This window comes from Lycium ferocissimum, chromosome 2 (assembly GCF_029784015.1).
Source record: "Lycium ferocissimum isolate CSIRO_LF1 chromosome 2, AGI_CSIRO_Lferr_CH_V1, whole genome shotgun sequence".
In the NCBI taxonomy this organism is placed as follows: domain Eukaryota; kingdom Viridiplantae; phylum Streptophyta; class Magnoliopsida; order Solanales; family Solanaceae; genus Lycium; species Lycium ferocissimum.
In genome coordinates, this window is record NC_081343.1 from 47,118,781 (window position 1) to 47,242,394 (window position 123,614).

General features: G+C 34.8%; 11 protein-coding genes and 1 long non-coding RNA gene across 16 annotated transcripts; 5 read left to right on the plus strand and 7 right to left on the minus strand.

Moving 5' to 3' along the window:
• Nucleotides 1-8,205: 8,205 nt before the first annotated feature.
• On the minus strand, nucleotides 8,206-11,855 carry LOC132040811 (glycine cleavage system H protein 2, mitochondrial-like). The gene is made up of 3 exons (XM_059431491.1): nucleotides 11,630-11,855; nucleotides 9,359-9,618; nucleotides 8,206-8,562 (listed from the first exon to the last, which is right to left on the minus strand). Exons 1-3 carry the CDS (start codon nucleotides 11,703-11,705, stop codon nucleotides 8,434-8,436), a joined length of 465 nt encoding a protein of 154 aa, XP_059287474.1. The 5' UTR covers nucleotides 11,706-11,855; the 3' UTR covers nucleotides 8,206-8,433.
• A 2,845-nt stretch (nucleotides 11,856-14,700) lies between these two features.
• On the minus strand, nucleotides 14,701-19,984 carry LOC132040817 (pentatricopeptide repeat-containing protein At2g35130). 2 transcript variants are annotated; one of them, XM_059431500.1, is made up of 9 exons: nucleotides 19,822-19,984; nucleotides 18,676-18,860; nucleotides 18,365-18,597; nucleotides 17,456-17,705; nucleotides 17,091-17,138; nucleotides 16,810-16,955; nucleotides 16,400-16,605; nucleotides 15,758-15,882; nucleotides 14,701-15,478 (listed from the first exon to the last, which is right to left on the minus strand). In XM_059431500.1, coding segments are annotated over exons 1-9 (1,779 nt in total). In that variant the 5' UTR covers nucleotides 19,824-19,984; the 3' UTR covers nucleotides 14,701-14,894. The 2 variants fall into 2 exon arrangements, with proteins under 2 accessions (XP_059287483.1, XP_059287489.1); XM_059431506.1 differs by lacking the exon at nucleotides 17,091-17,138.
• A 2,841-nt stretch (nucleotides 19,985-22,825) lies between these two features.
• Nucleotides 22,826-28,402, plus strand: LOC132040833 (uncharacterized). The gene is made up of 3 exons (XM_059431518.1): nucleotides 22,826-22,927; nucleotides 27,697-27,916; nucleotides 28,053-28,402. Exons 2-3 carry the CDS (start codon nucleotides 27,725-27,727, stop codon nucleotides 28,194-28,196), a joined length of 336 nt encoding a protein of 111 aa, XP_059287501.1. The 5' UTR covers nucleotides 22,826-22,927; nucleotides 27,697-27,724; the 3' UTR covers nucleotides 28,197-28,402.
• A 5,874-nt stretch (nucleotides 28,403-34,276) lies between these two features.
• On the plus strand, nucleotides 34,277-39,469 carry LOC132040843 (uncharacterized). The gene is made up of 5 exons (XM_059431527.1): nucleotides 34,277-34,293; nucleotides 34,514-34,583; nucleotides 35,830-36,137; nucleotides 36,253-36,369; nucleotides 36,461-39,469. The coding sequence occupies exons 3-5, from the start codon at nucleotides 35,850-35,852 to the stop codon at nucleotides 39,119-39,121; spliced, it is 3,066 nt and encodes a 1,021-aa protein (XP_059287510.1). The 5' UTR covers nucleotides 34,277-34,293; nucleotides 34,514-34,583; nucleotides 35,830-35,849; the 3' UTR covers nucleotides 39,122-39,469.
• Nucleotides 39,470-41,101: 1,632 nt separating this feature from the next.
• Nucleotides 41,102-48,437, plus strand: LOC132040872 (uncharacterized protein At4g19900). 2 transcript variants are annotated; one of them, XM_059431565.1, is made up of 5 exons: nucleotides 41,103-42,535; nucleotides 42,805-42,954; nucleotides 44,065-44,199; nucleotides 44,814-45,008; nucleotides 47,779-48,437. In XM_059431565.1, the coding sequence occupies exons 1-5, from the start codon at nucleotides 41,157-41,159 to the stop codon at nucleotides 47,963-47,965; spliced, it is 2,046 nt and encodes a 681-aa protein (XP_059287548.1). In that variant the 5' UTR covers nucleotides 41,103-41,156; the 3' UTR covers nucleotides 47,966-48,437. The 2 variants fall into 2 exon arrangements, with proteins under 2 accessions (XP_059287554.1, XP_059287548.1); XM_059431571.1 differs by lacking the exon at nucleotides 42,805-42,954 and having other exon boundaries at nucleotides 41,102-42,535.
• Nucleotides 48,438-48,890: 453 nt separating this feature from the next.
• On the minus strand, nucleotides 48,891-52,729 carry LOC132040852 (probable LRR receptor-like serine/threonine-protein kinase At3g47570). 2 transcript variants are annotated; one of them, XM_059431546.1, is made up of 3 exons: nucleotides 51,799-52,729; nucleotides 49,500-51,482; nucleotides 48,891-49,356 (listed from the first exon to the last, which is right to left on the minus strand). In XM_059431546.1, exons 1-3 carry the CDS (start codon nucleotides 52,490-52,492, stop codon nucleotides 49,016-49,018), a joined length of 3,018 nt encoding a protein of 1,005 aa, XP_059287529.1. In that variant the 5' UTR covers nucleotides 52,493-52,729; the 3' UTR covers nucleotides 48,891-49,015. The 2 variants fall into 2 exon arrangements, with proteins under 2 accessions (XP_059287529.1, XP_059287520.1); XM_059431537.1 differs by having other exon boundaries at nucleotides 51,580-52,728.
• A 14,384-nt stretch (nucleotides 52,730-67,113) lies between these two features.
• LOC132047660 (uncharacterized) lies at nucleotides 67,114-67,780 on the plus strand. Its single transcript, XM_059438672.1, has 2 exons — nucleotides 67,114-67,199; nucleotides 67,285-67,780. The coding sequence occupies exons 1-2, from the start codon at nucleotides 67,114-67,116 to the stop codon at nucleotides 67,778-67,780; spliced, it is 582 nt and encodes a 193-aa protein (XP_059294655.1).
• A 3,191-nt stretch (nucleotides 67,781-70,971) lies between these two features.
• On the minus strand, nucleotides 70,972-74,005 carry LOC132040862 (receptor kinase-like protein Xa21). The gene is made up of 3 exons (XM_059431556.1): nucleotides 73,673-74,005; nucleotides 71,600-73,579; nucleotides 70,972-71,457 (listed from the first exon to the last, which is right to left on the minus strand). Exons 1-3 carry the CDS (start codon nucleotides 73,998-74,000, stop codon nucleotides 71,108-71,110), a joined length of 2,658 nt encoding a protein of 885 aa, XP_059287539.1. The 5' UTR covers nucleotides 74,001-74,005; the 3' UTR covers nucleotides 70,972-71,107.
• Nucleotides 74,006-74,158: 153 nt separating this feature from the next.
• Nucleotides 74,159-74,584, minus strand: LOC132047661 (probable LRR receptor-like serine/threonine-protein kinase At3g47570). The gene has a single exon (XM_059438674.1). It carries the CDS (start codon nucleotides 74,582-74,584, stop codon nucleotides 74,159-74,161), a length of 426 nt encoding a protein of 141 aa, XP_059294657.1.
• Nucleotides 74,585-89,837: 15,253 nt separating this feature from the next.
• Nucleotides 89,838-93,482, minus strand: LOC132040888 (uncharacterized). Of its 2 annotated transcripts, none has more exons than XR_009410810.1 (3): nucleotides 92,814-93,482; nucleotides 90,510-92,495; nucleotides 89,838-90,359 (listed from the first exon to the last, which is right to left on the minus strand). It is a non-coding gene; the product is annotated as an uncharacterized LOC132040888 (long non-coding RNA). The 2 variants fall into 2 exon arrangements; XR_009410808.1 differs by lacking the exon at nucleotides 92,814-93,482 and adding an exon at nucleotides 92,587-92,683.
• Nucleotides 93,483-99,987: 6,505 nt separating this feature from the next.
• Nucleotides 99,988-104,211, plus strand: LOC132040898 (probable LRR receptor-like serine/threonine-protein kinase At3g47570). The gene is made up of 3 exons (XM_059431589.1): nucleotides 99,988-101,485; nucleotides 101,605-103,605; nucleotides 103,710-104,211. The coding sequence occupies exons 1-3, from the start codon at nucleotides 100,627-100,629 to the stop codon at nucleotides 104,063-104,065; spliced, it is 3,216 nt and encodes a 1,071-aa protein (XP_059287572.1). The 5' UTR covers nucleotides 99,988-100,626; the 3' UTR covers nucleotides 104,066-104,211.
• Nucleotides 104,212-104,494: 283 nt separating this feature from the next.
• LOC132040906 (protein EXORDIUM-like 7) lies at nucleotides 104,495-106,123 on the minus strand. Its single transcript, XM_059431595.1, has one exon. The coding sequence runs from the start codon at nucleotides 105,939-105,941 to the stop codon at nucleotides 104,922-104,924; it is 1,020 nt and encodes a 339-aa protein (XP_059287578.1). The 5' UTR covers nucleotides 105,942-106,123; the 3' UTR covers nucleotides 104,495-104,921.
• Between the last annotated feature and the right edge of the window lie 17,491 nt (nucleotides 106,124-123,614).

Sequence of the window (123,614 nt, forward strand, 5' to 3'; positions counted from 1 at the left end):
GCGACTTAGCCGTTCGGCCCAAACTTTTGCCAAACACTAGCCTAGCATCCCGTTCATTACAAAATGATCAGACATTTTTGTGGCGACTAAAAGCCATCACAAGATCAAAAAGTCGCCACTAAAGATCGACAAAAAAAAACATATTGAACGTTAAAAAAAATATCCCAAAACATGTATAATAATTATATAATATGTGTATAATTAGTAAGTATACGTTGATTATACGGTTATTAAACACAAATTATACAACAATGATATATTTTCTAAACACATATTGTAGGGATACATTTTCTATACAATAATGATACAGTTTCTATATATGTATGATACATTTTCTATACAACAATGATACAATTTCTATACATGTGCTAAAATTAGTTGAAAAAAACTACGAAATGAAATTATTTCAAAAAGGCTAAAAAATGTCTTTTAAATTTCTTGAGCCATCCGGTTGTTAATAGTTTGGGCCGGATGATCATTTGTGTCTTTTTCCCTTTTGTTAAATCTATCCATCAGAGTTTGTTGAATATTTTATAGAGGTTATATGTTTGACAAACTGTTTGACAAACTTAAAAGAGTAAATTCCTTAAAAGGTCATCCAAGTTTTGAGAATTGCTTACAAATATCATTCTTGTTTCTTTTAGGACTAGAATATCATCCAACTACCACTATTTTTCACAAAATACTCAACACACAAACCCTCATCTTCTCCTAGTTGGCATGTCATGTCACATAAAATTTTATTTTTTAATAATAAATTTATTTAACTTATCAAATCCATTTAACTCAACTCAACACAAACTTATTTAACCAATCAACTCATATCTTATACCCATTTAACCCGATTAGAAAATTTTGATTCAAATTACCATGGGTAAATTGTGATGGTAGAAGGGCGTGATTCACCTGCTCATTTTAGCTCAAATTACTAGCAGTGAATTAACAAAACGAGAAATGCATAATCTACTGTTCATATTGAGGGGTGGAAATTTTGGACTACCTCGGCTATATAACTAGGGATGTCAAATTTAACTCAAGTTTCAACCAAAAAAAAGAAAAAAAGAAAAAGGAAATGCTAGATAATTAGCAAATCAGTGTCCAATATCCAATTTGAGCCAACGACTAATCCGGGGGCACCATATAATGCCCATTAAAGGGAAAAACTCTTCCTACCATTTTTTTTTTCATTTTTTTTATTTGAATTTGAGATTTCTGGTTAACGATGGAGAGATCTCATGTATCTCATCATAATTGTTGGTGTTATTCTTCTTGACCTTTTTTTCTTTTCTTATTGGGGTCATATTAGTTAAAAGGAAGTAATTAGTAGTCACTAAACAATTATTGCAAATTTATAAAAGGGAAAAAGGGTCAAATATATCCCTCTACTTTAGTTTATTGGCTAACTTTACCCTCCGTTAGTCAAAGTAGTCAAATATACCCCTCTCGTTATAAGTTGGGGCCAAATATACCCCTACCGTTAGCAAAGTTTCAAAAATATCTCTTATTTCTAACATATTTTCACATAAACAAGTCTAGTCATTGGAATTGGGTTACATGGACACCACATGGCATTTAACTTATTCTATGTGGTGCCTACGTGGCAACTTTTTTTAAAAATGATCTGGAAAATTGATTTTTCTAAAAACAAATATGTTAAAAATGGCTTTTGTTAAAAATCTGATTTTTTTTATTTTATAAAACCCGCTTCTTAAAAAACATATTCCGGAAAATTGAATTATTTTATTAAAAAATCTGGAAAATGATTTTTTTTAAATCAGTTTTACAAATTTTTTAAAATTAATCCAGATTTTAAAAAAAATTAGGACACTTTTTTAAAAAAAAAAAATACTTTACAGTTTTCCAGATTTTTAGCTAAAATATCCAATTTTCGAGAATATATTTTAAAAAACGGGTTTATTAAAACAAAAAAGTTTCAGATTTTTAATAAAAGCCGTTTTTTTCAGATTTGTTTTACAAAAAATCAATTTTCTAGATTGTTTTTTTAAAAATTGCCACGTAGGCATCACATAGACTAAGTTAAATGTCATGTGGCGTCATATCAATCTTATTTAATTCAATGATAGTGGAAACACAACATGTGGGAATATGTTAGAAATGAAGATATTTTTTAAAACTTTGCTTTAACGGTAGATATATTTGGGTCCATCTTGAAACGGGAGGGTATATTTAGGTCCATCTTGAAACGGGAAGGGTATATTTGACTACTTTGGCTAACAGAGGACAAAGTTAGCCAATAAATTGAAGTAGAGAGGTATATTTGACCCTTTTTCCTTTATAAAAACGTAAAATAGTAAAACATGAAGGAAAAAAAAAAATTGCATATGTAAGCATACCGTGTTTTTACTAAAACAATTCCTTTGAATTACATCATATTTTTTCTAAAGAGGCCAAGAGATCCTATTTCCTCAGGTAAATGGATTTAATTAGTTAAATAAATTTATTATTAAAAAATAAAATTTTATGTGACATAGCATTTTAACTAGGAGAGAAGGAGGATTTTGTGTGATAGTGTATTTTGAGAAAAACAGTGATAGTTTGATGATAATCTAATCCTAAATAAAGCAAAAGTGATATTTATAGGTAATTCTCGATACATAAGTGACTTTTTAAGGAATTTACTCAACTTAAAAGATCAAAACTGTTCAGATGTATATTCAAACAAGAATCGAAAAATACTTGACTTTCTAAAACTAGCTTTGTTGGTCCAGTTACCTTTTTGAAAAAAAAACAAAAAAGTGTATTTTACTGAAATGAAATCCCACGTCCCGACATGACCTGTTGATAAGATTGCAAATCCACTGTGAACTTTTCCTTTTGAACCTTTGGCTTCCTAATTCTTATACAACTTTACCCATTCCCAGAAAAGGGAGATTGGAATTAGAAGATAGAACATTTGATTCTAGGAGAACTGAATCAGTAAAGACTTGTTTAAAGGTGGCCTTAAGGGACATTGTTAAAAAAATTACTTAATTTCTCCCACAGACCCAACCCGTCCCGACCCAGCCCCAATTTCATCTTCTTCTTCGAGAAGAATGCTCAAAAAATTTGAGCCGATCTCCTTCGATTCTCAATTCAAATTTGAGATACAATTTCCTCAAAATTCGGTGAACAAATCACAACCACCAATTTCTTCGAACAAACATTGGTGGTTGGGATTTGTTCATTGGATGAATAAATGAACATCTGAGCTGTGGCTCTCACTAAAACGAGAGATTTTCTCACAAATTAGCCTCAGCTCTCAAGTACTCGGTCTAATTATGCACAAGAGTGTTGGCCAAGTAAAACAATCAATTTTATAAGCATAACAATCAAATTTGAAGTGTGATTCACGAACCAGTCAACAGACTAGAGCACAGCTGAAGCGTTTGGGCTGCTCTATTAGTTATTATTTTGGTGTTACTGGACCACGATGGTATTTATCTAGCAAGCTTCCCCACATCTTGACATTTTATCAATGACTGACTACGTTAATAGCAAGAATAGTGAAATGGAAACTGAGTTTCATCAATTAGGGGATAGCATAACGTCAAAGCCAACGAAAAATGGTGGAAGTTATTTCACTGCTTTACTTGAACTTGCCAGCAAATCAAGCCATCCAAATTTTTTTCATTGTTGAATCAATGTTTTGTTTGAAGAAACTGGTGGTTGAGATTTGTTCATTGAATTTTGAGGAAGTTGCATCTCAAATTTGAGCTCATTTGATTGAGAATTGAAGGAGATTGGCACAACTTTTTTTAGAATTCTTCGGGGCTGAGTCGGCGGGGGTCGGGTCGTGGAAGGAATTGGGTAATTTTTTTAACGGAAAAGGGTCAAAAATACCCCTGAACTATCAAAAATGAATCACATATACCCTCTGTTTGCATTTGATATCAAATATACCCTCGCCAGCTCGAAAGGAGGCCACTAATAATACCCTCTCCACTTAAGATTTTTTTCATATCAATGCCACGTGGAAAAAATTATCCACGTAACGGCCACGTCGGCTCTCTCCCTCTTCCTCTTTAGTTCAGGGGTATTTTTGACCCTTTTGTAGTTTTTAATTTTTTTTTTCTAGATTTTCTACACCACCGCATACCACCCCCCCCCCTCCACACGCCCCCGCCCCCAAAAAAAAAACTTTATTTTTTTGAAGTTTTTAATTTTTTTGAATTTTCTACACCACCACATACCCCCCCACCACCCATAAATGTCACACCCCACCACCCCTTTCAAAATTTTTAAATATGAAGTAGAAAATTCGGGCGGGGGTTGGGTGTAGAGAATCAAAAAAGAAAACTTTTCAAAACTTTTTTGGAGGGGTGGTGGGGTGTCGTTCTTGGGGTGGTGGGGGTGAAATTAAAAGCTTTTTGATTCTACTTCATATTTAATTTATCTTTTTTAAAAAAATTATAAAAATTGAAGTTTGCGTGGTTAAAAATTAAAATTTTTTGGAGGGGGTATGGAGTGTGGGAGGGGGATCATGGGGGTGGGTGTGTAAAAATTCAAAAATAAAAAAACTTTTAAAACTTTTTAAGAATTTTTTTTTTTTTTTTGGGAGGAGAGAGAGAGGGGTGGGTGTCACGCTGAAAATTGACCACCCGACCCTAACAGGGCGAGCGAACCCGGCCGACTTTGATAAAATAGTTCTTAAATACGCTTAAATGAATGCTATGAAAGCTTTTTTATACAACACGTTTTTCGTTTTCTCGAATCAAGAATCGTAATCGTATGAGTACGTAACATAATGCGCATAATGATACATCGGCTTACGATCTTACAAAGCCCATGTTATATATATGTGACTACGTAATAAAGTCTTTAACATAACTCGAGATACCATAACATAGATACTCCGACTCGGCGAATTTTTTTTAATACAAAAATAATGGAGCTCGCCAATCCGGTATCTTTTATATTTTTTTTTTGGAAAAATTAAAGAAAGCGGGGTCGGTATTTTTCTTTGAGCAAAAAAATTTAAATACAGATAAACGGATTTTAAAATAAGGAGTATAGAAGGTCATAAGGCTTGCCTTTGAAACATAAACCATGCGTATCAATATCATATCCAGCCCATTGTGGGACTGAGTGACACAAGTAAATAATCATCATGTACATATGCATGTATAACGTGCCCCGCCCCCCACGAGTGAGGGATGCGGTAAATAAAATCATCGTATACGCATGTACATATAACGTGCCCCCGCCCTACGAGTGAGGGACGCGGTAAATAAAATCATCATATACATGTACATATAACGTGCCCGCCCTCTAGCGCGAGGGACGCGGTGAATGAAGTCATCATATGCCATCCTGGCCGCCTCCCCCATATCATCATATCATCATATACATATACATATACATATAACGTGCCCCCGAATTTAGTGAGAGACGCGGTGAACAATGCGGTGGAGTTGCACGAATACATACCCTGCCGGGACGCGATTGAAAGAAGTAATAACTAGCACGAGTGAAATAGCCGAGAAACCATATGCATATAAATCATCATTTCAGACTCGATAGATAAGTAAGTAATCACGTTCAAGCATTAAAACGATAGTCATATTAAATCCGTTCTAATTGCCATTAGGACTACGTTAAAGAGAATCTTAGGGATCGTAGACATGTATCAAACCATTCCAAGCCCGCCCGTGAAAGTTACGGACATTAATCATTATAAAATCTTGTTTTGTTTGAAGAAGCCCATTGGTGGTTGGACATTTTCATCATAGGACCTTTTGAGAATAGGATCTCTTTATGCAACATATGCTATCCAATCATACAAAAGACACAAGAACCATAGCTCGACCATATTAAGAATATTAACATCAAGAGATGAATAAGAATCGTAGACATGCTCGGATCTTAAGAATAGAGTTACCCCGAGGCTCGTATCATAGCTTACTTACAACTAAGACATGCCAAAAGAAAGAAAAAATACATACCCGGAAAACAAATTCTCGACTTTCGACCTATTTCTGTCTTGCAATTCGCTTAAGAATTATTCGTAGCCTCGTAATCTACATATAGAACCACCCATAATATCGTTAGGATTATCGTCATACGCTCGTCTTAAACACTTAATGAAAGTCCTTTTAAATTTGTCAAAATTCGGGATTTCCCACATTTTATGTGCCTAGCCCGAAATTCCAATTCAACAACCAACAACAAAACCAATAGTAATAACATCATTTCCAACACCAACGTATGCCATAAAACAGCCCACACACTTTGTTTTTCTAAATTTCCCAACCGACCAACTTGGAATACGACTAATTAATAACTTTATTTCCGTAAAGAAGTCAAAATTAATACTAACAACATCAATAACAACATCCTCAACATCGTACAAGACAAATATATGTATTTTCATCCAAATTTCTCTTCAATCCTCAATCCATAAATCAACAACATCAACACACACACCATAACCACTATTCTTGAAATTATTCCTTAATTCATAGTGATAGAGAAAGAGATTCAACAATTCATACCTTATTTTTATGAAGGTAGCAAATTCTTCACTATTTTCTTGTTCCCAAGCCACTCCAACATCACACGAAATTATATTCGCGACTACGCGTTGGCCGGACCTCGATTGATATTCCGTAGCTTGAAATTTTGCCCAAAATCTTCACTTTTATGTGAGATTAAGAGCTCTTTTGTGTGCTGAAATTCTGGAACATTTTGGACCATTTTGATGCTGAAAAATGAGATTTTTGGCCCTTTTTATAACAGTTAAGTCGGCATTACTGTAGCTACAGTACTGTAGCGGTACTGTAGCAGTGCAGCAACGGTACTGTAGCAGTGCTTTTCTGCGCGATAGTTCAGTTTGTAACGTCTATAATTCTCTACTCCGATGTCCTATCGACGGACGGTTTGTTGCATTACAAACTAGACTCGACGAACTTCATTTTAGGCTTTTGTTTCACCTTAAAACTCCAAATATACTAGGAGATATGTGCCTCCAAAGTTGACTAAAAATCCGCCCAGCATTTCTCAAATTTTCGTCGAACTTATTTCTCTTCAATTTACTCGACCTCAAAATATTCCGAAATTCTCCATATATGGTATTTGTCATTCATTATACTAATAATGGCCATGTTCTCGTGTTTTAAAATACTCTTTCCCGATTACGACTTACGAGGTCGTAATTCACCCTTTTTCTTCGTTGTTACGTACTTTCCATGGCTTGTGCCTTTCAAAACATCATGGGACGTCTCCGACACTCCATTTCTACGATGAGGTACATGTCATACTTATGCTTTTGAAAACGCGGGGTATAACAGTGGGGGTGTCCACTTGAGGGTGGGGGGTCGGGGGGTATGTGGTGGTGTAGAAAATTCAGAAAAAAATTAAAAACTTCAAAAAAAAAAAAAAACGCTTTTTTTTGGTGGGTGGGGGGGGGTGTGGAGGGGATAGGGGGTATGTGGTGGTGTAGAAAATCTAGAAAAAAATTAAAAACTACAAAAAAAAAAAAATAGGGGGTAGGGGTGTGGAGGGGGGTTATATGGTGGTGCAGAAAATCTAGAAAAAAAAAATAATTAAAAACTACAAAAAAAAGGGTCAAAAATACACCTGAACTAAAGAGGAAGAGGGAGAGAGGCTGACATGGCCGTCCACGTGGATAATTTTTTCCACGTGGCATTGCCACGTCAACTTAAATGGTCAGCCGTTAAGTGGAGGGGTATTAGTGACCTCCTTTGGTAACGGCGAGGGTATTTTTGATACCAAATACAAACGGAGGGCATATGTGATCCATTTCTGATGGTTCAGGGGTGTTTTTGACCCTTTTCCGTTTTTTAAAATCGGATAATTTAATTTGGTTTGGGTTTTTCCATCCAAATAGGAGTACAGGTGCAAAGGTTGGGTTTTTCCATCCAAATAGGGGTGCAAATGTAAACTTTATTGACGACAAGGCTATATTTGTTCACTTTCATTACGGAGGATAAAGTTGACTAATAAAATAAAGTAGAGGGGTATATTTGACCCTTTTCCCTCGTTAAAAAGCACCATTCAACAGTAATGCCATATTGAGGAAAAACAATTTACCACATTAACTTTGCCTTAAAAATATAGTGAAGGGTGTCGGGAAAGGTAAGAGCTGATCGGTTAAGCAAAACAGATGGAAGGGTTAAATGTAGGTTGACATTTTAATTAATGAGCTTAATACATCAATTCATCACTGAAAATTAGAAAAGGGCTAAATGCAGAAGAGGAAAATAACTACTAGAATTAAACTAGATGACATTCAACATCAAAGTACTGAATTATTTGCAAAGAAAAAGAACTGCCATGGTAACAAATGTTGTATCAAAGACCAAATAACACTACTAGTACTCTCCACCTTCTGGGGCTTAGGAGTAAAGCCTCTTTATGCACTATGAAAAAATCCTGCTGGAAAGTGTGTTCTTGCTCAACTTTGTGAGGTTTCAATCAGTGTTTGGCGTCTTCTTCATCACAAAACTTTGAATAGTGGTCAGGGTCCATCAACGATTTGACCTCGTCGGGGTTGTTCATCTCCACCTTAATAATCCATCCTTCTTGATATGGGCTTCCATTGATCTAAATTTAACACATTGCACATTAGATCACATACCATACACAAACAAGTAATGATGAAATGTGAAACAGTATCATACAGCTGGAACTGAAATAAAGAACACTCGATGATTGATACAAGTCTTGTGGAGTATATGCATCGGTGAGTTGAGCTACAAAAATCAACATTTTGATGATATGTTGAGAGAAGTGGAAAAGATTTGATGTGCCAGATTCTAGTTAGCCACATATTCTCAAAGAAACAGTGGTCTGATTATATAAACCTGTAAGCACATTCCTAAGTTACATTATTAACTCCCAAGAGGTACAGAATTAAACACTTGGAGCTGCAAAGCAGAAACAGTTTATGACTAAGTATTAGGTTCATATATCATCTTTTTCATGGCATACATGTTTGATTAAGATGATAAAATATTGACTTAGTAATAGATTTTATAGGTTAATAGAGCTCAGACCTAAATCCTAATAGTAAGTCTCTGCAGACTAGCAAAACGGCTCTTAAAATTTTATGATAGTAGTACAAGTGTACAACAACTTAGTACGCCTCATATCAGACTAGTTGCGGAGAGATATGAATCCTCATTATCCATTTCACTAAAGAAGACTGAAGATAAACCTACTTGATCTCAGGTGTAGAATAATGGAAAATATTCTCCTTATTCTAACTTGAAGCACATATCCTAGAATTAACACTAAAGACACATTCAAATGGGACATTGCCATATCATCTGCAAGAATGCTTGCTTCAGCATTTTATTCTAACCTATATGCATGTAGATAACAGACATATGATACTCACCAGAGCAGGAGAGGAGTCGAGCTTCTCATTAACTTCCACCACCTTCCCTGAAACAGGAGAATTGATATCACTGGTGGCCTTGACACTTTCAACAGCACCAAAACTGCTAAATTGTTCAACAGAAGCCCCAACTTCAGGTAACTCAACATAGACAACATCACCTAAATGATCCTGAGCGTGATCAGTAATGCCAATTGTTGCAGATTTACCGTCAACTTTAACCCATTCATGAGACTCTGCATACTTTAAATCCTTGGCCACTGCAAAAGAATTGAACACAAAACCATAGTCATATCACGTCATTCAAACAAAGCTTCAAATTTTGTTTGCTACTTTCAGTCTGTTAAAAAAAATTATTGCTTTAGAGGTTCTTTAGTTTTTTTTTTTTTTTTTTTTTCCTTTTGACCTCAGAAAGGAGAGAGGATGCTGGTCATATGTGTCTGCATATCCGTAGTTCGTTGCTACATTATTCAAAGGGGAGACTTTGCGGGTCAAATGTTTCTATGGTTTTGTATAAAACTATACCCTTTATAATCAGTGGATTCAAACAAAACATGGAAGTCAAACGTATGGATAGCAACACGATAGGAAGCAAATTCACTCTAAAATTTGCATATCCATAATTCAGGATATTGACAACATCTATGGACATATGTTGCACAAGGAAATAACCCATCATGATTATTTAGAATAATAAAATTTTGAGCCCAATTTACCCAAAAAAAAATAATATTAAATTAACATTTTTGTGTACAACTTAATTGGATTTTAATTTGACTATTACAACAATGTCAACTTTTGCAGAAATGCAAGGTAAGGCTGCGTACAATAGACCCTTGTGGTCTGGCCCTTCCCCGGACCCCGCGCATAGCGGGAGCTTAGTGCACCGGGCTGCCCGTTATTACAACAATGTCAACAAAAAGCAAATGGAATACGCTACCATTAAATTCATTTTTCTAGGCGCCTTTTTATTTCTAAGGTTTAGGGAATGAATTGCATCTACAAGGTCAAACATGACCAAATCATTATAATATGGAGACCGACTTTAAAACGTCATACAACACTTGTAGAATCAAACTCAACACTAAACTTATAAGAACATATTTAGCCTGCCAACTCTATCCAGATTGTTCGCTAAGCAAATGCACCTGAATAGGAATTTAGCATGTTCTCTAAACATACTTTTTTTAAACAAAATGGTATGTTCTCTACATATACATATGAACAGAAGTCTTAGAGTACTACAAGATGCCTTCAGTTTTGCAGTGCAAATATAGAGGACAGAGGAAAAGAAAAGGCATGCGGACTGGAATTTTTCACATAGTTACAGAAAATCATTCAACTATCCGTGAAAACCTACAGAATCTGCAGTTCACAACCAGCTACTAAAGAGGCCGGCACTTGAAGGAAGAGAATAACAACTATGATAGGACATGATTCAAATTAAGCATCTTCATAGACCCCGCTTTAGAACCTCTTTTATTCAAAATACATTAATGCAAACAAAAAAAGTACAAACATGGATGCATTTACAAAAATTTAGCACTCTGCCATTAAATTTAAAAAGAGCACTAGTCCTAATTCCATTACCATCTTCCAATACTATATCGCTGATAATATCAGAAATAAGTACAAGTTATTATCAAGTCTCCATCATAAAAATTACATATGCATCTAAGGGACAGATGCACATAGCAAACAACAAAATATCAACTCTCAATCAACATCTGCAAAAAAAAAAAAAAAAAACACTCACACACACACAAAAAAAATAGCCTACAGATTTATTAAAAAAAGAAAAACAATACACACACAATACTCTACAACAACCTTGAAACACTTTAAGACTACCAAAGGTGACATATTGCATAACCTAGAACAAACCCCTAACACAGATTCTTCCACTGATTATATAAAATTCAAAAAAAATGCATAAAGCAAACCACAACAACATTTCCCAATCAGCATCTCCATACAAAAGAAACACACTGCTAAAATCTGGATACACACCATAATAAAAAAAAGGTGACAAGAGTACAAATTCAACGAAATGAAATACAAATCTCTCAACAATCCTTCTGTGATCTAAGGAACCACACAAAACCCACAACCCACTTCCAAAAATCAGATCTTTAATCAAGAAAATGACAGATCAGGCAAATTCTTGTATACACAAAAAATACATAAACAAGATTCACACAACTCAAAGCAAATAAAAAAAAAACACTTAAACATGAAAGAAAAAGGAGTATAACTCCATAACCATATTACCAGTGGCAAAAGCTCTGTGAAATGTTGAGATCCTGAGATATGAAGCAGCTCTTGAAGCCCACAACATTGCTGCCATTTTTTTTCAATGTTTGCTTTCAATATAGATTAGTGGCACACTTGTATGTATTAGGTAAAAAGGTTTTGAAGTGGAAAATAAATATTGAAGCAATAATAATAGGAAAGACAAAGGTGGCTGGTGGGTCGAGGTGTCAACAAACTCATTCAGCAGAAGTTGGTGAGTGTCACTTTGTAGGTGTCACTTGTAACATTTGATGCTAGGATATTCCATGTGGAAGGTCTCATGGAGCATGTCCTGTTTCCTAGCTTTATTTTTTACATTTTCTTTTGACAATTTTAGGGTTTTAGTTAAGCATTGAATTACTTTATCCGTTTCTAAATAAATGATGTTTTGCTTTTTATTTTGTTTTAAAATAAGTAGTGTTTTAGGATTTTAAAGAAGAAATTGATACTATTACTCTTCCAAAATTACCTTATTTACATAAGAGAAAATAGTCGATACCTTTTTGACGTTTGGCGAAATAACCAACACTCAAATTTAGTCCTATCACCCCGTTGAACCTTTTTATATTGCTCCTAAATGACAAAGAGAGTTCACTAAAGAGAGTGAGAGATAAAAAAAAAATTATTAAAACTTTATTTTTATAAGTAGTTTTTATTTAATATTAAATTTTTGATTTTTTTTTAAGTCTTTCACTTTTTTTTTTTTTTCAAGAGTCTCTCTCTTCTTTCTCTCCTCATCGAAGTGATTACACAAAAAGGTTGCTAGAGATGGCATTTTCCGGTGTGCCAAAAATATATTCCACTAAAAAACACCCACCAAATGTGGTGGTCTTCTTGTATTAACAAGATAAAAGAATGAGAAAAATAAGGTCGTCGTTAATGGCGTTCTTCGCCGCATTTTAATACGGCGGATCTCTTCGCGTTGCTTTCAACGGCGTAATAAAAAAAAAAAAAAAAAAAAAACGAACAGATCTTGCTCTTTTTGACAGTGATGAAGAGCAAAGAAAGAGGGGCTGGGTCGTTGTGGAGTACTATTTAATACTGCATTCGTCCCATAATAAGTGTCATCTTAGCAAAAAACACGCATATTAAGAAATCAATAATGCAATGTAAAATTTACTAAATTACCCCTATATAATAAAAATAAATTACTTTTTCCTCTTGAAAACATGCATCAGTATAATCATGTTTACTAACCATTTCTATCAAAAATTAAAAGATCTACAAGTTGGTAGTATATTTATAACAAAGTTATTCTTACCAACCATGTTGGAGGATTATATTAAAGAGTAGTTTTCTCATGTTCATTTTCCATTTTATTGAACTAAAATTTGATCAATTGATGTTGTATTTTTTAGAAAGGCCTTATAGTAGTGTATTAATTTTGTTATGGGAATGACTTGCTCATTTGGTAATTATAAGAATCTTTTGATTGTTTTCACAACTTGTGAGATTTTTATGTCCGTAAGAAAAAATATAACTTAGAAATCCGAATTGCATGTCCTAACATGATTTCATCTTGTGATTTCATCTCAAGATTTCAAATCATGTCCAAACGGCACTTCTAAGCGGACACTTATTATGAGACAATTTTTTTTTTTTGCTAAGGTGACATATAATGGGAGGGAGAGAGTACTAGCATTTAATTATAAATACAAAATTTCAAACTGAACAATAACTTATGTCTATCTATATCTAACTATTATAAATTGAGCATCAAAGGATGTGAAGCATCGTACATCATTCCATCTCTTAATCAAAAGTCTTGTGAACAAAAAAAAAAAAAAAAAAAAAAAACTATTATAAAGCACGAACCTCCTAGACAAATGTTGGTCGACTTTTAATCCTTTAAAAATACGTTTTACATTGAAAAAACGATCATTTAACTATTTTTCTACTATTTGAGAATTTTAAATTAAATAAAAAGTTATTCTGAAATCTTTTCTTATTTGAACTATATAAGAAATCTATAAGACTTAAAAACCAATTAAGAATTTACCTTATATAAATCTTTTGTTCATTTGAACCATGTAACATTATTATAATTACTTCCATATTATTTTCCTAAAATTTAGGACCATGAAATCAGTCAATTTTTTGTTTGTTAAATCATTTCTTATTTACTTAGTAAAGAAGAAGAAGATTATGATGCCTTCATATTTAGATGTTGTATTAATATCTGAACACTAAAATAATTAAGATTGTTTGTTTTCTTAACCTATGAATGTATAAAACTTGTCTTTATTTTGAAAATGATAAATATAAAATTTAAATAAAATACTAAATTAATCGAATACTATATCAAAAAAAAAAAAACTCAAGAAATTATATGGTGGTTGATGTAGTAATAGGTGGTAGTGGTGGCTGTGGGTGTCAATTGGGGTTGATGTTGGATTGATGGTAGTGGTTGTGAGCAGTAGTGAGTAACAATGATTGTTAATGGTGGTATTTGGTGGCGAATGTGACAAAATATGATGGTGATGATTTTTGTATTGATTAGTGGTTGTAATGGTGATTGGTAGTAATGATTGTAAATGGTTCTAATGGTGTTGACGGGCCGACACATTGTGATTGTCGGCAGTAGTTGTGGATGAGAATAGTGGTTGTGGGTGGTGATAGTTGATAATGATGGGCGGCAACAGTAATGCGGCGGTTAGTGGGGAAAGTAGATGGAGTAGTAGCTAACCGTCATCTTTGTAGAATCCTTTAATACACATTAATATACATCTTAATGATATTTAAAATTTTGTTATATATCTTAATCATTCATATCTAATCAAATTCATTAAATGGTTGTAAAATTTTCTTAGAAAAAGAAAAAAATGAAACATGCGCACTTAATGGTAGATCTAAATGTATGTTCACACCTAAAAAACAAACATTTTTAATGACTGAAATCTGAATACTTAAAATTAAGACCTTATTACGTGCAAACAATGATGCCTAAATGCTCATTTCTTATTAATTTCTTCTTCATTTAGTGTTTCTTCTTCCTCATTAAGTGTTTCTTCTTCCTCATTATGTGTCAAACCGTGAAAAGTGTTCTGACCTTGTCTAATGTATCAGCCAAATTCTAGTTACTATCAAATTTGTCAAAGAATAAAGCCAGCAACTACATCTTAGGACAAGAATGCAAAAACACACACTACATCTAATTTCCACACGGATATGAAGCCAAAGTACAAAATCAGAGGCATCCTCACTTGTGAAAGACTACAGATGAGAACTGTCTGCATAATCCATTTCAAACCAGCTCCACTGCCTTCACATTCTTGTGCATTGATCTAATTACAGTTGTAACTTGTTCAATCTGATCTTCACTTGAACAAGACGAAAGGAGCACTTTGGCTGTTCCACCATCTGGATAGCAACCTTCATCGATCATTTCCTCGAAGATCTCTAAGCATCTTTGGTACTGTTTCTTTCTGGAGTATGCTCCAAGTCGGGAAGTCCAAGTAACTACATCTGGCTTCAAGTTCTTAGAAGGAAGCGATTGAAAAACTTCTTCCATTTTCGCGATAAATCCTGAACGTCCATATGCATTGATCAAGATGTTGTAGGTGCTGATATCGGCTATGTAAGGTCCTGCTTCAATGACAGTCAAGAGTTCTTCCATTTTTGCAAACTGGCCAAGACGACCATACAAGTTGAGCATGCTGTTAAGAAGAAAAGTATCTAGTTTCACCCCTGATTTCTGCATCTGCTTCACTATTTCCTCACATTTTGTCACGTTACTGTTTCTTGAGTAGGCTGATATGAGTAACATGTAAGATTTCATCGTAGGAGCTATTCCTAGCCGCTTCATCTCATCAAATACAGTTTGTGCATCTAAAACATATTTTTCAGAAGAATGAAAAACTGCATCAGTCAGAAACAAAGGTACTAAACTTGTTATCTACAGAAACAGATAGCTTAAGACTGGAGAGCACTTTGTTTCTTCAACTTCTCATTTTCACTTGGCATCAGTTTCATGTTAAGAACTTTTCCTTTTCTTTTCTACCTTCTTATTTTGATCTCATTCCAGGATATTATATGAATATGCGTTAAATGTTGCATTTATTGCGCTCTGCAATGAGAGAATTGCCTTTGTAACATAAGAAAAGATACCTTCATGAAGACCAGCTCTTCCATAGGCATCCACCATAATATTATATGAAGCTCTGTCTGGTTCACAGCCCATATGCTGCATGAGAGAAAAGATCTCTGCAGCACCCTGAGGATAGCCTGCACGACTATTGAACGAATACAACAATTTATTTCCTTTAGATAAGTAAATTCTTAAGAAAAGAACTAGTGGAAGGGGAAACATAACTCTGAACATACCTACAGAAGAATGTACATGTTCGGAAAAAATTGTGGACATTTATTGATTTGCATCGTTAAGAATGTTCATGATATGCTATAGATTGCAGAATGACATTTCTAAATATGCATAAGGCATGATTCTGCAGAAAATAGTTAAGTGGTCATGTTTATACTCAGCTAAATGCAGTCCCTTGCTAGATATTTGCAAATCCTAACAGGACTATTCCTTCTTTTTTACATGATGATGTCTCAAATAATCAACACTAAGACCCCGCACTATGAAGGGAGTCATGATTGAGTCCCATAAAAATGGCCATGCAAAATAACATCGGCTCTTCTATTATGGTCTAAATATACTGGAAATGGAGGATGGGCCTCATGTGATTATGTTAACATTATTGCAGTAAAAACGGAGTCCAGTACTGAAACATTAACGGTGTTCACCTGTAAGCTTCCATCAAGGCATTATAGGTGTAAACGTCAGGCTCAAACCCAGCTTCTTGTAGCTCTTCGAAGACTTCTTCTGCCTTTTCACATAGGCCACTCCTCGCAAATGCATTCACAAGAGCTGTGTAGGTACAAATATTAGGTTTACATTTCTGAGTTTTCATCTCATTGAACATCTTTAGCGCCATGTAGGACTTATTTTCCTGCATAATGAATAAGTCATTCAATCAATGAGACACAAAGACAGACAGATAGAGCAGCGTCAGCAGAGAAGTGTGAATTAGCACAAGAACAAGAGCCACGGAACTGTATATAAATCAAATTTATCATGTTGATTCCACCAGGAATTTTTAAGTACCAGCAAATAAAGAGTCAGAAACAGGTACAAACTAACTACTTTGTTTTACCTTCCCATATAAGTTGATCAGCATAGTATAAGTATCCGTAGATGGTTCGCAGCTTTCACGCTTCATCCTATCAAAGATCGCCAATGCTTTTTGTGAATTCCTTCCCTTCATTAACCCATCAATATAAGCATTATACACAAGAGCACCTGCAGATGGCTGAAAGATCATATTCTGCTGAGTCTCAAAAGTATATGGACTGCATATAAGGCCAATGGAAATAACTTATATTTAGTCATCTGTTTCCCTTTATGTGAGCAGAATTTGAAGCTTTCTTCACTCACACAATGAAAACTGCAAGAGCAGCTCACAAATCTGGCAAAAAAGAATACCTACAGTCACCAACAAGTGATTGGGAATATAAGTGTTCATTTTTTTTTAGTTCTTTGGTGAAAATTATAAGACATGTTAACTGATTTTCTTCTAGAGCAATAGGCTTGTTGTTTTGTACATTGTACATAATTTGCACCGAATTGGTTCTACTTTTGAGGAGCTCATAAAATCATCCAAAAAAAAGGAGGATGAGGTTTCATTTGTAGAAAAGAGGAAGTAGTTACAAATTTCAACTAGCATGGATTGTGATAACAATACCATTTGATCGTATAGTATGTACAACATAAAACATAAAACATAAAACAAGAAAACATACTTGGAGGAAGGCCATTCTTCCTCATCTCAGAGAAGACAGCTTCAGCCTTCTCTAGCATCCCACATTTGGAATAAGATTTCAGAAGAAGTGCATAAGTATCTTCAGTCGGGACACAGCGAGCATCAAGAAGTGCCAGATAAGTAGATTCTGCCTTCTTAACTAGTGAACTCTGCCCATAAGCTTCTATAAGCAAATTGTAGCAAATCACATCTGCCTGAAAGGAACTCCTACACAGTATCCATTCACACATCTGCAAGTTATTTCTGGCGTTAATAATTATTAATCATTTATATGAGGCTCCATCTTGTAGGCTGGAATGGGAAATATTGAAGCCATTCAGAAACATGTTAGACCTAGATTGTATTGTATCTTGCCAAGTCTGAAGCAACTTCCTCGGAAAAATGATCTGCTGACAGGTGTACATGCTTTTCCACTTGATTATTCAAACATGAGCTGTCTCAAAATTCTATGGAAGATATTTACACATGATACATAATAGAAAAACCATTATAAACAATGTGATTCTACTGTCTGTCAGCGTCAAATGGCCTTGCACATTTAAGTAGAGGAGTTAAGCCTAAAGTGTAACGGACAGTTCAAAGCACAAAAAAAAATCCCAAGGATAAGAAATGTTGCTTACTGATTCCATTACTCCACTTAATCAGCATATGTTGAAACTAACTCACATCATCGATGGTTTATTCAAATTTTTGGCTCTCGAGTGAAATTTTGAGTTGAAGACAGCTCCTTATGGGTGGATAGTGATAGGACCCTTATCGTATGACAATTGAGTAGTTGTACGGTTTTGAAAAACCAAACACCCCTTCTAAGAGATAAATACGCAGGCAAACAGACAATTGAATGAAGCCAGAATATGAACAAATGGAGCAATATATACAAGATCTTTACCAGTATGATCAGATCCCATTGTTTGTTGATTCGAAGTTGAACTGCTACATTAATTAAATCATCCCAAGTGTGATTGCTGGGACGTAGAGTGTCCAGGGAAGACCAAATCCTCTCTGGATCTCTTTCCTTCTTTACGAAAGTTAAAATTTGCTGCGCAATTGGGCTTAGCACTGGGAATATACCATCAACAAATCCAGATCCATATTTCCATCCTCTGCCCCTTAAAGAACCACCTGCGCAAACAGTCATGAATTTGGCATCAGGAGGGAGAAACACATGTATGAAATTACTGCCATTATACATCAACCTACATCTTTTCCTTGAAACTTTTTTGTGATCAAAGTGTTGAAATCTGCCGCGTCTATCTATGAAAATGCTATCTTGCTTCCACTTCTCAACGGGAACATCATTGGTGGCATTTGCTTTCCATCTAAATCCGCCTTTACTGATTCTTGGTTCAAAAAGGATATGATTCAATGGACATTTAGAGACCAACCTACAATATTTTCAGAAAACGAAAAACTACTTGGTTAGTCTTATGCTCCTAATGCATCACCCGACACATGAATAGACCATGGAGAATGCTATAATTTATCAGAACAAGGTAACACAGATTGATATCAGAAACAAGATAGCACATTGAGCTGACTGATTTTGTTTGTAATGGCTCCACATCAGACATAAACTAATTCCGAGCAAGTGCCTATAAAGTTGTCAAACACATTAAAATCTCAAATGATGCATAATAAACTGGTCCAAATAGGGCATATGACACAAAACCCACACAATTCAATCAGTATTACATAATCTCATTGTTGGTTTCTAGTATCTTTAACCTTGAAGAAGTATCCTAGCTGTGAAGGAGATACTCAAAAAGAAGGGGCTACGATTCAGTACCAAGGCACAATCTAATTAAAAGGCTAAAACAAGTACTGTACTTAGTAATTATACATTTTTTCAGTTGTATTTCTTACAAGTCCTAATTTCTAAAGTTCTAATCCGGTCGAATTGGTCATTGGGCAGGGTTCTTGAAGATGAAGAAGGAAAGAAAGTTGTTAGATGATGGAAATGTTGAAGTCAGGCAGAACAACACTAAAAGTTGCATTAAGAGTTCATCTCACAAACACATGTAGTACATGAGGTGAATGACAAAAGTGGTACTACTACATAACAGGCAAACAATTCCAATTAAAATTTCACTGTATGAGACTTCATTACTCAATCTATGTTTCTTAAATCTTATTTTCTCTTACTCCTTAGTTTCATGTTTACATAATCTCAGTCCAGCTAAGAGAGTTCAAAGACAAAAATGTAATATTTTTCTGCTGCAGAGCTCAAGAAAGTATAAATGAATGAATGACAGTTAAAAATTCAAGAAAACAATAACTTGGAGTTGGTAAGTGAAAGATTGACTGCAAAAGCATGAAATGCACAAGAAGAGAAGTTAAAAGAGTTACATGAATGTATATGAAGATAAAGCCTTCACTTCTTCTGTAAAACCAACGCTCTGTTTTTGATGTACAAATTACAAAGATAATAGTGGGTACCTCGTAAAATATCTACTCTACTACGCATGCAGACAAACACACGATGGCCAAACATCATCTTAAATTCCCCTTCTCTCACTCCACACGGACACAGTGTCTTAGAGGCAGATGCAAAATTGGAAATTTATGAGTTAAATTTTATTGTTTTTATGTTAACTGATTCTAAAGTAACAATTTATATTATTTGAATTATTTTTTTGAGATAAACTAGTACAAATCCTCAATCATAATTATTGGGTTCAGCCGAACTATACCTTCAACACTGCCTCCTAAAGAATACATGTCCCAAGATAAATTAATATTTTTAATATGTGCCTTATATATTTGACATTATTCGTGTGAGATTTTTTATTTATTTTTCTTTTCTAGTGGATTGAAAGTGTCATATTTGGGGTTACCAATTTGTGTGGCAAAACAAGTCTCATCAATTGTGTGAGGCACATAATAAAAATTCTCAAGATAAATTATGTTTGATGCATGATGTAGTTTAGTACTGTCTCAAGAAACTAGTACTTTATCTCACGTTAAGAAGTGTTGATATAACGTAAAAAGTGTATGACATAACAGACTGGACCAACAAAATAAAATGAATTATAACATAGCAGATAAACTTTTTAAATTCCTTTTTTTTTTTTTTAAATTATAAATGGGGGAAGGGAAGGAGAAATAGAAATTTAGAATTCCACAAAACTTGATCAATTGAGTCTTCTTGGGTGAACCAAATTAGATCAAGATTCGTAACTTAGCCCAAATTCCAAAAAGTAACAAGCAATTGTCCTCAATTTTTGGGCGGATTGTCCCTATTTCGGGGGTGGTCTTTAATTTTTGTCCCTCAAATTGCTGATTTTTAATTTTTGCTCTTGCTTTACATTTAATGAAAATTTATGGGTCAAAGTACCCTTATCTATGACCTAATTATGCAAGGCATAAGTTTATAACTTTTTTCTTGTCCGCCATAAGCTCTGTAGGAATTAAATTATCCGGCATAAATTTAGAGAACTTTTCTGTAGGATCTAAGTTGTGCCTTATAGACATAACTTGTGTTATATTATGATGCGAAAATATAAACTTATGCCATCCGAAATAAATACTACACGACTTATGTCAGATAACTTAATTCCTAGAAAACTTATGTCGGACAAGGGAAAAGTTCTATAAGCTTAAGCCTTGCGAAATTAGGTCATAGATAAGGGTAGACCGATTTTTTTTTCTCTATATCAGGGTATTTTCTATAATTATTTTTGTTACTTAAAATGGCGAAGGTCAAAAATTAAAACCGCAGATTGGAGGGGGTCATTTGCATGATTACCCTTCAAAGGCATTGGTCTTTAATTTTTGTCCCGCAAATTGATGGTCTTTAATTTTTGCCCTTTACCTAATACCATGAGGTTTGGGGTTCGAACCTCGACTCAGTAAAAAAAAAAAATCATAAGACAGAGTTTTGTAGCAAAGTTAAGCCTATTCGAGCCAAAGTTAGGCCTTAAGCAGAGTTTCGAATGCAAAACTCTGCCTCACTCTTGCGAATTCAAACCTCTGTCTTCCAAATATATATATATATATTTTTACTGAGCTGAGGTTCGAACCCAGAGCCTCGGGGTATTAGGCGAAGGGAAAAAATTAAAGACCACCAATTTGAGGGGCAAAAATTAAAGACCAGTGCGTTTGAAGGGAAATCCGCACAAAAAAATGGATTTGAGGGAAAAAAATCAAAGGGCAATTGACACGAATGCCCTTATTTTGAGGTGGTCTTTAATTTTTAGCCTTCGCTAGAACCCTTTGATTTCGGGTTCTAAACCCCGCTCAATCAAAAATTTTAAAAAAATTCACAAGGTTGAGTTTGGATTCGCAACTCTGCCTTCATGCAGAGATTTGCCTGCAAAACTCTGCCTCAACCTTCAGGCAGAGTTTGAATTGCATTTAAGGTAGAGTTTTGCCTTTAGGCATGCCAAATTTTGCCTTATATCTGAAGGCAAAACTCTGCTTAAAGCCTTGCTGGATTTGGTCGCTTGAATTTTATTTGTTTGTATTCATTGATTGAATCTAAATAACATTAGGAAAAAAATCATTTTTTTAATTTTATTCAGTTTTCGGGAATTTTTTTTTTCTATCAAACGTATAGATTTTATTCTAAAAAGATTAAATATGCTTGGTCCAGTGGATGGGGCTGCTCCTCCCTTAATCAGAGGTCTCGGATTCAAATTTTGAGTTTGAAAAAACCCTTGGTAAAGAGTGCTTTCCCTCGAATGGAACCCTACGCGGTGCGAACGTATATAATCGGGCTCTAATGCGAGTACCGCACACCGAGTGAAAAAAAAAAAAAAGGATCAAAATGAAATTAGGCCATAACTTAAGAGACTAAAACCACTAATCTTTCCTTTATGTTAGGTATTTTTCTTTTTTGCTGCAAATCCCTCTTTCCCCGTAAAAAGAAAAAAGAATCGCCGCCGTCAGTCCACCTCGGTACCTTCCACTCGCCGCCGTGCCGCGAGTGTTCCACACCGACTGTTGTTCTCCGTAACTGTAAGTCTATTTTTTTTAAAATAAAATAAAATATTTCAGGCCTTATTTTTAGTTTTTAATTATTTTGCTTGTCTCTCTGCTAATACAAATTGGAGTTGTTTTGGAATTTTTGTGAGTGAATTGGAGTGATGAAAACAACGTTTTGGAGTTTTTAGAAGGAAAATGGTAACAATTATATATCCAAACAATTTATATGCCTGTCTTGCTACAAAACTCTATCTTGCAATTTTTTTTTTTTTAATTGAGTCGGGATTCAAACCCCAAACCTCATGGTACTAGCTTAAATGGACAAAAATTAAAGACCATCAATTAGAGGACCAAAAATTAAAGACCAGTAAAAAATGAAAATTAAAAGCGAATGACCCATTGTGTAACCCACCAATATTTGCAGCCCAAGCAAAGGCAAAGAGTCTCACTCAATTCCTAAAACCCCAAACACGTTGCGTGGTAAAACCCAGAGGAGCACACTTTCTCACTTCAGAGAGCATTCCACCAAGTAAGTCACTATTTTTTTTATCTTCAACAAATTCTTGCTCTTATCATTTTTATCCCTTTATTTAGTATGAGAGCATTAAGTTTTTTATTTTTTCTTTTGGGTCCATTTCAATAGCTCAATTGCATCTAGGGGTAATCTTGGACTGTGTGTGTATGCCTATTGTTGCACCTTGTAAATAAACCTTCTGTTTATGGTTTTGGATGTCTCTAAAAATGGCTTATTTTAGGCTGTAATGGAATGGAAACCTGTGATTCGTTGATGGGTTCTCTGCTGAATTTTATTTAAAACTGCTTTCAAGACTTTAACTAGATAAATGAATATTTTACAAGAATAGAAAAGAAAAAAAAAGTCAGCTTTTGGTCATTATTGGGGGTAGAGAAAGGTCCAACCTCATCCATTAGAGTCTTCAACTCACCTAGACAAGATATATGGAAGTTTGAAGAGTAAGATTAAAAGTTACTAATAAAGAACCTAAGGTCTAAGATAAGGAGATCAATGAGTTTATCGTCTTGAAAAATTGATATTGGTTACGTTTTGGAAGTTATGGATGTTATTATTTGGGTATACATACTCGTGTGGGGCCACTACGCCGTGAGTTTGCCTTGTGATTTAGTTAGACAGGGTCTAAGTGAACCAAAAAGAATAAGAAGTGAGTGAGGTGGAGGGAAGGCACTCCTAGATGTAGTGAAAGTGAAGCTCATTGAAACGAGCACTTAACAGAGCTTGAGATTGTGCTACCTATAGCAAACTGTTTGTTCAGGATTAACTTTACATCTTTGAGTGATATCAGTTTTTTTATGCAGTAACAGAGGAATGCACATCTTTATAGTTGTCTGCATTATTTGTAGATGCAAGAAACTTGTATCTAGTGATAAGTGGCTAACCAACCAATTTGATCTTGAGAAAAATTTCACCACACTTTCAAGAGGACCTTAAATTTCTTTTTCTCGGGGATGTGTCACTGAAGCTTCTAAGGTAAAACTCCCTCAACAGGAAGATTCAAACATTTACTTTCTCAAAAGACCCTAAGTCTTGTTAGGTCTCAAGCTGTATTATGTTTCATTCACTCAATTTCGAAAGAGGGCCTATGTATATGCTCATGTAGAGATAAATGGTATGTGTAACCCTCTCGCTGTTGACTATCCTCTTTGCTTCTAGGGAAGCAATTTTCTTTGATTTGACTAGAGGAGATACTTAGCATTTCTAAACGGCACAGAAATGTCCCAATAATTACTCTTCTAAAAAATAATACAAAGAGACCATAGTAAAAGAATCTTGGGAAATATGAGAGATCATCATTGATGTTTCTTGAAAAGCTGAGATGGGTATTTATATCAGAGGATGAGAGGGAAACTTAAAGGAAAAAGCTGTGTTTATAGTTGAGAAAATGATGTTTACAATGACTTGTTCTTGAACATTTCCAGTGATGGTCAAAATTGACTAAAGTGAAAAAGCTATTTATTATGTCTAATTTTTTTTTTTTTTTTAAACATAAACAATTGCAGTGATAATAAGTAAAATATCAACGGTTTAGGCTTGATTATCCCCATCATTGGTTCATAGCACTGAAAGTGAAAGGCTCAGTTTTGGTGCATTATGTTATGTTTTCACATCTTTTATCTTGCCTTTGAAGTTTGAATGATCAAATACTGGTGATTTTGTAAAATGTGGGTTTGTCAAATACTCTAATTCAAGCGTCTCAGGGCTGCTTGTATGAACTCCATTTTTACTTCTCTTTACCTGGGACTTGCTACACCTTTTTACAGATTTGTCTAAGTTATTCAACCATTTTAGTTTAGTCTGCCAATGAAGTCTTGCTTTGGCTCAACTACTACACATGTTTAAGAACTAGTGCAGCTTCTTAAAACCATGAATGCACATTTCTTCTCGTCTATTGCTGTAAGTATCCCTTCTACTTCTATCGAAAACACACAAAGTCATTGAGTTCTCTTGTTTCCATAGTTTTCTTCTTTATTTGTTGTACATTGTTCTGGAAAAAGTATGTTTTCAGTTGTTGCAATTCCCTTTTCATAACGAGTGTGTTTAATCGTGTGAATCGCCTCATTGAAAAGATCAGCTATTAAAGAATGGGTACTTTTTCTTTGTCAAAAGAATGGATACTTTATTTATTTGAATATGTCTGCAATATGTTCCCTCATGTATGGACTTGACTTTTTTCTTGGGTCAGGTATGTGAAATAATTTTGGGTAGCGTGAGACTCGATTCCAGCATGTCTCTTGCTCTGATGACATGTTGAATTGTGTGAATTGACCCATCTATAAGTTTATGTCGTTAGGGAGAGGTGGGCTCTTCATTACAATTTGTTTTCATTCATGGGGTGACCTCTTATGGCTAGTCGGCTACTATATGGAAGTTCTTCTCAGAGGGGCAGAATTTCACCTAACTACTAGGCAGATCGCATGCATCCCAAACTTATGAGTTTACTTGTGTTAATTGTGATGCAGTTTTCTCCCACTACAGAGAATTTTATTTCTCTGAGTGCCTCACTTTTTTTTTTTTTTTTTAAAATAAAGTCCGCTAGGCTTGTGAGCCTAGGGCTAATTTTATAAATTTTCTCAAAGCAAACAAATTAAAGAGTCTTTACAAAGGTAGCCAAAATGGCTAATAAAAAAAATGCAAGAATTAAACTAATGACCAACTTAAGTCTTATATGATGGCTTAAGTTGGCACTACAAATTGCTAAAATAAGAATGTGGTAAAAAACTAAAACTTGAAGAAATGAGCTGCTAATCCCATCTACTATGCATATCTGTATGTTGTTCTTCTTCTTGTCAACCAAATTGTGTCCTAAGTTTGATCCCTTGGTGCACAAATTGGCCAACAGTCCATGTATATCAGCAGTATACTTGTGTATATCAGTCCTTACAGTCCTGCAAAAGCTCATGACTGCACATATGTAACCTTTATCTATCAGTAACACTAGATTTGCACTCCAAAAACCAGGTGGTTCGTCTACTTCTTTCCAAATCATCCGGACCTTGCCTAAGGACATTACATTCTCCAAATATTGATAATTCCTCAGTAGGATGAGCATCCCGGGGTGCTAATACCACCCACTGAGAAACAAGCAATAAATAGATCATGAGTGCAACTTTGTAGTTCAAACTGTCCAAATAATATCACAGTATACCATGTATACCACTGGTATAGCTGTGTATATCAATCTGAAATAGCTGTTGCTCATATGCCGACTACAATCTGCAAATGTACAGTTAATAACAGGTTGTCCTATAATAGTATCTCTTCCTGCAATATCCTTCCCAACTGTAGTATATTGCACTGCTTTTTGTAGCTGCTGTAAACAGCAGTACTTGCTCAATGTTCAAGCTGCAGTGATTCCCTTCAGTTACTGCATGTATCTTGCAGCCTTTGTTTCTTTTTGCTCAAATTACACCACCTCATTTCCACATTATTGACAGATCAGTGATGCAGCCATCTTCCAGCTTTTGTGACCTCCTTTTGTTCTTGTGAATCCATGCGAAACCTGCACGTTATTTCCTTGCCAAGGTACCTGCAAAACAGAAACCAGTGTGAGTAGATAAATTACCATCATGTTCTCTTCCCATAGGACTTGAACATGATGGCAGTGATCCCTATTTCTCTCCACCCCAACACCCTTGTGTCTCCTTGTTAATTCTAGCAGTAACTTATTCCAATTCCTGCTGATGACTTATTCCGATTCCTGCTGATGTGCAAAGTTGTTCTCACACCAGCAGTCAAAAAGCAGCATTACTCCTTATTTCTCCATGTATCATTCTGGTGTTTAGCAAACACCTCCAGCCTTCTCTGCATATTCAACCACCCCCCCCCCCCTCCCCCCCTTTTTTTTTGATCATTATGTTCCCCTCCTGGTTCACACCAGCAACAATAGGTGCTGCATTTATGATGCTTCTATCATCAGTTGTCAATATCCACCAAAGAAGCATCAGTATCTGTGTACAGCAACCAGCTGTAGTTTTTCCTGGCTGCTGTACACAGCAGTGTTATGCCCCAGCAGTACTGCGCAATCTAAGCTGCACTGATTCCCTGCAGTTGCACATCATTTAGCAGCCAGCTTCTTGATTCCTGGTCACCTTTTGTTATCCATGCTAAACTGGAATCAACAGGTCTGAGCCACCAAGCTTGCTGATGTCCTTGTTTTTCCATTTATCATGCTTTGCAAATTGCCAAAAACTTCTTTCCACACTAACCAGCACCAATCAATTTTCCACCTCATCATGACTGTTTAGTGTTTACTCTCCTGGTGTACTTGATCATTGCATCTGAATTGCCCCAGAGTTCTTCAAAGTACACCAGTTATGTCCAATCTCTTTTGTTCTCATGCCATATTTCCTGAAAACCAGCATTTCACCATACCATCTGTGCTGGTTTCCTCATCCTACCAAATGCCCTCATCCACCAAATAATTGTGCTAGAGTACGCACAATATTCAGCAACCACCTGCACATGATTGTGCATATTTTCCTGTAACTTAGCAACCTCATTTCCTGCAATGATCTGAGTGTATGATCTGCAGATTGTGTAAAGTAGGTCCACCCATTGTGGCCTCACTTTTTCTATAATATGTTGATTGTGAATTTTATTACCTGTTTTTTTTTTCCTTTTTTCAGAATTCATTTCCGATTTCCAGCTAACCTACTCTTCTTACTAAGATGCTCGTTACCTTTTCTTTCTGGAACTATCCCTGCAAATCTTATTCTTTTTTATTGAAGTGCTGCTTTTGAAGGAAAAGTTCTGTTCTGCTACAGGAAAGCAGAAGCAGCAAAGCAGGAAGAGATGAGTGCTTACAACGCTTTTAAAGCTTGTACTCCAGTCGCATGGAGCCCTAATCTATACATAACCCTTGTAAGGGGTATCCCAGGCACTAGGAGACTCCATAGGCGTACCCTTGAGGCATTGCGTCTTCGCAAATGCAACCGGACTGTAATGCGATGGAACACACCTACTGTTAGGGGAATGCTTCAGCAGGTTTTAATAGTGTCATGCTATAGACATGGACTAATTTAATGAGTTGTCTTGCCTTTAATTGTCTAGTCTGGTATATGTACTCTTGTAGTTACCATATGAAGATTAATATTTTCTGTATCTCTCATTTTGATCTTAGGTGAAAAGATTGGTTGTCATTGAGACAGAAGAGATGTACAATGCACGTAAGGAGAAACTAGCTAATCACAAAGCTCTGCGTCCTCCTTTGGTTGTAAATCATCATGCAGCAGCTGCAGCTCCAGCAGCTGATTCAGTTCAGTAACTGTCGAAACTCTTTCATGGTCAGTTTTGTAATTTTGTCCTGCTAATCGACTGATGTAGTGCAGCCAATTAGTACTTTGGAACATTTGAAAGCTGTTACTATGAAATAGCATTGCACCTTTGTATTCAGGTGATGATACATTGTTTATGTGGTGGTTATTATTTTGGCTATAACATAATGCATGATGCTTCTGGAGTTTGGAGCAATCTAGGGAATCGATTAAGTCGTTAATCTGAAATAAGCTTGTGTAAACTGAAAACTGGCTCTAGCCCGTTGGTATGGGATCATTTAGCTTGCCTTATGTCTTGTTAGTTAGTTATCACAAAGTTAGGAGAAACCTTATATTTTGGGGTTTCTCCGACAACTCTAGCGCGATTTCATTGTCTTCTGTTGCCATTTCGTCATCTCTTTTCACTTTGCTGCTACTTATGAACTGTCTCTTGATGTGATTTCTGACTTGGCACAAAAGTTAAGAGAGCTAAATTTTTGAAGCCTAAGCATTCTATTTCTTATTAACAAAGCCTTGAGTATCCATGAATTCTTTTGTCACTCTCTGGGTTTTGATCATAGCTCAAATCCAATATCATTTGTGTTAATTGGAGGTATTACGTGGTCATAATTATGCAGGGCATTTTGGAGTGTGCAAATAATGAATTCAGAGGCTTTAATTATTCTGTATTTTTGCTCTTCTATTTCCTTTCTTTCTTTTGAAATGGCTTTGCTTTTTAAACGTTGGCTGCTTTATTAAAAAAAACACATTTAAATGTTAAAAGTTATGCTGGTCTTTGTATAAGAAAAAAATCAACTAATATCACAGTAGTCTCTTTGATTAAAAAAGAAGAAATCAATGTAGTAACAGTTATTTTGACTTAAATATCTTTAGCCTGAAATGATGGTCGGCCATTACTACTTCTGGACAAGTTGGCCATTACCACTTCTGGACAAGTTGGTGCTTTGATTATTAAAGGTTTTAGGGGAGAAGAAATATGGGGTCAGGGATTGGTGGCTGAAATTTCCAAAATGTTTATCTTTGATCTGTTGGTAAATAAAAATTATGACATAGAAAAACATACTACTTTAACATTTTATTAAGAGTGAGCCGTCAGCTTACTGATTTTTTTCTTTTCCATGGCGTATTCTCAAAGGCCATCCAGGACTATAGCTGTCAAAATGCCTCTATAGTCAATCCCTTGACCATTAATCCAAAGAAAAGAAAAAAGAAAGAAAATAAAAACTTAATTATCTAGAGATAATTTTATAACGCAATTATCGGCATACATTGTTAGAACAAAACCATTGACATTCGAAGTCACGTTAATGGGGCAGATCTCCGGGCTTGCGGAGATAAAAGTCACGTTTTTTGTAAATACTTTTTTGGGAAATTTTCACAAATGACTATATTTTGACTTCTTCTTTTTTTGGCATAGCTATACTTTCGCTAATTACATTTTGTAACTACAATAACATGCATTCAAATTCGGTTGTATTTCGTTGTATTCAATTAAGATGTATTCATTCGTAACTATTTTTACACTGTATTCAACTTATTGTATTTAAATCCGGTTGTATTCAAACAACATAAGTGCAAAAAAATATAGGGATATTCAGCTGTATTCAAATTCACCGTATTTATTTGTATACAAAAAAATCTCCTTCGAAATACAAGTGAAAAATACATAAAGAAACACTGAATTTTACACTAAAAAAATAATGACTGCACTCAAATACATTCAGATCTGAGATACAAGAAATAAGATACACTCAGATCTGAGATATAAGAAATAAAATATGCTGAGATCTAAGATACAAGAAATAAAATACGCTCAGATCTAAAATACACCGCCGGCAACGACGACAATCTGCTACAACTATGTCATCGTGTCTGCCCCTGCTAGTCGTCGTCCCCGTCGTCCGGTAAGGATCCAACCAAAAATCATTTCTTTCTATGTATTCAACACAAATACATCTCAAGCAACAACAATAATAAATCTCCAGCCGGCAACTCCCAAACTTTTGACATCCGGCAAACACGTCACCGGAGAAGACACTCAGATCTGAGAAATACCCTCAGATTTGAAGTGGCAACACCGCTGCCGGCTACGGTGGTGCAGAGGCGAAAGTGGTGGAGGAAAAGGCAGAAGCGCCGACGGTGATTGAAGAGGAGAGGAGGAATTGGGGAAGATGAGTTTTGAATTTTGATGTAGGGAAAGGAATCATATGTTGCTGTATTAGTTACCGTGTGTAATTGAAATACAACATTTAACTATCAGATGTAATTAAAGTAAAGTGCAGTTACTAAATGTAAATACCTCTTATATGTTCTCTACACCACATAAATTTCTCTACTTTTTTTTTCATCTCCTGTAAATAATTAGGCAAGTGAAAATATAGAACTCCTAGTTTTTATATGTAAGTTTTATGGAAGATGAGAAAGAAGGAAATTTCATGGAATAAGGAACTTGTAAAGATGACAAATAGGGTTTGTGCTTTGGACACAGAAAAGAAGCTTCCTTATGGTTGTGTGCCATAGTGAAGGGCGAAGGCAGTAAAAGATTTTCACATGTCACGTAAGGTACGAAAAATCAATGACTTACAATTTGCAAAGAGAGAAGTACAAAAGAAAGCATTCCAAATTGCAACCAAAAAGAAGAAAAAACAGCACAAGAAGCATGTATGAAATAGTAATGATTTACAGAGTGAGAAGTACAAAAGAAAGCATTCAAATGGTACCAAAAAACAAAACAAGAGAAAACAATTTTTTTACTAGAGCGAATGACCTTCTACAGTACCTTTTTTTTTTGGATACTACTATTTACTTTTTACTGTATACTTGCAGAAAAATAATGACTTGCAAAGAGAGTACAAAAGAAAACATTCAAATTGTACCCGGAAAAAACAAAACAAGAGAACATTTTTTTTAACTACAGAGAAATCATTCAAAAAACAATAGAAAACATTTTTTTTTAATTGGAGAGAAATCATTAAAATTAACCATTTACAGTACCCCTTTATTTTTGATACTATATAGTAGTACCTTTCTCTTTTAGAAAAACTTTTCTTAATCAGGAAAAACTTTTTCGAGGGTATAAATCAAGTTAAAAATAGTAGTAAATTTGAATCCTCTGCATCTTCTCTCCTTGGTTATGACATTGTAGCATTTTCTCCACTTTCTTCAAATTAAACCGGCATATTCAAATCAATTGCATTAAGGAGCTTCTATTTTGCTAAAAGAAGAACTGCTTAGAAGAATGCCACATTTTTTTTATATAAAATAATTTAACTTTTAAGTTTTTCATATTACCATTATTGACATATATTTATAATCACATAAATATCATGACATATCTAAAACTACAAGTTTTAAAATTTATATATATTTCCCTAACTCTATACTAATTTCATATAAAATGGAATGAAATTACATAAATTATGTCATATAGACCATGAACATATGTTTGTAAATAGGAAAAGAAAATGGATATTGAAAATTCCAAAGGTGTAAGTGTAACCACGTACGACCCCTATTTACTCTCCCTGCTTTGCCCATGACCCATTAACTTATCCACTACGCCACTTCCATATCTTCCGTATAACTGTTATATTCGCCTGCAATTTTGTATACACTGTACCTTTTGACTTTTTCTCTCTCATTTAATATTTTCCTTCAATAATAGTACAAAGAAAACAATTCATTCAAGTATAAGAAGAACTAATGGCAAGACCTAAGAACTTAAAATGAAATTTTACACAAATAAAGTTTCTTTCATTTTTATTTTGTATTGCTCTTGTCTCATGATTAAATTATTCATCTCATTGAGATCATCTATTTTGACTCTAATTCTACTCCATCTTTTATTTCATTTTAGTGTTCACAAAATAGTGAAAAAGAACCTAGATATTTGCAATCGTGTGCGTTAATATTTTTATAATTAATTTGAAACAAGATATAGTCAGACTTCTCTATAACAGTATCCGCATATAACAGGATCTCCCTATGACAACCCAATTTTTTCGGAACCAATTTTTTATAGGGAAAATGACTTGATAATACTAGTTAAGACTCTTAATTACAAAACATAAGGATATTTTTCTTTATTTACAAAATATAACAACTTAATTACAAAACATACCAGATCTGAAAAAATTAAAAGCCCACCTTTCTCCCCTTTTCCCTGTTCTCTATTTCATACAGACCTTTTTCTCTCCGTTTTTGTTTCCTCCCGTAACTTCACCGATGCAACTAATGACTTTGAAGATGTCAGCCACAATTATTATGCTAGAGAGATGATGGATAAATATTACATTGAAGATATTGATGCGTCAACAGTTCCTCTAAGTGCTTACATTCCTCCTCAACAAGCCCCATACAATCCGGACAAGACTTCAGAATTTGTTATCAAGATTTTTGCGTATCTTGTGCCCTCTTGATTTTGGGCTTTGCCTTTGTTGTGCGTCACTACACCAAGCGAATAAATCCATCTTTCTTTCTTTTGTTTGATTTATGTCGTTGCATATGAAATTTTCAAAAATCTAACATGAATTTTTTATAATTTAAATATGCATATTTCATAATGTTTCTATACAATCTTCAAATTTTGAAGTGAGATTCAAAATTGTATTAAAGTTGTATGATAATTGTATGTTGAGTTTATATGAAATTTGTTTCTTATGAAATTTGTTTCTTAAATTTTGTATGTTGTTGTCGTTGTATTAAATTTGTATAAAAGTTGTATATAATATTGTTTTAGTTGTACTAAATTTTCTAAAACCTAATATGAACTTTATACATCATGTATATACAATTATATACATATATCATACCAATTTTATAGAGTTTTTATACAAGACATTTTGACCGAAATTCTAAATCTTAAGCGAGATATACACATTTCATACCGATTTTATACAATTTTTCATACACGAAAAATGTGAGCGAAATTCTAAGCATGGAGTGACATACATAATTCATAGCTTTTCACACAAACTTTTGAGCGAAATTTTTTAAGCCTGAGCGAAATATACACATTTCATACAAGCTTTTCATACACAAATATTTGAGAATTTTCCAAGCCTTGAGTGAAAAAATTTGTATATGTTTTGTAAGAAATCTATTTTATATTTTGAAACTAAAAAGTATCGTCACATTTTGTAAATATACCCTATTCATATGTATATATACGTCATTCTCCCTTTTTTATATTATATTTTACTTCTCTATAACAATATTTTACCAACTTTATAGCTGTACGCTCTTTGTAAAATTACCCCCATATAACAACTATCTTCTTTTTTTGGTAATATAATAATTAACCATCTTTATAAAAATAGAATATCTATGATTACCAATAATAAATATAGAGATTTTGACCAAATATTTGATCCTTTAATACATTATTTGTGACCAAGAATATCATATGAATATATATTTTCATTATTAAAAGATTTTCTTTTGTTAGACAAAGTGTGATTAAGCTTAGAATTTAGCAATTACAAATGAGAAATGAGATTTTATGCATCTTTTTTTATTGTAACAACGAATATTATTTAAATGTTTGATATAATAGCTTTCTATAACGGCTAAAAAAAATTTCGTAAATGACGCTTTATCATAGAGAGGTTTGACTGTATTTTAAGAAGTCCTATAAATTTTGATTCTTTTTAACTCTCTGTCATGTTTGACCAAGTTTATAAAATTAGCTAGCTCTCTTCGTCATGCTTGACCAAGTTTATAAAATTAGCTGTTTTGAAAAGTATTTTCTAAAAACAAGTATTTGACTAATCAATTTAAAAATATTTTTTTAACAACAATTAATCAATTATTATTTGATCAAACTTTTAAAAAATACTTTTAAAGTGTATTTTTTTCAAAAGTAGTTTTCAAATAAGTATTTTCTTAGTTCTTGAAAAATAACTTTTGTCATTCCCAAAAACTTGTGTTCTTATTCTTTTAGCTCTTGGAAAATAGCAAACATTTATTTTCTTTTAAATTAAAAGCTTAGTACTTTTCCAAACTAAGCACTTTTAAATAGAAGCTTATATATTTCCCCTGTTGTACTCCAACACATAAACCCCAAATTAGCGGCTTTTTCCTGCATTGGTAAATTCTCTGCTTCTCTCTCTGCAATCTTCTTTTCTCTTACTTAGATATTTCAGTACGGCCATGTATTTATCTAATGTTAATTAATCGATTTCCGATTGCTGATTTGGGTTTTTACTGGTAAGGGGTTTGGGAAATCTTAGTTTTTTTTAATGAGTATTTTTCTTTTTTGGTATCTGATGATTTTGTTGAGTTTTTAGTGATAATATTACTGTGTTAGAATCGACGGTATCTGTTGCACTCATCAATTTGGCGGCAAACAGTTGGAGAAACAGACCACCAATATACAGGTTTAGATTTTAAGCATTCTTATTATTTTTTGGCTACTTTTTTAATGTGATGTAGTATTTGAGTATCTGAGTCTATTGATTTCTAGTGGGTATATGTGAAATTTATTGAAAATACTTGGGACTTTATTTGCTGTTAAATTTGAATTGCAAATTTGGGTCTTTTCGCGATTCTTGAGCTTTTTGGATGCATAAGCTACTACCTTACCATGCTGCATTAAAATGCGCGAGACCAACTCTTGAGGCATCGCAATACACCACGAAAATTTGGGGGTTTCTCCCTGAACTTTATTTTAATTCGTTGTGCTTTTTCTTTTGGGTGTAATCCTAAAATTCTAGTTATTATCTAAGTTAATAGAACCTAAACCGAATGAAACATGAACGAAGAGCAGAGTTCTAGTTTGACTAATTCGAACTGGCTGTAATACCAGTTAAGGTCGGATAGACCTCAATGCAGTTATCTAGTTCCACTAAGGCTGTCCTTCTTACCGAGGACATGGCCCTAGATAGGAGGATAAGGAGGTCGAGGATTAGGGCAGAAGGCTAGTAGGAAATTGAGCGTTTTCTAGTTTTTCCTTCTCATTTTATCCTATTCTTTGATTTATTATTATCTGTTGTTTCGGTTATCTTATTATTTGCTGTTGTCACTGTTCTTTTTTATAATATTTACTTCTTCATGGAGTACTATATTTCCTTTTTCAAGCCTGCTTTGAAAATGCTTTACTTGAGCCGAGGGTCCTTGCGTAACAGTCTCTCTACCTCCACAAGGTAGGGGTAAGGTCTGCATACACACCATCCTCCCCAGATCGCACTTGTGGGATTACACTGGGTATGTTGTTGTTGCTGTACTAAGTCTGGGCTTAAATTAGGAGCATGAGACTTGGAGGTAATATTCAACAATTAACAAATTGGCTTTATTCCTACAAAATTTCTAGTTAATACAAAGTTGTCCAACATAGAAGCACGGGTAGGAAACATTATGTCCCAATTCCCAAAGATGTTAAGGTAGTTTTGAATTGAGCACTGGGTTAGATTTGTAGTCACTGAGCTTTTTGATATTACGCTACCAACATTTGCAATACAGTTTTTCTTCCCTTCTTTTTCATGGGAGAATCATTTCATGCTCCTAATGCAGGGTTGAACCTTTTGTGTCTCTTGAAAATATGATTTGGTAGCTTCTTTTGCTTCTGCCTCTTAAAAATACATTTTCTAGTTTGTTGTTTTTACTATCATGTATCTTTAATTGAAGTGACAGGATATAGTTTGTCAATGGAGTATGACAAAAAAGAGAATGGTTTTATTAGTGTTCCGGCTCCTGAGTTTGGTGCAATTTTTATGTCAAACATTGCAACAAAGAGAGACTGCTTTAAACATAAGGTCTTTGGCCTTCCATCATCCATGGCTAATTTTGTTAAGGAGGTCAAAGAAGGAATGGTCCTGTTCCTATTTGAATATGAAAGGAGACAACTTTTTGGAGTGTATCGGGCTATCTCAGACGGTGGAATGAACATTGTACCCCATGCATTTAGGTCTTCAGGGAAGCAGTTTGCTGCGCAGGTATCATATGACAAATAATGGTTTCTTATCATTCAACAAGAACTATTATTAGGTTAAATAATACAAGGATATTTTTGGTGTCCTCTTCTTTTTGCTTTTATGTTCGCTTCCCTAGGTCCAATTTGTGCCGATCTGGTACTGTAGTCCACTATCTGAAAATGAGTTCCGCGATGCCATTAGGGACAACTACTTTTCAGCAAGGAAGTTCCACTTTGGTCTATCTGATGAGCAGGTCTGTTGATTATTCTTTATATTTGGGCTTTTAATGATAATATATTCTAGCTGAATATTTCTGTTACTAACTGTTCCTTCTCAATTTGCAGGTTCATAGGCTTCTCAGGTTGTTTAGTTCAAGAAAGTTAAAGAATAAGTTACCCCCGAGAAGTCTCACAACTGTAGTGAGCAACGGTGTTGACGAAGACCATATAATGGTCAATAACAATTCTTCTGCAGCAAGTGGTGGTTTTGATATCAAACATTCTAATGTTGATTTAGGGAAGGCCCTGTCGAGAGGACATCCAAGGTCATTCTGTGGTGTAAAAGGTGTCAACGATGACATGTGCCCAATTGAGCGTAGAGTGAAGGATGAAGATAGAGTTGATTCTGCTGAACATCTCTACTATAATGATAAGAAGAGAAGAATAGGTTATGATGGAAGGTTATTGAGGGATAATGCTGTAGAAGATAAGCTTCTTGTTCACTCCCTCAATGAAGAATTAAAATCTTCTAGAGATGATTGGTCCTCTTTGAATGGCAGGGTAAAGAGTGGGCACAAAATCCACACGAATTATTCTCCTGCCATCTCCAACTACATGGGAGATTCTGACCTCAGAAGAACAGTTCATGATTCAAATTTTGTGGTAAGAGATCAGATAGTAAAGGAAAATAACATGGACAGTAATTATTGTCTGGGCAGATCAAATGAGCACAGTGGAAAGGCTTCAGACAGTGATATAACTAGACTTGGTACTCATTATGCAGGGTTTTCAAGGAAAACTACTGTGGATAAAGCACATAGCATGTATAATTCTCGTGAGCCTTCCCTTTCTAGGAAGAATAAAAGTGACCCCTTTTGGAATATTGGAACAGTAACCGATGATTGGCAGAGTTCCTTTGACGATAGAGTAGGAAAAAAGAGCAATTTGGACCTGGATATTAATTCTACAATCGTGTCTGAACGCTTTGATAACTCACCACATAATCAGAACGGAATTCGTAAAGATGGTAGATTATTCACAACAGAGATAAGTGGAAATGAATCTAAGGTTCTTACAGGTATCGGAAGAGAATTTGATCATCTAGCAGCTATTGATGATGATAGTGTATGCTTCCTTTCTAGGCGTAAAGGAGCAAATGAAAAATGTGTAGATAACTTTTGTATCCCAGCTGCTTCAAATGGGAACTCCGCGTATGCCGGAGATGTAAGTAGACGGGTGGCTGAAGTTGGTAGTTATCCAATGAATGATTTTGATGGGTTTGTCCCTGGTGCAGAAAACTTTCAGAGGCCTCTCACCGTGGCTGATTGCACTGCTTACTCTCTAATGAAGAACGGAACCTCAGGGTACTATACCAAGTTTATTGCTGAAACAGAATTTCCTCAGTCAACAGAAGCCCAAAATCTTGATCACTCTTGCTCTAAATTCCATGATGTAACAACTACAAGAGTCATGCCACATAAACATGAGCGCCTCAGTTCTTGTTACGGACATACCGAGACTTATGAAGTTGAACAGGGCTCAAACTTTGTACAAAAGCAATCTTCTTCCAATGTTTATAGAGAGAATAGTTTTGCATTGTCTAAAGGTATATTTTCTCCATATTCCTATCCAGAATTTACGAAGAGGGGCCTGGAATCAGCTTCTGAAGATGGAAAGATGGTTCTGCTTCGATCACATGATGGGTTCGACGCTCCCCCTTTAAATGTTGGAATTTCTGAGGCAATGGAATCAAATAGGTCTGGTTCTTTTGGTTATAGAACTGATTTCATTCCAAGGGGTTCTATTGTTCCACATTTTGCTAGGGCTGATATTAACGAGGGTGATAGTTGGAGATTTAAATCTCAAGCTGCCCTCGGTTCTATTGCTAGAAATTCTTTCTCTGGTAATTATCAATGTGCAGATGAGGAACTAGGTGATGACCATTTTATATGGCAAGGGAGTGATGCAACTCATGTTGGAAGAAGTTCTCGTTCTCCTAATACGAGTCGGTTACTTCATCAAGGCAACGTTTTGACAAATCTTGACCAGACCAACATCCCTGGGGCAGACATCGTTAATGATGAATGCCAGAACAACATATTAACTGATGTTGTCCATTCTGATTCCAGAAATTCCAGAAGAAGTGTGTTTAGTCGCTTATCTTTAGCTCCTAAAGTACGTAAGCTGAGAGAACAAGAAGCTGATCATAGTATGAGCTTTAATGAGCATTATATGGATACTACAATTGACGAAATCATGGACGTTTTATACAAGGATCAGAAAATTGTACCAAAAAAGCCATTGAATGGGAAACCATATATTCGAAAAGTCGGACATGGGGAAACTAACAGGTCCGGGAAACATGCTGCAGTTATCAAGAATGATTTAGAGCAGCCTGATGATTCAATTATGAGAGTTCTCAGAGAAAGCGCCGATGAAGTCCTTGAAGGAAGTATGAACCATGTTCTCGCAGAGACCAGAGTGGTGGACTTCAAGCGCAGGAGGGAGACAAGTCGAGCTTCAGAAAAGACTAATGCCAAACTCAACAAAGAAGAAAAGACAAATGATTATGAACACACAGTCCTTCAGAATGCACAAGAAAACAGTTCTGAAACTGCAATAGCTAAGGATTCAGCTGATAAGCCAATCAAGCGTAGAAAGCTTGTGCGTCCAGCATTTGATGAAAACAACTCCAAGAGTGATTTGAAAGACCAACTTCCTTGTCAGACACTTGACAAGGTTAAAACAGGCAATTCAGATTCGAGCGAAATTCAGTCCGCTCTCTAATATTTAAAAATATTGGTGAACGACAAAAGGACTACTTCATTAGTCATCAAGTTCTGCAACTTGCTAGCTCAAGGGGCGGTTAGCATAGACTGAAGCTTGGTACATGATGATGACGAAACTGAACAAAGCAGCAACGTTATAGCATACAAAAATCATGTAGGTTCTCCTCGAGGGTATGACTGTTTTCAGATCTTATGTAAGATTTGCACCTCGAGTTTTGCGTGAAAGTTGTATTTTGTTATGCAAATGAACAAATTCACCCTTTGTGTAAATTTGATATTTGCTACAACTTACTCTTATTTTAGTTGATCTCGTTCTTTATCCTATTAAAGTCATTTTCGTCCAAAATAGTTTTCTGCTATATTTAGAGTCACGTGGTATGTGCTTGTTTATCTTTAACCAGAGGTTTGGAATTTGAGCTCGGCGTATGAAGTTGTCTTTGTTATGAAATGCTTTACTCCCAATATTTAGTTCAATTTTTTGCTTGGCCTAGTTGACAGGGAATGTCTCTGAAATGGGATCGTTCGATCTTGAGACGTTTCCCGCCTTTCTCCTACCCGTAACACTTCTTCCACAATGTCCAATTGACGAAATCATGGACGTGTTATATAAGAATTTTTCATCTAAAACTCGAACTCGAAACATCTGGTTAAAGGAGGAACAACTCATGTTGCACCACATACTTTGATGGTAGGCCAAACAAGTTCACATCGTCTATTCTTGCAAATCAAAGAGAGAATTAGTTGTTTACTTAAATAATTATTTTTCAAGTTTATTGGCGTATTAGTAGTTAAATTGAGGATTTTAACATATATATATATAAGAATAGTAAAATAAATATTTTAATTAATATTTACAAAGAGTGTACTCCCTCGGATAAAAAAAGGAGTCCACTTAGTCATTTGCACACCTCTTAAAAAAATACTAACTCCTAGATAAAATGGGCAATTCGCAGAATTGCCCTTCTTTGGGGTGGTCAAATTTTGCCCCTCATATTTGCGTCTTTAAATTTTGCCCCTCATATTTGTGGTCTTTAAGTTTTGCCCTTACTGATACCCGAGGTTTGGGTTCGAACCCCCGCTCAAGCATAAAATAAAAAATAGGGAGTGTCTCCGTAATAAAGTTGACCTCAAACATTACTCATAACTTTTCCTTAATAACTATGCCTTATTGAGATTTAATCATGCCTTAACTAAAAGTGTGCTTTGAAAAGTTTAAAAAAAAAAAAATGTCTCAAGGCAAAGATAAATATGAAAAAATAAAGTTAAGGGGCATTAAGGCATAATTTAGTTTTGCCTTATGAAAACTTTTCCTTAAGGAATTATGCCTTATGGGGCGTACTTTTCTATAACCAAAAGTATGCCTTAACTAAAAGTGTGCCTTGAAAAGTTAAAAAAAAAAAAAAAAAATGTCTCAAGGCAAAAAAAAAAAAGTTATGCGGAGTGGCATAACTTTTCCTCAAGGCATAATTTAGTTTTGCCTTATGAAAATTTTCCTTAAGAGGGCATACTTTTAAACCAAAAGTATGCCTTAACTAAAAGTGTGCCTTGAAAAGTTAAAAAAAAAAAAAAAATGTCTCAAAAAATAAAAAATGGAGGGAATATTTTTTTTTTTTTTTTATAACCCAACCCGTTAACAAAAAAAAAAGAACACAATATGGGAAAAATTTAAAGACCACCCCAAAAGAAGGGCAATCCGTGCAAAAAAATGGATAAAAATAGGTAATTTGACTAAATTACTCCTAATTAAACAAGCATTGAGATTTGATCATATAACACTTAGAATAAATATGAAAAAATAAAGTTAATTCTTTCTTGATTTACAACCAAAAAAAAAAAAAAAGTTTGATAACAAAACGCAAAATTGATAAGAGAAAAATAAAAAATGGAGGGAATATTATAGTAGGATAAAACCCAACCCGTTAACAAAAAATAGGTAATAAAACCCGACCCAATTTAGCACAGAATTCCATTTTTCATTTTACATTACAGTTACAACCTTTGATAACAGAAATCTCAGTCGCACTCCACTCCCTATGCTTCGCAACCTCCGTACGCGGCGTCGTCCGCTTTACGCCCCTCACATTTGCGCCTTAGCTGCCTTAATCCTCTTCCTTCTCCTCCTCTCCATTTCACTCCTCTACACTCGCCTCAACTTCTTCCTTCTCCAACCCACCCATCCTCAATCCCATCACCCCCTCCAATACGACACCGTTTCACTCAACAACCCTCTCGTTTACGACTTAGCCGATACCGATTACCGCTCCAACGACGATCGCATCGACGTCGCGGACAACAACAACAACGACGTTAATGATGATGATAATGAGTTTTTACTCTCTAATGAAAATGAAGAGGATGATGAAGAGGTGATTAATCAGTATCCTAGGGTTTCTTCTACGTATTTTTATGATCAGAGGAATGGTGTTGTTAGGAGAGCGTTTAATAAGAGATCTATTGAGGAATGGGAGGATTATGTTAATTTTGAGTCCAGGATGAAGTTAGGGTTAGGGTTTAAGAGCGATGAGTCTAAAGCCGCGTTTGGATCGGATGATTTGCCTGTGGATGTGGGAATGAGGATGAAGTTGAGTGAAATTAAGAGTGTTGAAGATGCTTTGTTGTTAAAAGGTTCAACTTTGAGGGAAGGTTGGGGTGAGTGGTTCGAGAAGAAGAGCGATTTTTTGAGACGTGATAGGATGTTTAAGTCGAATTTGGAAGCGTTGAATCCGAATAATAATGCGATGTTGCAGGATCCTGATGGTGCTGGGGTTACGGGGTTGACTAGAGGGGATAAGATTGTGTTGAAAGGATTGATGAATGAGTTTAAGAAAGTTCCGTTTTTGGTGAAAAAGACGCTTTCCGTGTCTGATGAAGTGGCGAAATCTGAGTTGGTTAATGATGCTTTGGATTTGGAGAAGATGGTGGGGCTGGCGAAAAGTGATGCTTTCGAATCGAAGGTGTTGAAAACTAATGATGAGGATGTGAATAGTAGAGGGAAGAGAGCGAAGCGTAGAACGTTAAACGATAATGTTAGAATTGGAAAAAGAGTTGTTCATGATAGTGATGAAGATTCAGCAACTAGGAGTAAGGAAGGGATCAGGAATGGTGATGCGAAAGTTGTGGATGACCATGCAAGAGGTGGAGTTTCTGAGAAAGTCTTTGCTGATGGAAAGAGATGGGGTTACTTTCCGGGTTTGCAACCCAGGTTGTCTTTTGCTAATTTTATGGATTCATTTTTCAGGAAAGCAAAATGTGCTATGAGAGTTTTCATGGTCTGGAATTCTCCAGCATGGATGTTTACCACTCGGTATCAGAGGGGACTTGAGAGTGTGCTCAATCATCACCGGGATGCTTGTGTGGTGGTTTTCTCTGAGACAATTGAACTTAACTTCTTTAGTGATTTTGTCGAGGATGGGTAAAGTCCTGATTCTTTCTGCCTTCAGTTCTTTATACTATTTGTTATCTTGTTGTTTGTTTGACTTATATCTTCATCTAAAGTTATCTGTATATGCCTCACGAAGAGCGTACTTATAGTGCTTCCAAGAAGTCTTTAAATTCTTATTGAAAGAAGATAATCTCAAGTTCTTCTTTTTGTATATATGCTTGTGTGCATGTCTATGGTGTTGTATTCTTCCATTTGCAAGTTTATTGGGGATGATTTTGATGATAGATTATTTTCCGCAGCTTCAAAGTGGCTGTTGTGATGCCCAATCTTGATGAGCTCCTACTAGACACACCAACACATGTGTTTGCTTCTGTCTGGTATGAATGGAAGCAGACAAAACATTATCCTTTACATTACAGTGAACTCGTCAGGCTGGCAGCTCTATACAAGTAAGCAATATGGAAAATATATACTTTTCCTTGTATTTAAATTGTACGTACTGTGAAATTAACCGAGGTGTTGATGATGCATTGTAGTTTCTATTCTAATATATTACCATCCACCTAGATTGGCATAACAGAGTTAAAAAATCTGGTGTTTCCTGTGTATAGCATTTGGTCGAGGTAAGGCAAAGTAGATAAAGAGCCAGTACTTAAGATCCCGACTATTTATTTCAATAAATAATTATTTTTATAATAAAAAAGGATCCCAATAATCTTTTCGAGATTAAGCTGTTGACAGCAGAAAGAAAGTCCTTCACTACCAGAACCAGCATCATTCACGAATGTGATTGGGAATTAGTCAAAAATGGAAGAGTTGCAATAGATTATCTTCAATTTTTGAAGTTTATTTCATTGTGATTGTAATTTCTTGTACGATGTACAAAGTTTTTTGGCTGTTATGTATATTTAAAAAACGACGGTGAGAGCCTAAGAGGACTACTGATGAAGGATCTAGTGTTTTTTCTGAGATGTACAATTTTTTTGTCTGTTAGTATATGTTAATGGTTCTTTTTAAGATCACATATGAGATCACAGATTGCCCAGAATTTTGCTGCTCGTAGTGAGGGTTTTGTTTTAGCAATTTATGCCAATAGCTGAATTACACGAGTTATCCATAGAGAAAGTAGATTGTCGTGAGGGTTGAAACAACATCCCTTGGCAAAAGCGAAGAACCTTATGAAATTAGCATCATGACCGTTTTTGAATATATTGCAGATGGCCGTATATCTAGCAATTTGTGTGTTGTACCTATTTATTCTGAAACATGTAAGTCACAAGCTTTTTCCTGAATCACATTAATGAATTTATTTACCTTATATGGTTTCAAAAAGATGTTTTGTGTTTTAAGGATTGACTAAAAAAAAAAAAAAAAAAAAAAAAAAAAAAAAGGGGATATGACAGCTGTGGTCTCATGTTTGTAATGAACTTTTTGCCCATTCCATTTGCTGCAGTATTGCTTTAACTTCAGTAATATGACAACTTAACTTTTGGTGAAATTCTTAGTTGTTCCAGTGTTATAAATAAACTTTCATGTTCTCTTTTGCTTTTCTATTGCAGGTATGGTGGAATTTATCTCGACTCAGACATCATTGTGTTGAATTCATTGTCTTCACTTAATAATACTATTGCTTTTGAGGATGATCTACGTGGAAAAACTTTGAATGGTGCTGTAATGGCTTTTAGAAAGCACAGGTATTCGCAACTCAATCTTGGCCTCTTGTATAGTTCTTAAGTGCTCTGTTCTAGTTCTGGCGTACTTGGACCTTGCAATATCCATCTTTTCTCTGGTACTCTGTGAGTATGTCCATGTCTAAAATTGAGGCCCACTGAGGAAGAAACAGGTACTATGAAAATAGATTGAATTAGGGAAAAACTGCTTTATATGGATAAAATTACACATTCTTTTAATAGAATAAAGATTGATGCAACTACCCTCAACCCCTTCCCCATGAAAAAAGCTTTCTTCCTGTAGATGAACAGAATATTCAGGTTTTCCTTGCTGGTGGGAGATTTCATGGTATCCAGTGGATTGGTCGAGGTGCACGCAAGCTGATCAAGATACCATTGTTATTAAAAAAATGTTCGGGTTGTCCTTAGCAGCCTGAACATGCTACCGGAGGATTCAATTTTAGAACAATAACGTCGAATTGCACTACCTGTAAATCTGACAGAAATGTTTGCTAAAATTTATTGTGGGAAAAGGATAGGAGCACAAGTATTCCCTTGCAAAAGTATATAAATGTAAAGTAATCCTCTTCTGTCTACCATATGGCCAATATTCACTTTCTTGTATTTTTTTTTTTCAGTCCTTTTATAATGGAGTGTTTGAAGGAGTTTCATGCATCTTATGACGACAAACAATTGAGATGGAATGGAGCTGATCTTTTGACAAGAGTTGCTAGTAACTTTTCTGTCAATGATAATCTCTCCGGTGGAAAGATGGAGATCAATTTTCAACCTTCTAATATTTTCTTTCCTATCAGCCATAGCAATATTACCAGGTACCAGACTTAACTACCTTTTAGTCTTGAGGTCAAAAGTATAAAACAATTATGCTAGTGCTTAAATTTTTAGTGAAAGATTATCATTGCTACTTGAACTTTTGATTTTTATTCATACTAATATTGTTGCCTTCCCCCCACTACCTTTTCTTGCCATGGTTATAGGTAGTGTCACAACTGGAGTTATTGTGATTATTAGTTCATTACTGACAGAGTTACAGTCATCATGGTGTTATTATCTATTATGACTTCTTTCATTATCATGTTAGTAGTATGTTGATAGATTGCTTGAGTGCACATTCAGTTTATCCAAGGTGAATGAAAAAAAAAAGGCTTATCAATTAATGTTGTTGTGGTAAAAAGAATGAATATCAGGCTCTTTATAAAAATAAAAGGAATGAATATCAGGCACTAAAACACTATGTAGCTTTAATCCAGTTTTTACTTATACCCAAAAAAAGGGAAACCTATTATAGAATCTGCTTAGCCCTTTGTTCAGATTGGTTCAGGACCAACTCTGTTGTGTGTTGAAAAGAAATGAGTATGATGTAGGACAATGGGGAAACCCCTATCCTTAACTTTTGCGGCAAGAGAATGTAACTCATGACTAATTTGACCAATTTTGTGTTTAAGATCGTAAAGTACTGATTACCAATAATATTTATCACCTCATCCGAAAACAAAAAGGTGTATTGGCAGTTTTAGTTCAGGATGTGGCTTGAGAATCACAATCTCTATTTAAAACTACAGTTGTATGGTTCAACAGAAATTAAATATTGCGAATTTTGTCCCAGAACAAGTCACTTGTTCTAAAACTTTGAAAACCTAGTATAGTTAGAGCTTCCTCGTTTTAGCCGAACCTTTAAGAATATGAAATAAGAAGTATAATTCTATCTGTTCAAGGCATTGTATTCTTCAATCTGTAAAGCCCTGTTAGGACACTAAGCTGGAGTTTCAATGAAAATGAATTTTCAGTTTTTCCAACTAGAATTGCCGGTATTAGAATGGTCAGCTAATTCAACTTGACAATGCTTTAGTCAACCGGGGATCTCTTACTAGTATAAAAGGTGTCGGAAAAGACAAGGTAAAAGTTTGGAATTCCATTCCGTAGCTATCTGGTGAATCTGGAGAGAAAAACGCTAGATTTTTTTGAAAGCAAAAAAGAATCTGTAGTAACTATCAAGTACAAATGTATCTCTTCATTGCTTTTCTGGTGTAATAACATGGTGATGCCTGATGCAATGGATTTTAGAGCCATTGACAATTTTTTTAGCTCATTACACAACTTATAATGATGCTTTCCTTGTAAATATTCTTAACACACCCTTATTGCTAGCCATTAAAAAAAATTCCTTTAAAGATAAAAACTGAATGGTCAGCTAATTTCTGTCCAATTTATCTGGGAACTTGGAGCTCTTTAAAGGCGTCCTTTATTTTGGGCGTCATTAAAGGGCATCTTTTACATGGTCTCTACTGCAGTATGAACATAAATGTTTATGTTTAATTTAATTACTGGCATAATACAAGCATGCTTTTCGGTGCAAAAAATAGCCTGAACTAGTTCTGCCCCCAGTGCTTTGGTCTAGTGGTAAAAGCACAATACGTGATGTGTGGGTTAGCGCATGTCATGAGTTCAAAACCTGCTACAGACAAACACCTGATATTTAAGTGGATAAGGGTAGAGAGGCGGGCCCATTATCCACTGAGTTTTGAACTGTGCGCCACTGGCCCTCAGGGATTTCTTGGTCATAAAAAAAGTAGTTTGATCTGATACTTTAAACAAGACAATATGAAAAATGTTCTTTTTTAATGTTGATTTGGTTAATATATATTGCTTTAACTAAGCCTAATGGTAAATTCATAAAAGTTTTTTGAGTCTTGTACTGAAACGGGAGGAGAAAGATATGGATTATAGTGTGAATATTCTGAACTTTAGGAGTTGGAAAGGATTGGAAGAAAATCTGAATACCATTCCAGCTGGTATATGATTGGTCAATTTGGAAACAAAGAAATCTCAGATGTTTTGCAGACAAAAGAGAGAGCATACACAACATGTTACCTTCTCAAAAAAAAAAAAAAAAAAAAAAAAAAGAGAGAGAGAGCATACACAAGCTGAAGTACAATACCATATCGTTCTCAGCCTCCTGGTTCAAAATACAGAATGTACAAGATATTGCTAGTTCCATAGAATTCCTCAGTTTTTTCTCAGTAGACTAGGGACAACTGAGCTTTTGTAAGGTTCCTAGATATGAAAAGAGACACCTCTTTAGTGATCCTGCTAATAACTCATAACACAAGCCTAGTGCTGTGTTTGTTTTAATGTAATGATTACTTTACCTCTCAATAAAAAAATAATGTGAACTCTAGCCTACTTACAGCCTAAGCAACACTTTTTGTTTCATTGATGTGCAAAATCTTAACAACTTAACATGTAGTTGCAACATTGATTTGAATTTTGATGTTTTCCTTATTTGAGTCAATTTGAAGAAGTAAAATATTAATTCGTGTAATTTAGCCTTAATATTATTCTTAAACCCCAAACTAACTTCAGGCTAAAGGGAAAAAACCTTGTTCTGTCTAAATATCTCATTCAGGGAGCTTCAGCAGAATCCTAACATGTCATGGTTTCTATAATCAGACATCATCATCTGCTGTTTAAAAATACATCATCTGCTTATTTTCTTTTTATTTATATCTTATTGAGAGGATAATATTACAGGAGAAGGCTTATAGAACTTAAAAAATCTGTACCGACTGTGTCTTTTGGCAGATACTTCTCTGCACCAGCAATGGAGACTGAGAAAGCCGAACAAGATATACTATTTAAAACTATCCTCAAAGAAGCAGTCACTTTTCACTTTTGGAATGGCTTAACTTCAGCTATGGTTCCTGAGCCTGGGAGCCTTGCATACCGGATCATTAATTACAATTGCCTACGTTGTTCTGACACATTGTGAAATACTTTCAAAACCATTAAAGCAGATGGCCTTGTAAAACATTTTTATTTTCATGCCATTAGATACCTCACAGCTTTTATTCAAAAGAGAGCCTGTTATGAAGATGCACATCTAATATTCCGGTGCTGCTTCATCCATGAAGAAATGCTGCTTGTGGTAATGATGTCCTGTCTATATATAAATTCTTGTTGTAGGTAGCATGAATCTCCAGTTGGTTGAAGGTTTTCTGGACCTTGTATTGTTAGTCCATTAGTTGTGGTAGATTCCCTCGAGGGAGGGATTAAGAGGTCCCACTTTTTGTAGCTGGGATCTTTTTGTATATTTGTTTCCTTTGTTTTTTGTAGTTCTCATTTATATATGTCTGATTCAGACGATTCAATTAGTTTTAATCCAGAGTTTTGTAGAACTATTTGTAGTCATTACCGACACAGCAATGATATCTTTAAGAGATGTTCCTTTTATATTATTTCTACACCTGCAGCTTCACATTATTTCTACTCTTATCTCAGCCCATTTTTACATCTCATTTTAGAGTTAGATATATCATCAAAACTATATAACTGAAAAGACAAGCTGCTTCCTATAATCCGTATTTCAACGAACTGAAGTACAGGTGCAAAATTGAAAGATTAACGCATCCGACATTGGTAAAGTAGCAACCAATAGCCGATGATCTTGCTCCCTTTGTTCCAACAGTCACTGCCAAGTAGCCATGGCTTTTCCCCTTCTTTTTTTACTCCACCATCCTTCATCGCTACCATAGGGACGTAAATGGGGTGCAGCAGACGGGGCAGGGCAAGCCTTAGACCTGTTAAGATTTTGATCCGCCCCTACCCATTTTTTCAAATTTTACCCTGCCCTGCTCAAACCCGCCCTTCCACATTTATGATCTTTCATTTTTCTGTTCTTGTTTTATTTTGCAATATTCTATTACTAATTTTTTACTTTCTTGATCATTTTATTGAACTTACATACTAGAAGTATCAAATTTATACAAAACCAGATTTAACTATATTGTTTGAAGAAAATAGGAACCAAGCCTAGTGTTAACTACTGACAAAATTGAACTCTAATCTTTTTTAGTGTTGAAAGAGTTTCTTCCATGCTAGTTCTTGCATCAGGTGCTGCTAAAGTGCAGCTCAAAGCTAATTTCATAATAGAGAACTGGCACAGCATCTTTGCATCAGTTGGTTCATCCCCTAGTTGTACCAAATTAGCATCGACCACCTTATGAATTCCACTTGGAAAAGAATCACTGACCCAACATCGTATGCTAAAGTCTCCGGTAAAGATTTCATCACTTGGTCTCCTTCTTGTAAACGTCTCCATCATCAGGATGCCAAAACTATAAACATCACAGCTCGTGGATACTACTCCATCTTGTCCATACTCTGCAATCATGGTTGAAAATGATAAGAAAGGCATCCTAGCTATGGATGAGTATGCTAAATCTGAGAGTATCAATCTATATAAAGGGCAATGAATTGTTTTGTGTATTATAAGGATATGAAGAAACTTTAAGAAGTTCTAATACCTGGAGCAATATATCCGATGGTCGCAATAGTCTTTGTTTGAACAAAATCCTCCCCTGCTCCTAACAATTTTGCAATGCCAAAATCACTAACATGGCCAACCATGTCTTGATCTAGTAAGACGTTGCTTGGTTTTAAGTCACAGTGCACCACAGGTCTTGAATATCCATTGTGGAGATAGTCCATTGCTGATGCAACATCGATCATTATATCTAATCTCTGCAACATGTCTAAGAAAAAGTTATGACTGTATAGCCATTTTTCAAGTGTCCCATTCGGCATGTATTCCAATACTAAGGCTTTGAAATCAATGTTGGAGCAACTAGTGATGACTTTAGTAAGATTTCGATGGCGTAGGTTGCGTAACATTTCACATTCCGTATCAAAACTTTTGAATGAGCCCTCCAGTTGTGCATTGAATACCTTTGCTGCAAAAAGAGTACCATCCTTAAGTATCCCCTTGTAGACCATGCTGAAACCCCCGTAACCAAGCAAGTTGCTTTCATTGAAATCCTCTGTTGCTTGTTTCAGTTCATAATAGGAAATTCTTTCATGCCCATTTTCTAGAGACAACTCTGCTTGACCTGCATTCTTCTTTTTCTTCCGCAATCTTAAAAATATACATGCGAGGGATACTGTAAGAAACAGCAGGCCTACTCCCAAAGGGATGTACAAAACCAGGATTGCCTTTTTCCTCTTGCAAGAATTTATGATGCATGGTGGTACATGAAATTTAAAATCACCACAGAGTGCATTATTGGAGATGAATGATTGGCTGGTGAAGTTTGCAAAAGGACCACCAGTGGGAATTTCTCCACTGAGTTCATTGAATGAGATGTTCAGGTATTTGAGATAAACAAGAGCTTCTAATGATTTTGGTATTTCACCACTAAGATTGTTCTTGCACATATCCAAGAATTCCAATGCCAGCATTTTGCCAAATGGATCTGGAATAAGCCCATCCAATCTATTATGTGCCAGAGAGAGTTTAATCAATCTATCTAGACCCCCTAGAGTTTTAGGTATCTCACCAGAAAAATCATTTTTCGACAGATCAATGAGTGTTGCAACCTTTAAATTTCCAATATCAGAAGGTATTTTCCCAATTAATAAATTGGATGATACATTGAATTCTATGAGATCTTGAAGGCTCCCCAAGCTAGCAGGTAATCTCGAACTCAGCCTGTTGGAATCTAGGTAAAGTTGCCTTACACTGGTAACATTCCCTATGCATGGTGGCACTGAACCAGAAAATCGATTTCCTGACAAGTCTAATGCGCCAAGATGCTTTAAATTGCAGATAACAGTAGGTATTGTTCCTTCTATTTTGTTGCTTTGTAGGTAAAGTTCTTGAAGGTTCAGCATGCCTTGGACAGCTTTTGGAATATGTCCAGTCAATTTATTGTTAAACAGAATCATCTTTATCACTCCAGTAAGGTTACCAACTTCTTCAGGAATGACACCCTTCAGTTTACAACTTTGTCCTTCAAACATTTCTAGAGAGTCAGAGAAATTCCCAACAGATGCAGGTAAAACACCATCCAACGGATTCCTATAAAAAAATAGTAGTCTTAGTTTCCTACAGTTTGTCAAAGATGTAAGGAAACTCAATGCCGAATTGCTCCAAAAGTTATTCCCCCCCAAGTGCAGAACCTCGAGGTTTTCTAACCTACCAAACGATTCAGGAATTGGACCCGTGAAACTGTTGTTGTAAAGAGCAACCATTCTGAGTTTCGAAGAATTTGAGATAGTAGCAGAGATGAAACCAGTCAAATTATTCCCTCCAATATAAAGCTCTTCTACGCTGGGCATTCCCCGACCTAAATTTGAAGGTAAAGTACCTGAAAGCCTGTTATGTATAAGTGATAGGATCTGCATTGTTGATATGTTGAAAATGCCTGCAGGAATGGAACCAGTAAACTTATTTCGAGCTAATCCTAGTATCCGTAGTTTATTGAGATCACCTAGCTCCGCTGGTATCTCTCCTGTCAATATAAGGGAAAATATATGAGTAAAAATTTGGTGGAAGATCTAAAAAAAGGTTGCAAATTTCATATTTCTTGTGGTGAAATATCGCACTACCTTCCAAGTATTGTCCTCCGAGAGATAATCGTCTTAGAGTTGTTAAGTTGCCTAACTCTCTCGGTACAATTCCAATGAACTTATTGCCAGACAATGACAAGATTTGAAGCTTTTGGCATTTCTCTAAGTTTATTGGAATAATGCCATTGAGGTTGTTGTCTGAGAGGTAAAGCTCTTCCAAGTTTGGAAGATGGTCACATATAGTTGTTGGAAGCTTACCAGTAAGATTGTTGTTAGTAAGAGCAATGTTTTGCATTGACGTACTATTAAAGAGTGATGTCGGTATAGATCCAACTAGCAAGTTTTCTTCCAGGACTAAATAAGTCATGTAACGAAGATGACCAAGTTCTTGAGGGATCTCTCCTTTGAGAAAATTTCTAGACATTCTCAACTCCTCTAGCTTTGTTAGATTGGAAAGGGAAGATGGAATTTCCCCCGAAAATTGGTTGCTCGAAAGGTACATGTAACGAAGGTTAGGTAACAAACTTAAAAATGATGGAATGGCACCAGTGAAGTTATTGCTTGTGACATTGATCAGTTTCAACCTTTGCAAATGAGCCAACTCTTCTGGCAAATCTCCACGGAAAGTGTTGTCACTGATGTCGAGGGAAACAAGAAATGAGAGGTTTCCAAGGTGTGGAGGAATGGTACCATGAAGTTGCATGCTAGAAATGTCTAAAGCTGTGACTCGATGGTGGCGGGAGCTGCAAGTGATTCCAATCCAGCTGCAAACCGGGCTGGAAGAAGTCCAGTTTCTTGCTATGATATTGTTAGGATCAGAAGAAATGTGAGATTTCAAGGCAAGAAGAGCAGCTTCATCAGTGCTAATATTGGGAACAATAGCCCGTGAAATATGGTCATGAAGTAGAATCAAAGCTACAAAAGCAAAGAGAAGATTGTAACGTGTACCCATAACTATAATAGGGCAGGCTTCTCTTTTTTCCTAAAACAAGAATGGTTGAGGCAAAGCAATGATCTTAGATGGTCTATTTGATGATATCAAGTTCATTGGATATCTATATACTATCGTGAGTCTTTGGACTTTTATTTTATGGTTAAGAGGTCAAATTTCAGTGCTACAAGTTGTAAGTGTGTAAGCTAGTCACAGACAATGACATGTTTTGAGTGGTCCTGACCAAATGTGTGTCTCTCTTTATTTCTCTTGTGAATTGGGAAACTGCAGCATAGATTTTGTGACCCTTTATCTTTTAGTATGCAATAACCCAGGAGTCAATATAACGTGTAGAAGACTAATTACAGTCCTAACTTATTCTCAATTTTCCCTTATTATTTGTGGAAAAAAGAGAGGAAAAAGATGATAGCTCTAGAGTACAAAACCAATGACCTGTACGAGTTGATTGGTCTGTAAGTATTGTACAGAGTATGTACAAGCTAAGCCCCAAGGCTGTTAGGAAATTTTTTAGTCAACAGCACTCTTTATCATCATTTATACATCCAGAATCATTAGAGCCGTATCTGTAAGCCAAGACAGCAAAACTGGAAAATGACATTAGCGACCCCACAGGCAACAAGTCTCTTTAGCCTTTATAAGATGTGCCAAAAATGTCAACCTGGTCCTATTTTTTCTGGTCAGTTGTGGCGACGTTGCATTTAATTATAAGTTGAATATTATGAAGACATGAAGACAAAGGAAGAAAATGTCGAAATTCTGGACACGCTATTTGAAAGCACCAGGGCACTATTGAAGGCAAGTGTGGACTGCAAAACTGGAACATGGCATTGGCGACCCTATTGTTACTAATGAGAGGTTCGAAGTAGGGATGGCAAGTGAGGCTGGGCAGGCCGTCGTGGGTTGCGCCTTAACCAGCCCCACCCCACCGCACATTTTTTTTGTTTTAAATTCTAGTAATACTAACCAAAATTTAATATTATTGTGCAGTGAAACAAAAACTACATAATATGCAAAATGTCTCTTTTGCCGGACACGTCAGCCTGAAAATCCTATTCATTCTGGTCAGTAGCGTGGTGTTGCATTTATATGTTGACTAGTGAATTTATCCGCGCTTTGCGCGGTCTAATACAACATTAGTCAAGAAAGTCATGTAATGAAATTTCTCATTTATCTAAAACTTCTTATAATATAAGATGCTTAATTACCAAATTAAAGACAATATATGAGGCAACTAAACAATACATATATTTCGTATCTCGTGAATTTTTTTATTAATTTAAAACTATTCCAAGACATACAGAGTACCAAGAGCCTTTGAAAACGAAAAGTATAAGAGAATAAAAAAGTTATTCATAAGAACAATAACACCCAAAATTAATTAAATGACATCACGGAAAAAGAAGACACGCCAATCGCTATGATATTTCCATTCAAATAAGAAAACAATGGCTTGACAAAAAAGGATAATAATGTTTGACAATTCATACGTAATTAATTTATATAATTTTTTTACAAAAAAGTCTTGATATATTTATATTGCAAATCACTACTTCTGTATCTCAATTAGTTACTCTGATCACCAATTATGCAGCTGAAGTAGAAATAAATCTGTATGATGTTAATAACATAATAAAATTATAGGAGCCTTAAAACAGTTAGAGATTACCAAAAAAGGAAGGGGGGGCAGGGGGAGGGGGGAGGGAGGGCGCACAATGTTTGTAAGACGCGATTGAGAATTAGTTACTCCATTATTTTAAAGAAGTGAATTGAAAGGAGAGAAAAAAGGATCAAAAGGATGACTTATTGGAAAAAACATTATTGTCACTATTACTCTCTGCACTTAGCAAGAAATAAGTTCTCACCGATGAATTTCAAAATTTTTGAACTTATAATTACAAATAAAAACAGTATATACACACACACACATATATACACACACACACACATCATTCCTTTATTATGGAAGTGTTCAAGCATTTGAGGAAAAGGAAAAAAGTGTATTATATCACACAAAATACAAATAATAATATTTACATGACGTGTTTGAGATAAATACTCATCATGATTCAATATTTGATTCGTCGATGTCCCTGCAAAATAGACATCAAATTGTCTCCAATAAATTTGAAACATAAATAAGAAAACAGTTTGCCTCTTTATAAAATTTCTCGGATTTATAATAACAGCCATAACAAATTGAACACGTCATACTAAAAGTGTTATAATATTGTCGAATTACTACTAACAAAAACACATCACACCATTGTTACTAAAAAATATTGAAGAAGAAATGAAGAATTTTACCTGTGATGAGGGGAAAAGAAGACGAAAAGAAGAAGCCAACAAATAGAAATGAGTTCACAGCTAGCCAATACCTGAAAAAGAAAATACTTGCAATGGTCATTGGATAAAGGCAACGTCGATCCATCAACTCATAAAACAAATAGATATCCTTGAAACTACTTGAATGAGTAGGCATCTTCTCATCCTTCCAAGCAATCCCATTCCCATTTCCCATGCCTTATATGCCGCAAAGCTTCAATTCTTCTTGAAATTTGCACCAAGAAGAAGGAAGTTGCTGAAGATGCTGGAATTAGCAAAATGCTTAGTTCTTATTTTTTCGGATATTTACTTACCAAAACCAAAAAGGTTAGTGATTAAATGATATTATTTAAATCTGGAAAACAAAAGAACACATGTAACTGATATGATTAAATGACATTATTGATAAACAGATACGTGGGCTTTAGTTCAACATATATCATGTGAGGCTTTTTTTAAGCCATTTAATTAATAAATTATGTAATTCAAAAAAATGAGATAAAAGATAAATAGGAATGGTGGCGCTATGAATAGTGAGCGTACATCACCTGTCTATCTGGAAACTTTTTTATATTATATATAGATTACATGATGAAGCAAGTCCCATTTTCCAAATCTATCTTCGATCTATCTATATAGAATATGAGAGACAAATAAAATTGCAAATCTTTTAAACTAAATTTTTTTACTTAAAAATAAATTTTAATTATATTTTGAGTTCAAATCGGTTACAACGTAACTTCTTAGCTTTATCCTAAATAAACTCATCCCTTACATTTTTCTCTCTTCCATTCAATTTGTTTTCTTTATTCTCAGTAACCCTATGTTTTTTCTCTCCTTCTCCTTTGATTTTTTTAATTTTATCTTTTTACAAAAAAAATTAATTTCCTATTAAATGAGGAATTCTGACTAAACTTAATTGAAAAGACCTTTCATCTACCTAATGACCCGTACAGATACTGTGAAGTTTAATTTCCAAGTTCAATGTTTTTTGTCCCGTATTTATTTTCTTCCTTTTAGCTTCCAACAGTTTAAACTTTTCATATTCTTTATCAATCTATAAAGTGCACAATTAAATAATCTACCCTCAAATCACTTCACTTTAATCTTTTAATTTCTTATAAAATCATTCTTCTCCGCAGCTTCTGCAACAATGATAATCATACTGTTTTCCCTTTTTTCCGTGAAGTCATCTGTGTAGGTTTATCTTTATTCATTTATTTAAGGGAAAATAGTCAAGTATAATTTTTCTAATATAGTTTATTGGCTAACTTTGCGCTCCGTTGATCAAAATGATCAAATATACCCCTCTGTTAATCAAAATGTTCACTTATACCCTCAGTTGAATGGAAATCCCAATTCAACCAAAATTACCTATTCAATTAAAAATACTCATGCCCCATATTATAACCCGCCCCCACCTAAAAAATAAGTTGACCCCACCCAAATATACCCCTCTACGCATTCTTTAAATCATGGCATGGAAGCCGAATCACAAGTCATATCATGATAGTCCCATTATTCATTAAGGATTATGTTCATCATCCTATTATAGGGGCACATCGAATCATTTCAGATTAGAAAACCGGGTTCACTTCTTTACATAAGTTTCAAATTCAACACAATTCATTTAGAGCATTCATATGTGATAGTCAAGCTTTTCAATCATCAAGTTTAAACATCCCTTATGGGGTAATTCAAGTTCAAATACCATAGCTTTATATCTCAATTTTCAATCATCCTTTAGAAAGGAAAACAATCATGAATACATATATATGATATAGTACAAACAAGATTTAATTGGGCTTGTCCCTCACGCACATAAACCACAACCAAAGAGTTCACAAAAACAGTTCGAAAGAGCATGTTAAAAAAGAGACATACAAATCACCTACATAGTCAAAAAGGATTTTTAAAAGAGACATAGCTCTAATCCTGCTATAGGCTAGAAATCGGATTCCTTCCAAGTTCAACAATCACACTATAATGGTTATTAATAACAAAGTTTAGAACTTTAACCAATTCTAGGGATTTCTACCCTTCTTTCCAAAAAAATAGAATTTTTTCTAGCCTTAAAACTTGTTCTTGAATCCGCATGTGAATCATTAGTGAATTCTAATCTTGTAGTATGCTCTATACCAATCCAAACCTTATTACTAAACTCGGAAAATCAAAAGTCTTACCTCTTACATGAACTCCACATGCCCTTATCTCCTTATTCTTGAGTTTTTAAGAATCTAGGGTTTGGAGAGATGAACTAGTATCAAGAAGAGGTGAATTTGGTGTAGAATCAACGTAGATGGAGTAGGAACTCACTTTAGAGGTAGGAACTCACTTTAGTGGTTTGGGGAGGCCTTAGGATTGATTTTTCGTGATTAGAGATGTTTAGGAACTAACCCCAAGCTTAAATATAAGAACGAAACGCGAAAAGAGACTTTTGACCCAAAATCCGATGTTTTCACGATGGCCCCGCGACACGTGGCCATCGCGGGACCCCCTGTAGACCTGAGGTTGAGAAAGGGTGTTTTTGTATGCTCGGGGCGCGACGCGGAGCCATCATACGCGCCCTGACGCATGCAAAGCGTGGCTATCGCGCGACCCGTGTTAGTTTCTGCGTAGTGTTAAGTAAAATGGACATAACTTATTGTACAGAGCTCTGTTTTTCCTCTGTGATATATCGTTGGAAAGGTATTTCAAAGACCTACAACTTTTATGTTTTGAGTTTTCTCAAATTACCAATGAACGTACCCTAAAATTGGATATAAGTTCAGACTGTCTCAGATTTAGACGAGTTTAGAAGCCCTTAAGAACTCGGGCAATTGGCGCGAATGCCCTTCAAATGCGCTGGTCTTTAATTTTTGCCCCCGTAATGCGTGGTCTTTAATATTTGCCCTTTTAAGCTAAAAGATAATAAAAAAAGACTTTACTACCCCTACCATAACATATAAAAATCGAAGTCTCAGAACGAACCCCAAACATCCAATTAAACCTATCCATCATTTCAACAACAAACCTTTCAATCGTTCCATCGTTTCAACATTTCACCGGAGAAATCTCCATTGATTTTCTTTGCCGCTACAACATCGAAAAAGATAAAATACATAATATATAGCGTTTCAATTGAATGTAATTCAACTTAATTTGATGCTTTATTAAGTTTAGATTTGTTAATATTTGAAAATAACAACAAATCATCTTCTATGAACTAAACAACTGATATGCAGTGAGATTCACATCGCGAATCATAATTTTACTCAACAACATAGAATTGATCAAATTTATTGCTTTGATTCGATTTCAATTAGTTTATAGTTTCCTTTTGATTAATACACAATGCTCAATGACTTAAACTTGAAATTATAGTAACTTCGGACAAAAAATAATCGAAGAAAGTTCGACAAGTATGCCGAAGGAGGCAAAAGTTTACTTTACAAAAAAACAAAGTATGCTGTTAGAGGCAACTTTCATTTTCATAAGTAAAATAAAAAAAAAATACACAAGTGTTAAGAATTAGACAAGTATGCCGGAGGAGGCGAAGTTTACATTAGAAAAGAACAAAGTATCTTTTAGAGGCAAACTTTCATTTTTATGAGCAAAACAAAAATTTACGCAAGTGTTAAGAACTAGAAAAGTATGCGGAGGAGGCAGAAGTTTACTTTACAAAAGAACAAAGTATGCTATTAAAGGCAACTTTCATTTTCATAAGTAAAATAAAAAAAAATACACAAGTGTTAAGAATTAGACAAGTATGCCGGAGGAGGCAGAAGTTTACATTAGAAAAGAACAAAGTATGCTGTTAGAGGCAAACTTTCATTTTTATGAGCAAAACAAAAATTTACGCAAGTGTTAAGAACTAGAAAAATATGCCGGAGGAAGCAGAAGTTTACTTTACAAAAGAACAAAGTATGCTGTTAGAGGCAACTTTCATTTTCATAAGTAAAATAAAAAAAAAATACACAAGTGTTAAGAATTAGACAAGTATGCCGAGGAGAGGCGAAGTTTACATTAGAAAAGAACAAAGTATCTTGTCACAGAGGCAAACTTTCATCTTTATGAGCAAAATAAAAATTTACGCAAGTGTTAAGAACTAGAAAAGTATGCTTAGGAGTCGAAGTTTACTTTACAAAAGAACAAAGTATGCTATTAAAGGCAACTTTCATTTCATAAGTAAAATAAAAAAAAATACACAAGTGTTAAGAATTAGACAAGTATGCGGTGAGGAGGGCGTAAGTTTACATTAGAAAAGAACAAAGTATCTTTGTTAGAGGCAAACTTTCATTTTTATGAGCAAAACAAAAATTTACGCAAGTGTTAAGAACTAGAAAAATATGCCGGAGGAGCGAAGTTTACTTTACAAAAGAACAAAGTATTATGCTGTTAGAGGTAACTTTCATTTTCATAAGTAAAATAAAAAAAATACACAAGTGTTAAGAATTAGACAAGTATGCGGAGGAGGCGTGTTTACATTAGAAAAGAACAAAGTATCTTGTTAGAGGCAAACTTTCATTTTTATGAGCAAAATAAAAATTTACGCAAGTGTTAAGAACTAGAAAAGTATGCGGAGGAGGCAAAAGTTCACTTTACAAAAGAACAAAGTATCTTTTGTGAGGCAAACTTTCATTTTTATGAGCAAAACAAAAATTTACGCAAGTGTTTAGAACTAAAAAAGTATGCCGGAGGAGGCAGAAGTTCACTTTACAAAAGAACAAAGTATGCTGTTAGAGGCAACTTTCATTTTCATAAGCAAAATAAAAAAATACACAAGTGTTAAGAATTAGACAAGTCTCACTTAGGGTAGAAGTTCGCTTTACAAAATTACAAAGTATGCCGTGAGAGGCAAACTTTCATTTTTCATAACTAAAACAAAATATTATTAACAAAACAACACCAATAACACATAAGATTGCATAAAAATCAAAATTATTAACAAGACAATACCAAAAAATCAAGACACACATAAATTAACTTAATTCATGAAGTTATGTCGGAACAAGCATAACTTTATGCGGAACCGGCATAACTTCGCTTTCAAAAATCATAAACTTCTGCTAACCAAGCATATGTTGCCTCAGACAAAAACATTCTTCAAAAAAATCGATTATTAAACAAAAACGACGAAGAACAACATAAAAAAGGCATTCACGCAAAACTTCAAAGATTCAACAAAGAGAAAACCAAAACGCATATCAAAATCAGCTTAATATATTACGACATTCATAATACGATATTCAAAAAATCAAAATATATACATGGGGAACGAAACTAAAGTTGAAAAAATCGTAGAGACACTATAACAAAACACTATAATTTTAAATAAAAAAGGATCAATTAAATATAAAAAATGACGAAGACAAAGATATCAATTCAACAAACAACAATTTAACATAAAAACAAATATTGAAACGAGCAAAAGATCCAAATTCGTACCTAAGTTTTAGAACAGATGAGATAGACACAAAAGAGGAGGAAAGAAGCAAAAAAAAAAAAAAAAAAGAAAAGAGCAAATGACGAAATAGAAAGAGTTTTAATGGGGTAAGGGTAATTTCGTCAAAAAACTTTCATTAAACAGGCGGCAAGGGCAAAAATTAAAGAAGACATAAATGAGGGGCAAAATATAAAGACCAGCCCAAAAGAAGGGCACTCCGTGCAAAAAAATGTAAGAACTCCACTTTGTGGTTTGACTTCAAAATGACAGTTTATCACCCGAATTCATCTCTAATGGATTCATATAGCTAAAATATCATCTCAATACTAGTTTTTACACATTCACACCTAACTCAGATTTACGGGGCGTTACAACTTTACTTAAATTATGCATGTTCGTAGTTTCTTCCGCATCAGTTCATGCACATGTTGAGTCAGCAAGCCATGTGGTTTGCTCGGTCACATGCAGTCAAGCATCGAGTGCCGTGTTATGCTCAGGCTATGGTTCGGGGCGTGATAGTGGATTCTTTTTTTGATCCGGAATGGAATGTATGTGTGACAAGAGGGGCTTGCTCAGATGATAAGCGTCAATCTGAAGGTTGTGAGTTCAAGTCACCAAAAGAGCAAAAAGGGGAGCTTGAACTTTTGGATTACGGTCCACGAATCTGGCAGTAGAAAATGTCCAAAACGAGAAGAAAGCATCCTCTATTACTCCAATTCCAGCCATGATTCATGTCTAAAGGACGGTGAAGCAATTTTTTCTAGAACACATCAAGCAACAAATAGGTGAATTAGTTCATGTATAGAACTTTGATTGGTTCGAGCGAATCGATTCAACTGGATTTCTGCGCTCTTTATTGTTTAAGTGGCATGTAATTTTTTTTTTATTTTTTATTCTTTGTTTTTCCTTATCATATGCAGTAATTTCATTTGTGGGATGAAGTAGTTAGAGTTCTTTATTTTTTGCCATTAACTATTCCTACCTTAAGGTATTCTTTCTCTGTTTTTTGTGATAATTTATAGGGGAGTGATGAGATGCGGAAAAAGTAGGAGAAACTATTTTTGAAAAAGCAGGAGAAACTATTTTTGAAAAAGCAGAAATACAAAGATGTGACATCTTTTAGACCAAAATACAAAAAAACATGGAGTTTCATGCATTTTTTAAGCCCTTCAGCAATATTTGAAGAGCTCTCTTGGTCATTTTGATGTTTTGGATTTATCCTTTCTTTTTCCTTTTTTATTTTGTGAACCAGAAATTCTAGTCGAAGGAGCAGGTAATTATTCAAAAGAGGACTTGCTTAATATATCAAATCTATGTGATAGTTAAAAAAGATTTACTCATTGATACGGGGTACACGCCCAAAGCGCGAGCTCAAAGACTAGTACTATAATAAAAGTGGGAAGGTTCTAACTCTAAAATTGATTTACGAAAATGTTCATTTAAAATTTGGTTGACCATTTTACCCTCAATCAAACACTGTTCCTATACTCAAATTAATTCCTTCATAAATTCTGTGTATGCATGTGTGTTACTTCCAAGTAGAAAAGAATCCAAAACATTAAATGACTTCTTTGAATTAAATACAAGAAAGTAGAGATACGTTGTATAATGTATTAATTAACTCAAACCTAAGTGATGCTTAAAATTCCGATGAAATGAACGCAAGGAACCTTGCAGAAGTCGAATAAACTAAAGGCAGCAAAAGCAATTGTTCACCATACTCTGGATGCATTCATCAATAAATTATATTACTCTATAAAAAGTAGCTGACTGTTGTGTTTTTTTTTTTTTTTTTCAGGGTAAAGAGGTTGTGATCTTTGTACTTCCGGCTTCCTGTAAGTTTACTTTTCCTCACATGTTGCTATTGATTTTTGCTATAGTTGAATCTATTTCTTAATTTTGGGCTGAGCACTATCGTGGCAAATCCACGTCTCTCCAAGGGGTGTATGCAGTGACGATTCTATGTGTAAATTTTGGGGCACATGAATCCATAGTCTTTCATAAAATTAGATATTTTATGTATATATTTTTTAAAATTGATCTAATATTACCTGATGACACCATGCTATAAAAAGGCTTAATGGTGCACTAGGTTAAAAATTTATTTATTTACCAAGAGGAACAAGGATCAATTCCTGCTTAATGCATTTTTTGTTGAGATCGAAATAATCAGGGCGTTATGCGGAAGCTAATAATTTGCAACTTTGAATGACGATAAATCAGACGACAAAGAAAACTATATTAAAAGAAACATATTAATCTAATATGGTTTGGCCAATTGGCCTACATATGAGAAAACTAATATAAAAGCATAAAAATTCTATTGAGAGAATAATCTTCCCTAAACAAGATTCTTTTTAGCCACGTTGTGGATGTTATATGAGAAGGATTCTTCAATTTATAGATGTTCAAAACCTTTTCCTCGAAAAAGAATGACTAAAATATGAAAGAGAATTATATTTTCCTTCGGAGAAAAAGTAAAATGATTATGGTTATACTTTGACTTTTAAGCGATTATGGTTATACTTTGACTTTAATTTTAAGGAAAAGTAAAACTCAAATATGATAAGAAAATCAAGGCAAAACCCTAACATTTTTCTCCTTTTTTTAGTAGTGTCTTATCTTTCTTATTCTAAAAATGTTAGATGCCTACTAAGGTATATGTCTTTTGCAGTCCTTTTGTAATGGAGTGTTTGAAAGAGTTTTATGCATCTTATGACGACACACAATTAAGATGGAATGGAGCTGATCTTTTGACAAGAGTTGCTAGTAACTTTTCTGGCAATAATAATTGATCATAGTGCAATGGAGATCAGAATTCAATCCTCTGTTCTTTATCTTAAAATGAAAATTGTATGGTTTTAGAGGAGAAAATAAATATTGCAAAATGTGTCACCGAACAAGTCACTTCTAAAATGTGAAAATCAGTCTAGTCAGAGCTTCCAAGTTAAAACGGATGGTTATGAAATTAACTTGGAGTTCCAATAAAAATGAGTTCTCAGTGTCTCAAACTAGAATCACTGGTATTAGAATGGCCAGCTAATTCAATTGCACAGTGGTGAAGTCAACAGGGATCTCTAGCTGAGATGGCATAAAGAAGATGTATTAATTACAGTTGGTATATCTTTGTATATCCCTTTATTTATTTTTTTTGTTTGGGCGTGTAACATGGCTAGGATTTAGAGGAGACTGGAACCAAAATAACCCTCAAAAAGATCATTTGAATCAAAATATCCCAATAAAAAAAAGTTCACCATACTACCTTTAACGCAGTAATTTGCTGGGTTAAAGGACTTAACCGTATCGGCGGGGTTAAGTCCTTTAATGCAGTGATTTACTGCATTACTGCATTAAATTTTATTTTTTTATTTTTTTAGTACTCCTCTTTCTTTACACTTTTTTACGTACTTTAGCCATAGATTAATCATGCTTTGGGACTCCGAAGCTGCTTATCTAAAGCAGCTTATAAGCTGCTTTAGATAAGTTAAGCCAAACGGGCCCAATTATTTTGTTGAGCTTATTTTAAGCACAAAATGACTTTAATTGTACACCAAACAACTCAAAAGCTAAAAAGCTACTGACTTATAAGTTGTTTTCGACGAAACTTATAAGAATCCAATCAAACGGGCTCTTATTGGTTGAAAAGTGCTCAAACTCCATTTTTGTTTGAAGACTTAGTGTCATAAGGTATAACAATATGAAAATACTTAAACTTGTTCATTAATAACAAACCGAAAGTAGTAAAAATACAATCATCAAAGAAAGAAAAAAAAACTTAAAATACATTCATCAATTCATGCCCATACAACGATGGAAAACTAAACATACTAATATTCTTCAAATTAACAACATCATCATAAATTAAACATAAACCTAAAATCACAATTCTTAATCATCACGAGAATAGAAGTCCTCAATATCGTCCTCAGAACAATATTTTGGGTCTCTTAAGACATCTTTTTTCTATAGATGTTAATTCTCTACTTGTTGATGATGCTTATTCTTCGGCCAACTTTAGCATGTAAAATCTACAACGTCTTACTAGCATTATGTTGTTTTCTTTTCTAATCTTTTGTACGGCAGCCTCGCAAGTTTTGGGACCTACTCGAGGGATGGTTATTGAGTAACTTGTTGGGATTTGAACATTGAGATTTTTCAAGTCACGGACAAGACGTTGTGATTCGGCATACCGATATGCCCATTCGCGATGCAAACCACAATAATATTCACGTGGATCTGAATATTTCGGCTCGCGAAAATCATCATTACGCTCTATTAAAAGGTGGGGATTGAAATCATCTAGCACGAATTCTCTGTTATCGGTTGAGGAATTATCGGAATAGTTGCTTTGATTTGAGTTGTCATCACCACTGCTATTCGAATCTTGTGGAAAAAATACCGACCAATCTATATTTCTACTATTCGACATTGAATTTTAAGTAGATACTAAGTAGCAAAAGGCTCTTTATATAGGTATCAAACTCAATAGGTTGTGGGATCATGACTATGACCCCACCAACTTTATTTAATACAGTACAACTATTAATAATATCATAGGGAATCATCGTCATCGGACATCTCACAGTCCAAATCCCACTTGGATCTGAATCTGACGTAACTATGTTGACCATATTCTACTTTGAGGCGACGTATTTTCATCCGATTGTTCTCTTCGCGAAAACGGTTAAGAGCAAAATTCAACTCTTGTGGAGTGCCACGAGGCATTGACATAGCATGTCTTTTTGGGCGTTTAAGCCTAGTGACCTCAAGTTTTGTTCCAGTGCTGCAGCCTCCCTAACACGCCAAATTCCACTCATTTGTCATCATATGGTTATAACGTTGGTTGTATCTCTCGTTAGGGTTATTCGAGTATTCAAAATCTTTACCCAATTCCCATGTCCTACTCATTGCGTCGAATATGTCTCCCGAAGAAAACATTGTAATACGACTAATATTTCCAAATTGGTTAAAAAAATAACATAGTAACTCAATTTTGTGTGGTTGGCAGTTATTCGTCAATTACGTTATATAACACTTGCTAGCATGAAACGCAAATTTTGGATTCGAATTATGACGTTTTTCTGTATGACAACACAGCGTACAAATATAGCGTAGTAATTTACTGCGTTATTCTGATATAACGCAGTAAATTAATGCACTATATCTGTGCAAACTGGACTATACTAACGTAACGTAGTAAATTCAAGCGTTATGCAACACCCGTTCTTAATTTGACTTAACGTAACAACTGCCAAGACACATAATTGCATGCGTACGTTGATTGAATATTTAAACGCGTTCAAACCTTATTAATACGATTTTGTATGAAAGGAAAACACAATTTCTAAGTTTCATCCAATTTCTGTATTTTACACAAATTCTAAGTTTCATCCAACTTGTACATTTTGTACGCCTAAATTAGTCAAAAAATGGAAGATGTTCCAAAAAATAGAGTTTCTTTATTCTGGGACGGAGAAATTATATTCGAGGAAAATAATTTGCTTTATGACTCTCTCCCAAAATGCCATGTTATGTTTCCACTGAACTTAAAATTTTCAAAACTTCTCCAAGTCTTGTATAATAGACTACAAGTCAGTATGGGTTATTTTGATTTAAATATAATTGGAAGATATCCAATATCATTTACGCCGCAAAGTGTAGTTAGTTATGGACAGTGGTACATTCAAGACGATGATTTTTTGACGGATTATTTGAAGGCGCCTTACAATTATAGGGAATGCATAACTTTAAACGTCCTTGAAATGTATGCACAGAAGGTCCCCATTAATCGACTTGAAGTCATGGCTATAGCTCCTGGGGAAACCCGAAATAGACCTCGTCGCACAAAGCCATCTAGAATTCAGGCTGAAGTTATTAAAGCAGAACCTACCCATGAACACAATTACCTTGACATGAGCACTTATGAAGGCATTTTGAGGAGTCAAATGCCTCTAGAAAGTTTAAGTCAGCAATTTGATGGGCAGTGGTAAATATTCATTATTATCATTATTATTATCATATGTAGTAGAATATGTTTATTACTTGAATGCTACTTATGATATTGATTATATTTTTTAGGGGTTATACACTCTCGAAAACGATGGTCCTTCTTGAAGTTTCGGTGCGGTGATTACTGCGAGGTACGTCTACTTTTAACTTCAATAGTATTATTTGATGTCTAGTAGTTAAAATACTCTAGTTTCTTATGTAGGAAGAATGCGGTCGTTGCACCAAATTATAGGCAAATACCTGCTCTGAATGGTCCGGATTATCCGAATTGTATATTGACATCATCGAGTGATAGGGAGGAAATACTTAATGCGGAGAAAGTGAAGATGAAGAAAGTGAGGATGAGGTTGAGGTTGCTACTAATCCTTAATATCAAGTAGAACTGTTGCAAGATATGATGAATAGTCTGGCACACCAAGAAGAACTGAATTCATAGTACTCGTTTGACCAGCAAGCGCCTATGCCGCAAAGCCAATTTCAACAGCAAGAGTCGACCCCAGATTCGGTGGCATTTTGATGAGAACCCCCATCTTGATCATCTTTAAGATCGCCCCGATGCCTTTGTCTTTACTAGGGTTGATGATCATATTCGGCGAAGTTTGTGGAAAGAGCTAATGGATCTTGTAAAACAGATGGTTCATATTGGAAAAGGCATGATTTTCAACTCAAAAAATCGTTGCAAAGTTCTGTTAAGATTTATTGCATCCAGGGGATGAGGGAGTTCAAAGTTGACGATTCCATTCGAAAACTTTAGTGATTGGTCTGCAAGCGAAAAAATCAAGGTTGCCAATGGATGCTCTGTGGTAAGGAGACTGTTGAAAAGATGCGGACTATTTCAAAGTTATACATAAGGCACACTTGTGATATGGGTGACCTCCCAGATGATCATTGCAATTTAGATACCAATATGATTGCTACTGTGTTAGATGGCGACATTGCAAAAAGCCCAAGGTATCCCATTTGCCTAAGTTTATTTTGATTTTGATATTAATATGATGTTCCTCCTTGCTATATGCTGATATTTGAACTTATTCAGGCACCCTATTAAAGATTATATTACAGCCGTCCCAAAAGTATATCGCAAAATCGTTAGTAGGCGGAAGGCATATCTTGGGCGTAGGCGTGCACATGCGATAGTCTATGGCAATTGGGAGGGCTCTTTCAGGAAGTTATCGAGATACATGACGGCTACTTCACAACACTTCAATCACTGGCTATTGTTGAATGAAAGCTCGAATCGGCTTTGGTGTGCCGTGAATATTTTTGAGTTTGTGTTTTGGGCATTCAAACCATGCATTGATGGTTTTGATCATTGTCGGCCAATAATATCAATAGATGGAACACATGTGTATGGGGTATACGACATAAAGCTGCTAATTGCAGTTGAAATGGATGCAAATGGAGTTATATTCTCTCTAGCTTTTGTAATTGCAGCCAATGAGTGGGGTCTTTTATTGAACTACTTGAGGCAACACGTTATTAAGGATCGTATGGGCATATGTGTTATATCAAACATAAATGCGGCATATTGAGAAATATGTTTAATTTGCATGGGTGGCAGCTGCCCTTTGCCTACCATCGTTATTGTTTAAGGCATTTGAAGGCAAACTTACAAAAGGAATATCGAAGCCCAGCACTTTGCAATTGGATGTGGACGGCGCACCGACGAGCGTCGGGGAGAAGAAGTTTCACTGCGGATGGAGATTATTAGGGGGCGGATAAGGAAGCCGACCTTCGTGCAGTTGAATACAATTGATAAAGACAAATGGACATTACACCGGGATGAAGATAGGCGATGGGGATGCGACAAACAAACGGCTACGAGCTATTCAGTAGCTTGTTGAAATCTGCACGGGGACTAGCCGTCACCGCAATGGTGAGAATGACTTTTAAGAAGGTTGTAGACCAGTTCGTCATTAGATCAGCCAAAGGGCTTGCGGCAGACGGTCTACAATTGATGCCAAAACCATCACAATTGTTCAAGTATCACAAATTTAAGACTCAACAACACGACCGGATGAAGTACAACTATGCAGAGCGCATATTTGAACTCACAATAAGTGTGCCCCAAGATAAAGGAGGTAACATCCACACAATTTTTGAGATTCCAAGAACATGCACATGTGGCAAGTGACAATCATATCACATGCCATGTTCTCATGCCTTCAACTGTTTTATTACAATGGGAAAGAACGCCTCCACATACGTGGCTATGGAATATAGAGTTGAAAATTATGCAAAACGTATGTTGGAAAGTTCTACCCACTTGGTAGTGAGAGTTATTAGCCACCGGATCCATTTTTCCTGGTTGCAAATAAAACATTGATCCGTAAATTCAAAAAGAAAGCATACTCTCCTATTCCTAATGAAATGGATGTTCCACCACGGAGATACACTCGAAAATGCTCATTTTGCAATTATGTTGGTCATGATAAGCGTAAGTGTCCCTTACGGCATGGTGGTCAAAGTACATCTCGCGGTGAAAGTACCTCTCGTGGCGGAGGAAACTTTCATGGTGGTGGTAGATCTAGTGGTGGTGGCACATCGCGGTGGTGGCGGAAGATCAACTCAAGGCATGTGTAGGCTCATGTATTTTAAGTTTTTGCTTTCTTTGATGATTGTATTTTAACAAGTTTGGGTTCCAAATTATTGAACAAGTTTAAGTAATTTCCTATTGTTAAGAATGATACAGTTTAATTATTTTGATATTGGTATGAATGATGCAATTTTGACTAAAAAATAGCACGTTTAAATTAAAACCCTAAAACATAAATAACTATGAGCTTATGACACCAAGTCTTCAGACAAAAATGGAATTCGAGCACTTTTCAACCACTAAAATGACAATCCGAAGTTTTGCTTATCCTTGATGTATTGAACCTACCTTATTAATTGCACAAAAATAAGTCGGGTTCTATATAAAATATTGAAGTTTCCCGAAGCATGATTAATGTATGGCTAAAGTACGTAAAAAAGTGTAAAGAAAGAGGATTTTAACCAAAAGAAAGAAAAAAAACCCTTTAAAGCAGTAAATTACTGCGTTAAAGGACTTAACCCCGCCGTTACGGTTAAGTCCTTTAACACAATAAATTACTACGTTAAAGGTAGTATGGCAACTTTTTTTTATTTTTTTTATTGGGATAGTTTGGTTCAAATGGTCTTTTTTGAGATCATTTTGGTTCCGGACTCGAATTTAGAGGCCATGCTAGATTTTTGAGCTCTTACACAACTTGAAATGATGTTGTACTTGTAAATATTTTGGAAACTTGGTCGTGTCATTTAAGGGCATTCTTTACACATTTAAGGGCATTCTTTACACGGTCTTTAGTGAATTACGAACTTGAACATTCGTGTAATCCGATTATGGCAGAGTACAGACATGCTTTTTGGTAAAAAAAAGTAGTTTGAACTGATTCTTAAAAAAGTAATTTAAATTTCCTTTGTTGTTTTTTAATTGTTTATTTGGTTAAAGTATATTGGTTTAACTATTACAGAAGGGTGGCGTCATAGAATTTGGTGAGTCTAGTTCTGAAAAAGAGGATAAAATGGAGGCGAATCGCAACAGACAGCGTATGATCAGTAAAACTTCTTTCACGAACATCTAAAACTTAGAGTTGTTCCGATTGAGCAGCTCAACCTATTCAAAAATTGTCATATTAGATGCAAAATGCGGCAAAAAAATTGTTGCTCACTTTCCTCAAGCGATGGATCTCAATAATAATTTTCCTTTTTGGCAAAAATTTCATCATTTCTATTTCATTGAACTATAACTTAAATTAAATAAATAAAAAAGTAAAAAAATCAAATAAAAATTAAGTTTGGAATACTGTAGTCGTCTTCTCCGATACTCTGGCTACTGTTTTTTTTTTTTTTTTTTTATTATTCTTCCCAATTGTTCCTTGCACTTTCTTCCTATTGTGTTGTGAACTATTATCTGAGCTTGTGCTCTCATCTGTGTCATATCTTAATTTGAAGTTTCATCTTCAACCCTGTTCTACCAACCACCATTGAAGTTCCGTCTTTAACGTTTAATATCCATTTCTTTTCAACCACCGTTTTCTTTATCTTTTTTAGATCTGGAGAACACCATCACCATCACCTCCATATTCGCCGGAGAAAATAGAGACCCACCACTGCCGCCACTCTCTTTCTCTCTCCCTACCTCTCTTCTACCAAAACACATCTTATCCAAAATTAATATTGTCAAATCTAAAAAGAAAGAAGAAAAGTTCATTTGAAAAAGGAATCAGATCTTGGTCTCACAACTTTTTCTGCTAAACTCCATTTTTTTAGGTGGGGAGGATTTCCGGTGGATGGGCATGGATTTTCTTGAAAATGGTTTTTCTATTTTCTTTTTTTATTAGTTAAATAGGTTTAAATTTTTTTTCTTCTGATAATAATTTTTAAATACTTTTGTGAGCCAAAATGCCATGTGTAATCAATTAATTGGCTACTTTGCCACGTCATTGGCTAGTGTATTACACTCTCCTTAATTTTTTGCTGATTGTCAAAAAGGTGTATAATATGATAGTTTTTTAATAGGTTCAGTGTTGATTGGAAAAGCTACAAGTTTAGATCTTTCCAAGTGAAAAAAGTGGGACAATGACTGATTTAATCTGTTGATAGGTTTAGCCTAAAATGGATGGATTATAACTAGACCAATGTCAACTCTAGCAGTTGGAAAAGGTAGGAAGAAAATCACCATTCCACCTGGCATACTGTAGAAAGAAATCTGAGATATTTTGAAAGCAAAAGAGAGAGCATACACAAGCTAAAGTACAATACTGTATTCATCTTAAATATAACACAACGGACATAAATAATCAAGCATCAATCATGAGCGGATGGTCTAACTCCACCTAATGGCGACTATGGACAAACTGGAGTCTAATCTTTTTAAGTGTTGAAAGAGAATTTCCCATACTAATTCTTGCATCAGGTGTCACTAAAGTGCAGCTCAAAGCTAATTCCATGATAGATAACATACACTGCATCTTTGTGTCGGTTTGTTCATCCCCTCGCTGTACCAAATTAGCATCCACCACATTATGGATCCCATTTGGAAAAGAATCACTAACCCAACGTCGTATGCTCAAGTCTCCAGTAAATCTTTCATCACTTGGTCGCATTCTTGTAAACGTCTCCATCATCAGGATGCCAAAACTATAAACATCGGAGCTCGTGGATACTATTCCATCTTGGCCATACTCTGCAAACATAGAAAAAATGATCAGAAAAACTTCGTAGTTATCAAGGAATATGCTAAAACAGAGAGTACCAATCTATATCTAGGGGAAAGAATTGTATTGGGAATTTAAAGGATATGAGGAAGCTTTAAAAAGTTCTAATACCTGGAGCTATATATCCAAGGGTTGCAATCGTCCCTGTTTGTACAAAAGCCTTCCCTGCTCCTAACAACTTTGCAATGCCAAAATCACTGACATGGCCAACCATTTCTTGATCTACCAAGACATTGCTTGGCTTTAGGTCACAATGCACCACTGGTGTTGAATAGCCATTGTGGAGATAATCCATGGCAGATGCGACATCTATTATTATATCTAATCTCTGCAACATGTCTAAGAAACAATTATGACTGTATAGCCATCTTTCAAGTGTCCCATTTGGCATGTACTCCAATACTAAGGCTTTGAAATCAGGGTTGGAGCAACTAGTGATCACTTTAGTGAGATTTCGATGGCGGAGGTTGCGCAACATCTCACATTCGGTATCAAAACTTTTGAATGCACCCTCCAATTGCACATTGAATACCTTTAGTGCCAAAAGAGTACCATCCTTAAGTATCCCTTTGTAGACCATGCTGAAACTCCCATTACCAAGCAAGTTGCTCTCATTGAATCCTTCAGTTGCTTGTTCTAGTTCATAATAAGAAATTCTTTCATGTTCTTTCACCAAAGATACATCTGCTAAACCTGCATTCTTTTTTGTGTTTCGCAATCTCAAAAATACATATGTGACGGCTAATGCAAGAACTAGAATGCCCGCACCCAAAAGGACATATAAAACTAGCATTTCCTTTTTCTTCTTGGGAGATCTAATGTCACATGGTGATACATGAAACTTAGAATCACCACAAAGCGCATCATTTGACAAGAAAGATTGGCCTGTAGCATTTGCAAAAGGACCACCAGTGGGAATTTCTCCACTGAGTTCATTAAATGAGAAGTTCAAGTATTTGAGATACACAAGAGCTTCTAATGACTTAGGAATTTCACCAATAAGATTGTTATAGCACAAATCCAAGAATTCCAAAGCCAGCATTTTGCCAAATGAATCAGGAACAGGCCCATCTAATCTATTATGTGCTAAAGAAAGTTTGATCAATCTATCTAGACCCCCTAAGGTGCTAGGGATCTTACCAAGAAAATTATTTTTTGATAGATCGATGAGTATTGCAACCTTTAAATTTCCGATCTCCTGAGGAATTTGTCCACTTAATAAATTGGATGAAACATTGAATTCTATGAGATCTTGAAGGCTCCCCAATCTTGCAGATAAGCTCTCATTCAGTCTGTTGTAAGCTAGATTAAGTTTCCTCAAACTGGTAACATTTCCTAAGCATGGTGGCACTAAGCCAGAAAACCTATTTTCTGTCAGGGATAGTGCTCCAAGATTCTTTAAATTGCAGATAGCATCTGGTATGATTCCTTCTATCTCGTTGTTATCTAGGTAAAGTTCTTGAAGGTTCAACATACCTTGGATAGTTTTTGGGATATATCCAGTCAATTCATTGTTAAAAAGAGATAATATTGTTGCTCCAGTAAGATTACCAATTTCTTCAGGAATGATGCCCTTCAGTTTAGAATTCTGTCCTTCAAAAATTTGTAGAGAGTCAGAGAAATTCCCAACTGACGCAGGAAGAACACCATCCAACGAGTTATATGAAAAACGGAGTTCTTTTAGTTTCCTACAGTTTGTCAAAGATGTCAGGAAGCTCAATGCTGAATCACCAATAAAATTGTTCGCTCGCAGGTCCAAAAGCTCAAGGTTTAAGTTACCAAGTGATTGAGGAATTGGACCTGTCAAACTGTTGATTGAAAGATCGATCATTCTGAGTCTTGAAGAATTTGAGATAGTAGCAGAGATATACCCACTCAGAATATTGTTTGCACATAATATTCCTTCTAGGCTAGGCATTCCACTACCTAAATCTGATGGTAGACGACCTGAAAGCTTGTTTTCGTCAAGTTCTACTATCTGCAGTGCTGACATGTTGAAAATGCTTGTGGGGATGGAACCAACAAGATTACAGCCGGGTAAACTCAACAGCTGTAGCTTCTTAAGATTACCTAGCTCCACTGGTATCTCTCCTGTCAAGTGGGGAAATATATATGAGTACAAAATTGGTGAAAGAGTGAAAAAGAAGAAAATGTCAAATTTTTTGCAAGTAAATGTCATACTACCTTCCATGTGTTGTACCCCAAGATATAATTCTATAAGTGCTGTTAAGTTCGCTAGTTCTCTTGGTATAGTTCCAGTGAACTCATTGACAGACAATGACAAGATTTGCAGCTTTCTGCATTTTTGTATGTTTGGTGGAATAACGCCATCTAGGGAGTTGAATGAGAGGTAAAGCCCTTTCAAATTTGGAAGATGGTCACATATAGTTGTTGGAAGCTTACCAGTAAGATTGTTGCCGGTAAGAGCAATGATTTGCATTGTTGTAATGTTAAATATTGATGGTGGTATAGAGCCAGTAAGGTGGTTAAATTCCAGGTTTAAAGCAGTCATGTAACGAAGATCACCGAGCTCTCGAGGGATCTCTCCTACGAGAAAATTTTGCTTTATTCTCAATACTTCGAGATTTGTTAGATTGGAAAGTGAAGATGGTACTTTCCCTGAAAATTGATTGCTTGAAAGGCGCAAAATGCGAAGGTTTGGCAATAAACTTAAAAATGATGGAATGCCACGCTTAAGTTATTGCTTGTGACATCAATCAGTTTCAACCTCTGCAAATGAACCAACTCTTCTGGCAAATCCCCATGGAAAGTGTTGTTACTAATGTCAAGGGAAACAAGAAATGAGAGGTTTCCGAGGTGTGGAGGAATGGTGCCATGAACTTGCATGCTAGAAATTTCTAAAGCGGTCACTCGTTTGTGGCGGGAGCCGCAAGTGATTCCAATCCAGCTGCAAACTGGGCTGGAAGAAGACCAATTGGCTACAAAGATGTTGTTGGGACCAAAAGAAATGTGAGATTTCAAGGCAAGTAGAGCAGCTTTATCGGTGTTAATATTGGGAACAATAGCTAGTGAAGTATGGTCATGAAGCAGAATGAGAACTGAAAGAGCAAAGAGAATATTGCAACTTCTTCCCATAACTATACAAAGCAGGTTTATTTTTTCCTAAAACAGGAATGACTTGTGAAGCAAATGATCTTGGATGAGCTATTTAATGATATCGATGTACTGTGTTATTCTCTGGAGTGTTAAGACAAGAGTGTCAATTTTTAATACTACAAGTTGTATTAGTGAGACTTGGTCAACAGTCCAGCTCCTCCAATAACGGCATTATCTTTTTTCTAGTTTCTGCTACTTGCAACCCCCCCACCCCCGCCTTTTGTTTGGAATTTTTTGTCATTTTTTGATAGTGAAAAATTGAGGTGCATCATTCACCATTTTTGCTTTTAATAGTGATGAATCAAGCACTTAATATTGTCAAGATCATTATTGAAGAGCCCGAAATTCAAAGAAGTGTAGACAGAGGAAGAAAATGTCGAAGTAAAACAAAGTTAAAATTGTATATTCCAACAACTTATAAACTAGGAACTCTAGCCACGCTATTTGAAAACACGTTTGAAGTCCTCATTAGTAATTTACAATATACCCCTAAAATATGCGTACTGTTTTACGATTTACATCTTAACCTTTTTTTTTAATGATATGCACCATAATTTCCTTAGTTTCTTGCATATTCATAAAAAAAAGCAATATTACATTACTTATGAGGGTAAAATAGGAAAAACACAATTAATTTTCATCAATGTATTTAATCCTCAGAAAGTAGCAGGTAGGTATTGTTCTCACCTTCTCCTACAGGTGTACTGTGCATGGTTTGGGTTTTAGCGCAAGCCAAGAATACAACAGAAATATCAATAAATGATCGATGGCTTCAATAATTCAACATGTACCTTGATCTTTTGTGTTCTTCGTTATTGAAATTGTAAGAATCGGTAATGGATCATTCATATGCAAAAATACTAATCAGACTTCATATGTATAAGTTTCTTCACTACAATCCAAGTACAATCAAACTTCAAATGAAAATTAATCTCATTCTGGAAAAGTTTAAAACTTAGCGTGCGTGCATGCCTCAGTGACTTTTGCTTCAATGGAAATGCCGAGACCAATTTGCATTTTGTTAATTAAGTTCAAAACTGTCAGATGGAACAAATGAAAAATCAGTTTCTTATCTTTCTACTCTATCAAAGTATAGTGATGTTTCTCGCTTTAAAAATGTCTAAAGAGGTATTGAAGAGTAACGCTGCAACTGGACGGGAGAAAGACTAATTGAGAGTTTGGTGTATTTGAATGCAGCAGATGTCTTTGATTCAATTTTTGCTTTTGTTTTCTAGTTTAAAGTTTAAACCTTCTTTTTTGTATTTCCTAATTCTGCTTTCCTAGTCTGCCCTCATAAATAATCGAGAAAATGTCCTTTTTATGGTTTTGGAAAAAAATTAAGAAGATTAGGGTGCAAGTAACTATAAAAAATAGAATAATGTATAAATTACGAAAGGATATATATGTTGGGGGTACAAATTGCAAATTATTCGTCCTTATTCTAACATAAACTATATTTTAGAACAGGGTCAGGGTGCTACATTTTTGTTGACTGGAAAATGGCATTGGTTACCCTACAGGCAAGCTGGAGGCCCTATACTATTGTTAGTCTTCAGAGTGTTTTTTGGTTAAGAATTTTTTGTGAAAGTCGGTCAACAGTCAAGAAATCTTTGATTCAATTTTTGCTTTTGTTTTCTAGTTTAAAGTTTAAACCTTCTTTTTTGTATTTCCTAATTCTGCTTTCCTAGTTTTCCCTCATAAATAGTCGAGAAAATGACCTTTTTATGGTTTTGTAAAAAATTAAGGAGATTAGGGTGCAAATAATTATAAAAAATAGAATAATGTATAAATTGTGAAAGGATATATATGTTGGGGGTACAAATTGCAAATTATTCGTCCTTATTATAACATAAACTATATTTTAGAATTGGGTCAGGGTGCTACATTTTTGTTGACCGGAAAATGGCATTGGTTACCCTACAGGCAAGCAAGTAATTATAAAAAATAGGAGGCGCTATACTATTGTTAGTCTTCGAGTGTTTTTTGGTTAAGAATTTTTTGTGAAAGTCGGTCAACAAATAAGAAATCTTTGATTCAATTTTTGCTTTTGTTTTCTAGTTTAAATTTTAAACCTTCTTTTTTGTATTTCCTAATTCTGCTTTCCTAGTTTTCCCTCATAAATAGTCGAGAAAATGACCTTTTTATGATTTTGTAAAAAATTAGAGAGATTAGGGTGCAAATAATTATAAAAAAAATAGCATAATGTATAAATTACAAAAGGATATATATGTTGGGGGTACAAATTGCAAATTATTCGTCCTTATTGTAACATAACCTATATTTTAGAACAGGTTCAGGGTGCTACATTTTTGTTGACTGGAAAATGGCATCGATTACACTACAGCCAAGCTGGAAGCCCTATACTATTGTTAGTGTAAAAAACTCTTTATCTATTTTTCGAAAATTAGAAGACAAGAACAAAAATAATAAAGTTTATTATCATACTGTAGACACATGAATTTTGTGGAATTAAAATCCATATAAAATTCGGATAAATTGAAGAAATATCAAGCCCAAGATAAGATCAAATTATTTGTCCAAGACATGGATTTAAAGCAAAGTTCAATTTCACCGGCTAGTCCATTGAGTTGGTCTCATATACGATGAGCCCACTCTATTAGCCAAGGTTCATGCCACATATCAAGTGACGTGGCATGCCAACTCAAGTCAAGGACCAATAAAATCGTGTCATGTGCATAAGTGACACAGCATGTCAAGTCAATAGAAGAACCAATCAAATGTCGCCAAGTATTCAAATGACATGGTTCAACCAATCATATACAAACCCTAGCTCTCCCCTGCAACTATAAATAGAGGTCTTCACAAAGCCAAGAAGGAAAAGAAAAAGATACATAGAGAACCTCTTAGCCGCAAGTCTTCCGCATACTAAGAAGTCTTCGCTCCAAGTGGTGAGCCGCAAGTTTCCATACCTCTACGTTTGTGATTAAAGCTCGGCTCCGCATTCGTAGTGAAATATCAACAACAAATTGATCCGTCCATTCAAGGACAAGCAAAGCCCTTGATTGACGACCGTGTTGTGAGGAGAAGAATCGTAGGATTACATCTTTTTATTTAAGATTTCTAAAGATTGTAACCCCGCACAAATTCTTGAAATCAAATATTATTCTTTGTCGCTATTTTTCTTGTCTTGATTATTATTTTCGGAAACGAAAGATTAGTCGTTACAAATTTGGCACGCCCTGGGACAATCTTTACCTATCATCTCTCGCTCTCCAAAATTGAAGTTCAAAAACACTAAGATGGCTTCCAAGAAGGTTAACTCGAAATCCGCATCCGCAAAAAAATTATCGGATCCATATTCTCCGTTGCTGTGGAAAACATCGTAGATGTTACTGGGAGCATCGACCGTCAACCAAGCCAAATTGCCGTAAGAACGAGCTTCGCAAACACGGTCCGAATCACTCGTCATCTTTGGTTCTTCTTCAAAAGGCATGAGATCTCCCGCAAACACCATAGAAAAAGGCGAGGATGTCGCCAAAATGGTAGAGGGTTCTTGCCCAACTTAGTTTATCTAAGTCCAAGAAATCCTTCACGCAAGTCGATGATGATGTCTTAAGCACTGGATCTACTCCGCATAACATGTTCGCATCATATATTAGCGAAAATCCATATTCTTCTCCATCACCTACGATGGTGGTGCATGCAATGATGACTAATGCTTCAACCATAGAAGAACAACTTGAAAATTTGACGAAAGCAACAAAGCCTATCGAAGTATGTTAAAGATCAAGATGCTAAAATCACCAAGTTAACAAATAAATTAGAGAGCATGGCCGAAGGAGAATCTACCCAAGCACCTGTGAAGCTTCATAAAACACAAGAGGAAGAAGAGTCCTCTGCAAAACAAGCAACAACGATCAAAGGTCTAAGTCCCCGCCGAAGGTCCGATTCCCGCCGCCGCCTGAAGGATATATATCATGGAGGCTATCAAGGATAAATTTGAGCCCGCACCCAAATCTTCTCTTACATATGCAAAGCCTTATACGCGAAGGATTGATAAGTTGAAGATGCCTGCTATCAACCTCCTAAGTTGCAATTTGACGGCAAATGGAATCGAAACAACACATAGCACACTTTGTTGAAACTTGCAATAATCTTGGAACATATGGTGATTACCTTGTCAAGCAATTTGTTCGATCCCTCAAAGGAATGCCTTCGATTGGTACATAGACCTCGAACCTAGTTCCATTGATAGGTGGGAGCAACTAGAGCAAGAATTTCTTAACGACTTCTCTGCCGGGAGTGTTGTGAGCATGATAGAGCTTACAAATTCCCGGATAAAGGGTGAGAAAGTTATTGACTTAAATTAAAAGCAACCTTAGCTGCAAAGATCGCCTTAGTGAAACTTACGGGATCGAAATATGCATCCAAGGTATGCATTGGGGTCTTCGTTACATCTTGCAAGGAATAAGGCCCAAAACATTTGAAGGTTGGCAACTCGTGTGCATGATATAGAATTAAGCATTGATACAAGTAGATCGATGTTGCGTACGTCCGTGAGCTCTCAAACATGAAGAGGAGAAGACTTCTATAGGGAAAGTTTGAATCAAGATGAAATAGAAGTCTGTGTGTTCCTTAAGTCAAGTCAAGCCTAAACCGTAAGTTGAAACGCTCCTCGACGCAAGAGCCTAATAGCTTGAAACGCTCTCGACGCCCGAGCTTAAACCGCAAGTTGAAATGCTCCCTCACACGGAATCTAAACTGTAGGTCACGAGCTCTTCCAATTTGGGCTAAATTCTCAAGTCGTAAAGCTCATCAAAATTCGAGCCAAATCTTTAAGTTGCAATGCTCCTTTTCGCACGAGCTTAAACTGCACGTTTCAACACTCCATGATGCACGAGTATAAACGGCATACCAAAAAAAAAAAAAACTCAAATAAAATAATCTTTCTGAACTACGTAATGACTTGATCCTCTTCACCGAGGTACGTAGGCAATTTAGAATTTCCTTCTAAGTGTACATGAGTGGAAAAAAAAAAACTCATCCCTTCAACGTGGAGCCAAAGAAAAGTTGCTTGCACGAAGTTTCTATTTTTTTCACACGCTTGGAGGATCTAAAGAGAATCTTCTACAACTTTGGAGGATGGAGTGATTTTCCATGACGATATTCTTACATCAACTTTTTCATAGTAGATGGATCTTTGTGCATCAACGGGTCTACTCACTATGCCCGGGGGCATATCTATTTAGTTCATGTACTTGCTTGTCATAGTTGCCAAAAAAATAAAATAAAAAAATAGGTATTTCAAGTGTCTCTCTCGCCAAAAAAAGAGGGATATGCACCATCGACTTTCATGCCAAGGTTGGAAAGGGACTACTCCAAGTGTTAATCTCAGTAAGCCGCAAGGACAAGATGCACCATGTAATTGTCCCACAAAAATCGCAAGGAAATTCGAGGCTCCAAGTTGTTTCCGCGAAAAATACTTGAAGTTCGGACACACCAAGTGGTTCTTCACCGATCACGTGGATGTCTTCTTGGTCTAATATCGAGACCATTTGTGCTCCTTCATACACCTGCAAAAAAACAATGGAATCCAAATTGACGATGCATAATGCTTCAGTACGGGATGATGAACATTGTGTTATTGTACTTCTCCACCAAATTTTGAAGGATGAACCACTCCATGCCACCAAATTTTGAAGGATGAACCACTCCATGCTTGCACTTCTTCACTAAGTCAAAAGAAGATTTTGTCAACGCCAAAGGTTAAAGGACGAGTCATTCTCACAGGCCTTCAAAAAGTTGTGAGAAGATGACGTCACATGTGATTCTTCCGACAAGTCGCAGGGATGAGATTCTCCATGAGCTTTCTCCGAAGATTGATAATGTTACTCCAAGTATTCTCTATCAACGCCTCAAGGAGAGGAAACACCAAATTATTCTTTGTCTAAAACCAAACAAAACCACCAAAGAGGGATGCACTAAGTCGCCTCTCATCAAAGCTGGATAGAGTAATGAAATAAGTCCAACCAAAGTCGGACGGAAAACACTCCAAGTAGTTCCTTGCCAATCAACGATGACGAACTATGAAGGTCCTTCCACACAAAGTGGGGATTTTTTTTTTGATCTTTGTGGCTTTAAGAGAAGGTTGTGACATTGTGTGCATCTTCTCAGTCTGAAATAGAGACCATCTGCATCCTCGTGCAAACCGACAAAGAAGAAAGAAAACAAAAACAAAAAAATAGCGTCCATGAATGTTGTCCGAAGTCGAAGTGTCAAATTGTGTCACCAACTTTGAAATCTTATTCCAGCCAATCTGGAAGGAGTTTCACTGTGATTTTTGGATATGTCGTAGTCTTTGATGTTTTCTTTCCACAGAATCAAGCCGCTCATCATTTGGACACTTCAATCTCAAGATATGATGTTTTCTGTGAGACTGCACACTGCTTTAAAGAAAAAAAACGCAGATCCATATCTCAACTTGCAGAATTCATTCTCGTCAATCCGGAAGGAGTTTCGCTTTGATTTTTGGAATTGTCGTGGCCTTTGATGTCTTCTTTCTACAGAATCAAGCCACTCTTCATTTGAGCACTCCAATATCAAGATATAGTGTTTTCCGTGAGACTGCACAGTGCTGGAAAAAAATGCAGATCTGTAGCTCAACTTGGAAAATTAATTCCCGTCAATCCAGAAGGAGTTTCTGTTTGATTTTTTTTTATATGTCGTACCCTTTGAAGTCTACTTTCTACAGAATTAATATTCTCATCAGTTGGACTTTCCAATCTCAAGATATGGAATTTTCCGTGACAGTTCGCAAAACTGTGAGATCAGAATTCCAAGCGTGTAGCCAACTTCAAAAAAATTGATTGCGGCCTATCCAGGAGGAGTTTTGCAGCGAATTTTTGGTATGTTGTCGATTTGTGAATCTAGTTTCACAAGAATCATGCTGTTTATCATTCGGATTCTCCTACATCAAGGGACGGATATCGTTGTCGATGTCACGATGCTTCAACAGAAAAATATGGATGTCGGTGCCAATTCACGACGCTCTAGCCAGGCTTATGATTATCAGTGCTTATTGCACGAAGGTTCTTGGTTCTAGACAGATCAACGCCCACGGTGCTAACTGCACGAAATTTTCTCGGTTCTATGCGGATCGACGCGTGGTGCTTATTGCATGATTTTTTTTTTCTTTTTCCGATTTTATATGGATCGATGAGAACTGCACGAAGCTTCTGTTTCGCATGATGGACATCGGGAGAAGCTAGTACAACCACCCAGTTCAGCATGGCAGATATTGGCGCCAAAGCATGAAGCTTTGATTTGCGGCTAAATTCGGTCTTGAACATCAATCTCCATTGTTTGCGAATTTGAAACTTCTTGTGTTGGTGCAATCTTTCAATCTTGATTCTGGAAGAAAAGCCGGACCATTTCTTTGAACACTGCCAACATATATGGAAGAACGACACAATCAAATGGCATATTGAAACAAGTAGTTAAAAAGTTAAAACCTGCGAAAGGAAAACAAAGAGCAAGGATTGTTAGTTTTTTTTAAAAAAAAAGGACGAGAAGTAAACAACTGCTAGACGTCCTTATATAGACATGCAAAGTCATTACCCTTCACAATCAAAAGTGTAGGCGGCTGTGAACTAGGGTTTGTCTTTTTGTTTGAATTGAGAATTGCTATACCGAAAATACCACGCCTTGGTTTAAGACTCTTGGCTTTGGTCAAGTGTTTTTCTATAATACTTCAAGCCTCGACTCACTTTCAACACATCTACACATTATACAATCTTGAAGTAGGAGGCATTTGTAGACACATGAATTTTGTGGAATTAAAATCCATATAAAATTCGGATAAATTCCTAAATTGAAGAAATATCAAGCCCAAGACAAGATCAAATTATTTGTCCAAGACATGGATTTAAAGCAAAGTTCAATTTCACCGGGCTAGTCCATTGAGTTGGTCTGCACATGATGAGCCCACTCTATTAGCCAAGGTTCATGCCACATATCAAGTGACGTGGCATGCCAACTCAAGTCAAGGACCAATAAAATTGTGCCACGTGCATAAGTGACACAGCATGTCAAGTCAATAGAAGAACCAATCAAATGTCAGTAAGTATTCAAATGACATGGTTCAACCAATCATATACAAACCAAGCTCTCACCCGCAACTATAAATAGAGGTCTTACAAAGCCAAGAAGGAAAAGAAAAGATACATGAGAACCTCTCATAAGTCTTCCGCATACTAAGAAGTTTTTGCTCCAAGTGGTGAGCCGCAAGTTTCCATACCTCTACGTTTGTGATTAAAGCTAGGCTCCGCATTCGTAGTGAAATATCAACAACAAGTGATTTGTCCATTCAAGAACAAGCAAAGCCCTTGATTGACGGTATTGTGAGGAGAAGAATCGGAAATTACATCTTTTTATTTAAGATTTCATAAAGATTGTAACCCCCGCACAAATTCTTGAAATCAAATATTATTGTTTGTCGCTATTTTTCTTGTCTTGATTATTATTTTCAGGAACGAAAGATTAGTCGTTACACATACATATCTTTCTCATGTCGGAGATGAATAAGTCTATTTATTTAGTTCTACAGTTCTACATTCTTTGCGCTTGGTGTCAAACTAGGATATGCGGTAGAAAAATGGATGATCTATTCTCTTTTTTTCAAACAAGATGTCCAAATAAGAACATCCATGCCCAAACCGATAAACTATTCATACCAAAAGGGTTATATCCATTGATAAGTTGTGAGAGAAATGAATAAATATGAAATAAAAAAAAAAGAATCAAATCGCACCACAAAAAGGTTTTTAAAGGGTTAAAAGGTCCGTTGAGCGCCTCAAGGCTATGTCATAATAGATCCGAACACTTGCCCCAGATCGACTTCCAGATCATAATTGCTCTGGATCTCTCCGTTCAAGAAATCAAAATAAGAGGCTTCTTTCCCTATGCTGCCTATTAGCGCTAGTAGAGTAGGAACCAATTAATTCATTACAAAAAAGAAAATGATTTTGAGAGTGTTTTTTGGTTAAGAATTTTTTGTGAAAGTCGGTCAATAGTCAAGTCTCCCCTCCCTTCCCGGGAGTTCCTGACTGGATGTAGACACAAATATTTATCTTTTTGAAAATGGTAAGAGGAGACTAATTGACATGACAATTGAATGGTTACTTGGCGCATTATTGAGGTTTATCACTTTCAAGGAAGCACATTAAAGGTTTTGAAAACTGTGAGGGGAGACTATTTGACATGACAATTGAATGGTTACTCGGCACATTATTGAGGTTTATCGCTTTCTAGGAAGTGCGTTAAAGAGCTCTTTGCATTTGCACTCTTAACGTATGCACTATTCTTTAATTACATATTCCTTTAGGATTTGCTCCTCAAAGTATGTGTCTTTTTTATTTGAATTTTATCTTTAACATTTAAAAGAAGATGGCATGATATGTCACACATTCTTGATAAAGCCAAGTTTTATAGAGGACGGTATGGTATGACATGCCATACACTCCAAGACCTATATTATAACTCTAAGATGCAAGTTAAGCATCATGCATTTCTGATTAAAGAGGATGGTTAAATGTGAACTTGTTCCCTTAACAATAATTAGGATTTAGGTCTAATATAAGTAGAATAATTTTTAAGCTAAGACTAGGAATTGTCCCTGATTAAAAAGTAGAGATTAGCTTAACTAATCGGAAATGTCGTTTTCCTGTGTGCATCTCAAAGGTGGTTTGGGATTCAACAGTTACTTTCATGGTTGTACAGAAAAAGGGCCATTGCCTTCCTTTTCAGTTTTCAAAATCTTTTTTCTTCCATCTTCGTTCGGTCAATGTGTCTTCCACTTGAAGTTTGAATAGATGATTAACAATTATAACAACTAAGGACTTGTTGTTAGAAGTACAAGATAATAAATGCTGTTCGTTAACGTACAAGATTATTGATAAAGTTGATCCTGTAACTTCACTTTTAAAAGTAAAAAGCTTTTCTTTTCTTGCAGTAATGGGTTGCAAATACTATTTACCAACCGGAGGCGATCTAGGATTTGGATGTTTCGGGTGCCGCAACTAGGATAAATGGATCGGTATGTTCAATTTTGGGCTTCGGTTACGATGCATCTTTTTTATTTACATAGATAATTGATCAAATATGCAGATTTTTTTTGGTTATGCTCTCATTTAAATATCTTGAGATTACAGATTCCTAAGCTGTCTTTTTTTTTTTTTTTTTTTTTTTTTTGAACAGATAAAAGGCCTTATTCTCTAAATTTTGAGAAATAAATAAAAAAACTCTATGTTCGAAACACATGTATAAACCATCTTCCTATGCTACCTCAATATATTCACACTCCAATGCCTGTTGTGTGTTATTGCACATACATATTTGAGAACCAAAGATTTTTAGCCTCAACATTCATTTTTTTTTTTAAAAAAGAATCTTTTTAAACTTATATTTTTCTTTTCAAACATATATTTATTTATATTAATGTAATTTTTTAAAAATTGTACTCTTCGAATCTGGTACTTGAAGAAAGAGGAAGTTCAAGACAAGTCAAAATTTATTTAAACCAAAAAAGAGCCAACTAGAATTAATAAAGAATAGCAGTTAATAGGGACGGCAAAAAAGATTTAGGTTTGGCCTATTAAAGGAAAATTGACAACCCATATGATTTCCTCACTAATGCTACATTTAATAATAAGGTTATTAGATGTAAGGAAAAAAGAAAGTAGAATGATTTACTTTTCAAATTTAAGATGAGACTTGATTGTTCAAGGCTTCCAAAAATATGGTAATGGTTTTTCTAATTCAACATACAAAGTAAAATAAATTCTTTCCTTTCATTTCAATTAAACACTAAATGAAAAATAACATAAAATATCATAGTTGGGGAAATAATGTAGGTAGAGGAGGATAGAGATAATGCAACAGAGGGGAAATTTATTTGCTTATTGCATATAATACAAAAATAAAAATTGTAGAAAATTCGACATATTTTTAACAAAAGAATATTTATATTACATATCTAAGGTAAGAAAAGAATAATGTTTGGTAAAAAGATTTAGTTTTGGGCTATTACAATTGACGATCTACATTATTTCTTCATTAAATGCTACTTTAACTAATTAGGTTAGTAGATGTAAGGAAAAAAGGATGTAGTTATGATTTACTTTAATATTTTATATGGATATAAAATTTCTATTTTATATATAAGTAAGAAGAAAAATTATGTTGGGAAAAAAATGAAGTGTAATTCCTTTTTTCCTAGAAGTTTAATGTATTTGATATGTTGCTACTATAGGAAACTATACTTTTAAAGAAGAAAACCCGATAATCAAGAAAAAATAAAATAAAGAAACAAATTGCTTTTATTAACTTTTGGTCTATTAGAAGAAAATTGACGATATGATTTTCTCACTAAATGTTACATGTAATAATTAGGTTTATTCGATGTTTGGAAAAAATGATGTAATCATGATTTACTTTTCAAATTTAAAATGAGAGTTGGTGGTTCTAGGCTTAACCTCCTATATATATACCCTTCTAATAACACATAAGTTAAATTAGGTTTTCTCCTTAAAGTTATGCTTCCTGCCATCACCACTTCTTTCAAAATTATGTTTTCTGGAATCTTCCCTTTCTAATAGAAGGATCTATCATTATGTATGTATATTGATTAAAAGAGTCTCCATTTATTTCAATTTTTTTTTTCTTTTGTGTTTTATAGTGCCATGTATGAGAAAAGGATAAAGATATGTAATTATTTTTGTATGATTTGATTGAAGAATTTTGTTTAGTTTTGTTTTCCAATGAATGATTTTATGTGGCTTTATCTTGTGATGTAACGTTTTATGATCTAACTTGCATTATTTCTCTACCATTTTGTTTCATAAATTACTTTCATGTTCTTAACTTTTCATCAATATCTTCTTTGTTAATCTTTTATGTCAATGCATGTCATATTGCTTAATTACTTCTCCTATCATATTAGCCAAAAAGAAAAAGAAGCTTTATTATAAGCATTTAGTCTTCTTAGTTGCTTTTCGAATCTTAGAACATCTCATAATACTACAGATTATAGAAGGCATTAATTTTTTTTGTAGTGTTTGAAACTTGGGTGGAAAAGTAGGAATTGGCGATGGCAATTAAGAAATATGATAACAAATTTCTTACAAAATCAACAAATCACGGGCAACCTCACTATCGTAGTTTCACCTTCAAAGAAACAAAATATAGATTTCTTCTGTTGCTTTTAATGGTTAACATTTTATATTTCCTCTTATATGCAGTCACGCATAAATGGTAAATTTGTTATCTCTCCCTCTCCTTACAAATAAATGTCCTTTGTCAATATTAAAAATTATTTATTTATAAACATATCAATGATATATGATAAGATGTTAGTTTTATTATATTAAAATGACTAAAGTAATTGCAATCGTGATATTGGGGAATAGCGGTATACCAAACGCGTATTTATCACAAATGATAATATACTACTTTAAAAAGTTAAATCTGACAATATTTTCAAAAAATATTCATTTGTACAAAGTCTTCCTCTTTAAAAGATCGAGCTCCAAGTCTGAATAATAATCATCATCTCATTGACATGCCCGGATGATTCTATATAAGCAGTATTTTCCATTTTATTAGAAAAACATATAAAGATGCTGGAGACTAAAATAACTTGCCCATTGTAAGCAATAAATATTGAAATTTTAAGCTTTGTCATCAGTTAATGGTGAATGGAAGGTTTTAATTTTTGATTTTATTTAATATTTAAATAAGTGGTATAGTCACAATTATTATATGAATGTAATTTATTTCATGTTACATGTATTTTATAGCTATCGATCATGTTTAGTTCTTTAGCAGTGCTTAATTTTCATCGTAAGTTCAAGCTATTATGTGATCTTTTGGTTGATTGTATGTGTTTTATTGTTGTTTAAAGATGGTGATAATTTGTCTCTTAATCTAATTTTAAGAAATATGGATGGATTTCCCCTAGAAAAGAAGATTGAGGACTTGCTAATTTAGCCTCATCTATAAGCCAATCTTGTGAGGAATCAAAATTGCTTATTTTTTTAAGGAAGTGTTTACTTTTAGAAAAAGAGGTGTTTGGCTAGATTTTAGGATTTTTTTTAATATAATGAAAATATATTTCAGAAGCAAAATAATTGTGCGCAAATATATAGCATCTTAGAATTTATGAACTACAGTGCAATTTTCATCCTTAGCTCACCATTTTAGCCTATCATTTGTTTCAAGTATACTTTGAATTAACTTAGATAATATAATTAATAAATTTAAAGAATATTATTATAAAATTAATGCAAAATTTTAAATAATATTTTTTTTTGAGTAATATAATATAAGGTTAAAAATATTAAAAACTATTTCGAGAGTAAGAAAATATATGTTAATACATTATATTAAATAGAGAAGGGAACAAAAGACAATTTAATACGAAGTCACGTGTCAATGAAATGATGTTAAGTAATTGATAACAATGACAAAAGACAAAAATCGAGAAAGGAGAAATTTTCTAATATCAATTTTTATAATGTCGATATTTTTGGATAAGATTATTTGAATATGAGATGAAAAAATCATTTGAAAAATTATATTATGGATAAAATCACGTAACTGAAACCGTAACAAATAAAGTTGAAGATATAGAAAATATTGACCAACAAAAGAATTTCAAGCCTTGCAATTTAATGATACCAAGTAATAAGTATTAATACCTATACCGATAAACAAGGAATACGAACTGTCCCTTTAATGTAGAAATACGGAGAAATAAGACTTAAGTATGTATAAAAAGATTGAGTGTAAACTTAAATAGCTAATATTCATTCGCGCATTGCAACAGTTACTTAGTTAAAGAAAAAGAAAAGAAAAAAGAAAGAAAAGAGCTCAAGTGAAGACATCCGTTCGACAGAGTCAACTAAGAAAACTAAGGAACAGCAAGTCAAGAAAATATAAAGAAAAAGAAAAAAAGTTTAACTGAAGTAAAGACATGTTATACTTGCAGAAAGGAAAAGAGTAAAACGTGTACTTGCAAGAAAGCAAAATTTGCAGCAAGCCTGAATCGAACTAAGTCACTTGGGGTTAACTATTTAGCCTTTGCTAGTGGCACCAGATGCTCACCTCTTACTATATATGGGTGGCAAGTTCAATATTTGTGGCATTTTTTATCCATATGGACATATATAGAGAGAGTTTCAACCAAGGAGTTCACCCTTCCACATAGATCCGTCCCTGACACCAACCACATATATGATATTACATTGTATTAAATTTCTAACATTTGCGGAAAGAATCTGTGTCGGAGAGAAATGTTAAATCCATTGTGTATTGGCAGTGCTATATGTTCGCAGTGCTATGTCGACTTATGAATCTTTTGTGCATCTGCAAGCAAACTGATAAAAATTGACACCAAATGGCGAAGACAAAATGCCCATGGGCAAGGCAAAGGTAATTGTGCTGGCAAATTCAACTCTTTCAGTTTTTTAGTGTTTTTAAAATAAACTGTTTGGCCCAGCAAAAAATTCATTTGATGTTTAGAGTAAAATGAGAAACTTTCTTAGAGATGTTCTCTGATTCAAGTCAGAGATGCTATATCTTCAGAGTCTACCATGGCGCTAAATTCTACTTTGTTAAAATAAGTTAATTCATCTGAACAAAGTTAAGAGTAATTTTAAAAAGTTCGGCAAGATATGTAATAATTGGTACTTAAGTGAGAGGGATCATGAGTAATTATGTGCGTGCAATGACGGCACTATTTCATTTTGGTACAGAAAACAGCTTTTTAAGACCTTTTCTGTTTTTTTAAATGTCGTGCTGGGTATCTACAGTCTAAAGAATCATTACTGCTTCTATAACTGAAGTATATGTTCTGCAAAGGAGATGATTCTTAAGGCTTCAAGAAAAGTTCGCCGCACTGAAATGTAACCTTCTGGCAACGAAATTACTACTGCCAAATGATTCTTCTTCCATTTCGTTTTCTGTTAAATAATCACACTACCATTATTTACAAACATCTTATAGTCATTGCAGAATACAGAACAGTAGAGTCGCACGAAGAAACCTTGGCGTTTAGAAAGCACAAGTACTAAGTTTAATCTTGGACATGAACAAAATGTTCCATTCTCCTTGGCAGCCTGAAAATCTTGAACTATACTGCCTGTTAACGTGTCAAAAGTATTCGCTAAAGTATTTTATGGAAAATGATAGAACACCTCACGTACATCATGGTAGGTAGTTTCGTCGCGGATGTAGTGTGATTATTACTTACAGTCATCATGGCATAATCTTGATTGTTATTGACAACATACTGTTATTATTCACATTACTTTCCTCTCTTCTCTCGCCCATCTTAAGTATCGTCAAAACAATTGAAGTCAATAAATGAGTTATTACCGTCAGCATGTACTTGTACAGTTATTGACAAACAGAAGCCTAATCTTTCCAAGTGCAGAAAGAGCATCTTCCATGCTAATTCTTGCATCAGGTGTCACTGCAGTGCAACTCAAAAGCTAATTCCATGACAGATGACAAACATTGCATCTTTGGGTCGGTTTGTTCATCGCCTGGCTGTGCCAAATTAGCATCCACCAACTTATGAATCCACTTGGAAAAGAATCACTAACCCAACGTCGTATGCTCAAATCTTCGGCAAATATTTCATCACTTGGTCTCCTTCTTGTAAACGTCTCCATCATCAAGATGCCAAAGCTATAAACATTGCAGCTTGTGGATACTATTCCATCTTGTCCATACACTGCAATTATGGTCGAAAATAATTAGAAAAGCTTCCTAGTTAATTATTGAGGAATATGCCAAAACAATGATAACCAAACTATACCTTGGGGGAAAGAATTAATGTTTTGGGTACTCTAAGGCTATGAGGAAGTTTTAAAATTAATAATACCTAAAGCAATATATCCAATGGTTGCAATTGTCCTTGTTTGAACGAAAGTATCCCCTGCACCTAGCAATTTTGCAATGCCAAAATCACTGACATGGCCAACCATTTCTTGATCTAGCAAGACATTGCTTGGCTTCAAATCACAATGCACCACAGGTGTTGAATAACCATTGTGGGGATTATACATTGCAGATGCAACATCTATCATTATTTTAATCTTTGCAACATATCTAAGAAAAAGTTATGACTTATAGCCATTTTTCGAGAGTCCCATTCGGCATATATTCTAATACCAAGGCTTTAAAGTCAGGGTTGGAGCAGCTGGTGATGACTTCCCTAAGATTTTGATGGCAGAGGTTGCGCAACATCTCACATTTTGTATCAAAACTTTTGAATGCACCCTCCAATTGCACATTGAATACCTTTGCTGCCAAAAAAGTACCATCCTTAAGTATCCCTTTATAGACCATGCCGAAACCCACCATACCAAGCAAGTTACTTTCATTGAATCCTTTGGTTGCTTGTTCAAGTTCATAGGAGGAAATTCTTTCATGCCCTTTTACTGGAGACAAAACTGCTTGACCTGCTTTCTTCTGTATCTTTCGCATTCTTAACACAACATATCCAACAGCCAATGCAAGTAGTAATCCAATCCCCAAAAGAGTACATAAAGCTACAAGCTTTCTTCTTCTTCTTGACTTCTCTGTAGATTTGGTTAGGCATGGCTTCACATTAAACCTGGAGTCACCACAGAGTGCACCATTGGACAGGAAGGATTGGGTGGTGAAGTTTGCAAAAGGACCACCGGTGGGAATTTCTCCACTGAGTTTATTAAATGAGATGTTCAAGTATTTGAGATACATGAGCATCTAATGATTTTGGTATTTCACCACTAAGATTGTTATAGCCCACATCCAATAATTCCCAAGCTATCATTTTGTCCAATGAATCTGGAATAGGCCCATCTAATCTATTATGTGCTAGAGAAAGATCAATCAATTTATCTTGACCCCCTGAAGTGCTAGGGATCTTACCAGTAAAATTATTTCTTGATAGATCAACGAGTATAGCAGCCGTAAAATTTCCAATCTCCGGAGAAATTTGCCCCACTTAGAAAATTGGATGAAACATTGAATTGTATGAGATCTTGAAGGCTCCCTAAGCTTGCAGGCAAGCTCCAATTCAGCCTGTTGTAAGCTAGATTAAGTATCCTTAAACTGGTTACATTCCCTAAGCATAGTGGCACTGAGCCAGAAAACTGATTCTCTGACAAGTCTAATGCTCCGAGATTCTTTAAATTGCAGATAACCTCTGCAATGGTTCCTTTTAACTTGTTGCTATCTAGGTAAATTTCTTGAAGGTTCAGCATGCCTTGGACAGTATTTGGAATATATCCAGTCAACTCACGTTTTAATAGACTCATCTTTGTCACTCCAGTCAGATTACCAATTTCTTCAGGAAGAATCCCCTTCAGTTTAAAACTCTCTCCACTAAATATTTTCAGAGAGTCAGAGAAATTTCCAATTGATGCAGGAAGAACACCATCTAACCGATTCCTCGAAAAAGCGAGTTCTTATAGTTTCCTACATTTTGTCAAAGATGTAAGGAACCTCAATACTGAATAGCCAAAAAAAATTGTTCCCCTGCAAGTTCAAAAGCTCAAGGTATTCTAAGTTACCAAGTAATTAAGGAATTGGTCCGGTGAAGTTGTTCTTTGAGAGACTAAGGATTCTGAGTCTTGAAGAATTTGAGATAGTATCAGAGATAAAACCACTCTGGTTATTTGAACAATAAAGTTTTTCTAGGCGGCTAGGCACTCGACGACCTAAATCTGAAGGTAGAGTACCTGAAGCCTGTTTCCTTCAAGTCCTAGGACCTACAATGCTGACATGTTGAAAATGCTTGCTGGAATGGAACCAGTTAACTCATTGTCAGATAATGTCAGCACCTCTAGTGTTTTAAGATTTCCTAGTTCCGCTGGTATCTCTCCTATCAAGTGGTGGAAAAATATCAGTGCCAATTTAGCAGAAAGAGGAAAGGAAAAAAAAATCAGATTTATTGCAAGGAAACATCATACTACCTTTGAAGTGCTGGTCTCCAAGATATAATGTTATAAGTTCTATTAAGTTGGCTAGCTCTCTTGGCACTATTCCGATGAACTTATTGACAGACAATGAGTCAATGACATGAATAGATGCTTTCTGCTTTTTTCTAAGGTTGATGGAATAACACCATCGAAGTAGTAGTTTAAGATATAAAGCCCTCCCAAGTTCGGAAAATGGTCACATATAGTTGTTGGAAGCTTACCAGTAAGATTATTGTAGGTAAGAGCCATTTGTTGCATTGTGCTAATGTTAAAGATTGATGGTGGTATGGAACCAGTAAGCTGGTTATTTTGCAGGTCTAACAAAGTCAGAGGAAGATCACCGAGTTATTGGGGGATCTCTCCCTCTAGAAAATTTCCCCTTATTCTCAACACTTCCAGCTTTGTCAGGTTGGAAAAGGAAGATCGGATTTTTCGGGAGAACTCTTTCAAGGAAAGGCGCAAAATGCGAAGATTAGGTAACAAACTTAAAAATGATGGAACTGCACCAGTAAAGTTGTTCCAAGTGACATTAATCATTTTCAATCTCTGCAAATGAGCCAACTCTTCCGGCAACTCTCCGTGGAAAGTGTTGTTACTAATGTCAAGGGAAACAAGAAATGAGAGGTTTCCAGATGTGGAGGGATGGTACCGTGAATTTGCATGCTAGAAATGACTATAGCTGTGACTCGATTGTGGCGAGAGCTACAAGTGATGCCAATCCAGCTGCAAACAAGGCCGAAAGAAGACCAGTTGGTTTCCAAGATATTGTTACGATCAGAAGAAATGTAAGATTTAAAGGCAAGAAGAGCAGCTTCATCAATGCTAATATTGGAAGAAATAGCCATTGAAATATGGTGATGAAGTAGAATGAAAACTGCAAGAGCAAAGAGAAGATTCTAAAACAAGAATGGATGAGCCAAAGAAATGAACGTTAGATATTGATCAATTTATATCTATGTCATCCACTCTCAGAAATAGTAAGATTAGCCAATTTCCTGGCAATGGGAATTTATATCACATTTTTTTCTAAAAGGATTTAACCGGGCAGGGACTGGGGTGGCTTTGAGCATCTGTTTGGTCAGGATGATGATGTTTCCCTTACGTTTCTTTCTTCTATTATTTGATTGAGATAGCGACCCGGGCTTAACTAAACATATAAAAGTAGTCATATTTCAATTAGAAAAATATAATTTATTAAATATTTTCTTACTGCATGATTAACAATTCAGTGGCATGTTAAATATGTATTGTTGATAAATTTTCATTATTATTAATGTTCTTTAGTCAACTAATTAGATAATTTTTAAAACAAAAAATTAATTATGAGAAGGAATTTTAGTAGAAAAATCATCAAATGCCAAAGGGACACAAACGACTCGACATTCTGTAAAGTAACATAATTTAGATTATGTAAAATAATTAAACCCGATGAAAATCATAAATTGAAAAATATTGACATTTTTATGAATTTGTGAGTATGTAAATTTTGTATTTATAGAGAGATTTTTTTTTTTTTTTTTGTATTATTAAGTTTTAATTTCACTCATAATATTTCATGTGACAAGAGTTTATGCTAGCTAAATGTGGTGATTTAAGCTTAGTTTTAGCCGAAATTAAGGGAAAAAGTTAAATTCATTAAATGAACGTCAAGGATCAATTTAGTTCTTCATATATAGTTTACGCTTATAACTATTTCTTCTAATGTTATATTACAATTTATAGTACTTTTTTGTATTTTTAATATCTAAATTTAATTTAAAATATTAAGTTCATCTAATTTAATTTAGCTTCATAATTTAGTCAAATACTCTGGCGAAATAAAAAGTGTCACATAAATTAAAATCGGGGCAAGAGTAATTAGTAAAATCTAATAAATGCTCCGGTTGAAAACGATAATATGGCTCCATAATTGCCTAAATTTTACTACATTAGATGTATGATAACAAATAATGTAAAGGGTAATTTAATAACCCTTTTTGTCCATATTATATGGTGTTTTTAGCTTGTGCTAGAAAGTAAGAAGCGTTTTACTAAATTACCTTAGTTAAATAATACCAACTTAATACGATTGTTTGGTTATGTAAAAATTCACCTATCTAAATAAAAGGAAATTTCGTAATAAAACTATTAATACTTTCTCAATTTATATAACAAAATTATTTGAATTAAATATAAAAGCTAAAATCCCATATAATACGAACAGAAGGGAGTAAACAACAAGAAAAAATTCACAAAAAGTTATTACAATTCAATATACAAATACATAAGATCATGAAGAATGAGTCCAAAAAATGAGATTAGGCAAAAGACAAAACAAAGCCAAATGTAGCAACACCATAGGATTAAAAAATTTGTGAGGACCACAAAAGCACCTCATTCCCTCTTATACTTCTTGATTCCCTTAAGACTTATTTTTAAAAAAAGATACTTTAAAATCTTTGAATTTATTACCTAAATTACGTTGGCATTGATAGTTGAGGGGAGCCCTAGAGCAACGGTAAAATTGTCTCTATGTGACCTACAGGTCACGTGTTTGAGCGCGGAAACGATCGGCTGTCTTGAATTAGGTTAAGTTATCTCTGACGCATTCGCAGGATGTGGCCCTTCCCTGGACGTTGCTAACGAAATGCGTTGTGCACCAAACTACTTTGATGTTAGCATTGGTAGTCTTGCAAATGGGTCCTCGGTGATTTAAAATATCTTTCATACATTTCAATTTATATGAACTTTATATTTATTTTTAGTCGATCTTAAAATGAATGCCTATCTTCTAAATTTCGAAACAAATCACTCTTTATGGAATGATTTGAATATTCATACAATATTCAAGACTTATTTTGAACCACAAGTTTCAAAAGTCTTCACTCTTTCTTAAATGTCGTGCCTAGTTAAATGGGTTCATATAAATTGAACGGAGGGAGTATCAAAGATACAATTGACAGCGAGAAAGTAAAAGGGAAAAAAGAAGTCGAACAAATCATATAAAGAAGGCTGCAGCAAGTTGCTCTAGTTAGCTATACTAACAAATCAGAAGACTTTTGGGGTAGGATACATAAGTTATGTTACTATCATGATGATATTGCTTTTCAAAATAAAATAATCATTTCTTAGCTGAAGTTGCGTGATTTGCTACCGAACTTGTTCTTTTTAGCTGGAATGTCAATTTCGAGTAGTACAAATTGTATTTGAGAGTGTTTCTTTGGGGTCATGGGTGTAGCTTAGACGCAGAGAGAGATTTAATATTTGAAGTTTTATGGGTTCGAACGGGTCCAACCGCCGAACCAACAACTCATTTATGCTATAGGATTCATAATTTATTATCCTCCAGTTCATTTTTATTTATTTATTGCAGCGGTGAACGTAGCTCTCTTAAGAGTTATAAATAGAATGACAATTTTATTATTATCGCCAAAGTAATAACTAAGTCATTTAAGATTGAAATCAATAAAACATACTTTCAAAGTTGTGCAGCTCCTAAAAATTTCTTGAACTTTCCAACTTAATAATTAATAATAAAGATAAAATACGTATGAAATGGTAAATTATCTCTTGATTTATCAAGTTGAACAAATAAAAATGGACAACTATTTTTGATATATTAGACAATGTAAAAATAGACCGAGGGAGTATATGATTTTTTTGGTATGTATCTTTACATAATTGTCGTTTCTGCTCTTTGAATTTTTAGAAATTCTCTTTTTTACAAATTTATAACCATTCTATAAGTACATACTTTTTCGCTTCGCTGCTCCAAATATGAAAGAAATTATCTTTTAACGTTTGTACATGTGTTAGCATAACATACACTTTTATCTTCTTCTTCTTCTTCTTTTCATAATCTTGAGCTAACTATACTTTCTATGTAATTTTGCATTTTTGTGATTTGTGTTAATAGTAGTAATTTATAAAGAAGAACTTAGGAAGCGTTCAATCTTCAAATTGCCGACGAAAGTATAGTTCAGGTTTATTGCGTGCCTTTTTTAGTTCTCACTATACATTTTACGGTCATTATCTAATTATATTATAAGGTATTTGGTACTCTGATTACATCAATTCTTGGCACATTCGTCAACAATATAGAAACATGCAAATTTTTGTTTCGTGGTTTGTTTTACCTTCTTTTTTCTTTCAAAAGGAGATCCATTGACTTTCTAAAAGGGACGAACTATATCACAATAAATGCCTTCCCTCTACGAACCTCTAGCTGGTAAATATTACGCCAGGTGTTTACACCTAATTAAATCTTAAGGTTGGCATTTAGATTGTTCAAATTTTCAATTGGGTCTTTAATTCTTTTTTGGTATTTTAACTATATAGAAACGTGGGTTTCTATACTTTATCGTCGTCAGTTATCATCACCTTTAAACTATATAGAAACATGCAAATTTTTGTTTCGTGCCCACCATCTCCAAACTTTGGGCCGCTTTAACAAAATCAAGCGTGGGCTTCATATTAACAAAATCTTTTTTCTTTTAAAAAATTAAAAAATATTAATGTAATTTTAAAGTATCATTAAGGTGATGAATTGTTGACTTTCTAAAATTATTGGGTTTAAGTAGTCAAATCATCCTGAGTTGATTGTTGTATTTATTTATTCACAATATGTTTATTAAAATAAATATATTTTAACATAAAATAGCTTTTTCATTTTTATTCTTACTCTAATAAATGTGAAAAAGAGATTAATGTCATAAAAGAAAAAAATAATATCAAATGCAGATCAAATAATTAATAAGGTAAATTAGTCAAATTATAATTCTAATTGATGTTTCCTTAAAAAACCATGCAAAAGACAACATGATAAGTAAAATGAGATAAACCGAGAATATTTACCAAAAATTAAAAAATAGTAGTTCTTTGTTTAAATAGAAAATCAAATTTCTACTTTGTTTCGTTTTAAACATGTAAAAATAATTTAATAACTTGAATTAGAATTATCGAAATCAAAATTTGATAAAAAATAATAAGTATTGTTTAGGTCCAATCTACATACATTAAACAATAGAATATTTTACATTTAAATTAATCGAATTAAAATTTAAAGTATCAATTAATGTTTAAATATTGCTATTGTTTTATCTCAAAGAGGAAAATAATTTCCTTTTAAACAAGTCTTTTCTTTTTAAAAAGTATTACTAAATTTAGAAATTAGTATTCGAACAAATACTAATAAACAAGTTTTGAACTAGCAATAGTGCATAAATTGTATATATATATATATATATATGCTCAGTATGTTTATTAGCAATATAAATATATATATATTATCAAAACTAATCCAAATAATAGTAATAATGACAGAATTTGTTCAATCTATCTAATATTCAGTGAAGATAGTTAGGTTAGACGAGAAAATTAGTTACGGTAGTACTTATAGGAATTTTTTTAATAAAGAAACAGATTTAGAAATTAGATGAACAAATACTGATAAACAAGTTTTGAACTAGCAATAGTGCATAAATAATTTTTCAGACTCTCAGAGTGCTAATTACGTTAATTAGAAAACTAATCCAAATAATAGTAATAATGACAGAATTTGTTCGACTCTCTAAGGCCCCGTTTGGACATGGTTTGAAATCATGGTTTAAAACATGATTTGAAACCGTGGTTTGAAACCATGTTTGGACATGCAATTTAGATATTTTAAGGAGTATTTTCTCTTATAGACATAAAAACCCCACAAGTTGTGAAAACTATCAAAACATTCTTATACAATCTTACCAAATGAGCAGGTCATAGTTCATAACAAAATTAATACGCTAATTCATAACAACCGGCTCAAAATTAATACTAGAAGACCTTTCTAAAATACAACATCAATTGATCAAATTTTAGTTCAATAAATAAAATTAAACTATGGATCTTTTTTTACAAAATTAAAAGGTTGGTAGACATAAATAAAATTTGGTGAAAGTTAATAAGATTGGTAAATGATTGATGCGGGTAATTGTTAAAAATATCTACCAACTTATAGGTCTTTTTTTATAAAATATAAACTTATGGGTTACATTTTATATTTAAAAAAGTTGAAACCCCAATCATGCCTTTTTGGATGATTTGGGGTTTGAAACCAAGCCATGAGCGAAACCCCTTGTCCAAACGCTGGTTTGAAACCATAGTTTCAAACCATGGCATGGCCAAACGCCTACTAAATTCCAAAAAATAAGTGTGAGTGCTAATCAGTGTTTTTAAAGGTGTTTTGGGGCGAGCACCGGATGGGGCATACTAAAAATGCTATGGGACGCAAATAAAAGGCGTAAATTCATAGATTGTACTCCCTAGAATTTGAGGCATAAACCCCAAGAGCAATAGCGTAAACCCCGGCCATAAAAGTGTACGCCCTGGCATTAAATTTGATTTTTGTTGTTTTAAAAGTATTTTTGCCATAGATCATGTTTTTTTATTATTGATATAATGAAATTATACTTTATGCTATCTTTTGTTTTGTCAATACTTTATGCTATCATGTTGTAGTGATTTTCTAAAATATATAAATAACGAAAGCAATTCTCATAGAAAATAAAATTGCCATAAATAGTATTTTCGATGATTATGCCTGAAGTTGACAGAATAGAGATTCCATAGCACTATGTTCTTGGGGTAACTTTATCCGCTTTTTATCATTGCTCTAACACTTTTTACCCGTCTCCTTCTTTGATATATATAAACAAAAATCAGTTCAAATATAGGTGCGAGTGGGAAGGACTAGTCGATATAGAGATCGATGATGAAGTGGATGATGATTTCATTTTAAAGATTATCTCGGCTATTATCATTTTTCATGTTGTTACCTTTCTCAAAAAATATTTATAATTATTTTTTCTATATTATTGGTGATTTATTAGAATTAATTTGCAGAATTTTAATAAAAAATTTACTTTTGGGGGATCTCAGTGCACCGATCTTATTTTCTTTAGTAATAGAATTATAAAAGTGAAGATGCATGAGCTTTATGCCCCGTAGATCCATAGAATTTACACCCCATGTTTCGGAACTTTGGCTCGCCCCATGCTGCGTAAAATGACTCGCCTCACGCCCACACCTCTTAAAACATTGGTGCTGATTAATAGATCAACAATCATGTAAACCCCTTCCTCTTTTCCTATTTATTGTTCATTTTCAATCACTTCCCTGGTTACCTCTTTGTCACCTGAGCCACGACAGATTTAACTATTGGACAATAACTAGGAATAGCAATATCTGACCTATCTATTGTTCATTTTCAATAACTTTCAATGTTACCTCTTTCTTACTTAAGGCTTGACTAATTTTACTATTGGACTCTAACTAAGAATAGCACTATTTGACCTACCATTTAGATTTATCCCCTAAATGCCTATTTCTTCTAAATGGTTGTCACCATTTGCTACTTTTATAGTCCAAGATAATTGGACACGGCTTAGGAATGAAAAGATCTGCCAGGAAAGAAAATAACATTTGGACATTTCTATTTGGATCTTTGTGAGTTAGGATGTTTCTAACATTTTTCAAAGAACTTACCTACTTGTTCTCGAAATGGCATAGAAAAGGGTTGGCTTCTGCAAGATCAGGAATGTGGTCAGACAAAAATCAAGAACTCTTATCAACATCAACATCTCAATTCAAACTTCTGACTTTATCTCCAGATATTTTGTTTCTTCTGTGTTTAGTGTGTATGCAACTCCATATTTCAGCTCTTTCAAGCATTAAGGTTACTACTTTTACATGGCAGACAGTGTGAAAAATCAGATTAATCAAATGGATGACAACCTCAGAAACAAACTCAAAGTTGACTTTACTGTTGCTTCTTAATATCTAGTGAAGCAAAATCACCAATAGATTCTTGTTCTGCAGCTGTTCAGAAGAAAATACAACTCCTTTCAACACAAAAGTACGTGTGAGATTCCTGAAAGTTCTTGTCTATATTACTCCCACTGATCATGAAAATTAGAGACTTCAAAACACAAATTTGTGAAAGAGACTCTTCCATAAGTGTCATGAGAAAAGGTTGTATTCATCTTACCGTTTTACTTTTGCTGCTTCAGCAAATGAATAATGAATACTTGTTTTTCTATGATTAATATCACGACCGATCAAACAGTGCTGCTTGCCTTGCAATCTCAAGCATCTTTATACGATTCTCACAATGTCTTAACAAGAAACTGGTCCAGTTTCACCCCAGTCTGTAGTTGGATTGGAGTTACTTGTGGCCCTCGCCACCAAAGAGTCACTGCCTTAAATCTTTCTAGTATGAGCCTTAACGGAATGGTTCCACCACAGCTTGGAAATCTGTCGTTTCTCATTTCCCTTGATATCAGAAACAATACCTTCCATGGGAGTTTGCCTGAGGAGTTGGCTCGTTTGAGGAGATTGAAAATGATCAATGTCATGAACAACAACTTTACTGGTGCAATCCCATCATTTTTCGGGTTGTTACCAAACCTTCATTCCTTGTACCTTTCATTTAACCAATTTTCTGGTAACATCCCTCCATCCCTTTTTAATATAACAAAACTAAAGGAGTTAAGACTACGAGGGAATTTTCTTGGTGGAGAAATTCCTCAAGAAATCAGTAGTCTTTATTGCCTGAATTTCATAGACCTGCAAGATAATAAGCTTACAGGCTCTATACCACCAAGTATGTTTAACCAGTCATCGCTTAAACAGATTGGTCTGACAAATAACATTCTTTATGGGGAACTACCGGGAAATATATGTGACAATCTTCCAAATTTGGAGGCACTTACGCTTTCAAAAAATCGGCTTGATGGGTTGATTCCTTCAAATTTGCAGAATTGCTCAAAACTTAGAACACTATCATTGTCTCTAAATGATTTCACTGGAACCATACCAGCAGAGATCGGGAACTTAACTATGCTGACAACTCTGCTACTTGGGCTTACCTACTTGAAAGGTATTGCTATGTTATTTGCAAGTGCTTTAAAGCATATATTTTTCCTCCAAGCATCTGAAATTGGATTCAGCAATTTGCATGCTTTTTAGTCACTTTTGTGTCATTTCCTAATTTGGCAGGTGAAATACCAGTGGAGCTTGGATATCTTCAAAGACTCCAACTATTTGGATTGTATCAAAATAGGCTGAGTGGTTCAATTCCAGCAAGCCTTTTCAATATTTCAACCCTCCAAATCTTGACACTTGTGGACTGTCAGCTATCAGGGAGTCTACCATCAAATGTAGGCCAAGGCACACCAAATCTCAAAGAAATTTATTTGGGAATGAATAATCTCAGTGGAGTCTTCCCTGCTTCTATTTCGAACGCTTCAAGACTCACTCTTCTAGACCTTTCTAACAACATGTTCTCCGGTTCAATTCCTGATTCCCTTGGTAATTTAGAATTGCTTGAAGTTCTACAGTTAGGTAATAACTGGTTGATCAACCAGAATCCCTCTTCAGAATTAACCTTCCTGACTTCACTGACAAGATGTCGAAATCTAAGAGAACTGGTCATTGGACAAAATCCTTTGAATGGAATTCTTCCGGCTTCTATTGGTAATTTCTCGAGCTTTCTCGAAATCTTTGCTGCGTATAGGTGCAAACTTAGCGGCATTATACCAGAAGAAATTGGAAACCTAACTGATGTGCTAAGGATATCACTAAATGGAAATGACTTGACGGGTTTCATTCCAAAAACTTTAAGAGGTTTGCAGAAGCTTCAAAGATTCTTTTTAGGAAGTAACATGATAAGCGGGACTATACCAGATGATATTTGTTACTTGCAAAATATAGGAGACCTGAGTTTAAGCCAAAATAAAATTTCAGGTCCATTGCCATTATGTTTGGGGAATGTTACTACTTTGAGAAATCTTTTTCTTGATTCAAACCAATTGAACTCCAGTTTACTTGAGAACCTGTGGAGCCTTCAAGATTTATTGGTACTTGATGCAGCATCAAATTCATTTTCTGGCTTTCTATCGCCCCAAATTGGAAATCTGAAGGCTGTCACTGACATTAATTTGTCGGACAATGACTTTTCAGGCATGATTCCTAGCACTATGGGTGGTCTACAAAAGTTGGTTAATTTTTCTCTATCACACAACAGAATAGATGGCCCCATTCCAGATTCTTTTGGGAAAATGTTAAGCTTGGAATTATTGAATTTGGCTTATAACAATCTATCAGGTGAAATACCAAAGTCCTTAGAATCTCTTTTATACCTCAAATACCTTAATGTTTCCTTCAATAAACTCATGGGAGAAATTCCAACTGGTGGTCCTTTTGCAAACTTCACCGGTCAGTCATTTTTGTCTAATAGTGGATTATGTGGCGCTTCAAGGCTCCAAATGTCGCCATGTCAAATCAAGTCTCCTCGGAGGACTAGGAGAAAAAGAGTGTTTTTCTTGTTTCTGTATAGTCTTTTGGGAATAGCATCAGCAATAGTTGCATTAGTCGTTGGATTTCTGATTTTAAGAAGAAGAAAAAGAAATGTGCCATCAGGATCAACTGACATATCATCCATGAGGGCCCATGAAAGAGTTTCATATGATGAACTTCAACAAGCAACAAATGGATTCAGCGAGGACAATTTGCTTGGTACTGGGAGTTTTAGCAAGGTGTACAAAGGGGTAAAGGATGGGACAATATTCGCAGTAAAGGTATTCAAACTGGAACTTGAAGGTGCGTTCAAGAGCTTTGACGCAGAATGTGAGATCTTACGCAACCTTCGCCATCGGAACCTGACAAAAGTCATAACTTCTTGTTCCAACTCTAAGTTCAAGGCCTTGTTACTGGAGTACATGCCAAATGGCACCCTTGACAAATGGTTACACTCTCATGACTTTTTCTTGGACATGTTGCAGAGGTTGGACATATTGATCGATGTAGCATCTGCTTTAGACTATCTCCATAACGGTTATTCAGAGCCAGTGGTGCATTGTGATTTGAAGCCCAGCAACATTTTGCTAGATCAAGACATGGTTGGCCATCTAAGTGATTTTGGGATTGCGAAATTGTTAGGTACAGAGGATAGTTTTAGACAAACTAAGACCATTGGGACCATTGGATACATTGCACCAGGTACCTAAACTTCTTCTCTTGCCTTTATCTTTCTTGCATCATTATTCATCTGTCGACCTAGTATGAAATACTTTGAACTGACGATTTCTTACTTGTCATCACAGAGTATGGACAAGATGGACTTGTATCAACAAGTTGTGACGTGTACAGCTTTGGTATTGTGATGATGGAAGCATTCACAAGGAGGAGGCCTAATGATGAAATGTTTACCGGAGATTTGAGCCCAAGGCATTGGGTAAATCACTCGCTTCCTACTGGAGTTGCAGAAATCGTGGAAGCAGATTTGATAAGGCCAAAGGAAGAACCTCTTAATACAAAAATGCAATGTTTGGTTTCTGTCATGGAATTGTCTTTAAGCTGTACTTCAGTGACACCTGGTGCAAGAATCAACATGAAAGAAGCTCTTTTGGCACTCAAGAACATAAGACTTCAATTGGTCAGAAGCTCAACATTGAAGTGAGGACTTGAAGCCAGAAAGTTCGATCAGGTAGAATTTGTAGAAGGTTTGTGATACTAAGGGTAGAATAAAGATAATACAAAGAAACCCTTTTTGATGTCTGTAGGCCTATTATTTTTATTTGTTAACCAGTCACCTTTATACTTCCACCATATGGAAATTGTTTCCCTAAACTTGTTTCGCCTACATTGTACTATTTGATTAGCATAATTAATAATTTGAAAGCAGGACTAAAGAAAGTTATGGTGAATAAAGCGTGCAGAATACAAGGCTAAGTGGAGCGAAAAGGGCTTTCCATGAGATGGGAAATGAAAACTATTTTCCCCACTCGAACGTCTTCCTGCTATTGTGAAATGGAAACCTAACTTCAGTAATTAGCAGAACATTTAACAGGTGGTTACACATAATTTTCATTGAAAAATAAAGCAATAGTTTTCCAAAAGCTATTTTCAATATCACCTTCCATCATGTCATCTTCAAGTTATAATGGAATTTCCCTATTTCCTGTCAAACCTTGCTAGCGTTGTATACTATTGATCCTTTTCTTGTCACTGATGTTATACACTGCAGCCTTGAATGCCTAAAAGCAACCAGCAGCTGAAACTCACTTTAAGGGACATCAAATTATTCTTTCCTACCTAATTCATAGCCCACATCTTTTGCAGATGCTTCCTTCCACTGCCTTTTTCTCTTCCATTGTACCTTGTTTTAGCTTTAACAATAACACCGTAATTTTCCGAAACATACGCTAGAGAAAAAGAAAATTACATAAAGCACATATACTTAAACGGCCATAATTTAACTTGAAAACAACTATGTACAAGAACAACATCCTTCTAGCTAGTCAATCGTGATTGGCCTAGTCCATGGCATTAGGACCAAAACATCTCCTCCTAAGAGGATTCCAAACCCACTGAATAAGAAACTTTCTACCTTTCACTCCATGTAAATTGAAACCATTCCCCCAAGAATCCTTATAAACTTGTCCAACATATCCACCACCAGCACCAGTCCCATAAACACCTAAGCACATATCAGCAATCTCAGAAGGTGAAATAGGATTATCCCCAGCATACCAAGCATTCACAAGGGGGTTACTTGAGACCTCAGCTAGCTCATGAGCTATCACACTAATCATCCCATCGACCCCCGGATCGCCATTCGGTGCCCCCATTAAGCTGTTTCCTCCATTAGTTGTGCTTGGTGGTGGTTTCCCTGAATTCTTAGGCCAAGCAAAAGGATAAGCACAGAAACCAGGGCACTGTTTCCCACTATAACCAACCCAAGCATAAGGCACTGTCACTCCAAGAATTGATGGGAATGTGAAGTAGTGAAAACCACAAACAGCCCTACAAAAATCTTGAACCTGGACATCATAAGATGTTAGCACTAAGTAAACTCCATTATTATAATTCAAAGGTATAGATTTTGAGTATGGTCTGACTGCATTCTTGATCACATATTGCATGGATAATCTGCTAAGGTACTTTCCTTGTGAGTACTTGAAGTCAAAGAATTCACCAGAAAGTGAAATGGTTGAGATGTTTTGGCCAGTTTGGTCTGTATAAAGCCGAACGGTTCGCCACCAATCAGCAACAGAAGGGTGAGGTGCATAAGAAGAAGAAGAAAAGGAGTTGAGAAAGTCTCTAATGGTGGCTTGATGAGAAGGGTTCCAATGGCCATACCATATTACATAAAGTTTAATAGGAGAAGAAAGAACAGGTCCCATATGGTATTCAAGATTAACAAGGTCAGAAGAGCCTTCATAGTTCTTATTTTCATTGTATGGTATCCAAGAAAAAGCAACAAGTGACAAGCAAGAAAAAGATAGAAGCAAGAAGAAATGGAAATAATGAAAAAAATGAAGCTTATTGTCCATTTCTCTGGTTTCTTTGTCAGAAAGGAGATAAAGGGTCTCTTTTAAAAGGAGATTTCTTGGGACTTATATAGAGGGAATTAGAAGATAGGTTGGATTCTTCAAATTACTTTTATATTCTTTCTTTGGACGGGGACAATGAAAAATAGAAAAGCATTTTAACATAATTCATTTGCGATATCATTGATTACTTTATTTCAATGATGGCCAATTGGCCATGCATATTACTACATCTTTTTCTTTATTCCATCTATAATGACTAAAGAAACGGTAGTTGGTCCTGTGTTTTTAATGAACCTACCTTCTAAAGCATTATGTGCCAGCATTTATACCAATTCTGGTAAAACATTGGGATCTGCGAAAAAACATTTGCTTACAATTAACTCAAAAGTGGTCAGCATGGACTCCTTTCACCGCCCCCTCATGTTTACGCCTGCGCTAGTAGTTTTATTATAATCATCTCGTATTTGAAACTGCTCAACTAATCCATATTCACGCCGCATAGAGTTCATTAAAGCTAAGGGAAAGTGCTCCCTACGAATTCATTCCCAAGCTCAATCTCGAAACCTCTTTTTATGGGTAGAGAGATCCATTCCACAACACCCTCGGTGGTGCACTTGTGATTGTTAAAAACTATACATGTCCATTGATTGTACACAAATTTCACATGATTTTACAAGGATTCTAGGGTTACTTTTTGTTACCTTGCCCTTTTCCAGCCAAAGGCCCAATCCTCATAATTTTTCATGTAGTATCACAACTAACCTTCATGAGATCGTTTTAACAATATATATAAGAGAAACTTCTCATTATCCATCGTTTTGTGTTTCTCTCTCTCAATTCAATCATTAACTTTGTACCCCAACCCCACCCCCATTTCTCTCTCCACACACCACAACTCTTCCCCCTTCTGGAATAAATCATCTAAATTATCAATTTTCAACTTGTGAAGAAAAGTTAAACAGAACCAAAATCTTGTTTTTCAATCAATAAAGGGTTATTTTCTAAAGAAACAAATCGACTTATCAATCAGATGGTTTCGCCAGTAGTAAAGCCACAAAAGGTGGTAACATAAACCAAAAGTTGAGTCAAAATCAATGTGTAAAAACCAAATGATTGATGTGTCACTATATGTGTTAAAGCAAGCATGTGATACTCTTTCTTTCTCAGTTTGCCTTGTTTGTAAATAGTCATTATTTCTTTGTCAACACCTTTGACAATTTGTTTCCTCCATCCTGGGAGAAATGTCATGTTCACACTTGAACGATGGAGTAAAATGCATTAATTGCTGACATCTTTCTATGTATATATCTCTCTTTTTTTCTACTTTCAACAGAGGCAATTGTCAATTGGTATAAAAGAATATATTACTTACCATTTTCACCTAATATTCCCTAATTTTGCCCCATCAATCAGTAATCGGAAAAAGTGGGACTTTTCACTTTGGAGAACAATCATAACCTTCACTTGTTTTATTGCATAAAAGCTATTCAACCTCTAAAACTTAAGTATTATCTTATAATTAATAAGAATATTAGAGGCATTCAGGCTAAATGAACACTTTAGTGGATAACTTTTTGATGAATTAATTCTTTTTATTTGTGGCTAAGTCGCCACCGAGAAGTAACTTTTTTGCGACAACTTTCTACTTTTTGTGACGATTTTAGTCACCACAGAAAGTCCTATTTCTTGTAAGGGACGGGTGAAGAGATCATTTTAAGAATACCTGAATTTACAAAAGAGAGTATTTGTACTGATCATCGATTTACGGCTTCATATCTTTGAACATCTCAAATGTTGAGTATATTTTCGTAAACATGAAATGATATACAATATAACATATATTGAGTTTAAGTTAATTTTATGCACCGGTTGTATAAAAATATTTACACAATTAAGTTTTGTAAATAATAAGTGCATGTAACCCTAATAAGTATGGATTAGTAACCAATAATAAATGGCAAATAACTTGCTACAACATTTTAAGTTACATTGATGGCATAAAAATACTTTAGAATATCACTGCATAGAACTTAAATTCATAAATATATAGTACTAGTATGACAGAAGAGACAAGAATAATACCGCTGATAATGCCCTCTCCAGACCTCTAAGGGAGTTCCAAAACATGACTCAAAATCATCTTTGAATTTTTTTATATATAGAAGGAAATTAAAGTAATAATTTGACGTATAAGCCATTTTCTGTTTTCTTCTATTGGACGACTTCTTATAATTCCAACTTTTGCCATGCATCCTAAAATTATAAGAATGCGACCAAAAACCGCAATTAACGTCCATGAATAAAATACGAACAATAGTACACGTACACCAGTAGTGATAGGCATCTATAATAAAATAATTCATGGTTTATATGTCACAATCAAAAAAGATGAAGTCGTGGCACTTTTATTCAATAATAAAAATCCATATTGCTAACTTTTTGTGTAAAATATACTAACATTTCTATCAAAATCAAGAATCTCAAGTATAGTAATTGGGATAGTCAATTAGGAGATCTTTCTCTAATATATTAACAAGCAATCAATTTATTCTTAATTCAGAAAACAATACCTAAATTGGCCGCCATGTTATTAACTATAATAACTACTCAACTGATACAATGTATGCACTCAAACATAAAATTTTCAAAGTTCACATGCAAAGCTTAGATATACTATGACTACTATGACAAAATTTTATAAGTAGCTGGTAAAGGTTCTGTTATATAACTAACTTATTACTCTCAGAACATATATGTGTAGAATATTTGTCTTGTACTAGTTTGCCATAGCTCAGTTGCTCAAGTTTAGAATATGGACCTAAAGACTGGAAACTAACAACTTAAATTGGATACCACAACCACAAACTTCAAATATAAATATATGAAGTTTGGCTCTTAAGTTGGATATTATAAAAACAAACTAACATCAAATATTTATGTCAGAAGTTTGCACTGCAGAAGTTTAGGCATCCAATTTTTCCTTGTCAATAATCCTACAGCTTCATGCAAAAATGTCGAAAGTTTGCTGCTAAACTTCATACATGAATTTTTGCAACTTCAGTCGCGAATGTCTAAAGTTGTTTTCGAAGCGGCTATATTTATATATTTACATGTACTACGACTATGAATCAAATGAAAACCTTAAAATTGGCTATCCGTACACTTCCCTGCCCCCAGCCCAACCTATTCATCTTACATTTTTTTGCGCGGATTGTCCTTCTTTTGGGGTGGTCTTTAAATTTTGCCCCTCAAATTGGTGGTCTTTAAGTTTTGCCCTGCTCTTGAAAAGGTGGCCTAAAATACTGAAGTTCTGGGTTCAAATCCCCCGCTCAGGCATAAAAATAAAAATAATTTCGCAAGGCAAGGCTTTGAGAAAAGTCTGCCTTATGCGGCATAAGTTGCCTTAAGACATAACTAAAGTTATGTCGGATCCGGCATATGTTGCCTTAAGGCATAACTAAAAGTTTGCCTTATAAGGCAACCTATGCCGGATCCAGCATAACTTTAGTTATGCCTTAAGACAACTTATGTTGTCTCCAGCATAACTAAAAGTCTGCCTTATAAATTGCCTTAAGGCATAAAAGTTATGCCGTTATGCCTTAAGACAACTTAAGTTGTCATAACTAAAAGTCGCATTTATAAATTGCCTCAAGGCATAAAAGTTATGCCGGACGCGGCATAACTTTAGTTATGCCTTAAGGCACTTATGTTGGATCCGGCATAACTTTCTCCAAGCCTTGCCTTGCGAATTCTTATTTTTTATTTTTATGCCGAAGCCAAGCTTCAAAACCTCAAGGATTTCAACACTAAGGAATTTAAAGACTACACGAGGGATTAAAGACAAGCAATTTGAGGGACAAAATTAAAGACCACCCCGAATGAGGACCATTCCTGCAAAGTGCCTTCATCTTACAGTTATAGTCAAAAGACCAGCCCAACCCAAAAAAAATTCATACATCCAAGTAGCTAAAAGTTAAGATATGTTTTTGGGCAATTTGCAGGATTGTCCAAAGCTGGGGGTGGTCTTTAATTTTTGTCCCTCAAATTGGTGGTATTTAACTTTTGCCCTTCGCTAAAAATCCGTTAATTTTGGGTTCGAATCCCCGCTCAGTCAAAAAGTTTAAAAATATTCGCAAGGTAAAGTTTTGCCTTCAAAACTCTGCCTAAAGGCAGGATTTTGCAAACATCTGCCTTGTGAATTTTTTTTTTTTTTTTTTAATTTATGCTTGAGCGGGGTCCGAACCCACAAAGCTCAAAGTTGCAACGGGGTATTAGGCGAAGAGGATAATTTAAAGACCACAAATACGCTAATTTAAAAACCAAAAAAAAAAGACCACCCCAAATGAAGACATGTTTTGGCAATCTTGCGCAAAAAAATGTATGTTTTTTTCATTTGTTTTGTTCGAACCCCCGGCTCAAACCAAAAAAATTCATACATCCAAGTAGCTAAAAGTTAGATATGTTTTTTTTTTTTGTTTTTTTTCATTTTTTTGTGCTTTGAATGGCAAAAATTAAAGACCACTTCAAATACCAATTTGTATGTTTTTTTTTCATTTTTTTTTTTTGTGCAGAGTGCCCTCAAATTCTTCAACTGGTCTTTAATTTTTGCCCTTTGCCTAAAACTTCTAGGTTCCGGGTTTGAAATCCTGCTCAGTCAAAATTTTTAAAAAAAATCATAAGGCAAAACTTGAATTCGCAAGGCAGAGTTTTGCCTTCAAGTTTTGCCTTCAGGTATAAGGCAAAACTATGCCTTAAGGTAGAGTATTGGCATGCTTGAAGGCAAAACTCTCCCTGATAAGGTAGAGTTTGACTCAAACTCTACCTTAAGGGAGAGTTTCAAACTCTGTCTTGCGAATCCAAACACTACCTTGCGATTTTTTTTAAAAAAATTTTACCGAGCGAGGATTCGAATCCGAAACCAAGAGGTTCTAGCGAAGGACAAAAATTAAAGACCATCCATTTAATGGGCAAAAATTAAAGACCACCCCAAAATAAGGGCATTCCTGCGAATTGCCCTATTTTTTTTTTTTTTTTTTATCATCTTAATAATAAAACATTTTCAGATTGAGTATCTAGAACCAATGAATCACGATATAAAAGCAAAATATTCTTGGCAAAGAACTTTGGATATTGTAATTGTACTCCTAAAAATGAATAATTCTTATCCTGTCAATATTTATCGGCCAAATATTTTGGCTTGGATTATCAAATTGAACAACCATTAGTGAAATTTCTCTAATGGAACAAAACTCGCCTCTTTTTTTTTTTTTTTTTTGGTTTTTCAAAATTGGGGTAGAAGAAGGGGATTACAAGGCAGGAAATCGAACCCTCGCTAATAAAATTTTGTTCAACTTGTCAACCAACTGAGTTATTAAAATTCTCCTAAAATCACTTTTTCTGTTTTTTTTTTCCCGCAACTATTCATCTTTTTATTTTAAATAAAATCTATTTCACAAATTATCTCTATCTATGGTCAGAGAACTTGAGAAAAATACTAAAAACCTAAAAAGCTTGACCAAACAAATTCCACATCCAAAAAATTATATGGGAGGACGACTAGGCCATGTCTCCCTATTCTACAAGAACTAAGCATGCTCAACAAATCACTTTTTCTCGTTTTTTTTTTCTGCAACTATTCATCTTTTTATTTTAAATAAAAAGTCTAACACAAATTATCTCTATCTATGGTCAGAAACTTGATATCAATAATTCCACCCTTAAAATTAATAATTTAGGGTGACTAGGCCATGTCTCCCTGTTCTACAAGGACTAAGCATGCTCAACAAATAGAGTCTGGAACCAAAATGATCCAAAAAAGACAAAGTGAAACAAAATACCTCAAGAAAAAAAATTGATATTAAAGTATCCTTTTTGGTTAAAGGACTCTCTTTCTTTTTAAATTTTCACATTTTTCCGTACTTTAGCCATAAGTCCAATAGACCCCCGAAACTTCAATAAATTTACATAGACTATTTATTTTTTGTTTTAAGGTTAATTACTCTTTTCTTTTAAATTTTCACATTTTTTTCGAAAACTTTTAGCATTAGCTTTAAGTTTTTTATTTTTCCGAGTTTAGATTTAAGCGTATTAATTTATAGTCAAAATTGCACCATTCAACTCTCAAAATATTTTATATAGAACAATATGAAAATATTTTTGTGCGATTAATAAGGTAGGCTAAAATACATCATCAAAGATACGCAAAATAGATTCATCAATTCATGCCCATGACTAGATGTTCCGCCACCGCGAGATGTGCCACCACCACGAAAGTTACTTTCGCCACGTGAGGTACTTCCACCACGAGATGTACTTTCACCACCACCCTGTAAGGGACACTTACGCTTATCATGACCAACATAATTGCAAAATGAACATTTACAAGTGTATCTCCCCGGTGGAACATCGATTTCATTAGGAATACGGTCTCGCTGTTTCAATTTATGGATAAATGCTTTGTTAACAACCATGGAAAATGGCTCCGGTGGCCAATAACTATCATCACCAAGTGGGTAGAACCGACCGTCATACTTTTTGCATAATTTTCCATGGTATATTCCGAAGCCACGTGAGTTGTCCAATGACGATGATTCCCATGATATCATTAATATTTGCTTTAAATAAAGTAGGAGGGGTCATAGTCATGATCCCACAACTTATTGAGTTTGATACCAATATAACTAGCCTTTTGATACCTAGTAAACTACTAAAAATTCAATGTTGAATAGTAGAAATGTAGATTGGTCGGTATTCTTTGTCCGAATAGCAATGGTGATAGCAGCTCACATAATAGTAGCTATTCCGGTGATTCCTCATCCGATAACAATGAATCGTGCTAGACGATTTAAAGCCTCACCTTTTAATAGAGCGTAATGATGATTTTCGTGAACTGAAATATTCAGATCCCCGTGAATATTATTGTGGTTTACATCGCGAATGGGCATATCGGTATGCCGAATCACAACGTCTTGTTCGTGACTTGGAAAATCTCCACGCTCCAATCCCAACAAGATTCTCATTGAGCATGCCTTGAACTGATCAAGATTCTTGCGAGGTTGGGTACAGAGGATTAGGAAAGAGAACAACCGAATACTAGCATGCACAACGTTGTAGCTTTTACATGCTCAAGTTAGAAGAATAAACATCATCTACCGGTAGGGAACTAACATCTACAGAAAGAAGATTTGTCTTAAGAAACCCAAGATATTTATCTGAGGATGATATTGATAACTTCAATTCTGATGATTAAGAATATTGTGATTTTAATTATATTTTTAATTTATGATGATGTCGTTGATTTGAAGAATATTAGTATGTTTAGTTTTGCATTTATTCTTATATTTTATTATTTACTTACTTATTAGAATTGACAAGCACTAAATACATAAAATTACATTCAAATTACTTTTCAAAATTTTATAGAAAACACACATAAACTACTACATAAGAAGTGACGATTACATAAAACATTAGAAAAAACATAAGAATTACATAAAACATAAAAAGTGCAACTACTAAAAATAAAAACAAACTACATAGGAAATAATAAGCCTAACCGACAATGCAACATTTCATAATTACACAACAACAAGAGACCACAAATCATCCTCCAAAGTTTCACTCTCTCTTTCAAAACATTTGTCTCGCGTTGAGAGTCTCTAAGAATTTTTGTCTCAAATCACAGGTATTTAATTTTTGTTTTTCGGCACTTTAAGTCATAAAAAAGTGGCAGAAAATATTTTTGACATCGAAAAAAAAAAATCGAATCTATGACCTAATTCCGCAATGCAAGGTTTCATAAAAATTAGAATCATTTGAAAATGTTGGACGCTGTTGCTGATTATTATCCTGGACTAGAAATCTACCAACATACAACCATGCCCTTTCTTCATAAAACACATCTTATAGCTTTAACTCTAGTTTCTTTTGACCTGCATCATGAATAAGAATGTGCAATTATGACATATTTTCTGCATTAAAAGTTGGCTTATCAATAATTGAGCTTTTTTTCTTGTCCCGCAATTTCATATTTCTCCTGTAAAGAAAATATAATTGAAAAGGAAACATAATACTCCATAACGTGTAACAGCAATAGATGAATTGGATAGCACAGTATATTTCTGCAATCAGTGGAGGACCAATGATTGGAGGGAAACCAGTCAATGTATGCAGTACCAAGGAATCCAAATGGCTTTGAAAATCCCAGACTAAAGGTCCGCATCAACATCCGGGAGAAACCAAATAGGAGCCGGCCAAATCTTCTGTATCTTGTGGGGATAGTAACAGGAATAAATTCTACTTTCGCCATGGTCATAAATGCCAAAATCATGGCCTCCCAAATACTCTTCCATACAAGCCAAGTCATCGGTAAAGTAACTAGAATTGGGCCTCAGTTCAGGAAATTCTGTGGTTGAGTGGGCAAAACCGGGATTCTGGCCAATGAAGAATGCAAGATTGCCAATGCCAGCTTCCAAGTATTGAAGCTCCGCACGATCATCCTTTATGAAATCAACCTTCAAAACATCAAAAAATTCAGTCTTGAAGGTAGTAGAAAAACAGGTACTATCACCACGATAAACAGCAGGTACAGCAGGTTTCCCTTCTCGGTCAAGTTTATTTGAGTAGTAGCGTAAAACAATAAAAAGCTCCTGGCTTTGGTGGTCATACACCAAGTAATTGGTTGAGGGACGGGCATACTCCTCATCCTCATCCTCATCCTCAACCTCATCCTCGTAACACGCATCTGGCTCTTCCTCAAGTGGCTGATACCAAGTCGACAAAACACCGCCATCCTGACCCTTCAAGTGAAACCTCTTAATTGGATTATTATGGAGATCCCAAGCATCAATCTCATTGCTATATTAGGAGACGGTGAAAAGTAGTTTCTTTCCACTGTGGAAAACAATTGGCCTGTAAAGACTATTGTAGGCGAACCGAGCTCAACCCAGGAATTGTCTCCTTTTATTCTGCAGAAGCCTAGTTTAGCATTGTGGCCGTAACAGATCACTGCCATGCAGTCATCATCTATAGGAGATGACGAGAGAACAACCCAGCGAACAACGGCTTCAGCAAAAACTGGTGGGGTATAGCGCTCGCCCAAGCAGGTAATGAAATATTCGATCAAACCAGATTCGCTGTTCCGAATGACGCCCTTACAATAGTGGGAAAGGGTTTCAACGGATGGAAGGTGGATCTTTTTGCCAGAGAGTGGATTAAATAGAAATAATAGACAATCTGTTAGTCGTATATAAGCCATCCATCCCAGAAACGCTATTCCCACACAAAGGGAATCAACACCAGGATTAGGTTGGTCCCTTTTCACCGCCACATCCCTTTCCGCCAGTCTGTAGAATTTGTAGACACTGCTCTCCGGCGGCGGCACCAAGGAGTAGGAGAACAAGGGCATACCATCGACTTCTTTTTCTTTGAGAGGGGAAAACCAACACTCATCGCCAAAGATGAATTCTTTGTCTTTGACAGGGTACAACAACTCATCGCCAAAGATGAATTCAAACCAATAGTCGAACAACTCATCGCCGCCAAAGGATGAATTATTCCAAGTCCACCGACTCTCTACATTTAGGGTTGACTGGAAAAGATCTTAAGGATCATTTATATACCTGGAATTCAAAGCCCACCGACTCTAGATTTAGGTGTCACGTCTCTTTTCTGTTTCTGTTATGTCTTTTGTTATTTGTAGTAAGTTTTATAATTTTCTGAGTAGTACTTTATTTAAGACGAGACATATCATAATAGACATTCCAAGTTTTCCTAGAGAATAAGATCATTCGAGCAATATTATGAGGTGTCATAGATTGTCTGTTCGTGTAAAAGTTTTCTCTACTCTTATCGTTTTTAAGGTCCCTTATGCATTATATATTGACAATCGAGTCTCTTTATAAGTATCAAGTTCCCATACCGCAATATAGAGTTCCTTGTATTTGTCAATAACGTTAGATTCCCTTTTATAAGAAGACTAGGAAAAGAATATTCCAACAATCTAAAATTCAAAAGAAGTGTTTTCATTATAATATAAAAATTAACAAAAGAAATACAAGTTTCAAAATTATAAATGTTAATGATCATGTTTAGGGATTTGAAATGGTTCTTCCTTCAGTTTATTCTAATGCTTCGTTACAAAAAATTGTCGTAAGAGTATTTGATTGAAAAAATGATCGTTCAACTTTACATGAGCATTTGTGTATGTGCATTGCATATACATTTCATGCTAGATATGACAAATTTTGTGTCGGATATTTTATCAACAACTAAAAATTTTTACCCATGTTTTACTCATTTTGTGAAAGTGCTAAAACTCGTAATGTTATTCCATTCATTCCTTGATAATCACACATGCATCCTAACTCGATAATTATCTCGGTCCTTTTAAATGTTGAGTACGATCATTATCTTGTTTTATCTATAATTTCTTTCCAAGGTACTTCATTTACACGTGATCAATTTTATAAATACGGTCTTTTTTCTATTCCTATCCCTTTCTACAAAATACTAATCAATCTTTTTACTTTTTAAAATAAAATTTACATTAATAATATTATTTAAATATTTTTTAGTATTGGTTACTATAAAAGTAATTTCATTTGACTAACAGTAGACAGAATAATTAAATGTAATTCCAATTTTAAGTCCTTCTATTGTTCAACGGGAAAAGAATATCCTAATTTCTCTTGAGTTCTAAATTCACGTCCACATCTTACCCCGTATGAATTAACATGCCGTTTTAAATATTATGCATAAAAATTGCAGGATCTATTAATGCCCTACCTTTCGATCGTTTGAACTATTGATTTACTTAATTGAAAATAACCAATTAGGTTTACGACGAAACCTAGAAATCAATCACTGATCCAATTTGAGTACCTCTACAGGAAAGATCTCAACAAAAAACTGAAAAGTAACAGCAGCAAGTGATTGAGTTCAATAGTTCCTCATATAAAATTATTGACTCTAGAGATAATACTTTATTTTATTTCATTACTCCTTTTTTCCACAGAATATACATCCATGGAAAGTAACATGAAGGGAATTATAAATATATAGTATATGTTATATATGTAGTTCAGTTAAGGAAATGATTTATGTAAGGTAAAATCTCAATTGATTTTAAAGTTCTAAATTTTAGGACTTTTTAACTTGTTCAGATAAGAAAAGATTTAATACTCAAAATTCTAATCGAGTTCAAAGTTCTAAATATTAGAGAAATAATTAAATTACTATTTTATGCACTGCACAATTAATTTTTTACATAATAAAATTGTAATCAAAGCATCGAATATTGAAATAACTATTAAATAAAAATCAGCTCTTTTACAGTTTCCTTCTAACGCATCTTGAAGGAATTATAGTTGAATGCAGGTTCCAAAATAGTAGTTTAGTTCTTAAATGTTGGAGTACCTAATTTTTTTTTTTTTAATTTCGATAAAACGATATAGAAAAGTCAAGGTGGTGTATTTTTTAGTAAATAAAGTTCTAAATATTAGGATTTTTTTTTTTGCATAGTTCACATAAGGATAGATTTAATAATTAAAATTATAATTGATTTTAAAATCCTATATATTAGGAGATTAAATGATTCGTCTAGTGTGAAACTAACTTTTAACGGGTGAAAAAGGCAAACGATATTTTACTAAGGGGCTTCGTGCTTTTAGTATTGGTGACATCATCAAAGGAACTCATGTGTTCCTATAACTCGTGCTACTTTTAAAAACTCCAACTAAAAATAAATTTTTAAGACCACTTTTGCACAAGAAGAGGTTGAAAAGGGCACACGAGAATGTTTCAACTTCAACGAAAAGTACATGTAGACAATGAGTTAATAACAACGTACCTTATTAAAATGTTCGACAAAAATCTTTAATGCGTCATCTCTTTTTCCAGCTAATGGAATATCCATCGTTAATAACCATTCTCCTAGATTTTGATTCATAATGGTATAAAACTCACACGAAAATTTTGTACTAAAAGTTTGAGAAAAAAGGAGTCCTGTCCTTGCCTCGCTTGTCCTCAAATTTCATAAAGTTCTCTTATTCTTATTACACTGTTTTGAACCTTTGCTTTATCATGTGATTGTTGAAAAGTTAATTTTAAAAAATCTTAAAACTCGATTATAAAAAGAGGTCAAGACACAAATAAATGGCAATGATTAAAATTTACAAATGAACAGTAAAAAACCTAATTAGTGCGTTGTAGATTTTCTAATACATATGTTTGTGAATTGAAGATTTTATTGAATATTTGCAGATACGCTTATGGCAATTGTTTTAAGTTAGGACTATTATTTATGAATTTAAATTTTGTTTCCTATAATAATTAGTACACCTAGACTCTAGTCACGAAATACCACATTTATAAAGAAGGATTTGTATAATTTAAAACTTTTTGCCAACAATAACTGTAGGTTTTTGTTGCAGTTTTTATTTCGAAAGGAATTTTTTTTGCTTATTAGTGTTTATGTATATTAATTTGAGAAAATTAGTAAATGTTGATTTTGTCTATTGTAGAATTTTTTAATAAAGGGCAAAAATTTCAATCAACATTTCTAAGGCCCTTCGTGCTTTTAGTATAGTATAGATATAGATTATAATGATGACTTCCAAAGTACCGTTAATGGAGATAGAGTGTTTCGTAAGTTAAATTAGATGGATAGTTCCAAATTATCGTCATCGGGTTGTAGATTGTTTCATAAGCTGAATTGTATTAATAGCTCCTGGACAATCATAAAAGGGTCATAAGTTCTATTTAAGAAGAATCATGTCGATAGCCTTCAAGTGATCATTATTGGGTTATAGATGAATCATGTTGATAGATTATGGATTACCGTTAGTACCTTTACCTAAGATGAATTATATTGATAGCTTTCAAGTGATTGTTGATAGGTTATAGATCTCTACCTAAGGTGAATGATATTTGCAGTTCTAGAAAGATCTCCATTGGGTTATAGTGTTATTCCAATTAACATTTCTGTTTAAAGGACACCTCATGACTAAATTGTCCATAATCTGTAGGATTTAACTTTATTTATTTGATGTGCAAATACATATCATGTACCATGTCTTGAATATTGTTTTATGTCATGTGATGATACAATTGTGTAACTTTTTGCTTTTAGCTCAATTGGATGTTTATTTCTGTTATATTAGGGAAAAAGTTGTTTAGCATGTACATTGTATATGAGAGATTGCTTTATTTGTTAGAAATGCTACCTTCCTATCTAAGTATATAAAGCAAAAAGCTCAATGACTCCCGAGAAGCTTACGACTTAACAAAAGATATAGGAAAATTTTTACAGGGAAAAGAACTTTAATGGATACAGTAAATCTATGTTAATGAATGTGCAACGTCACTAAGTCAATTAACAAAATGAGAGGAAGCATTGTAGCATTTGCAATCAGAAAATGGAGTTCTTTTCCTCTAGAAAGAATAGACATCAAACTAAATAAGAAGATATATGAAAACATGACATGTGTATGATCAATCAATGTGTTAAAATCCCTCACTTTTGTTGTAGCACACAGACCATACAATTACTTTTCTTTTCTTAAACTAGCGTCAGATATAAGTTAATTGTTCTATATTGTTGTTCCCTTGAAGTATCATTTTATTTATCATATTTATTAAAAATAATTGATTTAAAATATTTATTTAAAAAATAAAGATATAATTAATTATTTTTTCGCATATGCACTTACATAAATGTGAAAAGAGATTAATATGATGAAAGGAAAAGTAATAATATTTAATAAATTGAGATCTAAAATTAAATAAGACTAATAATTAATTAATCTTTTTTTTTCAAAGCATTCAAAAGACAAACATAACAAGTGAAACAACCACATGGAGCACATGAAATTAAAGCAGATTAAGAGTGTTCACTAAAATTTTAAGATAGTAATTCTTCAGTTAAACTGTCACACCCCACCGAGGAGTATGACGGGCTCCGACCCATAGGCCGGGACCACCTAACTTAATAGTTACTTTGAGCATCATATACCCTAATTCAAAGAACACCTGCACGTAGAAAAGGCCCAACATAGAAATATCCAATAATCCAACATATATATTCATATGCTAACCGACAAGGTCGCTACAACATCACGAGTATCACAAAGCCGGCAAGGCTATCAGAAAAGTATCAAGAGCTCAAAATAAGGCCGACAAGGCCATACATAATATTTACATACCCCACTATGTCTATGAGCCTCTAAGAGTGTACATAAGAACATGTATTACACTAGCAGAAAAGTACCAAAAGATAGCAAGTCCGGAGTAGTGGCACTTGCTGACACCGCTGAAGCTGAGAATCTGTCACGACCCAGCTCCGTGGGCCGCGACTGATGTCCTACTTGGACACCCCAAACAGACGTACATACTAACTCGTCATATTTTTATCTAACTCAAACTTTCATATTAATTATCTCAAACAGATTAAAAGCAAATATTATCTTAAGCGGTCGCGCGTGCAAAAATTATCATATCATAGTCAGAAGGGGCGGCGGAATACACATCGCCGAACAGATATACACACATACACAACAGTGCGGGCCATTTAGGCCGCATCCAAATCTGATAGATTGGCGGAATATACATCGCCAGATACATACACGTATATAGATAAATGGGCCGTTTTGGCCATAGTAGCAACCGGGACCGCTGTAAGACACAGATTATAAACAAACGAACACACACATGACCCATTACCCACATATATGACTACAGGCCTCTACAAATCGAAACAGAAACATATGACGGAACAGGGCCCCGCCGTACCCCAAATAATCAAATATACAAAAGCATAACCATCGCGAGAAGATAGGTACCAACATACGGGCTCCGGACCAAAGGAGCACTCGTAATAGAATGTGTGGCCTACACCGCGGATCACGAACCTCTTACTCGCGGGCATGAAACGCAGCCCCCGAAGAAAGGGGGTCAGTACGAAAGATGTACGGAGTATGTAAAGCATAAAGTACAGAAATCCAAACCATAACTGAAGTGAAAGGTGCAGAGAGAGAGTACCGGATCAATATATATCAAACACATCGAAGACATATGTACATAATGCAAACAGAGATCATGCATAAGGCTAGGAACGTGGTCACCACTCCGACGCTGGTGCCACACACAACATACTCCAGAAGGTTTCAAATCTCCGTACACCCCGAACACAACATATCATATCATCAAACATATCATATCATCAAACATATCATAAGCCATATCACAGCATAACTCCATAAACGGAACCCGGCCCTATGGCGAGGTCTCGGAACCGTAACACAAGATACTTCTCGAATTTATCATAGTGCGCACGATTACAAACCGGCCCGGGAACCGGCGAACGATGTCATAGTATAGGCACGAGCAGAGTAGTGCGAAAACTAATGCAATTTACATATCAGAATATTTATGACACTTGACATAATCATATGGTAACCCATTGGGTAAGCTAGTCAAAACAACTGATCAACACGAAGCTTATCTCACAAAAATACTTTTGAAATCGTATTTATAGTTTAAAATATAAATCAGAATATCATGGAGCAATCAAACGTTGTTCTATAATAGCCAAAATCATAAGCAAAGGTCTTTTCCCGACATTATACAAAGATAAGTGTATTAGGGCAAACGAAGGAGTCTCGGGGCTAGTGGGCCCACCTCGGGCAAGTCGAGGCGGGCGGACACAAATCACGAACATTAGACTCTATGGAGTCATCCATGTAAATTTCAAAACGATTCTATCACATTTGTGCGGATTATGGAGGTCCGAATAGTTTTCCAACAAAACATAAAAATTTTAATTCAATCACATTGAATGAATAGTACCTAAAATCAGACTCGGGTTTCGATGAACAGAATTGCCCCCGAGGCTCAAATCTCAACCTAGTATGTCTAGGACATGCCAAAAGAAGGAAAGGGATAGCTTTACATACCTTACTTGCGTCCTACGCTCGCTCAAACTCAACTCCCATTTCCTCCCAGTAATCTACAATTGGTCATAGTTACCAAATATGAGTTACAAGCTTTTAAGAATTCAAACTTAAGTCCATATTTGTCTACCGAAATTTCGGCAAAAGATTTCCCCTATAAATATAGCATCCCCGAGATTTAAACTCGGCCGAAATAGCAAAGAACCAAACCAACAACAATATCAACAACATCAACAATCGGCTAGAAACGCATTCTAGCATAAATAGTCTTTTCCAAATAATGCAACAGCTTCCAATTCAACTTGTATTTTCAAATCTATATTAATATTTTCATGTTCATATACTAATTTAAGATCATTCAAACACAGGCCAAGAATATTCCAAGCCATATATCCAATATTCAACAATTCCATCAATTCCATATTTCACTCAAAATTCCTACATATGCAACAAAACCATCACAACACATTTTCTACTTACAAATTCATGATTCATTACAACCATCCACACCTCGCAACTTTGTTTCCATAATATCTTACAATTATGCTAAAATGACATAATCTTCTCCAATCAATTCCAATGCCGACTTAAGCCATTTAACTTTTATTTACATAATGAAGATCACAACAACGCATCTAACATACTAAACAACATTAATTCATTCTCATTCCACCAACCCATACCACACGGCCAACATGCCAATTTTCCAACTTCATCCAATTTTCATCCCACTTTCATTTCCAATACAAATTCCACAATAACTACAACTAAAATACAACATAAAATTCAACTCATCCTAACTATACAACATAGCACATATACGGCCACATGCACACATGCACACCCACTTTGCAAACTTCCATATTTCTATATATTCTACTCATTTCCATATACTACAACACAAACAAACCTTCATAACATAAATAAAAGGGATGAATTCTTACCTTTTCCTTCCAACTTCTTCACTTAACTCAAGTGTTGAATTGATGAAACAAGGACTCAATCTTCCAAAACAACTACGCCAAGTTGTAGAGACCTTGAATTAGTGGAAATACAACAAGAAAATAATTTTGGAACAAAATTTTAAGGGTCAAATCCCATGGGTCATGGCCGAATGGCCCTTTAGCTTGAAGCTCTCAAGTTTTGTTTTTGCTTCTTGAATTTTCTTGAAGCATAGCCCTTCTTATATTATTTGAGCACATGATTAGTCACATGACTAATTCATACTATGGACTTGGGCTATTTTTCATGGACCATGGCCGGCCACTACTACTACTTTGGGTCTAAATTTTCTTTTTTTTTTTTTTTGAGCCCAAACAATTATGGATCCCATTTTTTTGTAATTCCCGAAACTAATTCCCAAAATTCCAATTTTGCCCTTGACCTTCTTCTATATTTCCGCTTCAATAATTCTCATGAATATCACACATATGTTAAATAAAATAAAAACATAGCCTTATTTCCCACAAGGCAAAATTATTCCAAATTTTTCAAATGCGCAAAAACACGGGATATAACAGAATCCTACTGCGATTGCTCTCTAATAACTCTGTCAGGGCCTGCAGCACGAAATGTATAAAATTTCGGTGGGCGGTTCTTCGGTTCGGTTCGGTTCGGCTATTTCGGTTTCAGTTTTTTGAAGGTAGACACCAAACACTGAACCAAACTAATTCAGTTTCTTGAAGTTCGGTTCGATTCGGTCCGATTTTTCAGTTTTCAGTATTTA

Coding starts and splice junctions, on each gene's coding strand:
- LOC132040811 (XM_059431491.1), bottom strand. CDS start 11,705: ATGGCAGCAATGTTGTGGGCTTCAAGAGCTGCTTCATATCTCAGGATC. Junction 9,619..11,629: donor TCACAGAGCTTTTGCCACTG/GTAATATGGTTA, acceptor ATTCTTTTGCAG/TGGCCAAGGATTTAAAGTAT. Junction 8,563..9,358: donor TCGACTCCTCTCCTGCTCTG/GTGAGTATCATA, acceptor TGTTAAATTTAG/ATCAATGGAAGCCCATATCA.
- LOC132040817 (XM_059431500.1), bottom strand. Junction 15,883..16,399: donor GCCTTGATGGAAGCTTACAG/GTGAACACCGTT, acceptor TTCGTTCAATAG/TCGTGCAGGCTATCCTCAGG. Junction 15,479..15,757: donor AAGAGCTGGTCTTCATGAAG/GTATCTTTTCTT, acceptor AATATGTTTTAG/ATGCACAAACTGTATTTGAT.
- LOC132040833 (XM_059431518.1), top strand. CDS start 27,725: ATGAGTGCTTACAACGCTTTTAAAGCTTGTACTCCAGTCGCATGGAGC. Junction 27,917..28,052: donor TTAGGGGAATGCTTCAGCAG/GTTTTAATAGTG, acceptor TTTTGATCTTAG/GTGAAAAGATTGGTTGTCAT.
- LOC132040843 (XM_059431527.1), top strand. CDS start 35,850: ATGGAGTATGACAAAAAAGAGAATGGTTTTATTAGTGTTCCGGCTCCT. Junction 36,138..36,252: donor GGAAGCAGTTTGCTGCGCAG/GTATCATATGAC, acceptor TCGCTTCCCTAG/GTCCAATTTGTGCCGATCTG. Junction 36,370..36,460: donor TTGGTCTATCTGATGAGCAG/GTCTGTTGATTA, acceptor CTCAATTTGCAG/GTTCATAGGCTTCTCAGGTT.
- LOC132040872 (XM_059431565.1), top strand. CDS start 41,157: ATGCTTCGCAACCTCCGTACGCGGCGTCGTCCGCTTTACGCCCCTCAC. Junction 42,955..44,064: donor AGGCTGGCAGCTCTATACAA/GTAAGCAATATG, acceptor TTTCTATTGCAG/GTATGGTGGAATTTATCTCG. Junction 44,200..44,813: donor ATGGCTTTTAGAAAGCACAG/GTATTCGCAACT, acceptor TTTTTTTTTCAG/TCCTTTTATAATGGAGTGTT.
- LOC132040852 (XM_059431537.1), bottom strand. CDS start 52,492: ATGGGTACACGTTACAATCTTCTCTTTGCTTTTGTAGCTTTGATTCTA. Junction 51,483..51,579: donor CGGAGGACAATACTTGGAAG/GTAGTGCGATAT, acceptor TTATATTGACAG/GAGAGATACCAGCGGAGCTA. Junction 49,357..49,499: donor CATCGGATATATTGCTCCAG/GTATTAGAACTT, acceptor CCATGATTGCAG/AGTATGGACAAGATGGAGTA.
- LOC132047660 (XM_059438672.1), top strand. CDS start 67,114: ATGGGTGACCTCCCAGATGATCATTGCAATTTAGATACCAATATGATT. Junction 67,200..67,284: donor GACATTGCAAAAAGCCCAAG/GTATCCCATTTG, acceptor GAACTTATTCAG/GCACCCTATTAAAGATTATA.
- LOC132040862 (XM_059431556.1), bottom strand. CDS start 74,000: ATGACTGCTTTAAACCTGGAATTTAACCACCTTACTGGCTCTATACCA. Junction 73,580..73,672: donor TGGGGTACAACACATGGAAG/GTAGTATGACAT, acceptor CCCACTTGACAG/GAGAGATACCAGTGGAGCTA. Junction 71,458..71,599: donor CCTTGGATATATAGCTCCAG/GTATTAGAACTT, acceptor CTATGTTTGCAG/AGTATGGCCAAGATGGAATA.
- LOC132047661 (XM_059438674.1), bottom strand. CDS start 74,584: ATGGGAAGAAGTTGCAATATTCTCTTTGCTCTTTCAGTTCTCATTCTG.
- LOC132040898 (XM_059431589.1), top strand. CDS start 100,627: ATGAATACTTGTTTTTCTATGATTAATATCACGACCGATCAAACAGTG. Junction 101,486..101,604: donor TGGGCTTACCTACTTGAAAG/GTATTGCTATGT, acceptor CTAATTTGGCAG/GTGAAATACCAGTGGAGCTT. Junction 103,606..103,709: donor CATTGGATACATTGCACCAG/GTACCTAAACTT, acceptor TTGTCATCACAG/AGTATGGACAAGATGGACTT.
- LOC132040906 (XM_059431595.1), bottom strand. CDS start 105,941: ATGGACAATAAGCTTCATTTTTTTCATTATTTCCATTTCTTCTTGCTT.